Raw genomic sequence first — 144,179 nt, 5'->3', positions numbered from 1 at the left:
TGTGGTGCTGAGGAACAGACCGCAGACCTCATCATTAAGGTTGATGAAACCAAACACTGACTGCTCTGTAGTAGTCTTCCAGTGTAGTCCAAGAACACAGTGAAACTACTGAAACTTTGGAGGTAAAGAGATGGATCTTCGGTCCCAAAAGCTCATACGAAAAAGAAAAACAAGAAGTTAATTTAGAAGTAGCCTATAGGCCTAAATTAGGCTAGACTAGGATTAGACTGCAATAAACGCACATAACGACCGAGGTAAATAACTAGTCTCCCCTTTTAAAGCAAGTAACAATCAAACTGAAAGTTACTGCTATTTCTTTGCCAAAACACCTGGTTTTCAGATTACGTCGATTTTTAAACTTCGTACTTGTTCCACTATAATATGGTTCCTGACGTATGAGATAGGAAGCCTGTTCTGTTTTTACTTTAGGCCTACTACAGCCTCGATTGAATTCATCCAACCAACTAAATTGTCTGGCTTGATCGACAACTTTCTCGCAGGATCTTGATTGAAAAACGCGCTTTTTAGTAATCTTGTCAAGTCAACACAAAATGTAGCCCTGGTATAGGCTACGACAAAAAACCGGGTATCCAGACAACTGCCCCCCGAACAATTGCCCCCAGACAATTGCCCCCGTATGACAATTGCTCCCCGGACAACTGCCTCCGGATAATCAATACCAAGAGAATAATAAAATTTAAACATGACTTGACGTTTGGTGGCAACATCGTTACTCGTTACAACGAATAAAGGAAAGGCAGGAGGAAGGATTGCAAGGCCAATATCAGGCAGATGCTGACTTTGCTCTGAAAATTCGTATTCTTCCAGCTCTGGCTTTCATTCGACCAAATGACGTAGTCAGTGCGTTTGAAACACTACAGGATACTATGCTAACAGAAGCTGACTCGATCGTAGATTACTATGAAAATGTCCATCAGAAGAAGGCAACGCATCAACCGGCGATCACCACGTTTTCGATCAGCATAAGGAGCATGCATGATCGTGTGATGGAAAATCTTTCCCCAACAAACAATTCGTTGGAAGGATGACATAACCACCTTCAAGCTAACATTACTGCATGTTATCCAAACGTTTGGAAGTTTATGGACGCATTAAAGAGCGAGCAGGCTTTAGCAACGGTAACAATTTGTTAACCAAATAGTTGCAGGATTTCCTGCACCACCGCCCAAAAAACGCTATCAAGACTGTTCAGCTCGCATTGCAACCATTGTAGAAGACTATGAAAATCGCAATGTACTTAATTTTTTAAGAGGAATCGCTCATAATTTACATTTGTAGTGGCGATGTTTATATATCTTTCTGTCACAAATAAGAATCAAACCATTAGCGCTAATTAAGAAAAAACTTTACTGCACTTTTTGATGGAATTGCCCGGGGGCAATTGTCCTGGGGCAATTGTCCGGGGGGGCAGTTGTCCGGGGGGAAGTTGTCCGGGGGGCAATTGTCCTAGAACCAAAAAAACGATATGTTTGAACACAATTGTATATTTCATATTGTATATGGTATATTTCAATTGTATATTTCAGGTAAATTTTACTGGGTATTGGATTTTTCTACGAACTACGTAACTTCCCTACACATCGTCTCATTTTCGGCATTGCGGTTTGCTGCAGTTAAATGGCCATTTTTGGTCTCGAGAATTTCAAAGCGGGCAACTTTTATATATCTTGGAGTTTTGTGGATCATGGCTACTGCTTCTTCTTTTCCACTTGGCTACTTGATGGGGGTGGATTCAAACAGAACCACTCAAGACACGTCAGGTTGTTACTAGAATTTTTTTGTTTTTTTTTGTCAATAAAAGTTATAGTAGCCTATATGACGTAAGTCTATAGCTCAATATTGTTGACACATCTGATCACAACGCCGTATATTACTTTTCCAGCAATAAAAATAATGTAGAATTCTGATAATTTGTAGCCTATGTAGGCTACGTTTAGCCTATTACATAAAATGGTCTAGATTCTAGACATAAAATGATCTAGACTTTTGAGGGTTAGGCTACTTTGCCATAAATTAGCATTTATCTGGTTTAATTCAAATGGATACTGATTTCATTGCAACGATACTTCAGAGGTCTTTACAAACAGAGAAGCAAACTCATTTTTTTCTTAATCAAAAGTTAATTATATTATTTATCGAAAGGTCACAATAAAGTTGACAAAGCTATTATGCAGTCACATTTTGAAATCGAAAACACAAACACATTTGGCTTTCATGAAACTTTTCACTCTTCCAACACACCAAAATAATGGCTATAAAATGTCGAAAATTGCTTATCAGCAGGCCCGGATTTAGGGGGAGAAGGGCAGAGGGTGCAGGTGCCCCGGGCTCCCTGACTTTTGAAGGACCCCTACGTGGAAAAATGTGATTTTGTGTTGTTTTTTTTCAGCCTTTGAAGTTTCTGCAAAGTGCTGTGCAGTGCAATGCTGGATTAATGCTATTGTAGACGTAGAGGTGGTCTTTCGCGCCGTAGGCGCGAAAACATTTTTTTGCTCGGGGGCCCCTGATCTAAAAGTTCCCCGGGCCTCCCATCAGCTAAATCCGGCCCTGCTTATCAGACAACAAATTAAATAACAGACTATGTTCTTTTGGTGACTGTAGTCTGCAGGCAACTTGGCTACCACAAGGTTGAAGCTTAGCTCTGCATCTGAAGCGACAAGAGCAGTGGCGCTATATCTTTTTGCTTGCAGCGGCTGAAGCTGCGGTGAAATTCTTTGCCAATGTTACGGTAGTGACATAGGCGCTACATTTGCTTTATTCGTAACTTCGCTATGTGCTAGGCTCTATTTCGGTTTTTAAAAAAAAGCATAGAATAGTATCCTTTTCAGCGGTTGTTCGTGTGCAATACCGGCATTGTTGCGCAAATGTGTTACTGGTAGCCTACCAACAAGCTTCTTTGCAATTATCATATTTTGCAAAAACGCATTTTGAGCAAATTTATTACTACCATTGTTTCTCCAACCTTCCAAGTTACTTGGGAACAGCTTCCAGTGTCAGCTTAAACACAATACAGCGCATAAAAGTAGCGGAGCACTCGTTACGTTTAGCACTTATAGCAGGAGCTGGAGCGCTTAACGTTCCACCGTCTGGTAGCGAGTAGCGAGACCGTCGCTTTTACATTGTAACGGTAGCAAGAGCACGTTATGATATTAAAAGTAACGGATGCCTACCTACCATGCAGCTAGGTTATCTTATTTAAAGCTTGCTATATCATCAGCGGTGGCATGGCGCAGCGAATAAGGCGCTTGCTTTCCAATCGTGCAATCTTGGTTTGACTCCCGGCTTAACCTGTTTGTTGAAAAACACCGCTCAATTCTCACCGGGTGTAATAAATTGGGTGGGCGTAGTTGCTGAAGGAAAGGCGGCCGAGAGAAAGGAATTGGCCACCCTACTCTCATTAGTGCCGAAGGCTCAGTATAATGAAAACCTTATCTTCTCATCCCCCGATGCTTGGATTTAAGTATGGGCCTCACCTTCCTACCTGTTTTATATCATCTTCAAGTTTCTGCCGCAGCCTAGCTTATACGCAGTCACCAGAAGCGTATATGGGATTTTCATTTTTAGCGACGTTGAAACTAAGTAAAAATGCCAACCTTTGATTTCTAAGGAAGTACGCTGCTCTGAATATGATTAAGTATTCTGAAAGTATACGCCTAATGCGTAGCCTACTTGTTTATACTGGCCTAAGTCTTAAGAGCATTCCTACTCAGACTATATAATACCACGTATCATTCAATCAATCATCAATCATTTTATTTTTCGTCATTAACGCGTCCTGGACGAAAAAGATACTATCTGCAAAAATCGATATAAACCTACCAGCACGTTAACGAACGGGAAAAGGTGGCAAAACCTTGAAAGGTTTAAAACGTGCCTGAATGAAAAATAATGTAGTAGGCTATATATCAGTAGTTAGCACGGCCACAAAACCCAAAAAACAAATAGCAAAAAATAAAACAAAAACAGAGAGAAGCACACATGTAGTAATGAATGACAGCGTAATGAAAAGTGTTCTGGATTGAATTTGCCAGTTCCAATATTGATGTGGATGAGCAGAGCTCTTATTGTCATTCGGCGTAGGCTACCGTCACACATTTCAAACAAAAACAAACCTGACAAGTCCATTCTTGGTTTTACATATCTACAATGTACAAATTCACAAACGGTCGTTCACTGACATATCATCAACAGTGTGTGATTTTTGAGCTTTTGCAATCCGTAGCGCTACTTTAATAGAAAGCACGTGAAGCATTTATAGGCTATTCATATAAGACTGAGAGTGTTTGTACATCTGTTTTTGTACGTTGTAATGCATTTCGTTTCCCATCAAAAAATTCTTTTGGTTTATTTTTAATTTTATGTTTTGAATGTTAGTGCTTTGTTTAGATCTGAAGTTTCATTGAGTCATTGCTGAGCACAACTCCACAAACGACAAATTGCTGTTTCGGCACACTAGCATCATTTGTTGCTGTGAAGTCAATTCAAAGTGATATGCATCTCATTGTCGAACAAACCTTGAGCAAATTTTTTTATTGCTAACACTTTGGCACTTCTAATATCACTTTAGTAGAAATATTTTTATGTAATCTGAAAGTAATTATTTTTACTGCTATTTATGTAGGTTAACAACCACATTTTGCCATTTGAAAAATGAAGTTATATAGGCAACGGCTTTAACAGCAAAAGAAAGTTTGAAAATTATGCTGCAAAAGAGAAGTAATTTGAACATGGTAAAGAGAATATGCTTATCAACACAAAGCAATACTCAATAAATTATTTTCAAACTACTGTAATCGTGTACCGGCAGTCAAGTGCTGGCGTACCAGCACCGGTACGCATTCACAACAGTTTGAGTAGTACTGTTATAGTGCGTGGTGCATGCAAGTAAATTCGTTGAGTTGTTTTTCGCTTTATATGAATCACAAGGTCTGAAATAAACGTTTAACATTAATTAAGTACGCAAATGTGAGTCTTTAAACCTTCAATTAAATAAAAAATAGTGACGTAACACATTGAATTGCTTGCTTAGATGTCACTTGTTTAGCGAACATTTGTACAAATAGTAGCAGACCAAAATAGCAGAACGATGGATTTGGCACGTGAAACAAATAACTTACTATATGTTTATGTTTTACAGTCAAGTCAGCCATTGGCAGCTATTGGCCTTCTTGTTCCATTTTAAATACGATGGATTGCTGTGTTTCACAATACAATACATACCTTTACATCACCAACTCGATTATGTTTTACATTCCGGACATTTTAATTATAATTTGCTCTTTTCTGATTGCTTTTGAAATTCGAAAGATGATAAGGTAAGCTTGCAATTAAACTTATAGACCAATGTAGCGTATAATATGGGAATAAAGTAGGCTACAAACAGAAAGATGAACATACATTTTCTACTTACTTTTTGACACCATTTAGTCTAGCTTGCTGTATACACTTGTATAGCTGATGAGAAAGTTACAGGACATTTGCTTTGGAATTTGTTTGTTTTGTTTGTTTGTTTGTTTATCTTTATCCTGCATTGCGGGAAAGCGGACTTGAGCGCTATGCATCGGTGTACGCCTTCCGACATACACCTGACCCACGCTGCAGCCGACGGCAATGTCAGTTTCCGGTTGTCTACTCTACTTATGACTTAAATTTGGTACTACCCATTACTCGAAATCGATCACTAGGTAGAGGCAATTACCGTTAAGTTTCTTGCCCAGAGAAACAACAGCAAGTGCGGGTGGCTGGAGTCGAACATGCAGGCTCTCGACTGCGAGCCCAACGCGCTAACCACTCGGCCACGGCTGCCGACGTTCTTGCAATAGTAGATAGACGTGCCATGACAACTAGCATATCAGCGTTTACTGCTACGCAGTAAATCAGTGGTGAAATATTTAATCAGGTAGACTATTTTCTAAGGTAGACTATTTCTGCAATTCCATCTCAGCACGGACTGAACCCTATAAGCTACGACAAAATATAAGTTTTTTTTCTCTCTTACCTTGTGTAGGCATGGTCTAAGCCAGGAGTCCGCAAATAGTGGGTCGCGAGACCATCCACAGTGGGTCGCAAAACAGTTTAAATTTACTATCAATATAACTTGTAAGACAAAAGTAAATAGGCTACAATCATACACTCTTTTATGTGCTGAGTTTCGTAGGCTACAATTTTGTACAAAAAATTTATACTTTTGATTGCAGTACAGTAGTCTCCGCTTATTAAGCCTATGGTTATAAAGTCTAAAAGATACCTTGTCCTTGAGTCAGGACATGAATACTCTCTCAGCTTATCTCCAGAACTGGGGACTGAAGCTCAGCGAAACCAAAATTGTGGCAGCAGCTTTCCAGCACCTACACAATCGGGAAGCTGATCGTGAGCTACATGTTCAAAACAATGGAAAACCTCTGTCCTTCTGCCCGAACCAAAATATCTTGGGGTGATAATGGACAGATCGCTCACATACCACCACCATTTGGTGTCACTGCTCAAGAAACTGACATCATGCGATGCGCTACTCAAGCGCCTGGCAGGCTCCAGCTGGGGGCGAGGGCTGACACTTTCCGTGTAGCAACCTTAGCCCTTGTCTAGCCTACTCTTCAGCAGAGCACTGTGCACCTGTTTGATGCCGTAGTGCTCTGCCACAACATCGAAACTGCCATTCAAAGCAACGCCCTGCGCACAGTGACCAGATGCCTGCGTCTCACACCATTGGACAATCTCCCCATTTTCGCTGGCATCCAACCTGCTGAGCTTCGTCGCGAAGAAGCTACTCTGTCTCTCGGCCGACAGGCACTGGAGCCTAACATTTTCTCCACCACAAGATCTCTGCTCCCCCAAACGAGCACTCTTGTCGAATAAAATCAAGACACCCATTCGTGGCACCCAGTTCGACACCCATTTGAGTAAAATCAAGACACCCAATTTGGTCCATTCCGCTCAACTACTGATCAACAAAGCTCATGAACAAGACGTCTCTGCAGCTACTTGGGCAATGGGCGGACCATAAATGGAATTTTGAATGGAAGTCAAGTACCACCAGACTTCATTAGTTCATCTCCGACGCCGACACATGCCCCATCAGCCTGACACTAAAAAGACAAACATGGGTGCGCCTCAACCGTCTTCGTACGGGCGTCGGGCTTTTCCGCTCAACCATGCACAATTTGGGAATGGCCTATTCCTCCTCCTGTAAATGTGGTACCGAGGAACAGACCGCAGACCACATCATCAATGATTCTACCATCTTCAAGCCACCTAACGGAGTGCAAGGTTGCGCGTCATAGATAATGAAACCTAAGACTGGCTGCTCTCTAGTAGCCTTCCAGTGTAGTCCGGGAACATCGTGAATCTGGGGTGGTAAAAGGATAGATCCTCGGTCCCAGAGGCTCACACGACGACGACGAAGCCCACGGTTAATAGGTCCACCGGCTTATTAAGTCCAACTTGGTCCATTTCGGAATTACTGAAGGTGAGGAATGGTTGGTAGAAAATTGTCCCTCGCTTAATAAGCCCGAAATCGTCCAGTCCCGATGTGGGCTTAAGCGAGGACGACCGTATTGAAATTGATATTAAATTGCAAAATATTTTGCTCAAAATTATAGCCTATGCTTCTGAAACGTTTGGGCCGCGAAGATTTCGAACGATTGTTTTTGGGTCGCGCCAAAAATTATTTGCTACCTCTGGCCTAAGCGACAACAAAGCTGTTGGCTATCTTTTAATAAAGTTGTATTATTTTGTTAAGGTGGAGGAAATACCATTCTGTAAGAGTGCCAATCCAACAAGAACGACGTTCAACAGAAAGAAAAAAGAGTAAAAGGAACAATTTACCAGTTCTTTCTCACAATCACGAAAATAAAGCGTCGATTTGCAACACTATTTGCGCTGAAGTGGACGCCAACATACACTCTCAAACGGACCTGAATAATGTTGCCAGATGTTCCAGCCATCATATATCTTCTCATCACTTTAAAGCAGAAAAGAACGAAAGTCATGCCTTTTTGCAGTTATCTCTCATTGTGATTGGGTACATGTTTGGTTACATTCCTGTGACTGTTTATCTCCTATGGACAACAACTGACATAGCAAAGAGCCAGTTAGTTGACTACTGGTTTGGAGTAGTATCCTATCTTTTTCTGCGGTTCACAGAGTGTATGAACCCGTTACTGTATAATTTAGGATCGAGTAATATTCGAAGAGAAACAAAACGTATTGTACAGCCAATACTCGGGTTAGATAAAAAATCCTGACGTTATTAAAAATTTGGGAAGAAAATAGTATACAGTGTGTACTATACACGATTGCACATGACTGAATTTTGCAAAGTTTACATAAACAGTTTTGCAAAACAAATAGAAAACGTTTTCGGCTATGCTATTTTGTTTTCACCATGTTAAGTGTATGTTGCTGAGCTTTGTTTATGGAGGAAAAAAGAAATCTCTCTACCCCAATTGAATTTTTTAAAATGCCATGGTTTTGGAAATATGGAGCCTAGATACCTAAATCGATCCATCCATGCCGAAAACACAATTTTTGAAATGTCTAAGAACAGGCCAATCAAGTTTTCAATACTACAGTTCTTGGAAACTTTATAGACTTAACACGCCACCTGCATTTTAGTTTTATTTCAAAAATTGTGTTGGTCTGACAATAAAACTAAACCTCAAGGATTGAACAGTCTTTTATTCCCTTTCATTTTTTATCGTTTTGATTTAGGAACTTTGATGGGTTTATTTGGGTTGTTTGGTTCGGGTTGGTTGGTTTGATAAATATCTTGAAAGGGATGTCCTACAATTGAAAATAGCAGCTGACTTTTATAAATTTAGGTGTTCCAGAAATTTGTTTAGTTTAAGAAATTTCAATGACCATAATTTGTAAAATCTACATTCAGGATGCGTTTTAAAATCATCAATATCCATCTACAGAAACTAAAAAGTTCCATTAGAGTAGTCAAACCAGACTTAATGAAGTACGAAAATTATGATGCAAAATCCATGAATATGGAAGTTTGGACTTCATTTATCATATTCTGCTTTGAGTGCTGCTTCAATATACTCTTGAAACCCATATGCATTTTAATTATTGTCTTGACAATTGACACGTGATTAAGATACTGCTGCGTGCCATTAAAAAAAATTACTTAGCGTGCCTACTAGGGTGTACCATTTTTCAAAAAGTTTTTAGAAATTAGTGCGGCTATGTATTACGGGTTTCCACTTTTGTTAAAAAGTATTTTGGTGGAGTTTCAGAATTTTCCCGCCAAAACTGTGGTTCTGCCGCCATTTTTTCAAAATGGCGGCCGGATGAGATATTATGAAAATCTACAGCCTTAAACTGGCGCAATGTGATCATATAATATGTCGATTACGGGGTTTTTGGGGTCACAGAACACGAATATGAAGTCAAAAACGCTCTACGGCAACAATTTTGTAAAGTGAATTTTGACATAAGATGTGATCACACTGTTTTGGACTGCATATTTACATGAAAAGAGCATCTTATTGTCATTTTAACCTTGAAATGCATGTATTGTATGCAAAATCTTTTCTAGTCGGTGTGATTATATCAATCAGTACGAGGGAAAAATGAACATGTACTTTCTCGTGTAGGCTACTTCAGATCCAATAAAAATCTACTAACTAGTCTACAGTAACCTGTATATTTAGTTGCTAACCTATACCTACTTACTAACTAATGGGCAGCAACAGCAGAGTACCCCACGGCAGACCAAAAGGTTCGAAAAGCAGAAGTAAACTCTCCCAACTGGGTAAATGCCTTACTTCTACACGACGAAGATCATCATAAGCTACAATAACTCGAAGAGGAGCTAGTGATTCTACCCAAGCTACAAGATTCAGTTATGTCACTGAATGAGACGGCCGGTGAAGCATAGCGGTTATTGGCACAAAGACCAAAAAGAAAGTACTTCCTCATTGGAAACACTAGCAAAGACTAGGTGTTTCTAAGCTCCCTAAAAGCTCTGACGTTCTAGCTAGGCTGTTGTTCCTCAGAGACGAAAGTCACAGAACGATCAACCAATCCATCGTGATAGCAAGGGAGGAAATTTGCCAGGTATGGAAACATCATTTTGGCGTGGGTTTGGTATTTGGTAAGAAGAACGAGAAGCAATCTGGAACAGACAAGGAATCGTGTAAGCTTATTGTTAAAAATGCGGATATAGACCGGCATCTGAGGAATTTGTGTGAAACTCGGTATCAACGAGAACTTGATTCCAGGCGTGAGAGGAATAATAGTGATTCATTTAAAACACGTTTGCGTGATATGGAAGAAAAGCTCAAGGATGCTCTGAATATATGTAAGACTACCTCGCTGTCAATTCGCATGCATTCTGGTATCATTGACTGGGAGACAGATCTGGAACATCTGAAAAATCCGCTCCAGCGAGATCAATTAGGTTGCGCATTGTGCACAGATACTCTGCAGAAGAGACGGGACTTCACTAGAGAAAAAACGACACAGTACAGCTGGTGAAAACAAATATAAGACGATGTTGCTGACAATCTTAAAACAGTGAAGTTGGAGTACAGATGAAGAAACAGAAAGTGACAGTGACAACTGGAAAAATCCTGAAAGGAAGAGAAAGAAAATGAAGATTATGTCGCCTACAGCTTTAACATCTGATCGACTTTAATTGAGCTATCGGCAAAGAACAATGTTCGTGGCTGCTGTGGCTCAAGCGTTCGGCATACAAGTCGAAGATACTAATATCTCAGCCACAACAGCTCATAGACTGGCTAATAAGACTAAGTCCTCTCACTCCCAAAATATCAGAGATGAGCTCCAGGCCCCTGATTTGGAAATAATTTACTGGGGCGGAAAGATTCTGAAAATGGGAGGATATATTTCATCAGAACGGTTAACTGTGTATATGTGTCTGACGTTAGTTTTGATGATGAAGGTAATGCAGAAATGATGCAGCTGCTGGGAGTGCCTAAGATACCAGACGGCACCGGATCATCTCAGGAACAGGCCGTAATAAGATTGGTGGAAAACTAGAGAATGAAAGTTGTCATTGGTGGTATGTTGTTTGATACGCCTGCTGCCAATTCAGGGAGGTGGCAAGGTGCTTGTACATTGCTGGAGGCAACAATTGGGAAAGCAATTTGGAACATACTGATCAAGAGTGGCTACAAATGCCAGTATCAGAATGGAAAAATTTCGAAAATTTATGAGAAACTAAACAGATTCGCTTTGAGTCTTTTGAGTCAAGGGTGGTCAACGATATTGTGGAACGCGGGATTAAGCTATTCACTGATTTTATTGGCAGGTGTTCTGACGAGAGCCACCGGAAAGCTCTCTTGGTTGTTGTGTAACGGCACAGAGTAACGGCACTCTGGTATTGTGTAACGGCACTCTGGTAATGTATTGATAAAATACTGCGAATTGAAATCAATCGGGACTGAACCATAAGGAATAGCATGCAGAAGAAACAGGGATAGATCATGGCTAAGAGTGATTGACTCAATTTGTTTGTAAATGAATCGTGTTGTTATTTCAAAAGTTTGACAAAAGTTCAGGATTATTCATTCTGGCGTGAGGTATTCTTGGTCAGGTTGTGTCCATGTCTGTAAAATTTTACCATAAATTTCAAAGGGTAAAATTTCACTTTGCAAAATTGTTGTCGTAGAGCGTTTTTGACTTCAGATTCGTGTTCTGTGACCCCAAAAACCCCGTAATCGACATATTATATGATCACATTGCGCCAGTTTTAGGCTGTAATTTTTGATGATATCTCATCCGGCCGCCATTTTGAAAAAATGGCGGCAGAACCACAGTTTTGGCGGGAAAATTCTGAAACTTCACCAAAATACGTTTTAACAAAAGTGGAAACCCGTAATACATAGCCGCACTAATTTCTAAAAACTTTTTGAAAAATGGTACACCCTACCCAGCCAGCAAGCCCATATGGGCCCCATATACTATTTTAATGGGCTTGTGGGCATGTGGGTTTTATGTGGGTTTTTTTGTTTTTGCCATATGCGCCCAATATGGGCTTTCTTGCAGAATGTGTTGCTAAATGACAAGGTGGAATATAAAACTTCCAATCTTCAAATGCGTGATCATATAAATGCATTTTAAAAAATTTAGCTACATAAAATTATTGATCATGGGCTAAGCATGAAATATTGATGGGCTTCCCACTTTGTTTATGGGCAGACCATGGGCTGCCCACATTTTTTATGGGCAGAACATGGGCAGCCCACATTTTTTATGGGCAGATCATGGGCTACCCACATTTTTCATGGGCAGGCCATGGGCTGCCCACATTTTTTATGGGCAGACCATGGGCTGCCCACATTTTTTATGGGCAGACCATGGGCTGCCCACATTTTTTATGCGCAGACCATGGACTGCCCACATTTTTTATGGGCAGACCATGGGCTACCCACACAGTGATTCAAAGGTTTGTGGGCAACCCATACTAATATGATATACACCTCGATCAGCATTTGTCTAGACTTTGAGATTTTTTAGTTGTCTTAAACGACTTTTGTTGATCTTTTAAACAAACACAAAATGAAATTGAACAAGCAAAATTACTGGAGGCACCTTGCTATGCATTGCGCAAAGCTCACTGCTTGCAGTTGGAGCACTTTGGCAAGGTTAGCAGTAGTACTATTTTTTGTGCTTACGTACCACAAATAGGAAAATGTCACATGGAGCTATATACCTACTCGTGCGTTGTTGATCAAAATTAAAAGAAGACAGGAAGCGCCCTTGCAGGGACGTCCTGTCACTTCCGTTCGTCGTAGGCTCCCTCGGGAGCTATGCTCCGTTGAGCTCTCGGGCTTTGGCGGCCTTGGGTGTTCCTGCTCGTGGGGTAGCAGAGGTGGCTAGAAAAGTGGCCTCCCTCTCAATCGAAGGTTCCCTCCGTGTCTGGAAAGCTTGGAACGCCGGGCTCACTCGTGGAGGGGCTACGTCATAGAAAAGACGATTCCAGCGATCAGAAGCTCAATTCCCCAACAGCAGAAGCTCTGCAGTAAGCATCCGAGCGCGCAAGACAGCAAACCTCAAAACCCGCCAGTAATTGTGTGACGTCATAGTATGTTAAATCCATTGTTTCATTATCAATTTACCTGTAAACAATTGTCGTTTCATCAGCATGCTGCAGCTCAATGAAGAATACAATCATCATCAATAAAATAAAATAGCAATATATGAATTAAGTATATATTGCATATCGTGAATGGACTCATATCATCATCAATGACGTAATATCATTAACAACACTGGATCTGTATTTTCATATTTCAATATTTTAGATTATCACACACTACCTTCTCCCGATATGCTGCTCTTTCCCGCTCGGATCAACCTCGCGTTGCTTTTAACTCATCGATAATCATGATTTCCCGATCAACTCGATGCAACCTCCAAAGTTTCATCCCACTATTATATATTTTTCCTGGTAACGTAGCCTAGTCATATCTACGCTTCGATCGCTAGTCCCCCCGACCCATCTGGGCGAACCTGCCTCAACGTCTGGCCAGTGCACATCCGTGCTCGTTGGTTCAACGTCAACACTTTTTCGGTAGGTAAAGCATACAATATATTCCCACTTACCATCTTTTTTTTTACACCAATTAATTGAGCCTTTGCTCCAGATTTTAAATAATTTTCGTCTCCCACGAGTATTCAAATCGTCCTTGTAGCTAAGCTTCTCTTCCTCGTGGGAGACCCCAAAGTTTATCCGCTCTGCCTACGGGCAGACCGGGTATAGGAGTCAAACGTACCTGTGTTACGGTCACGTGATGGAGACGTGGGCGCTGCCTGGCTTTATAAAACTTCTGTCGCCCGGCCCGTCGTGAGCTGACCTTTTTGCGTTTGCAGAAAGCAAATCCCGTCTCCCTGGCCCGTTCCGCCATTCTAACTTTTGCGGACGAGTCGCACAAAAATCTCGATCCACACTTTCCTTCCACAGGTACCTAGACTCCCCAGCCTGGCCCCCGCGACCTAAGCTGGTGGATTTCCCTTCCGGGTGCATCGCCACCCCATAATCACGCCGCTCCCCGCCTCCACGGGGCGTGGCAGGCCGGTTCTTTAAAGTCTCTGACCTGGCTATGTTTATTGTGTTCTTCTCGCCGTGTCAATTATTTTGTACTCGTGCGTCGTTGACCAAAATAAAACAGTTCATCATCAAGTTCATCGTCGTGTGCGCTGTCTGCAGTTGACGCTCTTGGCTTACGCCGATTGAGCACTTTACTGGGGGCACCTTGCTATGCATTGCGCAAAGTTCACTGCTTGCAGCACTTTGGCATCTGTCTTCAGTTATATACATATAGGCAGCCTGTATTAGATTTATGGGTTACATATGGGCAGCCCATATTAGATTTGTGGGTTGAGTGTGAGCAACCCACATGAAACCCATAAATGAATATGGGCAGCCTATATGGGGGCAATGTGATGCCCGCGGACACAATGTGTATGGGCATCTCACATGGGGCCCGTACATCAGCCCATATGGGTCCCCATGTGGGGCCCATATAGGCTTGCTGGCTGGGTAGTGCCTACTGCCAGGTGTGACACGCGTGCCCGTAGGTTGCCGACCCCTGGCCTACATTACGCTCAAATACTTAGGTTAAGTAATAAGGATGTTTAAAAAATGACTCCAGAATATGATGTAGCTATCTCCAAATGTCGTGTTGAGGTCGAATTGAATATCATAATCAGTTTAAGTTGTTTAAAGAAGTACTTACGTAAACACGTCGATCATGTGTACCATATGCTTTCGTATTGTTTCAAGAAATCTTTATTTAAAACACAATTAAACTACTGGTATTGTAGTTTCTGTTTATTTTTGTGTACTCTATTGATAAAAACACTAAAATTTTTATTGAAAAAATTGGCGCTTCCAGGAACGAAACTAACGAGCAGAAAGATAACATTTGCTCAGTTGTGGTTGTTGGTAGGTGCCTGTAATTTATTATACAGTTTCCATAAGTCATTAAAATGTTAAAGGTTAGCCTACTAACCAGCAAGCGTAAACAGTTAACATCATGTCTTGAAACCTACCTTATGGTCAAATTAAATTGATGATTGATGCGAATCTTAGCATTGTTTTGAAGTTGTGACAGCCGTATAATCCCATATTATAGCCTACAAAATACAATAGGCCATATAATATATTTTTTACCGATTTAAAAGAACAAAGATTTTTTACCAACAGCTATTTTATTGACTAAAAACATGTCAAGCAAGTTTATTGATCAAGTCAATGACCTATTCAACGAAAACAAGATTTGATAATGTAATTGCTAATAAGGCCGTGTTTATTTCAAGCAATTTTATTTAAATTTGACTTAATTTTTTTCTAATCACTTTTCTACATGATTTTAAGTGTTGGTAAACAGATTTTGGTTAAAATGTTCTTCTTCTTTTTCTGTTTACGTCTCTTTTCCCCGATGTCGGGGTAGGACGGAGTCTGGCAAAGCACCATTGAGGAAAATGCAAACTTTCACAAGGTTCTAAAGTCTGAAGGTTCTTATTGATATTTTATCGTAGTATTTTTTTTTTTTTTTTACTATCGTACTATAGTAGTTCGTCCAAAATCTCAACTAAATTGTAGGTAGGCCCAATCGCCTATATTTTATAACATTGGGCAGTACTGGCCATTTGCGTCACAATGAAAATAATGTTGTTTTGAAGCGAACAACACTACCAGACTAGCGATATGCATCACTTTTGCGAAGTTTTGAATAAAAAACTTGTAAACCTAAAAACCTTTTACAACATAATGTTAAACAATGATTATAACTAGTGGCGGCTCTTCATTATGTATAACGGAGGGGTTGTAAATTTGATTGTGTTTTGTGTTTATTGGAGCATGTGTCCGTGCAGGCTGAGGTTGCATGCGCCTGCACAAAAAAGCCTTATAAATTAAGTCCAATTGCAATATCAAGTTGAAATATTTAAATCAAAACATTGATAGCCATTGATTGATAGCAAATGTAATGACTAATGACTGGTTATTTTATAAAAACATTTTATTAAGTCTTTCACAGTTAATATTTTTTCTATTGTTTCTTTTTCTTCTTGTTTGTATATGGGTGGCAAATAATTTTGTTGGCCTGAGGTCTTTTCTTATCATTCTAGTACCGGCACCATATTCAACGCCTTTATTTAATAGTTATATAGATACTGTTTTAGTTTACTTGCTGTAATACAGTACCAAAAAAAATACTAATAAGCTTACAAAGAATCTAAAAACAGAAGAAAAATTTTGAAAGTACTAAAAACTCTTCAACATGTAACCTAGCAAAAAATAGAGAAGTACATGCGAATATCTTTCTCAGACGATTCGTAGACATTGGGCAGTTAGAAGAACATGTCTTCAAATACAAAATTCCAATGCATTGATACACAACTTTTTTATTTTCTTCAAATTACGTCACATAAAACCAACGTCATTCAAAGGAACTCTCAGTTTCAAAACAATTTTGAATGGAAACCGAATTAAAATTTTGTACCGTAAGTCAATTAATTATACTAGTTAGAACAATATACCTGCTGCTTTCTTTTATTAAAACAATTGGAAGCCTGCAGCCTCTGCAGTCATTATGGACGACCTGCCACTGGTTGTAACTGCTCAAAAATCGCATAAATAAACACAAAATTGGCATTTTTTAAAGAAAATTTGAATAAGATAAAAATTTGACTTTAGTTGAGAATTTTGACATTATTTTGCATCAAGTAACATCTGAACAACGACGCGACCGATAAGAATTTTAGTATACGTTAAATGACGTAACAAAGCCATGACAAAATGCTGTCGTCATTGACTTTGAGAGCTATTTACGTATTAAACGTTTAAATTTACTAAAGCAAAAACGAGGGACCTCTAGTGGTAATTTGACGTCACAGCTCTTTCAGATGAAAATAAAAATAGTTATGCTCTATTCTAAGAATAACCAATAACCATAAAGTCTATGGCACAACCTTTCGTGTTCTCTTTTGCGGTATCTCTATCAAAACAATTGAACGCCTCATAAGCGTGTATCAATAAGGATCAAAGGCGTTCTCCAGAGGATTGAAAACGCTCTCAATAGTAATAATGTAAAACATTTAAGTTGATCGTAGCATCTAAGTCAGTGGTTCTTAACCTATGGGTAATTACCCACATGTGGGTAATTTGAAGATAGCAGGTGGGTAATCAGCTGAACCAGAATATATAGAATTATAGATGTAACAAACAATGTCACAGCTGTAAGTGGTAAAGTTGCTTTATTACTTACACTGTTTTGATGTTTTGAGTCCGTTCAAAACAACCAAACAAGCACAGTGAAATTTTATCATTTTTAAAATTGTTTCGTCATATTAATTTATTTTTTCATCATTTTTGTCGCCAGTTTTATGTATTTTATTTTTGTGACATAGTAATAAGATTTTTCTTGTATAATCAGTTCAGTTACAGTTGTTTTATTTATGAGCAAACTTGATGGCTGCGTTGCTGTTTAAAGTAGTATAGCTAAGTGTACATTTAGAGTTAGTGTTGAGACGAGCGAGCTATATTCTTTTGAAGATGAAAGCTTGGGAAAATTCTGGGGAAAGCACATCCAAAAGTTGTGCAAAAATCACTAACATTGTTGACCATGTAGCCTATTATTATTCTACTTATCTCTGTGAATCAGCAATTTCAAGTGTTGTTGCTTTGAAATCAAAATCCCGAAACAAGCTGTTAGATCTGGAGTCAGATTTAAGTTGTGGAGTATACAAAATCGCACCCAATATTGCATCGATTGTACACAAAAAACAAGAACAAATGTCTCACTGACACTATTGATGTCGTTCTTTGCATTAAATGTTAATTTTGTTGAATAACGCTGTTATATATTTTTAATACGGCAAAATAGATAAAATTAGATTTTGGGTAATGGGACTTTGATCTGGACAGTATTGGGTAATAAGGGAAAAAAGGTTAAGAACCCCTGATCTAAGTTGAGTGTAGCTTCCTAAAGCACGAAAACTATATCAAAAAATTCGTAACCTCTAAAAGCTTTGTGTAACTACAAAAAAAATCTTCGGAGACATCCTCAGGGTTGCCAGTAAGCTGTATGGTTGAAAGCAATGGTTAAAAATCCCAGAGCAATAGTACATGTTCACAACGAAAGAACTCATGTCCCATTACTTTGGAAGAAATGCACCATTAAACATTGCCTACACAATTTCCTTTGTTTGGGCTAGGTTAGAAAAGTGAAGCACACCGTGGTTGATGACTAATTTCTGATTACCACAAAGAAAAAAATATGCCAAAGATAGCAGAGGTCTAGAAAAAGGTAGGGGCGACAAAACGCGGACGTTATGACGTGCGTGATACCAAAACAGGACAATCAGTTTAAAATATGGCACGGTCGCAACACCTTAGTAGAGAATTTTATTATTCAGAAAAACGAAGAAACAAAAAAATGAGCAAGTGAAATTTTCAAAAAGTTATATGAATAAAAAAATAAAAAACGACACAAAATAGACAGTTTGCTATGTTGATCGGCCTTGGTGCGATATCAAAAGTGCTGATGGTCTAGAGGGGAACACTCTTGATGAGTTAGCTCATCATGAAGAGCAAGATTAGCAAAGAAACCCCCTGAAAAACCCTACCACGGGCAAAGGCATTTATGTTTAAAGTTCAGTGGTTTAATTTTATTTCAATAAGAAAAATATTAAATTTGCTATAAAAGATTGCGGAATAAGCCATGCTTTTCACGTATCCTTAGTAATAGAATTTTGAATGAACACTTTCTGCAAAGACTTCAGAACGCCCAAAATTACAATTTTAGCAGTGATTGTTGACTAGCAGCTTTCACATTAGAAAAACGTACAGTTTATAGACATAAAACATGAAAGATAAAGTGAGAAACTGCATGGTAACGCTCTTGTTACGTTATTAGAACGTTATATCTTTCTACTTACTGAATCAAGTTCAAGGACTCGAACCTTTCAATGTTTTTTTATCGTCAATTGTCTCAACTTTGTGAATTGTTTCAGGCGATGCACGGGTAGCTCAGTCCGTCCCTATCACGCACAAAATGGTGGACAGGTCTCCTGCCACAAAGCGACACTTCGTCAACTGACGATAAGTAGGCCTACTTTTGGGGAAAACCTAAAACATCACACCACTAAGGCGAAAGAGAAAATTGAATTGAGTCCTGTCTTTGTCATGAGTTGCCAAGGGGGGTGGGGAGGACTTGTATACCTGGGACTGGTATTTAAGTCCTCCCCACCCCCCTTGGTAACTCAGTAGCGTAGCCAGGAATTTTGAAAGGGGGGGTTTTGACCACCCAGCGGCGGGGGGCTGGGGGGCCTCCCCCAGAAAATTTTGAAAAATTACTTTGAATTTGGTGCATTCTGAGAGCATTTTCAACAAAAATGTGGGTACGAATATTCCTGTAAAATGGTGCTGTCCGGTAGCATAGCAAAAGGATAAGATCAAGTTTTCTTCGGCATTTTTCGGAAATAAAGCTTAGTCTCTATGTTTTCTTGTTGCTAATTCCTGGCTGAGATGTTTGGTATTGGCAAAACTCGCTCTTTTAATGCAATTTTGTTTAAAATTAGGCAATTTTTTTTTAGACTGAAAGCATTATTCTCAATATCGTGACGTCATACGCGTGCCAAGGGGGGGGTTGTAACCCCCAAAACCCCCCCCCCCTTGGCTACGCCACTGTGGTAACTCATGACAAAGACAGGACTCAATTCAATTTTCTCTTTCGCCTTAGTTGTGTGATGTTCCAGGTTTTTTCCTACTTTTGTGGCTTGAGTATTCAGAGTTGCCAGCGTATGTCTAGTGCCGGTGCCTTTTGATGGTTTCTAGACTTAATCACTCCCATAACAACTCAATGACGCATAATTTTTCAATCAATTTATTTTTTTTCATCAATTTGTTCTTGTTAGTGTGTTTGCAAGTTACAATCATTTTATTTTTCTAACAAAAGCTTGCGATAATAAATTTTAAATATTGCATCTTACCAAGCAATTTGGTTGTTCACAGCCTACACTGAATAATATAGGCCTATTGCTATAGCTAAAGTGAATCTTGTTAGACGTCAACTTTTCTTACAATTTGCTTTCTATGGTAATCTAAGTAAAAGTTTTCAGGTTTCCCTTCTGCACGACTTAAACCTTCAAATTAATTTGTACTTAAACGCATATAAAACGCATCATTTTTTGAATTAGCAGAACCTATTTTTGCTGAGAGTTATGACTAAAAATCTCAGAGCAATGGTACATGTTCATCGTCAGTCAATCAAGAACTCATGTTCCACCAGTCTGGAAGAAATAGTCATAGAGCATCTTGTACTTGCTTGGTCATCGCTTTCTAAACTGAATTTGCTGACTTGTTACAAGTATCGGCTTGGACAGTTTTTACTTGCTTTGGTTCATTATTTGCCAATTTCAGCCACTTTTCAGAACAGCCCGAGAGTAGAACCAGCGCCGCTTGATCTTGAAGCTTCTTCGTTCACGAAGTCACGCGCTAACCAGCTGAGCTAGCTGAGTTGTAGGAGACTCTCCAAATCAGTGCCTGGAGCAGTGACACAAAAAAACGTGGCAATGAAACGCACAAACAAAACGCTCGTTTCAGACCACAAAATGGTGGATTAGCTTTACATCGGCTTTGCTTCAAATAAACGGCCGACGGTTTGCCAGTTGTATAATGTAGAGCAGCTCGCATTTGGGTGTTACATAACCAAAAGTTTTGCTACATCTTAACCAACAGTAGTTGCGTTTTTCACATCGCTTTAACGGTGCTAGATGATAAAATGATGTGAAAACACCAACTCTGGTTTATTGGGATGTGTTACGTAAAGAAAGGTAAAAGCTTTCTCATATCAGCAACAAACTGATGAAAGAATGGCGAAATTATTAAAGATCTTTTTTTCACTGACCGACTTGAGTTGTTTTTCCGTGCGTTCAGTTGCCTCGTAAATTCACTTTTTTTTTCTGCACAAACAAGCTTGATATGTTTTTGCACTTTGCCAAAATAACAATCTGAGAACCAAAAAAACAATCCATTAAAATTTAATGCTTTAGTAAGGAACTGATAAGAATTGGCGTCGGTGGCCGAAACATTAAAATGTTATCCGGCAACACCGTAGCTAATTTATTTAATTGTTAAATTTGGAAGGGCCACACTAATTTTAACGGACCATTTCTTCCGTTTGAAGTAAAGATATATATTGATTTATTTCTTTCGATCGGGGATAGGTCTCGATGCAAGATACTTTGTCTTGATTCTGTTTCGAAAGAAAAGCAATTTCGTTTCGCTGTTAACTGGCAACGCAGTTCATAACATCCAAGATTTGAGAACCATTCAGGCTTATGAGCGCTAAGCACCAACATAATTTACAATTTTCAAATATTTCGTTTCGATTGAAAAAAAGCTTCCAACAGCCCTATCGATTATGACAAATATCTTACAAAATCTACTTTTTACAAAAAATATCTATGCCTACTTTTTCATAGAAATTGAATTACATCATCCGGTTTCTGCCATGCGGTTTCTGAAGAGCTGAAGTGTTTGATAATAGTAATACCATAATCTAAATTATGTTTGAAAACATAAAATTAGCGTTGAAACATTGCTGTAACGTTTTCTTTGTGCTCCTAATTAGAAATGCAACGCACCATGTTTTAGAAACCAGTGGTAGAAAAAAAGTTTTCATAATACTCATTAGGCTATTACTCCTAATGAATGTCAGGCCTGTGTTGAATGTCCTGGAATGAAAACAGAATCGTTGCTCTATATCGATAATAAGTCTACACACGGTAAAAAGATTCAAACAACAACTTTCAGGTATATTTCCAAAGACAGCTTCAGTTTTCCTTGCAAACACTTTGGATTTCTGGCGGACTATGACGTCACGAAACAAAATAGCCCATGCTTTTCAAAAAATGATATCAATTTTGATTTTTAAACCCTTTTTTGACCATCCTACACCTCAAAGTAAGTCAGTTGCTGACATTAAGTACGGGTCAACTCTCTGACGTCATACCGGTACTAGTTTTGTTTCACAGTGGGACTTTGAACTCTTATGACGTCTGCTCTTTCCTGTCTGTTTAATGATAAAACTAAATTCAAAATAAAAATTAGTAGAAATGTTTAGCTTCTGTCTACTGTCAAACATAGAAAATTTACCACTTTTGAGTTGCAAACTCTAAGTTTGTACGCTGTCAGTATCGTATGTTCTTTCACAGATTTATAAAGAAATCCTTGTCGCATCTCGCGTCATTTTACGCTTGAGTAATTTCGCGTTACATAAGCACAAAAATTAAAGCGATAGTTCCTCATATAGCCTAATGATAGCTTGTCAAATGAAATTCGACAGTAGTTTGACATTTTTACTGACTTTATGAAATACCATAATAAAATAGAATGATTGAAAATATATGTTAAATTGTTGCTTTTAAAGCTATCTTCTACGTTTTATAAATTAGGTGAAAAGCTACGCCTTGTTCGCAAACACAAAGTTTTTTGTCCAAAAAACAGTTTGTCTTGCAGACTAAAACACTTGAACAATCAGGCGTCATAAACAAACAAGCTAACAATTCTATTCAGTCGTTTTTGTTCTTTACTGAGCACACTCGGACACATTAATGACGAAAAATAAAATGATGATATGATATGATAAAAACAAGCTGATCTGAACTTTTTAAGAAGGTATCCAGCCAGGCGCGAATCTAAGAGTTTTTTTCGGGGGGGGCCAGAAAATTTGAAAATCAATTAAAAAGAAAGAAAAAGCTAAACAGATATGAACAATGATACTACGACATATATGATATGCTAGAAAATAGACATTAAAACAACCATTTTCATCAATTGTGATACCGAGGGACTAATATCAGCTGTTTAGAAGCATATCAAACCATTTGATGCGAAAACATACAATTTTTCACAAAATTTCGGGGGGGGGCCCCCCCCATAAATCCGCGCCTGTATCCAGCCATAGGCCTAGCAGAGCAGCAGGCTTCAATTTTTCAATAAAAAGTTAAATTGAATTACTTATGAAACACAACAGGCAGCGAAAATACATGTAGTCATCGAGCCAGCTGCTTGCAATTATGGTGGCATGCAATTGCATAGCCGTACGAGACCAAAGCATTTTGGGGGGGCAGAAAGTAAATTTGCCCAAATGTGCACGCTTTTATAGAAATTGCCCAAATATAATGTATGCGGTGCATGATAACTATCCCTGATGATAACAGTGAAAAAGTAACATAACAAGATCACCAGCAGTGGCGTAGCCAGTAATTTTGAAAGGGTGGGGGTTGAGGGCGTGTTTCGCTTATGACGACACCCAGCAGTGGGAGGGTCTGGGGGGCCTCCCCCAGAAAATTTTGAAAAATTACTTTGAATTTGGTGCATTCTGAGAGCATTTTCAACAAAAATGTGGTTATGAATATTCCTGTAAAATGATGCTGTCCGGTGGCATAGCAAAAGGATAAGATCATGTTTTCTTCGGTATTTTTCAGAAATAAAGCTACAATTCTGTATGTTTTCTTGTTGCTAATTCCTGGCTGAGATATTTGAATGCTTGGTAATGGCAAAACTCGCTCTTTGCAATACCCCCTCCCCCCCCCTTGGCTACGCCACTGATCACCAGCTAGCTAGAACTTCTTACCAAAGTATTCAAGATAGAACAAATGAATTCATCTTTGAAGAGCATGGTAAGTAGGAGTAACAAATATTGTTTTACACACCACAAATAATAAACAAGGCCACTTAAATATTCAGTTGTGATGTCATAAAAGACTCAGAAAAATAAACATTGCAGGAAACCGGCTCAGGGTGACCATGCGGATTCAGAAAAAAGTACATAACAATAGAGAAATTATAATTAAATGTAATAAAACACAGACATACTACTGTACTTCTGTTCAAATAAACTTTGCTCAATCAATTAAAGTAGTTTTGATGATACGAATTTTAGTACAAAAATAAAAAGGTCTGGCAGCACTACTTCTAAAAATATAGTTAGGCTAGGTAATTTGATGACAAAAATAACTAAGTTTAATATATTCTAAGTTTGCATACAGACGGTGACGTAGGATTCAAAGAACCCAATTAGCCTGACAGTTCGTATTTACATTGATTCAATGTCTGAATAATGAATAATATTCAATCATCGGATTTGCAGAAGGCGTCGTTGGATTTTCAAAAAATCGCCGAATAGGAAACTCGCCGAATAGGGAACTCGCCGAATAGTAGCAAAACCTTTTTATAAAAGTAACCAAACAAAGCTAAGCAACACCTTAACATTACAGTACTTTCAACAGGTATAACATGTTTTTGTTAAATGTTGTGGTGGTGTTGCTTAGCTATGTCCATTTATGGTTGAAAAAGTACTGTGACCTCCCCACCCGAATTGTTTTGTAAAAGTACCGGTAGGCTATTCACCAGATTTATATAAATTCATATTTTGTAGTTGCCCAAATCAAGATGATGCATTTATGGATATTATGAAAAAAATTAAAGACTTTGTACATTTTGATGCGAGGCAACTGCATCATGCCAATTTGGGCAGTTTTATAAATAGACTATGATCAGATAATTTCATATTTTTTGTTGCCTTAATCTAAACGATACAGTTATGTAAATGGGAAAAATTAATGAATTTGTTCATTTTGGGTAAACTGCCTCACGCTAATTTGGGCAGTTGCATAAACAGACAGACAGACAAACAATCAGTTTCATCAAATAATTTCATGTTTTTAGCTGCCCAAATCAACACGATGCATTTGTGAAAATTAATAAAATTATAGACAGACAATCGATAACAACTTAATAACATTGAATTGCATAATTCAAAATTAATACAGAAATGAAATAGATACATAATTTCGAACGTTTTCGGCAAAACTTTCTGCCCTCTTCAGGAAAATATCTTAATTCATCTAAACAAAACAATTATTCGTGAAATGTTAATAATAAATGACTGAAATTCAATAAAACTGCACTGACCTGCGTACAAGCAACAACTGACGAACAAACACAAAAGGTGGTAGCAATCTGTCATAATTATGATTAGATAGCAAATAAAATTAGATAGCAAATTTTGTGTTTTGATTTGGGCAGTTTCACAAAAGTATTAGAGACATATTTTGGTGGCTACCCAAATTGGCATGATGCAGTTGGTTAAATGCATATCATACTATAGTTTGATCACCATGCAATACAATACATCAGTACGGGTGTGCCAAATGAAAATTTTGCGCACATTTCTTGTGCAAATAAGAGGCTGTACTTAGTTTGATAGGTAAAAGATATTAATTTATAGTTTTTCTTAATTCATGCAATTTTGTAGCAATTTTTGCCCTAATAATTTTAAGATTTTGCCCGGATTCGCGACGTTTTGAAACAACAGGGGGGGCGGCTGCCCCCCCTGCCCCCCTGGCTCGTACGGCTATGGTGGCATGTCAGTAGGTTTCTTGCGGAGACATAACCTACTCCAGAGCGGTGTCCATGCAGCGTCGGGCAAACGTTCTCACGTGATATACAGTGACATAACTTGAAACAATTAATTTTATTTTTATGTGTTTGCTGTAGTTTTATTTAATTTAAGTTTTGTAGCTAAATATTTTAACGAACACAAACTTCCGATAAAGTAAAAAATGTTTTGCAATAGATTGAGTTTCGCTTTTGTGAAGTAAAAAATGTTTATCGTAAGTTGACTCTGATGAGTATGATAATCGTGGTTATAAAGATCGTTTGTACCAATAGTGCTTGCATAAAAATAGTCTGCGATATTCACTGGAAATGTTCTTGTACAAACCCTGAGTAAATGCAGTAGCTTTCTTGTGTCTAAACTTAACAAACAACATCAAGATTAGATCATGTTATTTGTAGGCTCAACGTCGATATCGTTCGCAGTCTTCACAATTCAGGAATGGAATTATAGTTGCTGTCTTGTAGTCGTAGACTCAGAGTCGACCAGAAAATAAACCAACCAAAATAAACCAAAACTTTGAAGGTGAAAATTTGGTTTTGAACTTACCTTTAGTTTTAAACCAAAACATTTAAATCTAATCGCTTCTTCAGAAAATCTTGCTTTGGTAAAACACAGCACAAAGAGTAGGTCTGGAAAAAACGATCAATGTTGATGTCCGATCTACATATAAAAGATCAAAACTAGCAAGATTTGTCAAAACCTTTCGCCAATCTCTTTTAGCCATTAGACTTAGACTTCGACACAGATTCCTGCGAAATTCAACCTTTGCGTTGATCCATTTGCATAAAACGTTGCTTCGACAAAATATTTTTCCCCTAAAAAAAATGTTGTTTCTAGGTACGCTGTCATTTTAAACAACCCTTTAAATGTGTCATAGCTTGGAGCTTATTGGCGTGTTATTGTTTTTATTCTGATTTCAGCTAAACATTGTTAGTAGTCTCAGAAAAAGAACAGCCCAGACAGCAAAATCTGTCACTTTTAGATTGATTCAACGTCTGCAAACATTCAATGTCTGGTAGCAGCTCAAAGCGATCTAGGCCAAATTATCGAAAAATGAAAATAAAGACAAATTGAAAATGAGAGAACGTTTTGAAATAATTTTTAAAGATTTCCTTATTAGGCCTACAAGAGAAATAAAAACTCAATTTGCCTGGAGATTTTTATTACTCATACTTAGTAGGCTACTTACATCTTGTGTTGTGGGAAAGGGCTCATTTAATAAAAAAAATAGGTTGAAATGAAAAAAATCTTGGACGTGAGGTTTCAAACTTTTCATGCTTGTTGATAACAGGAAAACAAATCAAATTTACCAAAAATATAAACTGCTGTGCTGTTCAGATTTTTTATGATTTCTACATTCAAAGCCAAGCCACCACTCAACAGAAACAAGCTACTTTTTAAGAAACGCAAAAAAGATGGAAATACCTGTAAAACTATTGAGGAAAGAAGTAGTTTTTTCTCAAAAAGCAGAAATTTGCTTCAAATTTCCGAGCCTGAAAAGATTACGAGACGCTATTATAAATCACACCGGGTCCTGATCTAAAAATACTTCTTTGACAACTCTACTGCTTGTAAATCTATCTATTTTATTATTTATTACCAATAATTTTATCTTCATGAAGTTGTAGGGTAGGCTATGTCAACCATTTGGTTGCCGGCAGCTTGTAAGGTATTAAATGCAAAATGGAGACATTGCCTTTAATAAAAGCGTTAACTGGTTTATCAAAAAGAAACAAATGCTTTCCTCCTTTCCCAAGCACCACGTGCGAAAAGAGCAATGACTCATGAAAATGTTGCGTAACAGCTGTTTGAGGGAACCAGTCATTTTATCCAAAAAAACAAAGCCTATTTTTTTAATCAGTGCAACTTTCTAGAACAAAGACGAATGAATGGTCATAAATTTTTAATGTCTTGAATGATGTTACAATCTGTAATGATGTTATAACCTACAATATTGTTTTTCGTTGTGATGGTCAGGGTGCATAGTAGCCGTAAGACAGTAAAATATTTTGGGGGACGAACAAAATTTGCCCAAGTTGTTGACCTGACCAGCGACTGCAGAATTTGCAGTTCGTAAATCGTAATGTGGAATTTAAAGCAACCTCAGCCAAAATATGACGTCACAATTTATCTTTGTTGTTTCATAAGATCGCAGCTGCAGAGCTTGCAGTTCAGGGCTTCCAAATATAAAACTTAAAAAATCATAATATTTTTTGAAATCCAGAAATTATGAAACTTCTAGTCTGTAGGATCTATAGAGAAAAACAAAACAAAACGTGAAAGTAATAAAAAAAATAAAATGCTGAATGTGCAGGGGGTGTTGCAGTTCTGCAGTTTCTATAGACGAGCCGTCGCTGGCCTCAGAGCCAGAGGTGATAACTTCTAACTCAATTCATGCCAAAAAATACAAACCACAAACCAACAGCACTGTTTACATTGCATGATGCATCAACTGCATAAATTGGATGAAAAAATACCATAACACCTGCCTTTATATTTGATTGTTGTTGCTATAATACTGTGTCATAGATGGTAAATATCAAACCTAGAACTGGCAAAAACAAACAGCAGTTTATACTGTACAAGAACTTCTTTATAGAAAACAGTTAAAGTGAAGCCCACAAAAACCTGAAATCAACTGCTGGAAAATTTGCAAATGCATTTACTTTTTCACTTTGTGCAGGCCTATAGTTAGTTGCTAGCATCGAATGCTCACAAAGGCGGTAGCCTATAGCCTATATGCGCCCTCACAACTGTTGATTTTTAAAGCTTTACAAATGCCTAACTTGTTTGGCCACATTTAAAAATGGCAAGCTATCTTTGTAGTACGGTACGGTATTTTAAGTATGGCTTTAAGTTAAGTAAGTAGCCTATGGCTTTAAGTTAAGTTTTGTGAGCAGAGCATAACTCATGGTAAGATTAAGTTGTTTAATAACGGGATATTTTTGCCCAAATATTTTTACAAACAATTGCATTTGTAAGATATAGAGAAAAAGGCACTAAACCTAATAAATTTACCAGTATCGAACAGGGTTTCAAAATTTTAGTATTCTACCAATGAAGAAATGCAAGCTAGCGTGTAGGCTATAGCCTATCTTAATGAATACCTGTCATAAGCTTACCTCAGCTTTTCAATTGCATTATTTAAAATTTATTTTCTCCAGATATTGAATCGAAACTTAACATTCTGCCCATATTGAAATACCAAATAGGCTATAAAAGTTTCCAAAATTGTTGATGCCACTTGTTACATTAAAAAAAGTGTTAATGTAAGCTTATTTCATACAAAATGCAACACTGTAAACGAATAGGCCTATACAAAGTTAATAAACTGGTAAACTGTTGAAAATTTATGATAAGAACTGATTTGTCCAAATAATTAGACATTTTTGCCCAAATGATTGATAGAAATAACTACATTAGTAGAATATTGAGAAAAAGTAAAAGACCTCATAAAGTTACCAATGCCCAACAGGCTTTTAAATCTTATCCTTGAAGAAATGCAGCCTACATGTTAATGAATATCAGTAATGAACTTACCTCTATTCGACAACTGTGCTCTTTTACACTTACTTTTTGCAGTTATGTATTCGCAACAGGCGCGGATTTATGGGGGGGGGCCCAGGGGGCCCGGGCCCCCCCCGAAATTTTGTGAGAAATTGTTGAAATTGTATGTTTCCGCATCAAATGGTTTGATATGCTTCTAAACAGCCAATATTAGTCCCACGGGGACTTAACTTATCCCGGGGGGAAATAATTTTTTGTTATTATTATTGTTGAAATTATCCATCGATCAGACTCCGTTATTTTCTTCTGATTTCCAAATTTTCTGCCCCCCCCCGAAAAAAACGCCTAGATCCGCGCCTGATTCGCAAGTTATCATTCTGCACAAATTACAATAACTTACCACATACAATAGTTTCCAAAATCGATAATACATTTTACACTCATTATAAAATATCAAAGCATTTTATAAATTATAACAATTATGTTTTTAAACTGGTAAGGTGACGAAACATCATGGAAAGATCATTGATTTTCCCTAATTTGAGACGTTTTTTTTTAGCGGAGAAGCGACCGAAAATTTTGTTTCTATTTCCATTAGCCTACGTAGCCTATATGCGTGTTCTTGCTCACCTTCCCGCTCTAGGCTACAACCTACAACCCAATTGTTTTAAACTCTTAGAGTGAGTCCTGTCGAATGCGAAAGGGGGCCCAAACTAAGCTACACTAATAGAATTGGAAAACGAAAAATAGTAAATAGCGAAAGTGATCACACCAAGAAATCATTTGGAAACGAAACAAGACGAATAAAAAAGAAATAAAAATTTTCAATTTTTTTAAATAGTCTGCCTTTGAAAATATATTTTTGCTACAGTACCGTAGGTCTATTACTATTTATTATAGCCTAATTTTTCCATCTAAGGCTAAGCAATAGGCAAATAGGCTGTGGCCTATTTGCCGCCATTTTAGGTTAGTTATAGGCCTAGCCCTAGGTAGTTTATCGCAAAATCGCTGTCTTTTCGAATTTCTGCGTAAAAACTGCCAGAAATGTTAGTGATTAGGCTATTTGCATTTGTTGTGAATTCGTTTAGGCCTACTTAAAATTAATCATTCGATTTGACATAATTATTATAAGTTAAAACACAATAAATAAATTAAAATGACTGAAACTACAGCCCATTTGAACAACCACAAATCTTGCGTTTTTTTGTTTTTTTCTAAAGTATAGTGAAAGCTAGTTGCAAGCTAACGCTACGTAAGTCGTAGCCTATCCTGTTTTGCTTGCTGACGTGACAGACATGTGACTGATCGGAAGCACAAATACGATATTTGTTGCCGGCAGCCATATGAAGAGGACAAAAATTTTGTTTTTTCTGAGTGGTTAATAGAAGCTGTTCTTGACACTCAGTGTTTATTTTGAAAAAAAAAAAAGATCTCAGGATATACCGTAGTAACCATAGGCTACCTTATCGTTGGGACACAAACGCTATACTTCGTTTGAGTTTTCCTTATAAAGTTATAATCCAAGCACAGAAAGGCATAAGCAAGTTATCAAAACTTAAACTGGTTAAATATAGAACCTTTAAATGTTTTACATTAATCTTCGAATAAGAATTTCTCTGCTTATTAGAATCAATCTTTGACCTTCACAGCGTTGCACGTTGCGTAAGACATTCCTTATGTAACCAATTGATAGCCTTATGTAAGATTCCAAATGCGGTTAGACTACAGTATAGCCTATACGTAAAATGCAATAATGCAAATAAGCAAAGTAAATGGCTTAAACCAGGGTTCACCAACTGGCGGCCCGCGGGCCGCATGCGGTCCACCACGCTGTTATGTGCGGCCCGCGGAAGGTATCAGCGTACAAGTAGCCTATAACCAAAAATACTTTTCTTGAGGAGTTAAAGAGCATGAAAGCAAAAACATACTTTCCGCGAAGCATATTTTCGCTTTGCATACGATTCCACCGACAGACCAATCAGATTGTAGTTCTAGGTGGGGGTCGCTTAAAGTTGAGGCAATGCCATAATGCCGCTCGTGACAATTAAAAGCAATAATGAACGTGAAATGATAATTTAGGTATTTTCCACTAAAACTTTAGGCTATACAACAGTGATTGCTCCAAGTGAATAAAAAGGGGTAACTACCAAAATCCATTTCAATAAATCACCAACCTAGAGTGCCTGAAGCTCACTGGTGCATAGCCCCAAAAAAAAGCATTATAAAAAACTTTCAAATGGTGAGGCCTAGGTGTAGCCTACTTAGTACAAGTGAGTGGTACTCACTTAAGATATTGCGAATAAAAAAATAATTCAAATGTGAACAAAGCGCTTGCAGCAATAAGAGTCTATACTATTCCTATTTGCAGAATAAGCGAAATCGGGCCCTTGCCCTATCAGCAAAACAAAATATTGTGAACTGACAACGATGCAATTGAGCAAAAGAACAATACGATTAAACTACTCATGCTGATAATGTTGCAAAAACGTCTCAATACGTAATTGTTAGCGGTTAGTAGGTCTACTTGCCGAGACTAAACATCATGCATTGTTTTACGTTAGTAAAATGGAAATTTGCAAGTTAAAGTATAGCATAAAAAGGAAATTTGCATGCAGACATAAAAAAAATTGGAATTTTAGGGGGGCGCGGCGCCCCGGCGCAATAAGTAAATCCGCCCCTGCCTGGCAATGGCGTTGTTCGACTAATTTTGTTGCTGCGGTATTCTAAGATAAATATTAAGAACATGTAACGTTGGACACTGGGTACAAAATGCGTTTTTTTCAAGCATAAAAGTCAATCTACCTACAATTTTATTAATGCGGCCCACTACAGCTCTCCTTAGTGCTAAAGTGGCCCCCATGCAAATAAGGTTGGTGACCCCTGGCTTAAATTATACATTTTTTGCATTTTTTTTTAAATATTTTTTTTGCATTTTTTTCATGATTGTGGGCTGCTAAGGGTGCTGGAAACGTTGTTTGGATGAAACCCTTCTTGAAAAATGTTGTTGCGAAACTAAATCAAGACAAAACTTACGTTGATAGATAGTAGGCTAGCCAACTTTCGAAGTAGACAGTAGGTTACTTTGAGGATTAGTTGTACTGCAAGCGCATTGAGCAAAATTTCTTTTTAGCCACCAAAAGATGTTGAAAACAATGTGCAGTTGTATATTCGACACTTCGTCAATGATTCCTTTTTTGCGTCAATTTTCTCCTTTGGATTTTTTTTTGTGAAAAATTTGAGTTTAACATGATTGATTGCTTGTTGGAAATCTTTATCGTCTGACCGAGCAAGTTATGTTATATCTTTTTTGAAGCAGTTTCTTGCAGTTTTGCATAGCTTATTGGTTGTATAGCCTACTTGTAGAGTAAGGTTTATCCAACAGTAGGTATAGGCCATAGTCCATGACGTATTATGGTGGCCTGTGCACTTCACAAACTGACAATGGAATTAAATCAAGACTTAATTAGAATCCAAACTAACTCCACCTTTCCAACTACATGCAGTGTATCCGGATTATCTTACGTTAGCTAAGCAGGAAGCACGACTTGCCTGCGTTGGTAGCCTATATGAAAGCTTATTAGTTGGTCACTGCGTTCTACCAATCTTCAGCTGAAACCGACATATGGTGGAAATAGCCTACTTAAGCATTTTAAACTTAGATTACAATTAAACATCATGCTGTCAACATCTAAAAAGCTACACACCTACCTCGCGTTGGTCTAAATGTTACCATTGTCGGTAGATCGAACGACTTTTTACTGACCCACAAGACCGTTGAGAGGATATTTTGGGCAGTGATTTTGGGGCTGGTACCAATAAGATCTTTGAGCTAAAAATCAAAACATTTATAAGAAAAATACACTTGTAGAGGCTCTTGATGCAGGGCCGGTTACCGAGATTGGCAGAGTGAAGTTTTCTGATTGTTAAAGTGTTGTTGCCTGGAAATTATTCCATTCGCTAGGTGCTGCTAAATGGAGAGCAGTCCTGAGAAATGCATTGCTCAAGCGTACAGCCGCACACCCCGATAGTCAAACCAGGGCCGCGTGGTCTTTAGCCGTGTGCGTAACCACTGAGCTAACAAGGCGGACTGTCTTGATTTGAGGCCCGAGGATCTCGTTGGTACCGGGCCCAAATTATCCTCTCAACGGCCCTATGTGGATGCGTCTCACCGTCTCCGTAGCTTGCTGGAACCAAAGTTCGTCACTCAATTATACAAACAATATGTGAAGTGACAACCTGCTTTTCTTACGAGTATGACGCATCACGTCAAGCAAAGGTTGTTGGATGCCATTCTTTGCCCACTTAATGGACCAGTAGTTTAGACTTGCGTGTTTTGGACGAGGAAATAAAAAATTAGGCCTAGTTGCTTTCTTATTGAGCTGAGAGCGGCCTTGTCCAGATAAAGATCGACAATTTTATTAAGAAAAGTAACTAGATACAAATCATGAATTTTCAGCTCCAGAGGATCCAAGAAACAAATTTGAGCAAATCTTTGCCTCAATCCAAGTTTTTGCACATCACAATCTAAAATAGCTGCAACTTATTATTCCAACTCCACCTTGCGGATGGAATAATTTACGTACAACAACAGTTCTACAAAGAAAGAAACATTTTCCTCTGCCAATCTTTGTAACTGGGCCTACAACAATGAATCGAAGCCTCTGCAAGTAGGCAAAAATGCCAAGATTAAGTAGCCTACCGTATTTTCAGTTTAGGGACAAAGATTTCCATAAGCAATCATAGCATTCCTTACGTTGACCGAGAAATTAAATTTGATACCGGCCTCTTAAAACCTTGTGAGAACCACGGCAACAGGCACCAAAAGTTCAGAAAATCACTAGTCTACCTACAGCCTTAATTAGATTACAAAAATGGGTGTTTACGCTCATTTGTCCTTGTGTGCTTAATCAGTTTATATGATTCTCCTGTGTCTGGATACGATGTTTTTCTTCCTGCCTACTCATTCTTGTTAGTTCAGCATAATTTCGAAAGGTTTTACTTCGACGCAAAGCTCAATGTCGTGATGTTGTTTCAAGTTAAACTCTTTGCGAAATTTTTGTTTTCTTATTAAACAACCCAGATTCAGTGACACAGCCTCAGCTCTACTATAGTTTATCGCAGTGGTTCCCAACCTTTTTGACCTTGCGGCACCCTATCAAAGAGATAAATAGTTTGCGGCACCCTGGCTAAACTGGATCAATTTTATGAGGTTTCTATATTTCAAATAACTGCATGAAATATCACAGAATGAGTTGTATAGTATAGCGCGCATAAATAAATGTATTTATTCAAAAGTCAGTGTGAAATTTGGGCTTGACTTCTTGCACAAAGTCCCTTAATATCTGGGGGCACATTCGATAAAGCCATCCGCATTTCTTCCTCGACTATAAGCAGTCGTTTTTGTTTTTTAGTTTTTATGTTCGTTAATACGGAAAATCCACTCTCACATAGGTATGACGCGAAAAATTGCAGCAAAAGCACAATAGCTTTCCAACGCAAGGATACTTATTTTGAATTTTTATCCAGAACTCGTCGAGAGGCATCTGCTTGTGCATAAGCTTAAAATTTCTTCTTTAAGATTCAAAACAATGAGTACAGTAAAAATGGATTTCTCGATTTCTTTGCAAAACAAAATCATGAAACCTGGCAATAATGATGCGTTTCAAATGTTTTCATGGAAAGAACAGCAACGAGTCAAAATCTCTTTCACGCTGTTTTTCGCGGGCGAGAAAACAAATGCTTACCCACGGATTATCAACTTACCGCCAGCGACTTCCCCACTAAGCGACTCTCCAGAAAGGAGCCGGGAATAACTAGGAGACGCGAAACTTAATACGCACTGAAACTCGTTTAGAAATAAATATATTCCGCACTTAACGGGTTAAAGTTAAAATAAAGAATGGGCCGCAGTATTGCAATATCTCAATTATCTCGCGGCACCCTTAAGCATTGTAATTGGCACCCCAGGGTGCCGCGGCACCCCGGTTGGGAACCACTGGTTTATCGTGTGTCTGTGTGGCAGCCACATAAAAACATCTGTAAAATGGGAAAGGTTAGGCTACTTCTATCCACATTCTACTGACTATGCATCAGTGGTTTTCGATCTGTAGTTGCCTACGCGTGCCACGCTAAGGTCTTCATTGTGTTATACAAGTTTCACTGCAGCTGAGCTATGAAGATTCATTGCCAAAAATAAACCAACTAAGTTGTTTTAACTCTTCTGTGAATATTTTGGCTTCAATCTCGCGGGTGTATTTGTGCCGTGACGACCTCTGTAGCCTGTAGTGGGCTACCGATTCTAGCTTGCACTTGACACTGATCAGCCTAGCCAGTAACCGCTGCACGTTGAATACGATAAAAAAATAGTTTCGCTTTTAATTAAATAATGGGTTTCTTACATTTTTAAGGACGACTACAATTATGAAAATCTGGCTAGCGAGAATTTTGCTGCCAGGTGGGCAACTGGGCATGCTTTCTTGCCAAGCCTTTTTGTAACCACAACACAACAACTTAAATTTGTTATTTTAAGTAGAAAACTGTAGCCTACTTTATTACGGACAGTTGAAATCTGCAAAAAGTATCTGGATGTTACAACTTGAGGAAAGTAACCACAACGGAATTCCTTCCCGGGCAGCAACTTTTGAAAAGGTACCATAAAAAAATCCCCCATACCGAGATTCAAGAATAGTTTGACCAATCGGAGCGGTGCTGATCAGTGGAGCGTGATATGTTGTTCTCGACAGTCAGTGGAGCGTGAGATTGCGTTTTTCGCCAGTGAAGGCAATGCTGATTGGTCAGCCGTTTGTGAATGTCAGTTGAAAGTATGAAGCAAATCGGTATACCAACAAGTACACTTCACACTTAGGCCAAATTGTTACCTACATGGTATATTTACCATCGCCAAATGTGAACAGAAAACTGTTAATAAATGCCTCATGATGCCTATAGGACAATAGGCTACCTCCAGGGACGCTTTTTTCACTGTCATCAAATAAAGCCTACAATAGCAACGGAGATGCTTCTGCACTGCCTACTTCAAGTGCTTTGCCTAGCTTCGACTACTTCATATGCTTCGCCTAGTTAGTCGTAGTTCGTATATCAAAACTTTTCTGTTCACAAACAAGCGAGTTTCAATCTCTTTCTTGGCAGTTGGCGCTGCTGTAAAGCTAAGCCTGCAAGAAACGCACGCCATCATCATGCTCCACTGATCAGCACCGCTCTGATTGGTCAAGCCATTGCTAAAAGGGGATTTTTTTATGGTACCTTTTCAAAAGTTGCTCCCGGGCACCTTACAAAAGTTCTTGGCACCTAAAACTATCCCAGGCCCGAGCCTAAAGGTAGGCTGAACCTCTCTGACCGCGCCACTGACAATGATCAAATGAGATTTTTCTGACATGGAAGTAGTTCGAGGTGACCTTTTGGAACTTCCAAGCGCTACTCAGTTGAAAAAAGGTCGATTTTATCATTGCCCTGCAAGCACCACGTTGCCTCAGCTAAAAATATTATGGAGATATACTGTAGTAGGGAGTGTAGGCCCAAAAAGAGCATAAACGATGGTTTTTCGACTTTTCATAGACTTTAGTACTTACTAATACTCTCTATGAAGCAAACCACACAAAGCAGTAAGGGCCAGTTATGAAATTGTATAATTTAGAGACAAAAACGTAAAACATGTACAAACAAGTCGGGCGATCAATGATGGTGCTTTTGGACGTATCGTAATCCGCAATACATGCAACTTTGTGGTCCATCTTTGTCCTGCAATAAATGAACACATGACATAAGAATAATATTATAAATTCATTGATAAAATGTAGACCATTTTACAGGGGTCCAAATAAAATTTGTTTACAAACACGTATCTTAGCTATTCAACAAATAGGTAAGAGATTACTATCGGAGGTAATGCACAATTAAAATTAATTTTAAATAAGTACGGGGGGCGTAAAGAAACGAAAAACGGCTCATTGAATCCTTATCCTTTGTAGAGGCTTTGAATCATTGACACAGGCCCGGTTACCGAGGTTGGCAGTCAAGTTTCCGAAATGTTGTTGTCTGTGAGTTATTCCATCCACTAGGTGCCGCTGAATGGAAAGCTATCCTTGATATGCGTTGCTCAAGCACACACTCCGAGAATCGAAAGAGCGCCGCTTGATCTTAAATCATGAGATAAAGCGCTTAACCAACTGAGCTATCGGGCAGACATATAGAAAAAAACAGCAGCATAGGATATTCGCATAGTCCTTGTGCTGTAAACTTTACCAATCGATAAAAAAAATGTACATTTTCTTTCGGCGAGTCCAATTCGGCTAGTCCGATTCGGCGAGAGCCCTTTTCTGCGAGAGCCCTTTTCGGCGAGTTCCCTCAACGGCGACTTTTTGAATTTTTTTTTTAAATTGTCGGTTACCGTAGCCTAATTATCATTGCCGTTTTAGAGTTAGGGGTTAGCGGTTAAGGGTTGGGGTTAGGGTCTTATTTCAACGCTTAGCGACGTTAAAACGATGTAAAAGCGGCAATGATCATTAGGCTACGGTACCCAATAATTTTTAAAAAAATCGCTGAATAGGGAACTCGCCTAAAAGGGCTCTCGCCGAATCGGACTAGCCGAACTGGACTCGCCGAATCGGACTCGACAAATAGTAGCAGACCCAAATTTAAACAGGGTGAGACGGGGAGTAAAGTACACACCAAATTTATATAAACTCTCGGATGTCCAAGAGCAGCAGGCGCATCTGGGCCATCTCTTCCATCACATACAGCTTTCCTTCCTTCAACTTCAATTGGAGGAATCTCTGCCACCATTTTTACGGCCCAGTTTTGGTTAACCTTCAGTAATAAAATACCTAAGAATATCAAAAGTCCTGCACAAGTATTAGGCCAATCTTGGCATAACAACACATTGTTCATTTTTGTTTGTCATCCAAAAGCCAATCAGCTTCCACTATGATATTATATGGAACCATAAGCAAACCAGAAACGACACAGCGTTAAATATAAAATGCAAAAATAAACTGAAAAGTGTATACATTTTCGGTTACACAGCATGTTAATCCTTGTCTAACTTATATGATGCTAGATTTTACCTGCTTATATATACAATATATAGCTCAAGACCAGAATGCATTTTAAGTTGTTAAAGCATATTATTTGCAGATTATCAATATAATTATATATTAATGATATAAGCTGTCACGCATCATTAATATGGGAAAACATCAGTTCAAAAATTAACCCTTGGGGAAATTCTTCAAGATGTAGATTAAAGCTGTCTTTGTGGGTTCAAAGATAAACGGTCATCAATCTGATGAAAAAGTCATCATGGTAACTGTCATTTTTATGCCTATAGTAGAACATGCTTTATTTAATAATGAAAGAAATCTTTTATATGGAAGAAACATCATTGCACAGAAGCTTATAGATAAAAGCCATTTCTTTATGGACCACATCAGAGTACCAAAATCGGCTTTGTGACTTTTGTCGCTAAAAAAATAGCAACTGCAGCTTATTGTAGGCTAACTACACAGTACACATGTGTTTCGGCTCTAGTCCAGGTAGAATCAGGAATCATGAAATGTTTTAGCAGACTATTAGTGTAATGGTTCAGAGATGTACCGGGTAGATTGGATGGCCCAACAATGGTTGATTGTTGTTAAAGTTGCAAAGAAATGGCTGTGATTCTAAACACTCAAGGAAGTTCCACAAAAGCCAATAATGTTGATATTGCATAAGCCATACATAGCTAATATTTTTACACATAATTATCTTGTGTTCATGATGTCTTTGATTGGTTTACGATAAAGGAAGTATACCTTGCACCGAACTACTTCAATATTTTTTAAATAACACACATTAAAAATGTTTTAAACCAATATTGGCGTTGTTTGAGTATAATATGGGAAAACTAAGAAAAATCTGGCACCAGAGAATACCATATTTCGATTACATAGCATTAAGTCTATTTGCATTGAAACAACCTTGAGAAACCGGCAACATCATAATTGTAATAGGTATATATTTATTATTGAAAAATCTTGTGCCACCAACAGTATTTAATGTGTTATATACATTGTGTGATGCACCCATACCTTGTACAGATGCATCAACTTCTATCATTCATGTTTAAAAAACTTATCATTACCAGTTTCGTTCTGTCATGAAATCTGTTTCGTCTCCAATCTTTTTCTTCAAAATACTGTAAAGCAGAAATATTGTGCAGAAAAATAAAATAACGAACAAAACAGACAAGAAAAGTGAAAGTTAATAAAAAAAGAGGATAAAATTTTGAGATGTGAGTAACATCACAATAATTAAATTGACAATCGTATCATTGTCATATCTAAGATTATGCTCAGTGTTTGAAGATTTGAACATCGATAGAAAGGCAAGGAGGTTAATGTCAAAGTCTACATCTTCAACCAACCAATACTCTTGAGTGATGTTGAATTGCCACCTTACCAAGTATCATAATAAGGTTGCTACCATTTGGGTACAAAGTTGATTCTATAATGATGATACGATTATTTATTGTTAATATTTGACCAGTTATCGTTACATCATATGCATTTGAATAGGCCTGGCGTCTGTTAAGATATAATTTTGGAAGAGAGGTTACTTTTTTAAACCATAAACAGACAGCTGATTTTTTTGATGTTGCTCAGCTAAGTCTGTTTATGGAGTCTTTTAATGGGCAACCCAAGAGTGTAACACTTGTAGCATAAGCTTAAAAAAAAAAACATAAACATATATTTTTGTATAGCTTACCTGACCAGTATGAGTTATTTCTTCAGTCACAGTTGGAAGAGGCTTGGCTGGAACCTTTATAAATTTTCCTTTCACAACAACAAATTTGGTAGCACTTGTTTCAACAGAAAGATCAGACATGCGTCTCACAATCTGATGTAAGCCACAGAGCTTTCTTAAACTAGACATTGTCAAGATAAGTGAAATAGAAGGTGACTGTACAACCTACCACTAAAAAATAAACAAATGTTTCAATCAGAAAGAAGAGCACTTGGTAGCCTATAGTTTACATTATTAATTTATTACAATATACGTAAAGTTTTAAAAACCATTTCTTCAATTAACATTTAAGCTAGCTAAAATTGAAGAGTGACATGATGTTAAATACAGATATGCAAAATGAGTTCCATAATACATCTATAAGTTATGTAGTAGGCTTTCCTGATACGTTTTATTAATTTATCCACAAATTCTTTGTCCGGCCAAGTCACCCATTGTAGTCAGGCCAAAGTAACTTACCTATTTTAACATACCAAATGAGTAGCCTAATTAGCTGTGCTTATGGGTAAGTTATGGAAGCAAGCAAATCAGCCAAAATTAACTTGCAAAGCTTCGTCAGTTCAAGAATAAAGATTAGCTTAGTGGTAAACTGCTGAGGCGCTGACTCAAAATCACGCCTCACTGGTTAGGCTCTAATAAGGGTGCGCGGTTGAGCGACCATTTCGGAATTGTTCTCCATTTAGTGACACATATTGGATGAAATAATTTCCTGGTGACAACATTTCAACAATTGGAAACTTCACTCTGTCAATCTTGGTAACTGGCTCTGCATTAAAAGCCTCTATAAGTATGCAAAACTACCATGAATAACCTATCAAAGGCTAGCAAGGACAAAGATTCCAAAGACAAACCATTCTCACAAATTTACAATCTATATATACAATACATGGTGAGTAGTCAGGTAATGCTCAAACCAAGAAGAAGATCGCTTTTGTGTTGTGGCTTGTCCCATTGAACAAACAGTAATTAAGTGATAAGTCTGGAAAAAAAGTGTTGCCAGACAACGCAAAATAAATTTCAAATAACTGCTGCACAATACTTGTATTCCTCAAGGGCAACATTATTTTGCCAGTACTTTTTTTCTTAAATCTGTTTCAAGATTTTTCCCGTTGAGTTCAAGGTAATATTTTTCAAAAAAGCGCATTCACCTCTATTCGTTACCCTCTGAAACTTTCAGAAACATGGAAATTCCCTTCCGAGCAACCTTGAAATTTGACCGAAATGAGGGATAGTGCTTCCCACCTGAAGACACTGCCAAGTTTCATGAGGTGAACTTAAAGTTTAGAAACTTTAAATTTACATTTCTCAGTGTGAAGACAAAGACGGTAATGTTTGGAAAAATCTTGGCCGATTTTCAGAACTTATTTGAAAGAAGTTTAGAAAACATTTGTTTAAGGATTTTTTTTACAAATAATGTATTTCGTATAAACTTATTCTGAATGTGTCTACTTGTTTATACTGGCATAGCTTATGTCTTATAGTGCTTGTTGCACACAAGTGAATTTTTTGAACCTTTTTTTTCGCTTCATATGGATTACAGGGTCTGAAATAAACGTTTAATAACAATAATTATGTTTGTTGTGAGTAGAAGTGTTTTAAAATTGATTTTGGGGAAAACGAAGCAAAATTATATAGTAAGAAATTATATTAAACTCAAGATCTTACTTAGATCAAGAAATCTATGTAACTTTATATTAAAATAAAGCAAAACATGCTTGGTTTTAGATATTGTTTGCAAACATTCATATATTTTTCAGCTACTTCTCTTTCAATTCAAACATCAGTGTGCTCGGTGGCATTTGGCATCACTAGGTCTGCATTTCTGCAAAACAAGGCATTAGTCATGTCAAATTTTCAATCATACAAATTTTGCTCAACTTCTTCTATTCGGAGTGTGAGGTTGTCTTGAGCTGAAGCTTGAAAAATGTTTGCAATACCAAATTAACGAAAACAAAGTATTAGTGAAAGTACTTACAAATTTATTCAATATGTTTTCTGTTGGACCTCCTGAATTTCATCCCCATTCTTCTGGACCACCTGCTGCCTTATCAACTATGCCAACTGCACCGTATGTATAATAATTGTATAGGCTATGTTGACAAACTTGTCGCTTTTTTTGTTTTTTTATATGATGCCATGCAGTTAACATTCTTCCATGCTGCCAAATGAGTTAACATGCAATTTCTTGCACTGGCACTGCTCTCAGCACAGTAGCCTATGGTCAGTTGGCCATTGCAATAAAGTAATTTCTGTGGAATAGATTTTTTATACAGTCACAATGGCATTCCTTGCCGAAATATTTGTCGTCGAATATCTTAACAGGGTTCGATCTTAGCACTGGTTCTCTGGCCAATGTCTAGTGCGAGTTCCCCGCGGACCTGTACGAATCGTTTTGCACTGGTCCGACTGTCCATTGCGAAAATATCATCGTATTATGTCGTTTGATAATTTAGAATGCGTGGTTCTCGTTGGCGCTTCTTTTCAAACAACAAAACACATGGTCCGTGCATGTTAAATCGTAAGAAGAGTTTTTTGTTTGTTGTATTCAGGCTTACACCCGGTGGTTGAAGATTTAGATTAAGTGGACGGGAAGGCAAGGCAGCCAATCTTCGTGTCCACCTTCAGGCATGCCTTTAAGTGTCCGGACACAGCTGCATGCTCTTGACCGGTGTCGAACCAGCGCCCGTTCGATTGCCGTTCCAGGGTTCTCACTAGGGTGCGGTGAAAAATTAAAATTTTAGAATTTCAACAAAAAGTATGTCTTAAATGGTGGCCCTACACCTAAAAACATGTCTGATGGTGTTTTGGAATTGTTGCACCCCTAACTGTCCGTGCAACTTTGGAAAGTTGTATGCGGGGGGCCCAAAATCATAAAAAATAGCATAACTCATGATCCATGCGTCGTAGAAAGTTAATTTTTGGCTCTATGGAATCAGAAACACCATGTTTTTATTTGTTCCAAAAGAACTTTTAACTCCAAGAGCAATAGAATTTAAGTTATGCTCAAATATCTAAATTTGAGACATATTATGGGCAAAAATATCACAAAATGGACAACATTGAACAAGTTTGGACAAACCAATGACAAAATTTAAACAAGAAATTTTTTTATTTATGTCATGTGTCAGTGCTCGACTGTTGAGCTTACCCTTCAAATTTTGATAATGGAGCACTGGCTTATAGTAGCCTATACTGTACAAAACAATGATGCAAAATTGTGTATGATGCGCTCAAATAACTTTGGGACAAGAAATTCTGTAGTTTGGGCTAATTACCGGTACTTAAGCTAAGCTTTTTAAATGTTGTCACTTGAATAATCAACGTGTGGACATTAATTATAAGCAGTAGCCTAAATTACACAGTACACACACAATATGATGTGTTGTCAAATTTTTTTTCTAAGAGAGTTTGTCGACATAAATTGATGCTTAGTATGAAACTTTTTCATAAGTTTTCTTGATTTGATTCGCTGGCGTATCATGCTATCTCGTTTTTCAAAACCAGCTACTGCTCCAGCAGCTTCAGTAACAAGCTTGATATGACTCTCTACTCTTGATTGCGACAGGGATGCTTTAAACTCAAAGGTTTGTCATGCAGCACGTCTTTTAGACGCAGACAGTTAGGCGCCGGTCAAATAGGCGCGCACACTGTGGCGTCTGGATATTTAGGTGCAGAGCACTGTGGCGCCCGTTCATTTAGGTGCTATTCCAAGTAAAGTTTGCAGATTGTATCAGCTTGGTAGGTAGGGCAATGCTTTTCACACAAAACGTTATATTGAACAGAAAAATATGTTGTTTTGTTTGTACGCGTGTGGAGATGTGCGAGACAACGCTCTACTACTCTTGATATTAGCACATCTCCACAGGACAGTTGCTATGCATTCTGAACACAGGTTGCAGCCAGATGGAACTTTATTTAATCTGTTATCTTTCGCAATTTCTTCTACTCGGGATGAATTGGTCGTGTGGCGAGTACGTATGAGACAACGCTCTACTGCATGAAAACATTTCTATAGGGCATATGAACTCTGGCTACAAGTTGCAAGCATACTGGTGCGTCTTTGTTCGTTATTAAACCTAGTCTGGGTTTTGACAGAAAACTAAGTTACTCTTCACTCAAGCCTACCACCCGCTTGAATATAGGCTACGGTATATTATTTACTGATGTTTAGTGTAGTTATTATGTGACTCACTAAAAGTGAACTTAGTCATGTTCGGAAACTTGAATAATTTACTTTGCCTTGACATTAAGTTTTGGTAAAAGAAATTTTCGAATTGCATGGTTGGAATTACCAACATCTTCAACAATCACATCTTCTTCTTCTCGATGCCATCCAGAACATTTTCCAGAAGTAGAGTCATTTCGTAATGCTCGTATTCTATTTACACCCAATCTTCGAATATCATCCTCGTCACACAACATTGCAAGCAAGATGTTTTCGTGGTGGCCAAAATAAGCATTTCTTTGAAGAGTTTTCAAGGCCTCATCTTTTACTTGCTGATTTGAAAATTTGATAACACGCTGCAACATTCTGAAGAAATTCTTACTGCCATCAGAAATCTTGTTGTTCAGTCTGATGTCAAACCAAGAAGGAAAATATACTTTCAAACAAAATTCAGCCAAAACTTTAAGGTTCTTGGATGGTGTTGAAGTTGAAACATATCTTCGAAGAATTCTACATCCAAGAGTTAACCACCGAGGGTGCACGATAGGTCCTACTTCCATAAATCTCAAATCCTCATCCACTTCTCCTAAAATGATGCACCAACAAATTCTATAACGTAGAATTGGTCTGAACTTAGATCATCAGTAACGTCATTTGGTAAAGTCGGGAAAGTGGAATATGGAAGTGGCTGAAACTCTGCAATAGGCCATTCGGAAACTGAACTGCCAATTTCTTTTCCAATTGCAGCTGAAAAGCTGTCAGGACTTTTTGTGCAACCATCTAGTAAGGAGAAAACATGTCGTGATGGCAAATCATCGCAATGAAGTAAACAAATTAGCTATTGCAATGGGCGTTGAAGGTGTCTCTCCAGGTTTACAATACAGCCATGGATAATTGGATATTGCCAGTGTTCACAGCAGTTCCATTAGAACCAATAATTTTCAGTTTATGCTCCAGATCAGTTCCTGAAAAGACATTATACAAATTTTCAGCAAGTGTTTCTCCTTTACTATTGCTTGTTGTCAAGTGTGTCAAATAAACTTCCTCTGGCTCACCCACAACAACGTAGTGTTCTTCCAATTTTGTAGACATTGAAGTTTTTCCGGTTTGTTCTTTTACCAAGTTGTGTGATTGTGATGTAACAAAGTGCAATTGTCAAAATTTCAAGTTATTTGAGACATAAAAAGTGATGAAACAAAATGCAATAATTTGTGAAATTTCATGACCAGTGAGATAATTGGGCCTGAAATTCGATTTTACTCATAACTTAAATTCTATTGCTCTTAGAGCTAAAAGTTCTCCTGGAACAAATAAAAACATGGTGTTTCTGATTCCATAGAGCCAAAAATTAACTTTCTACGACGCATGGATCATGAGTTATGCTATTTTTTATGATTTTGGGCCCCCCGCATACAACTTTCCAAGGTTGCACGGACAGTTAGGGGTGCAACAATTCCAAAACACCATCAGACATGTTTTTAGGTGTAGGGCCACCATTGAAGACATACTTTTTGTTGAAATTCTAAAATTTTAATTTTTCACCGCACCCTAGTTCTCACCACTCGGCTATGTAGCCGACTATCGTAAGAAAAAAGCAATCGCAACATCATGTGACGGTGTTAAATCATAAGAAAAAGGGTAATCGCAACAACATGTGAGCTCTGGTAGCCTAGTTTCGACCCCAAACCTGCCATACATCTGTGAGGTCAAGAAGGCCCGACACTGGCTATGTGTTTACAAGGCCAGACAAACGCACATTGGATTCCGATTATGACCCATTGACCCCGTGATCGTCCCGTCATCAGATTCCGATTATGACCCATCATCGGATTCAGAAATTGAAGAAGAGCCCCAAGTACATTGAAGACTCAACGTAGATTGAATGTCTTGCTTAGATAAACTGTTGTTATTGCCATTGTATATTTCCATGTTATTGCCACCATTCATTATTGTCGTTTTAAGGTGGTTTTCCCTGGGTTGGCCTCGTGCTTCTCACGACAATCTTGTTTTTATCAGTAAACGGCACGGACCAGTGCGATCTCGTGCGGACTAGTGCAAATGGTGAGCCACTGGTCCAGTTGGCCAGTGCAAAAAAAGTTAAGGTCGAACCCTGCTTAATGAAAGCAACATGGAATCAAATGCATTGTCAAAGTAATAATACGGTAATATCAAAATGGCTATTTTTACATGTACTTGTTGCCATGGTTACAATCAGGTGTTGCCAGAGTTAGGACTAAATTTAAGAAGGGTTAGAGTTAAAAATAACCTTAGGGTTTTGATCTTTGCCAAGGACTACAAAAATTTCCAAAATACAAGTTTTTGTTTTCAACACCTTTAAACTTTTCTCAAATCAGGGCTGAATTCCTTATCTGGCAACACTATTGAGGCTATTATTCCACTATATGGTGTAAATATAGCCACAGCCTAATAATATAGCCTAATGCATTTCCAATTATATATTTCCATTTTCAATATAAGCACGGATTAGGCTATTTAAGAATGATCCCAATGGAAGATGCATGTGAATAGACCCCCCTATTTCATATTTTGTGGGCTACACATTTTTATTTTTTGCCATTCCCTTTAAGTCAAAATAGAAATTTTTGGTTTGTTAAAATTTACAATGTCTGTTTGTTTTGTTTGTTCTGTTTGCTTGGTGTTTTGTTTGTTTAGAATTATGGTGTTAAAATTGGATGTATTGTAGAATGTACTTTTTCAGATTAACAGTTTAAAAACCTAATGTTTTTCAAAGCAATAAAAAGTATAAACGCTCATAATATTACTGATTCTGATTAAGATATTTTTTCATTGTTTATTATACTATTTCTAATATGTAAATTAAAATCGCAAAAGCGTTACTTTCGCAAACACTCAGTTTTCCAAGATCTTGCCATTTCTTCACAAAGTTAATCATGAAGCTACACATAGCATGGTTAGCCTTGTTGTTTCTTAGCAGCATAAACAGTTTGATACAAAATTAAAAGTTTGATTTTGGTTTAAAATATTTCAAAACTGTTGACTTATTTTCTTAGCTTACAATAGGTTTCATTTAGGTCAATTGTTTTGTGTAGTACATCAGAAAAATCTTCATCTTTTGTTTTTTTGTGACGCATAGTTTGAAGGTGTGGTTGTTTCACCCATGTCCAAGGCTTCTTTTGTTAATGCGGGGAGGAGAGTCATCATTGGCTTCTAATGAGTCATTTTCTAATTTATTTTAACATGTTTGTTTCTATATCAGTCTTTCAATTCACCAGCCAACACCTGTGCAATTGCATCTGCTTCTTTCTCTTCACCATAACCAAGAGCATGCTAGAACTGTCCGACTGCAGTAGGCCACTAACTGAAACTAAAAATCCAAGTTGTGTTATATACTACCTGAAAAGTGTTTCGGTGCTCATAGGCTACTGGTTGTTTAATTTTTGTTGTTGCCTATGAAATATTCACCGGACCGCAAAAATATTCAACTTGTCAAAATGGATCTTTGCTAACATAAGTTGAGTAGCCCTGGTTTAGTACATTGAGTTGTTACTGTCAACAAAACTATTTTATAATCAATGCCTGGTAATTGGTCCCTTTTTGTATTTAGAAATGTTTTTTGTTGCTTCACAGTAGCCCACAACAAATACACTCACAAAAGCAAAAACTGTTTAAAACAAATGAATAAGTTTTCCTCAATAGATCATTCCGTTAAGCGACTGATTGTGAACCAAAAAGTGGCAGAATCAGAAAGTGTCGCCAAAACGTTGTAGTTGGTTCGTCGCTGTTCAAGCCTCCGTTTCCTATACCGAATCAACAATAATAAAGCTTCGACTAGTTTGTAGTGCATGCTGATGGGTACTGCGCGCAAAGATTCTAGTGACACAATTTTACTAAATTTCTGTAACCTATTTCAATAAATGTGATTGAAGAAATGCGCAAAGGCAATGTCCGCAAAGGTTTCGCCATGTGTCTTCCAAGGCGTTAAATCAACGTTACGCAACGACAGTCGTGTGCAAAATGTTGCACAGTATACAAACAGTGCATTTACGATATTGATCGTTTGAGCTGCAAGTAAAAAATTGCTTTCAGTGTTCGTTGGTGAATTCTTCTCGTTTGCTGGAATTGACTTAGTTCAATAATAATCTGACGCACATGACGCTACGTTTATGCCATGACATATACGCCTATGGCATAATGATTTTTCATTTAAGTTTTGAAACCCTTACCCGGATAACGCACGGGACTGTTCGCTGGTTTGTGTCGTGTCGTGACATCCGATTCAGTTATTTTTCTCTTGCGATCTAACAACAATTGGTACATTTTCGGAAACATGTAATATTCCTTTAACACCCTTGCATTTTGTTGAATATTCTTGTTTGCAAATTAAAAAGTACCTGACAGCTATGCTTGAGATTCCCAGACAGCAAAATTGGCCGTTTACGTTGATTCAACGTGAAAAATATATTACTGAAATGTTTCTTAAATGACACAGTCAGTTGCGCAGTTCTATAGCAGTAAAAGTATGCATAAAGACATGAAGCTTTTTTCACATATGTTTTGAATACTGAAGCTTTTGCAAATATTGTTTTACAATGTCAATTTCATATGCAATATAACATGTTCAGTCGGAAACTTAATTGATTAATCTCTGCTTGCTTCTTGGAATTTTGTATTTAGGCCTACGTTATCTTGAATATGTTTTTTTTTCGTGCGTATGTTGAAGCGCGGGAACGTTTTATTTTATTTTTAAAGCTTATTTTATATGGCAAAATCGTCATTTCCGTAGGGTGGCAATTGACCAGTAGACCGTATGGTCGTCTCGTTGTCTCCCTGTCGGTATGGGAACTTGTGTAACTTTTGCATTGTGTATATTACTGTACTTGCATTTTTCAAACATGTACCTATGTTCCTGTTACTGACAAATAAAACATTGATTGATTGACAGTAAGAAATGAAAATGTTGCAAACATTGAATGTTACGGCACTTTCTGCGTTGTAAGATTGATATGTTATGATAACACGATGAAATGAATTCGTTGTGATTTCGAAGCTGAGACGGCATTTCACGTCAATGGGAAAACCTAGCTTAAAAAATATTGTAAGGAACAAGCTTCAAACGAAGCACATGCTCACTGCACTGGCCAAAAACGTTCAAGCGGAGCTTTCGAGAACAACACCGAACACATGCTTTGTGTTGGGTGGATTAAACTTTATCAGCGTTCTGCTGTGATTTCTTGAACAACACAATAAGATGCAATCGTTTGCATTGTTGCTGGCACGTCAATACCATGGCACAAGCAGCGCGACAGCCTTTGATGCCACAACTCTTTGTTTCTATCAGTCAACGCTTCAATTAATCCCAGACAGCAAAATCCTTCATTTTTACATTTAACGTTCTCAGACGTTGAATCAGTGCAAAAAAGATAGATTTTGCTGTCTGGTAACCCACTTCTCTTTTGGGTAACATCATATGTGTGGACTCCATGCACCACAATTAGCTTTTGTTTGCTTTATCTTGTTCTACTTCTCTGTTTGATCTTTTTTTAACTTAAAGAATTATGTTACTCAGCAGCCGTTTGTAGCAAGAATTGACAGCGATATACACGTGTTTCGCCCATGAGGCTGGGCTTGTCAGTATCGCACCACTAATTCATGCCACAAGGGTATGCCACCGCCGCTTTTACCAGTCAGTTTAACTCCTATTTTTGTGGGAAGAAAAAAGAGCCAACAAAACCAACAAGCGCCAGGTCGCTCCAAAGTTGATTGTTTTTATCAAAAAACAACCTAAGTTTTCATCGCATTATTAATTTTGAAAAAAAAACAAGCGTTTAAATAAATTTTGCATCTTTTTCTTCGCCTGAAAGATAACGGATTCGATATTTTAGAATTGGCAGAACTATTCTAGAATAGATTCGACTACTCGACCAAACTCATTTCTAGACCTGTATAATGTATATGAGCTCTGGTTTTATTTGTATAATCTTCTTAGCTTTCTATTGCAAGTAGCCAGCCAAACTGTTTTAGCAATTAGCACCCATTCACCTTTTTTGTTGTGTCAGTTTTGGCACCTGCTGTTTATTGGATATCTAAGTCACCGACTAATCAAATTAAGGGCCCAGTTTTCATCACACAGTTTGATTAAAAACAACTTACGAAAAAGGCAGATCAGTGAACAAGGCACGCTTGATTCCAGTAGCTGGTCATAATCCCAAATCGACTTTCAGGTAAGGAGTGATTACATCAAGGAGCCGTTCGGGCTTCGGTCACTGATAGGCTTATGGTGATACGGAGAGGTCATTTGATTGGAGTTATTTGAATGGCGTTGTAAGGATTTGCCCTTTGTGCATGCGATGCTTTATAAACTTTTGATGTTTTTGTTTCCAGAATGGAGATGGCTGGAGAATATGCTGAGCTTAATATAGTTGCAATTGACGGCTCACCACGATATGCCGCCAACTCAGTTCATTTCGATGCTTCATATGAATTATTATGGGTTGGAAATCAAGGGGTAATTGCTGATAACATAATGTAGTCTAAGTAGTTCTTGTACTGTGCTAACGTTAACGTTATTTGTATAAAATTAAAGTTACTTAGGTGTTTTGTTTGCTGAATGTGGATAAAGCTCATATTTGAATGCCGTTTGATTTTTTTATTTTATTTTTTTTTTAATTTTGTTGCTACCAGTAGTTATTTAAAGTTTTCAAATTTAATTTAAATAAGTAAAAGGTAAGTAGCGTGATTCTCATGTTTTGAGTATAACAAATCACCATGTGATATTGTGAGCTGGCATGTTGAAATCAGTGTGATACGGACTAACTGGTGTGATATTTTAAATTCATACCACAGTTTTCTTCACGTGTAAACGAATACTGTAACTGGTCTGTTTTGAATGGCGACAATTGACATGTGAGATTTGACATGTGTTCATTCAAAATGAGCAAGCAATGTTGCGTGCTACCGATGACTGCTAATACGCAGTAACAAAATACTATTTGTAATAGAGTAACTATGTTAACTAATAAAGGAAGCTGATGTGCAATGAATAAACCGATATCGCACATTGAACAGATAATTTTATGGTATCATCGCTTTGAATATAATGCTTGAGTTGCTATATTAAAAAAAAATTGCATGTAATTCGAATGGGCAATGTTTTTCCAATCGCTCAGTTATAAAAAAACAAAAACAACACTGATTACATACTTGATTTTGATTTGCATTTAAATTATATGCATTCCAGGGACACATGACGTCATACTTTGGACCATCTGCTCAAAAATACACCTCGTTTCAAATACATCCGAGAAATTATCCAGTGGTTGAAATTTTATCCATTGGAGAACGAGTTTTAGGCTTGACAAAGGATACTTTGAGATGTTCCTTGAATCGAGGGCTTCCCGTGTTTACATTTAAGTAAGTCAAATGATAGAAAATTGGTGTGTACGAAAATGCGGTTCTGCTTGTGAGTTGTGATATGCATCGTCTTATGTTTTTTTGCTTGTTTTAGTGATCGATTCTCATCAAACATTTTTTGAAAACAATTTTAATGCCACGAAATTTTGTATTGAAAATCGTTTGATGGCGAACGTGTTCAGAAATATCTGTCGACGCTTTGGTGTACATTAGGGTTTTGGGTTTATCTTTTTCTTACGAATTATTTTATTGTAAATTTGTAACTACTATTTTTTTTTACATTTGATGTGCGGAAATTTCTCAGTGGTGCAAATTGCTAGTGGGTAATTCCATTTATAATCAAACACCCCTTGTAACCACTAGTCACAGATTTTGCTTATTTTGACATATTTTGTACATACTAAAAAATGATGAAAATAGCAAAAAAAAATTTAAAAAATATCTTTATTGGGGGCCGAGATAGAGCACTGAATTTTCGGCCACTAGTAAGATTTTGGGAGCTGAGCACAGCCATTTTTTCATTTTGCACCTTCATTTTTTGGCAATAAGTCTTTACCTTGAACGATTTTCACAATGAAAACATGCATTTTACCAATTTAAGACCCAAGAAATTTATTTTTGCAATTAAAATTATGCTAAGATGAACATTTCAAATGGCAATTTAGGTTTAAAGTTTTTCTTAATTTATTTTTGATATGATAACTTTGGGGGAATATTTCGGAGTGTTGAGAAAAAGATGCCCAAAAAAAATTAAAATTTAAACGATTAGTGGTTACAAAATTTGAAAAAATCTGATGATTATAAATGGAATGCCCCTAGTCCAAGTCTGAAATGAAGTTTTAATCATATATGAGTGAATCACTAAAGAGAAACACTTGTTACTGTTACCATTGAAAATTTTAAGAAATTGAAAGATAAAACATTAATACCTGTAAAATTAAAGTTTAACGAATGTTTAACGAAGTTTTTTTTTTGCGATTTAAAATACAAACAGTGGACGTTTTCAATACAAATTTAAATAAACCAAACTGGACTTGTCTGCAAAAACAGATAGTCCAAGTTTGTATAGGCAAGTACAGTTGCCTGATACTACTTGGTCCGTGTCTTTAACTTTATTGTATACCCTTTATGGTTAGCAATTTTCAATACGTTTTCTTCAGAAATGAAATCCTCCAAGACACCCAATGCATGACAATGCGCAAAGAAACGAATGTGCTGTTGGCAGGAAAGAATAGTGCTTTGGTGGAAGTTGATCTCAATACTGTTTCCATCAGTAACAGGTAGAAAGGCAAATTGTTGGTCTGATAGAATAACTTTGAATTTTAAAGACGAAATGGTAATAGAACAATGTGGGAAGCACAACCGTCGTTTGTTTGGTCATGTTTTCTGTTTCAAACTGTTGTGTTTGTTGGTTGCTACTTTGTAAATGCTCAAGGTTTCTATGTTTACGAAATCATAATCACTAACACCACTAAATTGCTTACGGGATATGTACAGTCTGACACAATCATAGCTTATTAATAACTATATCCACTGCTATTGCTACTCACCAAGACAACAATATGTTACATAACAATTTTTGCTATGCATCACCTAGCTAGCAGGATCCTTAATGTAAAAGTGATCTTATTTTTTTTTCTGGCCTGGCATGCAATCGTCCACTCACCTTATTTTTGTTCTGCTCAGCATTCCCCAGCTTGAAGATGAAGGAACAGCGATCTTCCGTACAACATCAAAGTATCTATGCTGTGGTGGATTCAATGGAAAAGTAAGCGTGTGCTCTTGTTGTACTGGCCTTTAGATTACCGTAGTTATTCGCCCACGTAAGCTGTCAGTGTGCAATGTGCATATGTTGTGGCCCTAAATTTGACTTGCTAAAATGGTGCAGTTTCCACCCCAACTTTCATTGAAAAAAAGAGACAGTTTAATATCACTAACTACCGTCACTCCGCTCATTTCTGACGGTATTTCTCCGGTTTTTCTCTATATTTTTGGTAGTCGCCTCGCCCAGGTATTCTATAATTTATCTTTTTTTCTTGAACGTGTCACATGTGTGGTGTGAAAATGTACGTTGTGTGCAAATCGCACCACGACATTTCTGGTGCGATTTCTACTCAAAGCATTATGCGATGTGCGTAGTTACTGCCTTTGTATCCTACCACTTCAATTTGCTTTTACAAAATAAGTTCAAGATCCAGAGAATGATATTTTTGAACATTTGAGTAACAGAACAACCAAGCTTGGAATATATCAATAAATGAAATAGTTATTACCCATTTGGGATAATTCTTTTCTGTCGCTTTATGGCTGGACTAAACGGACTTGCAAACTATGCATGTGCAATTGTTTTGTTCTATACATTATGTTGTTAATTATTGTATATTTTTGCTAAGTCTTGTGAGCTTAAATTGAGATAAACTTGATTATAATAATAATAACATTTATATAGCGCCACATCCACAATCAAACTATGCTCCTTGGCACTGTACATGACAATGGCGATAATTAATACGGCACTTATACTTTGCAATTTGTTTTCTTAGGTTATGCTCCGTGATCCCGACTCTTTGAAAATCCAGCACACCTTGGACGCCCATTCTGGGACCATCTCAGATTTTGACGCTAGCGGACATACTTTGATCACCTGCGGGTTTTCACAGCGACCTGGGTAATTTGTCATAGTATTTTGTCTCCTAATGGCGGCTCCTTTTCTTATAATCCAGTTATGGAAGGTGTTATGTTATATAAATTATCGCTGTTAGAAGACCATTAGCTACTCAACACGCATATCTCAATTCACTCCTTTAATAGTGATGCAATGGCGATAATATTTTTGAAAATAGCAATGGCGATTGTATTTTTAAAGTATTTAGGTTTCGTAATGCCTTATTCTACGCTCCAGGATCGTACGAGTAAGTCTGCGCGTGTTTTACAACACTTTTGCACAATCTTGTGCTGTTTGTGTAGAGTTTTGCCAGATTTTACGTTGCACCACACGACATCCACCGATAGCATTCAAACACGTTTTTCTTGGTTTCATTGCTTGTGATCAACGCAATATTTGAGCGTCTATTGAATTCGTCTTGGCAGCACACCACAATCTGTTGAAAAGACCAGCTTTATTTTTTATATTTACATTTATAAATTATTTGTCACCTTGTATTGCACACTTTACTTTGCTATCTTGTATTTCCATTTCTACCATACAAAATTTTGAAGTTATCGATGTTGAATGCAAGCGGGTACTTTTTACTGGTACTTTTTACTTTCTTGAACTGAACGGACAAACACGAACTGATTCGTTTGCATCTCAAGTTATTCACGAAAACGTCCAACCCAAAACGTTTCATTTGTTTATCAATTTCCACAGATCTGGAGGCAATGGCTCCCATCTCAGCCTGGATCGCTACGTGAAGATGTATGACCTCCGAATGATGAGAGCCCTCACGCCCATACAATGTGCGATCCAACCTTCATTTCTAAGGTAGCAGCAGCTATTTAACCTTTATCAATAATAAAATGTTGCTTAATTACGTGATCGTTCATTCCGAAAGCTGACTTTTTGTTCACTTAAATTAGTTTAATTTTACAAACTAAGTTTTGTAAATGACTGATGTCTCACTATTGTATCACAACGAACTGCCTTTTTTGTTTAACCTTTTGTTTTGTTTCTTTTTTAACCCAATAAGAACTTTGTGGTCCTAGCTTGCTGAGGAACAAACTGTTCTTTGTGTTCGTGCGTCAGCCAACGCCTTCGTGTTTGTCTACTCAGTTGATCATGATCGCACTTATAATTGCATCAGTGGCTATTTTCTACTACTGTTTACAGCTCCTGTCCTTTCCAGCATCTAAACCGTGTACTGTGCAAGAATTGTAGCAGTTTATTAGCAGTGCTGTTTGTACAGGTTCCTATCAACCTACACAAGAAGAATGCTCGTCGTTTCACAAAGTGGCCAGTTCCTGTTGATCGAAGACAATGCCACAGTGACACCAAACACGCCAATTTACCAAGCCAACTTACCAGGCACGTCAATCATCAACATAGACGTCTCGAGCTCTACTCAAGGCCTTGCCTTCGGCGATTCAGGTATCTTTTCTTGTCTTAATATTGCGTCTTAGTTTGAAATCCTCTTTCGAAAGAAGTGGAAATATGAGTTTATTGTCTCTGCCAGGTGGATGTTTACACCTGTGGTCTGCCTCAACCAACCCATCGTTCAATCACATTCAAAAATCGCCGGAATTTGGTACTTTCTGCCAGCAGGGTGAGCCAACGAGCATCGACGACCTACGGGTGAGTTGTGAATGGTGCCCATCAAGAACTTCTCTGGTTGTTAAGCCGGTGAAGAGATGTATGTTTGCGCTGCTTCTAAGCTGCTACTGGATTTAGACAAGCTTTGTCGAGATATTTTTACTAGGCGTATGCTTGATAAGCTTGTTTGTTTTGTTTTTTAGTATAAAGTCTTTATCTGAAGTCGCTTTTGATAAACTTGTTTATTTTTATTCAAATCTAACTTGAGAACAATGGAGTAGCATCAAATTTTAAAGCACAGTTTATTTGTTTGCGCTTCGGTTTACTTTAGTTATTTTTAACAAACGCCTGTATTGGTAAGTCATTCGTGAGTATCTTCAGTTACCAAATGCTTGAAGCAAGTCATACTGTCCTTGTGTACTCTCATTGGCTATAACTTGTACAAGCAACTTTTTCAAAATTTGAACCGTTTCAGTTCTCGCTATCAATGATACCAATGCCGCGCACGCAAGAACCTCTGTTTTCTGATTGGCCAGCCGCCAAGTGTGTCCCCGTCAGTCGACGCCCGCCCCCCATCGATCCCGACCTTCTACGTACAATGAAGGTCATCCACGGGATTGGGTATGCCCCTAATCCCGGCAATCGTCGAAGAAATCAGGTCACCCCAACTTTGCAAGTTTTTTTTATTTTTAAAGTATAGTAGTAAATATTTTCAAATGCTTGTCATTTGTGTTGCGTTAGTTGTTGGAATGATAAGCTGTATCTTGCTGGTTCGAACCTACCCGAAAGCATTGAATGGTCTTTTTTCAAAAAGATTGCTTATCACGATTGAAAGAATACAAAGAAGTTTTTTACACATTTATGAAAAAATAAAAGACCTAATGCATTTAATTTTATTTTTAGTGAGTGTGCAGTTAGTTGTGTGTTTCAATCTATCCCAACCCCATTTAAATGATTCTTCCTTTTAAGTGTCAGTTTTTCAATTTCGTACATTATCGCAGGTGCCATACAAATTGAAAGACATGTCGATAAAAGATCAAAAAGGTAAAAAAGCAGCCGTGCCCGACTCACCACTGGGCAGAGATGAACAACCGCACCTCTACATGGTCCCTAAGAAGTATCGGAAGGTGAAAACTTAAAATGTCAAACTTAACGCTAGTTATCGCCATTGAGGTTTCTTTGCAAGTTTGTACTTCTCTAGTTAAAGTTACTTGTTTGTCCTCGCGTTTCATTCTTCATTTTTGTAATCGCAACATTTTCAGTATGCTTCACTTCAAAAGTGAAATTCTACTAGCCTACTCTAATTGTAATCTATGAAATTTTAGATGACCATGATTGCATGCCCATACATGTTGTTGTACAAGGCTGTTCAATTCTTGACCGCCAACTTAACTTCCAATGTCTTCTCCAGGTTGTGTTTAAATATTCAAAACTTGGCGAAGAAGAGAATGAGATGATACAACACTACAACAAAACTAACTTCGCCGGATTGGAGCCCAACATACCCAATGCTTACTGCAACTGCATGCTTCAAGTACGTTCTATTGACTAACATTTACGTTCTAGTTTCGTTCTATTTACAAGTAGGCCTATATATTTGTTAAATAACCATAAACTTTTTTCGTTCTATTATTGAGGTTTTTGGGAGAAAGATTTGCACTTGCACATTCAGCAAGAAAGTCGTTATGGCTTTAAGGCTTAAATCATTTGCATGATGGAAGGACGAAGGGAATTATCAAGGAAGGGTGTAGGGAATGTCTAAATCGCTTTGCAGGGTGACTTGGCTTTTTTACGTGATATTGTGTCTAGATTTTGTACTTCATCGAACCTCTTCGATGCGGGTTGCAATCTCATCACAACCTCAACAAAGAATTTGACTTGGCTGAAGAACTCGGCTTTCTATTTCATATGCAAGATTCAGCCAGAAGCGGAGTTCTTCAGGTTTGTTTGTTTTTTCAATGTGACACCTCTTTTGTTATCATTCGATTTTTAATTGGATGAAACTAACGTATGTTGATGTAACAAAACAGAAAAAAATCAACGAAAGTTAAAACACATGTTTCACTATTATACACAGCAATGGCGAACGCGCATGCTTCTTGATATTAAACCGGTGACCGATTTTCACGTAAGTTGGTGATCTACTTCCAAGACTCAAAAGTAAAAGCAAATGATCGCGGGAGGATCCTAACCTGCTACATCAAATTTGCTTGGCTCGGGTGATAAAACGATTGATTGTGTCTCTGCAGGCAAGCAACTTCCTGCGGGCATTCCGTACCATTCCCGAGGCTACTGCTCTTGGTCTGCTTAAAAATTCATCAAAGCCGGAACAAATCACCAGCGGGGGCGCCAACTCCAACCTAGCACAGCTGATACAGAGCTGGCATCGCTTCATTCTGCAGCAGCTGCATACGGTATGTTTTCTATATGAAACGATTGGTCAGGTCTAACATTCGAAAAACGTTTCAGAAATGTAAAAAGCCGTTCAGACAAAAACGCCCTGCTTTGTCCAAGCCTGAGCAACTTCTCAAAGTTACTTATGTGTAAAACTGGGTTTATTGAATAAAAATTTTATTTTTCAATACATGATAAATTGTTACAATTTTGCCTCAAATCCCATTTTCGGTGTATACTGTGGTTTTCAAATAATTGTTTAATCAACGGTTTGAATGTTTGAATTCTGTTTTTAGTTTTTTTTTTAACTTTTCCAGGAGACCCTCCCGACTGCTGATGCTGTTTCGGACAACCAGAATCTGATCATTGATTCACCAAATGATGACGTCTTCACAAACAAACAAGGTATTGGCTATTGCAGAGGCCTGACTGGAGGTTTAGCCGGGAAAACATCCCAGCCAGCAAAAGTTGTCAGTTTCTACATGGTTTCAACGTCTGCAATTGTTGGAACAATGAAAAAGGGCAACTTTTATACTCGCATTGCAATATGGACTTCCTGGCCGCACTGTTGATACGATTTCTTTAGCTTTGATCCGAAATGTAATAAACTCTCCAGTTTTTGTAGCACTCGTCCTTGTATGTAGTGCGTTTTCTTACTCACCTAGTTACGTCTCTGGTTTGAAGCTGCTCAAAGTTTATGCTTGTGCCTATTTTATCATTAAAAATTTACTACGCTTCTTTAACGTTGATTTGATGCAAGATGTGACCAGGTTTACCCTTTTTAACGACATTCATAGAGCTTATTTCACGCAGAAACTGGCAACACTGAAAAGGACATGCGTTCCCTCGTCGAAAAGTTATTTGGAACCGAAGTCAAAATTTTCAATCAGTTTCGAAATGGACAAACTTCTGAAAGGAAAACCGTTCAGTTTCTCTTCAACCTGACCTACTCTTCGCTTACCAAGCCAGGTACACGTTGCTAATATGTAATTTCATTGTTGCCAAACGTAGACCGAAAAGCCAAACGACGAAAAATCAGCATCATTTCTCAGGGAATTTTGCAGAGTTTGGATTTTTTTGTAAGTTGTCTGCTGAATATGTAGAACAACTGAAGTCACAATTATAATTTTTTTATGCAGGCGAGTCGTTAAAGTACGTTCCTTTCAGCAATGTCATCAAGAACAGCATATCTTCTCAAATTCACACGAAATCATGGGACAAAGCCAGCGAGACATATCAACCTCTGGTAATATGGATTGCCAATGCTAACCAATAACTTGTTCTCCCAGTGTCGTTTTTGGTGTCTCTTACAAAAGATATTACTTTTTTTTAGGTACAACAAAAGTTGTACCATTATTTTTTTATTGTTTACAAATCTAAGTTAGTTTAATCTCATTTTCAATTTGCTATTTTCAGATTCAAACAAAGACTCCGACAACTCTGCCCGATATTCTTGCGCTCAATTGTTCTTTGCACCGCGAAGAAGACTGTCAGTTCTGGAAGGTGGAGTTTGCAATTGTTATTTTGTTCAGCAGCTCAACTTAGTTGTCATTTTAGATATACTGGCTAAGTCGTTGCTGAATGCTAACCACTGATTAGCAAAAAACAACATTGTTGCTGACGTCATTGATTTAAGGATTGATTCTTCATCTGTAAGACTAACGCTTTTACGAAACTGTGGTTTTCTCCTCTAGACCTATACCCAACCAGCAACGTTTCCAGATGTGAAAAAGTACCGGCTTGGGTAGTGGGTAGCTATTTATTTATAATACTCTGAAAGAGGTCAATGTTTTTCACCTGACTACATCTCAGCCAGCAAAAGTTTTTATTTAATTTCATTCAACTTCTGTAGACTTGCAGGGTTTCCGGGTGTATCTGGCCGTTATAAGCTTAGTTGAATCGACATTTGCGGTATTTTCAACAAAATATTCGTCTGTTGGACGTTATTTTTGAAAAAGCTTGTCAGCCTTAGCTTGTGGAAGCTCATATTTTCGTTTGAGCTTCTGGGGTCAAGGGTCTACCTTTTTTACCACTCCAGGTTGACAGTGTTTCCCTGACTAGAAACCAGCCACTTTTTGCTTTCTATCGACCAAGGCTCGCTTATATTTGCTTACGTAATTCCTTGCACAGCAATGTTAAACATTGTTTCCTTGTTCAGGACAAAATGTTATCTTTTGCAGAGCCAAAGCGAATTATTTTCAGAAAAAGTTGAGCGTCTCGCAGCCAACAAGGAGTCCAATCGTCGATCCTCTATCAAAGAAAATCGTCCCAAATCGAACAAACCTACTAAAACTTCGTCTAACTCTAGTGATGCCTGGTAAGGATGTTTTTAGCGTTGTATTTCAAATACTTTTAGATCACACAATTTTGGTAGAGAGGTGACTTTCTTTAACCATAGACAGATAAAACCAAGCAACCACACGGCATTTAACATCATACATTAGAGTGAACATAAAACTATAAACTACGAACGTTTTCGGCCATACTCAAGTTACTTGAGAAGGGCTAGCTTGTATGGCCGAAAACGTTCGTAGTTTATAGTTTATGTTCACTCTAATTGTATGATGTTAAATGCCGTGTGGTTGCTTGGTTTTATCTGTCTTTTAGATTACAGTTTACAAAACGCGCGCGCATTTTCAACTTTAAAATGCGATTCAAAAATCTGCTGAAATCTGTTTCGACTTCATGGCGCAGAAATAATAAGATTTCATTTTTTTTTTTTTATTCCAGGAATGTATTTGCTGAAACAGAAGGTCTGGACTTATCATTTGAGAAAACCACCACGGCCAGTTGGGTTCCTCTTAACCTCACCATGCTGATCGACTCTGACGGGCAGCTGATTGTTCAATCCGACAACGACTCAGGTACAAATTTCTCTCTTTGTAGGTATCATAGCTGATGCAGCTCTATTGCAGTAGATGATGTTCCAGCCGGCGCAAATGCCACACGGAGCCAAACTGTTACATCTAGCTTTCTATCGGGATTGAAAATAGTTGAGCAAGATCTCAGACAGCAAATCAATGTAAAAAGCGGTTGATTTGCTGTGGGATTTGCTGTCTAGGATTTGTTGGTTTGCGCCAGTAAATGGCAATTCTCATATATTGCGAATATCGCAACCGATTTTGCAACCTGATGTATTTCGACATTTTTAAGTGCTCTTGTTGATCTTACCCAGCAAGCAAAAGTTTTCAAATCGACAATTTTTGCCAGCTGTATATTTACTCAGTCATGCTGAACTTACACAACTGGTCAATAATGTTCTCGAATATTCAACATCAATACAACATTGTCCGCTTAAAAACTTCAACTAAACTGACATTTCTACGAAAGCTTAAGTTTTTACGTTTAGATATTTTTCTATTTCAGATTTTAACGAAGTGCCAAAGGATATATCCAAAGATCCCAGGTAAGGCAACAGGCTGAAGTGTTTCATCTTGGCACCGTTGTGGTGAATTACAGAACGGTGTGGTCAAATGCAGTCGTCGACTCATTTGCCATGTCAGTGCGTTGGTCTTAAGTCAAACCAGCACGATATCAGTGTAGTTAATGCACGAGTTTTCTTTGCGCTTATGTTGCTTGAGCAAATCTGTAGGTCTTACAACGCCAGCCGTTGTTGAACGTCGAAAAAATATAAAAATATTTGGATCTAAATGTTTTCTTTACAGTGCGCTTCACTACGAACTGTTTGCAACTGTGGCCCACATTGATGACCCGAGGACTGGGGGGAACTTAGTCGCCCATGTCAACGTAGGGAAGAAATACCACCAGCGCAAGGAAGTAAGCAAAGATAACAGAAGCAATTCTAGTCTTATTTCAAGAACAAATGCGTGTTATTTGTTCGCAAAAAAGTTTTTTCTTTTCAGTTTTACGATCAAAGATATTGTTTTGCAGGGCGTCACTCATACGCAGTGGTACTTGTTCAATGATTTTCAAATCAGCTCGATCGACAAAGAAGACTCTGTCGACTTCGATCTCAAATGGAAGGTTCCTTGCGTGTTCTATTACAAGCGTGTCGATGTCAATGGCAGGTACTGGTTTCAACAGCACAAGTTACCCATCGAAATGTTGTTTTTTAATTTTGTTATTTATCTGAAATGTCTTGTTATTTATCTGAAACCTCTTGTCCGCCATGTTTGACACAAGATGCCTTTCTAGTAAAAAAGAAACGTGTCGGCTGTCGACAAAAAGATTAGTTATAGTTAGTTATTTTAAGTTTTGCATTGAATAAACCCTTTTGAACGACCATTTGGTATTACTCAGGTAGGTTTAGTTCGTGAGATTTGAATGATTATTACCTGAAAACACTAAACCAATGCAGATCAACTGAATAGTGATCGTGAATTTACCCAGACAGCAAGTCAGTCATCTTTTGCATTGATTCCACCTCTGCAAGCGTAAAAATGAATCAATGTAAAAAATGACTAATTTGTTATTTGGGTATATCATGGATAATTTCCTACTATGCAGTCAACAATTGTTACTAACAAACCATCATACGCTACTATTACTTAGGCACCGTTTGCAAGTCGACTTCCCACTAACCTCTGACATCTTACTACCAACACCAAGCATATCGAAAGGCATGCGGCGTCACCTGAGCTCGAGCATAGACCAGCTCAGCCCCAAGTCCGCGATGACCTTCACTCCGCTCTCGGAGGAAGAGATTCCTAAGGACGAAGGCATCCTTGTCGCGCTGGATGCGGAGTTTGTTACGCTCAACGCAGTAAGTGCGAGAGGCTATTAGAAATATTGAAGACTGTTATAAAGTACACACGTAGGCTACACGTCAGTGATTGATTGAATACGTTTTGCATACTGTCATCAGCTAAAGTTTTATTTGCGACAAGTTACATTTTGACCAAATCCTAAGCCAACTTCGACCTCGCATTGATGCTAACGTTTCCTACCAAAAACTATTTCCGGCTGTCCGATCAACAGTTCTTTCTTAACAGGAAGAAGCGGAGCTGCACAGCGATGGTACCCGGTCGACCATCAAGCCCAGCCATTTGTTGTTGGCCCGGGTCACCGTGGTAAGGGGAGAAGGTGCACTTGAGGGGGAGCCTTTCATCGATGATTACATAGCAACGCAAGAACAAGTTGTGGACTACCTCACCAAATTCTCTGGTAAGACCAATCCCATCGTGTTTCGCAGTTGATCAAAAAGAAATAAAGCATTTTAAACAGTAGGGAATTCCGAAAATATCTTTAGAATGTGAATTTATTCGTATTTACTTTTTATAATCTATGAATTAGTATCACTGTACGTGATAGGAAATTATAACTGGCTAGAAAAATTGGACTTTTTTACACTGATTTAACATTAGACGTTGGATCAATGTGAAAAAGAGCAATATTGCTGTTTATTGTAGGCATCAAGCCTGGAGACCTAGACGTAATGATTTCCTCCAAGCACTTGTCTACCCTGAAGCTGACATACTGCAAGCTGCGCTATCTCATCCAGTGTGGTTGCGTCATAGTCGGACATGGACTAAGCAAAGACTTTAAAGTGATCAACATTTACGTAAGTTTAACTGACTAACGGCCATTCAAAACGAAACTGTGTTCTGTTTTATATCATGTTTAATGAAATCGTTCAAAAGTTGTATTTTTTTAGCCGGATTAAACCGGCTTAAACTTATTTAAACAAACAATTTGCCGCTGGTTGTTAGATGACACAGCGACTCTACCAGAGATTATGGAGGAAAAACTTATTGTCATTTTTTGTGGTATTTGAAATGTGATTGCAACTCAGTTTTGTCAATTAGTAAACCGAGGTCCTCGGCCTGTTTGCACTTCTTAAACAAGTTTTCAGTTTGGTCTTAGCCTTAGTTCTTATGTTTTTCAGGTACCTGACAATCAGATCAGAGACACAGTCCACCTTTTCCACATGCCTCGAAAGCGTTTTATTTCGCTGAGATTTCTTGCCTGGTATTTCCTGAGTAAGTGGCAGCATACTTTGTGCTATCTTGATAGAGAATCAACGCTGTGTTATAAAGACATGTCACCAACTATCATGTTAAACAGGCCATAACGATCTGTAAATAGGATTGTGTCTTTGTGTATTTGTCTATTAACTAAAACTCAACCTTAATTAACAGAGGAAAAGATACAGAAAGATATGCACGACAGCATCGAAGACGCGAGGACCGCTCTGAAGTTATACCGGTAAAACTGCTACATTATTTTGCATGAGCAATGGCACGATACTGGGACTTGGTTTGACATCTCAACCAAATATGGGATTTCCATGATTTTGACTGCCCGATAGATTGCTCGCAAGCCTCTCTATATGACGACAACACAATAATAATAATGATTATTTGCGTCAACAACGCGTTAACCCAGGTCCTGGAAGGCGGATTAACCCATTAACCCGTACTTTACAACTAATTAGGGCATTTTTGAAACGATGCCTGTCCAGTTGTTGTTATTAGTGTGTTGCTTGTTATAGTTATTGTGTCAGTGTAGCTTAATTTTTTATTATCTGATTCTAAGCTTTCTTTCTCAGGAAATACCTCGAGTTAACATCAAGCGATGAAAAATTAAAGGAATTCAAACAAAGCACCTTGAAGAAACTTTATGACGAAGGGAGGAGACTTGAATGGAAAGTACCCGAAGAAGAACCAGCTGGATAAAATGAAAAAAAAAAACGTACAATGCAAAAGGGAAGATCAAGTGTTTTTATCGCCAAAATATCTTGATTTTTGCGGATTTTTAAGCAGATTCTAAGGCGGCAGTCTGGGTCATGGACTTTCATTTCTTTACCTTTCTGTTACTTTTTTACTTTCAAGTGTCGCGCTCGATTCCAAGTCAAGCTGTGAATGAAATTAAATCGTGTTTCTCGTTGAGCTTTTTACTGCCAGCAACAGCGTGATTTGACGTAAATAAAGAAACAAAACCTTTACCGTTGAAGTTGCAGGAGTTTAAAGGGCGTTTCGTTGTGAAGTCAAAGTGTATGTTAGTCCGCTGTCTCAAGCCCCTGCCTCAAGAGCCTCTACAAGTATGCGAAACTACCAGGAATAACCAATCAAGGCTATGTCGGTCCGAGGATGAAAATTCAAAACCAATCAACCATGTTATCAAGTAATAATTGGCAAAATTAGCCGAACATTCTATTGTATCAGCAGTTTGATGTTAAAAACAAATTGCCTGAAATTGAGGCTTGAACATTTTATACTATCTATTCTATTGGTTCCACAAAGGTTTTTAAGCATCAATCTACGACACTCGACAGTCCTTGAAAGTAAATCGAAAACTTCTTGTGATTGTTGACGCAATTTATAGTGATTGTGAGAATCTTTGTCCCCAGACTGAGAAATCTTTTAGAGATTAATCCTGGCAGTTTTGCATACTAACAGAGGCTTTGAAACGCAGGCGCGGTCATCGAGATTGACAGGTCGTAGTTTTCGCTTGTTGAGTTGTTTTGAATTATTCCATCCACAAGGTGGCCTACCGCTGAATGAAAAATTGTCCTTGAAATGCGTTGCTTAAGCGCGCACCCCGAGAGCTAAACTAAGTTATACTAGCCATAAAGTTGTGCGCTTACCCACTAAGCCAGTGGTTCTCAATGGGGGCTGTAGCGCCCCGGTTTTTCAGGGGGTATGATTACTTCGGATCAAGGAGGCGTTTTGATTATTAGGGTGCATTCTGGTTTAACCCATCTACCACCCAGCGTAACGATTTCGTCAAAGAGCTGGTATCGTCGTGGTAGCATTTCCTACCTCATGCCTGGTGGAAAAGGGATTCAGCTGTGTTGTTCTTCTACATACCAACCCACTTAACATATCCATTAGAGGTGATCTTCGAATGTTTCTCACTAGCTTTACACCGGATGTGGAAAAACTGGCACTTTTTCACCCACACTGACTACCAGTAGACCTATAGGCCTACTGTTTTCATGCTCGCAAATACATATTTGCTTTTCATCAAATATAGTTACCAGTCTCTAAAACCCTTACAGCCTGTTTCATCCTAAAAGGGAATCATCAAAAGGCCCTTATTCTAATAGAAATAGAATTCTATCTGAATACGGACTTTCTGATGGTCCCCTTTTTAGGGTAAAACAGGCTGTAAGGGTTTTAGAGACTGGTAACTAGCCTATATCTGATGTAGGGGAGAGTGGGGCACAATTGGACATCGCATTTTATAGAAAAAATTGGAAACTCTAGAAGTCCTTGCCTTGGCAAAAAATTAGTTTCACATCTGTCGTTGTAGGCCTACTATGAAAATTCTAAGAGTTTGTGTTGGTTGTGTATTGAGTTTGGCGGTGGGAAGTCTTTTAGCAACTGTATAGTATTTTTTGTGGATTTTATTTTAATCGTAATTTTTTTAGCCTTAAGTAAAGATTTTTAGTTTATTTCTTTTTCTGTTCAAGCCATATACAGTAAAGTATCTTTTCATTACCTTTGTATTGACCTGGCTTTTAGAACAGATTGTCGCTGCCCAACTTTAAATCGATGTTGGTGTGTGGGGCACAATTGGACACAAATTTCGGGGTACAATTGGTCTGGACAGCAACACACATGATAGATAATATTGCAAGAATAGTTCTTTTAATATTGCATGATCTCATGTAATACAATGTCATTTAAACGTTGTAATAACATTAAAAATCCATTTTTTTGGGAAACAAAATAAAATTTTAGGGAGGGTAAAATTGCTTTTCCAAGACCCCCCCCCCCGTAGCAACGTCCCTGATTTTACCGCAATAAACAAGTAAAACCTATTTATTTGAGTCATTGTCATTTTCTTGATGACTTTTGTGTTGGTTTAAACTGTTGTTTCTAAACCATTGATAAAATTTGCAAATGTCCAATTGTCCCCCATTACTGGGGTACAATTGGACACAAACAATATTTTTTTCAATTGAATATAGTATTTAATATGCATTGCCTAAGTCAGGGGTCGGCAACCTTTTTTGCTCTGCGGACCGGTTTCAAAATGAAATTTTTTCGCGGACCGGTCTTTAAAAAAATCTAATGTTCAACCATGAAAATTTATTGCAGCTCATATACTGTAATGTCATTATTTAATGTGGGCCTTGGGCTTGTTTTGCCTCAACGAGACGATCCCACCTAGGAAATATAGAACTCAACGACACCCGCAATGTTTCTCTCACGTCCAATCTGTTTCGCGGTTTCGTCTTTGTTGCTGCCATTACAGAAAATCCAGACTCGCATAAATAGGATGTCGGAAATGGCAGCAAGGTTTTTAATGCTTTTATGGCAAGGTCAGGGTATTCCGGCAAGACTTTCATCCAAAACGTTGGTAGAGTCGTTGTATGAAAAATAACTTTCAAGCTACCGTCATTAGCAATATCCAGGAGCTGGTCCTGTTGTCGAACAGGTAAGGTCGATTCACCAGGTTTGAAAATAAATGGATTACGGATCCAATCCTTTGCATTTCGAGGGTCTTTAGCGCTTGGAAAATAGCGCTTGAATTCTATTAAAAGAGTAGCCTACGCAAGTGTCTGCTCACAAGTTCGGAGAACTCTTGCTCAGGCTCACTGTCTTTCAAAGTCTCTGCTAATGTTTGAAACATGTCAAAAACCCCTTTGTTTACGCGCTGCTCCCACAATTTTAGTTTTTCTGTAAACGCAGCCACTTTATCTGCCAACTTGAATACAGTTGTCATTTTGCCCTGAAGTGAAAGATTTAGTTCATTGAGCAGATTGAATATGTCACACAAGTAGGCAAGTTTGAGAACCCATTTTTCATCAATAAATTTGCTAGCAAGATCTGAATTTTTCTCCAAAAGAAACCTTTGCAGTGGCTCACTTAGTTCAAAAACTCTGTTCAGTGATTTTCCTCTGGTGAGCCACCTTACTTCTGTGTACAACAGAAGGCATTTGTGCTCGGCATCCATGTCCTCACATATCTGCTCAAACAGCCGAGTGTTCAGTGCATGCGCTTTTATAAGGTTGATCATTTTTACTACATCATTGAATACACTATGAAGCTCGGATGATATTTTTCGGCTAGCCAGCATTTCTCTGTGAAGTGTGAATGAAACAATGAGTGGCCTCGCACTCTGGTGCGACCTCCTTAATTCGAGCAGTCAAACCAGACAGACGACCAATCATGGCTGCAGCCCCATCCGTACACAGACCGACACAAAAAGACCAGTTTAGTTTCCCTATGAAATACTCATTCAGAGTCTTCCACAGTTCGGAGGCTGTGTTTTTTTTTTGGCAAATACAAAGCACATAACATGTCCTCATGAACATCCTCTTCATAAAGATATCGAACAAAAACTAGCAGCACAGCTTTGTTTTCCATATCAGTAGATTCATCACGCTGAATCGCAAACCATGGTGACTTCACCAACCGCTCTAACAGTTGAGCTTCAATGTCTATCGCCATGTCCTCAATACGTCTCGCAACAGTGCGCGCAGAAAGCGAAACCTGCGCTATCTTTTTAGCTGCCGATTCTCCTAAAACTTCACGGCAAATATCACTACACGCTGGTAAAATCAATTCTTCTCCGATAGTAAATGGTTTATTAGTCTTAGCGACGCGGTGAGACACCAAGTACGATGCTCTTAGTGCATTTGGCTTTGTTGATAAACCTGTCCTTAGTAATCGTTTTTCAGCTTCGTGATCACTTTTTCTTCTTTCAAAAAAGTCCAAAGGTTTACCTTTTAGTTCGGGATGTTTTGTGTGCAAGTGCCGAATTAGTTTTGAGGGCTTCATAGCGTCGTTTGATAACTTGCTGTTACAAATTAGACAGAGCGGATAAGGTGTTTCGGAATCACAAGTTGAAATGAATCCGTACTTTACATAGGACGACTTATAATGGCGAATGAAAGAAGCCTTCCTTTTTTTTGAGGTTGTAGATGTAGACCCCTCGTTTGCGACATCAGATTTTTCAAATACTGTTGGCCCACGGCCATTTCCAAAAAAACTCAACATAGATGTTTGTTTTGTACTCATTTTTCTCGGATAAATCTGTAATATTTTACCAATTAAGTTTCAGTAACAATTTCTTAGGTCCATCTAATTTACTGAGTGTCGGAATGAGGGTTAATTCACCGTACTACAACCAAAAACCAAATCCAAACCCTAACCCCAACCCTTACTTAATTCTAACCCTAATTCCGAAAAATCGGATATTTCGATATTTTCCTTTCCGACGTTAAGTGTCGGAATTATGGGAATGTTACGGTCTACGGAAACCTAACACTAATCATAACGTTCACCATAAACCTAAATCTAATCCTCAGTCCTCACCCTAAGCTTACCCATAACTTCCTGATAAATTAGCTTTTATTCTAAATATTCCGATACTCCGACGCTCTTTAAATTAGTTGGACCCCAATTTCTGTAGCAGCTGCTTTGTTAAGTGTTATGCTGGTATTACAGTCTAGTCCTACCATAGTTTGACTTTATGAACTTTTAATCAATAGTCAAACTGCTACTCCCAAAAACTTCTGCACTCTATCTTCTAATTTCACACTCACAAATGAATGGTCAACGTAAAAGTTAAGTCACTCTTTTTGAAAATGAATCGCACAGTTAGTAACTGTTGTAAAATGGCACCTAGAGAAAAGTTACTATGACGTAATAACAGCATTGCTGCCTCGCCAGTCTCAACAAGCTCAAGAAAATGCACGTGGTAGAGGTTAGCAAGTTTAATGAAGAAAGGACGCCTCTACATGTGTATTGATTAAAAAGATTAATTTGAATTTTTATCAGTTAATCTTAGACCACTATAATAATTCTGAACGTTCACTTAATTTGTAAAAGTATATGAACTCTTCGCGGACCGGCTATGAACTCCTCGCGGACCGGCAGCGGTCCGCGGACCGGTGATTGCCGACCCCTGGCCTAAGTGTTGTTTCACTGTCTCATTTTGTTAACAGTGTGATACTTTGTTATTGTGCAAAAGTTGGATTTTGTTAGACTTTTAATATAGACGGGATTTCTATTTTTTGTCCAACTCTGCCCCACTCTCCCCTAATTTGCTCTGCTTGGCTTTTTGCTTGGCATAAAGCACTTTTTGTAGTATTAATAGCATTTTGTGTTTTATATTTGCTTTTCATAATTAATCGTTTTTTTGGGGGTCGGTAAAATTTTGCCAGTTCATGAAAGGGGCGTTGGGCCAAAAAAGGTTGAGAAACACTTGCCTAAGCTCAGTGCCGGTCTTAGGGTATTTCGGGCCCTGTGCAGAATATGCTTTGCGGGCCCCAATGACAATGATCCAATTCAGTAGCGTAGATAGGTATTTGACGGTCGGCGGGTGAAGCCTGGCGGTGTGTTCGCCGAAGGCAACACCTAGCGGCGGAGGGTCTGGGGGTCTCCCCCAGAAAATTTTTAAAAATTACTTTGAATTTGGGGTATTCTTAGAGCATGTTCAACAAAAATTTGGGTATGAATATTACTGTAAAATGGTGCTGTCCGGTAGCATAGCAAAAGGATAAGATCTTATTTTCTTTGGCATTTTTCGGAAATAAAGCTATATGTCTGTGTTGAGTCTGGATGCAACCTATTTCGTCCCCTGAACAATTCGCACCCCAATTTCGTACCCTAACCCTGGTACGAAATAGGTTGAATCCTTAAACATTTCTAACCCTGACGTGATTGCATAGCACGAACAATTGTTGAGAGAATATAATTTGCAGCTTCGGTAGAGAGTTTTGGTTCAAGAATATAATTTCCAGCGGTAGAGAGTTTTGGTTCAAGAATATAATTTCCAGCACATTCTAGGGCGCATCTAGAAAATGTTAATACTGTATCCCTTAGCTTCCATTCAAGCAGAAAAGCTTTGGACTTTTAGGTTGCTTCAACGTTTGATGACATTGAATCAGCATTACCGGTATAACGGCGAATTCTTTGCTAAGAATGGATGGGAGTAGCCTAACTACCCTACCTACTTCTACACTAATCAGCGCAATTTAGTTCAAGTATTACATCACAATGTCTGGCTTTGATCTCCGAGTAATATTGATAAGGCAAGGTTGGTTACAAAATTAAATTATATATACGAGTAGGCTACGTTTTGGTATTACCGTAAGAAAAAAAGGCCCAAGAAAAATTCTATAAGTGAGAATGAATACGATGAACCTGCAGTACTTGCTCTCTATCACTTTCGCTCACATGACACGCAAAAATAAACCTAAGGATAAAAGCCTAGTGAAACTTTGCACAGCAGAAAACAGTAATGTTAGTGCAGAAGTTTTCCGACTCCTGCCCAGAGCATTGTGACGCAAGAAGCCACACGACCTTGTTCGGTGGAAGTTAATCAGTTATGTTGTGTATTGGGCAGCTACAGGGCGCTTTGACTTTTCAATGGTCTGGTCTGATGAAGGCCTTTCAGAGTTAAGAATTATATCAACATAAAGTGATTAAGCATGACGATCGAAGTGAAATCTGGTGTGTCAGCCAAGAGACTTAATTTGTCCGCCAAGATAGCTGCTCAGACCGGACACGTTTGTCCGCTGTTAACAAAATAGAATTTTGACCTATTTCGTCCCCTGAAAAGATCGAAAGAAATTTTGAAATGTTTGCGGCAACTCCGATCAGCAACTTCGGCTAAAAGTTATTTTTTTTCTCGATCTTTTCAGGGTACGAAATGTTCAATGGACGAAATAGGTTGTTTTTCTATGTTTTCTTGTTGCTAATTCCTTCGTTGAATTCACTTGTTGAATTTTTCCATTGGAAATGACAAAAATTACTGCATTTTCTGAGTAAATTGCGGGCCCCCTAATTTGTGGGCCCTGTGCGATCGCACGGTTCGCACACCCCAAAGACCGGCACTGCCTGAGCTATTCGGGGGGACAGTCTCAACGCAACCAACCGCTTTGTGACTGATATTGGAAAGATTATTTGAGGGTAGGCTACTAAATTTTCTAAAATTCTTTTGGAAAGCAGGCATTATCAGCTAATGTCTCGATTCTGTGATTCAACTGCTATTTGGTTTGGCTTCAATTTTTGAATCTTTATCCTCAGACTGACAGAGCCTTGATAGGTTATTTCTAGTAGGGGAAAGCCGTGTATTATGAACCCCCTAACAATAAATGTTCCTAATTTCACAACTTCAATGAAAATATGGACAATATTTACACAACAGCAAGCTAACATGCATACCTATTCCCCATCAATATATTAGTATGTGATATTTTGCAATAAAAAAGTTATTTCAATTTTATTAATTTACCAAAAGAGTTCATATTACACAACCCTCTGTGTAATATGAACCCCTGTGATGTGTAATATGAACCGCTTTGAACCATTGCTGAATAGAGGTGGACTGACTACACAAAAACTGCACCAAAGCAAGCCACATTACATGTGGAGCATAACAAAATTTATTACCACAAGGTTTTCAAATAATTTACACCAATTTTAGTAAACATGCACTACTTTTTAAATGCAAGCATTAAATTCACAAAAAGATAAGCAACACTAATCGAACGACGTGCACTGCATTGAGAATGCTGGCAAAATTGAAGTCTGAACCCCAGTTTACAGAACCCAGAACCACCCCAGTTTACAGAACCCCAGTTTACAAAAATTCATTACACCATCATAAAGCACTTGGTAATATGAACCTGGGTTCATATTACACATTCAGCTAGGTTTCATGTTACACACTTGTGATGATTCCAGTTAAAATGCTGATAATCAACTAAATAATACATTTTTCAAATAAAACTTGTTGTGATTTCCATCATCACGTTTATTTGAGGGTATATTAATTGTAAGATCGTATAGCGGTGCGGGTTGTCTGATGTTAAAACACCTGATCTACACTGAGGTGATTCCACTTGAACTTGTCTGCTCGCATACCACCAACAAGCTGGGATGATTGTTCTATGTTGGAAAAACGCGCAATTGTCTTCGAAGCACTCAATTTGTCCTCGTCAGGTCGCGGTTTTTCTCTGGGGAAAATAACCGTGACTTTACGAATACGAAAACGTATAATAATAATAAACAGTTACCACAATATACAAGTAGACATCATACGTTTGGTATGTTAAACTTCATAAGAGATGTACGGCTGGTTAACAAATGAGACAAACTATGAATAAAATGAAAATCATATTTACCGGTTGTTGACAACCCCTTTTCCAGAATGCATTTACAAGGTGATACGCCTAAGCATTATATCACGACTAAATAGAATAGAATTATAGTTAACAAATACTCCAGAAAGTCTAATATAACCTTTCTTAAATTACGATCAAGAGTTCATTTCAATAGCTCAGTTAACAAATACAGTAATCTATTTCTAAACTGCTAAACAATTCTATCCATTAATACGTGTGAAATTGACACAAAGGAATATTCGCGTAGCTGAGCTATTATTGCTGAATTAGAGAAATAACGCAAAGTTCTTCTATTTAAAGCCATGAATTAGGAAAAAGGCTATTCCTGATGCTGAATGTAAAAACGTTACAGTTGCATAAAAAGGCCGTTCGTTGACGTTGATGCTGAGTATTTCACAATACAACGAATCTTTAAGAAATTGACACAAAGAAATACGTTTAGAAACAAGCGAACCCATTTAGCATAGAATCAACGTCAAACTGTGCTATGCCAATGTATATACAGATGTAATCTCACAATAATTAATCAACTGAAAAGAATTCGACAACACAGGCTATTTTCGATGCGTTGAAAGTTAAAAATAACACTATTTCAAAATATGGGCGCCACTATATGACTAAAGGAGGCATAGACTCCTTTTTAGTCTGAAAACTGTCAGAATCTAAGATAGTTAATAGACTTGTTTTTTCCGGACGCTACAGACAAAGGGAGAATTTAAATGTTGTTTCTATAATCCAACAGACAACCAAATTTCCAGATAGGAAAGTTTTGATTTCGCTCACACAACTTTTATATTCACAAAAGTGATGTTACATTAATCAAAAAAATACAAGTCCATTGATATACTGATAAAAAAACAACAATTTCTCCATCTGCAAAATAATATCACACAAGCTTTAAACCTTCATACCTTCAAAACTTCAGCAACACGCCAACTTTCAACAAGAACTTTTCCGGTCGAATGACCAGCAAACTTACTTAATTCAAGCTGCTAAAAGTCAAACTTTTTTATTGCCACGTTTTCTAAAAACAACAGGGGGTTCATAATACACAGCAGTTCATATTACACGGCTTTCCCCTAGTTTCGCATACTTGTAGAGGTTTTAGTCGCATGGCCGGTTACAAAGTTTGGCAGAGAAAAGTTTTCTGATTGTTGAAATGTTGTTGCCGTAGAATTGTTCGATCCATTAGGTGCCACTGAATGGTGAGCAGTCCTCAGAATGCGTTGCTCAAGCGCCTACTCCCAGAGTCGAACCAACGCCGCTTAATATTGAAGCTGCGTTCACGCCCTGATCAACTGAGCTTTGATTTATAAAACTATGAAAGTTATTGAACAGCTTATAGGCTGCCAGCGTTACACTAAACTTGGTTCTTGCGTGATATCCATTATCATTCCGGCGATACTTTCAAGTTAGTTACGGATAAAAGTTTATAGTTTCACTACCAGTAGATTAAAATTCTTGTTTTGTGCTCTTATCCTTTCAATACAAAATGTGTTGGTCAAAGGCTACTTTATTTAACATATCACTTCATTAACACTTCAGGGATCTCGGCCGTAAAACTATCTTGACAGGAAAATCAGCGTGATCAAGCCGCCAAATTAAGTTTGTCGAAATCGTGACGGCAATTGAATATTTCTTTGTTTGCCTGATATTTTAGTCACTATCAGTGCATTTGTTTACTCACTCATCCTGAGGTATTTGAGAAAGGAGAAGTACCATCTACCATTTTATTTCACATCGATCATGTTCTCCCTCCAAAGGCTATTCGTAATGTAGGTCAACCCTACTTAGCAAAATGTTCTCATTTTGCGTTGAATAAACGTGTGCACTAACTTGCTTAGCTGGAACAACCAGAAGGTTTCGATTGGGAATAAAAATCACAAAAACAATCAAGCTAAAAAGCAATGCAAAATTACAATATTTTAGCAAAAGAAAGAAATCGTGTGATAGACTATATTATTGCTTCATAAAGTGTTTGCGCAAAATAATCCAGCCTCAATAGGCTGCAGAATAAACCATAGCCTAGCCTCCGTTCGTGTCATACAATGCAATGAACCAAGAAAAACAACGATCCAGCATAAAGAAGAATCAATGGTGAGTTTGGCAGACCTCTGATACATCTGAACGTCTTGAACCACCTGGAAATTCCTCGGATGGGACCAGCCACATGTGACTGAGGCGACTTGCCGACAGCGATTTAGAGTAATTTCTCACACGTCAGAGCAGTGTAGTTGCTCAACTTGTAAGAATCATAATCGGAAATTTTCGTCCCAACCAGAAAACGGTGTTTGATGATCGTAATTGCAACTGAGTTTGGAATGTGTCTCGAAGTAACGTAAATCAAGGACATTGTCTAACTTTGGGATCCAGGGAGGGTGAAGCTGTCTGTGAAATAAGAATGATGTCATGATTGTGCTTAACACAAGTCATGAGCTACAGATATAATCATAAAGACAATCTAACTGTTCTCCAGTTAACTAAGTTTCATCTCGATGTAAACAGGCCTATAGCCAGTAGCGTTGACAGTTAGGTCCAGAGGGTACTTTTAAACCCTGGCCCGAGATGATTTTAGGGGCCGGTAACGGCGTAACCTTTCTAGGGGGATCGGAAACTGGAAGAAACTACCGCGTATTCATTAGATATAGTGCGTTTTTTCTAAAAATGTTTTGACTTGGGCCTTGATGATCTCATTGGTACCGGGCCAAAATTATCCGCTCAACAGCCCTGCCTATAGCCTATGGAACAGCGTTTCTCAACCAGGGGTGCTAGCACACCCGGAGGGTGCTGGAATTAACTTTAATAATAAGACCAAATTACGCTCCTACCTTTGTCTGAGCGCTTCCCAATCCATTTTGTAGAACCAAAAGTGCTTTGCAACGTCAGGAATTCCATGTTTACTTGAACCTAATCTGTCTTCTGGCTGAGACTGACAAAGTTCTTTTATGAGATTAGAAGCTGTGGTGCTAATGCGCTTTGCTTCTCTTGCAATCTACATTATAAGATATAAAAACTATGTTACGTTTAGCATGACAAGTTTTTCGTCACGACCAGACACCTTACGTAAAATTTTTACCATACAACTCAAAGCCATTAAGATTGTCGTCAGCAGGAACTGGCGACACTGAGCAAATGTAACCAGAAAAGTTTTACGACAATGTCGATGATAATATATTTGGTCTTTCAGACAAGTTGGTTGAAATATAGCAGAGCAATGAACTTCTTCGACAAGGCGTCTATTTGCAAACAAACACGAACAAATCTGTCGCCATTAATTCCTGTTGCTCTTGACTGCCAAACATAAACTTAAATTTATTGACTGGGCCTGATGATTTTGTATTGCAAAGGAAACACAGCTGAGGTACTTTTTGTTGTTGCTAGAATCGAATTTTCTAGGATGCTTTCAAGGATATGATGTATACAGTATTGTACAGTATACTTTGCATAGCTAAATCAAACCTACAATTGTTGCTATTGAGAAGCGTAAGTGACGTTTAGCTAAAGCATGATCGAAATTTATTTGAAAACCACGAATCTAACTCCAACAGAATACGTTTTTTATCAAGAAATTAAGTAAAATCACGTTTTATTGCCACCTTGAGTGTTGCCCTCAGTGTTGTTATACATTATACCGTACTACCGTACCTTTAGTTTTGGTTCAATTCCTCGAAGAATACTTTCAGCCAAAGTAGAACGGTTTTTGTTTCGAAATGGAGCTTTTCCATCCAGAAGTTCAAAAATAAAAATGCCCAATGCCCAGAGATCAACAGCGAATGACTGCGCTGTAGCAAAATGAACATATTTTGTACATAATTAACCGAGAGATCAAAACAATTTCACAAACCTACGGCGCACGCTAGCTTGCTTACCATGATGGAGTAACACTTCAGGAGCCATGTATTCTGGAGTTCCGCAGTAGGTGTACGTCCTCTGGGATGAGCTGACGGAGACTTTCTTAGCAAACCCAAAGTCAGTCAGTTTGCAGTAACCATATTTGTCAATTACCACATTTTCTGGCTGAAACCAATTCAGAAAATTAATTAGACATCAACTTTCGTAATGAAAGCTTTTTAAACTTACTAAAATATGTCATTTAGTTTGTGTGTCCAGAAATGCTAAGGTTAGATATTGGGATGGGCAAGCACGTAAAGCAAATTGGAAATCAACGATCGAGAAAAGATTTCATCTTGTTGATGTCAAGTCAATTAGATTTTACTATTGTTATCAAAGTATAAACGATAGATCGACTTTCTGCGACTCAGCAAGAGTTTAAAAACAGGTAAAAGCAACTGGACACGAACGCAAAGAGGTGGTAAAGACCGAAAAAAGACAGCCCACTAAGTTAAATTATTTTGCATGGTCACACAATACATTGACGGAACTAACAGTTTTAGCAGCCTCAGTTGAAAAGAGGGATAGGCTACGTCTATTAACAAAAAAGGTCTACTGAGTCAAGAATCAAGGCTATGATGAACAACAATACCGCAATAAGTAGTCTAACCAAAAACGTAAATATAAAAATGGAGTGAGTTTCACCTTCAAATCTCTGAAAATAATATGCTTGCTATGCAAAAATATCAATGCTTCCAGGACACAGCTTGTGTAAAACCTCGCAGTTGCGTCATCAAACGAAACGGCATGAGTGAGTAAGGAGAAAAGTTCCCCACCAGCGCAGTATTCCATCACAAAGTACACGTACCTGGACAACAACATCACTGGTCACCAGGGCCTCCAAGAGCCCTGCCGGGCCCCGGTGCAGATCTTGCTGCCGGGCCCCCCAGCGCAACATGTCGCGTGATATCTCACAAATCACAAGCAAAATTTGCGGTGCGCGTTAATCCACAAGGCCAATGCATACATGGTGTTCCGCACAGTGTTTTTATTTTAAAACCAGACCTATTTAAAAATACTACAAAGAATACATTAGGTTAAAGTATTACCACTCCACTATTTCACAAAGAATGCAGTATTGTAGTGGTGTTTATGACTTTAAATTCACAGATACACACTAGTTATACAAAGATAAAAGGCTGTGGCTATAGTTACACTATGTAGTGTAAATATAGCCTCAATAGCGTTGCCAGATAAGGAATTCTGCTTTAATTTGAGGAAAAGTTTATAGCTGTTGAAAACAAAAACTTGTATTTTGGAAAAAATGTTTAGTCATGGTCAAAGATCAAAACCCTAACCTTATTCCTAACTCTAACCCTTACCCCTTCCTAACTTTAATCCTAACTCTGGCAACACCTGATTGTAACCATGGCAAAAAGTGGGTAAAAATAGCCACTTTGAAGATAAAAATGGCAACACTATCCGGCATGGCTGACATACAAGTAGCATTGCATATGTGTGCATACACCTTTACATTAACATACCGTACAATATCATTTCTGACTTTAAAATCAGCAGAGACTAGGAGACCAAACTTGGATGAATGCATTGCTATTGTTCATGACATTAAGAAATACCAACTTTATTTCAGGATCAATAGGCATTAGGCAGCTTCTTATTTTTACTCCTTTAGTTTTCTTTGCTTGTTTGAGTGAAACTGCATTCACGCATGATTGAGGGTCACTTTCTCTTCATTTCTACAGCAAGTGGTCAGGAGAAACCAAAGTTGAATATATTTCTATTTTTAAGTCCTATCAATATAAATGCACCTACATCTATCACTATACTATGTATCGAGACCTTTACAAATACCCTGCATAATGACAGAATGGCTGTTTTGAGTCAATATTGACACTGTTCCTGAAATTCAAGAGTAAGATTGGCTTGGCCTGGCTGGAGAAGACTGCTAAAAAATAAATAGTGAAAACAAACGAAAAGGAAAACTTTTTCGAAACAAATGTTTGTTTATATACTAATCATTAGTTTTGAAAATCAACACCTTTCTGCAGTGCTGGAAAAAGTAAGCTGCATTGCAATTAGGACACTTCTGATTCTGTCTATAGTTGAAAGAAACTGCACTTCAACAGAAGTAAAGATCTATGATTTTTACTCAAAAAATCACACTTCCACTAATCTTTTAACTTTTTTTCGAATTTTGTTAGACTGTTATGACATTTGGCCCTGCTACAAGAACAAAATTATTTTCCTGCATTGCCTCCATGAAACTTGCTTGCATTCCAATATAGCAAAATCATTCAACAAGTCCTAAAAACTCAAAAATACTGTAACTGTCTCAGGCTATATTAGACAAGTTCCATGATTTCAGTACATGTAATTAGTATCATATCCAAAACAAAAAATACTTGAGCATTTCTGTACTGAAAAAGTGACAGTAACGACTTCTTGCTAAGTATTTTAACAATATTTCAATACTTTTTACTATTTTCTGAACTCTTAAAATATTACGCTAAACAAGATTATATATACAACTAAAATTGTACCAGTTCAACATAATTAGCCTACACATAACAGTCACTGCTTGCTTGTGTCATAAATTGACAAGATGTCAGCAAATGCATAGAATACCTTCTGTATGACTGTAACCTAACCTGATCAATCAATTGCTTATTAAAACATGCCGTACACGTACCCAAATATTCACATTAAAACACCAAGACTAACACTGAAATTAAAACACTAACACTGAAATAAACTAAAATATTCATTCATACCCATGAGGGGGCCAATCGAAATATGAAAATACCGCTAATATAAAAAGAAAATAGGCTATATTATGCAAAATCGACCTGAGCATGCAAATTAAAACATTTTGTCGGGCCCTTTGAACTAAAAAAATTGAAAATTTTGTAGTTTTGAAAAAGGGCATACCCATGAGGGGGCCCAATCGAAATATGAAACTACCGGTAATATAAAAAACAATATTTTATGCAAAATCGACCTGAGCACGCAATTTTAAACATTTTGTCGGGCCCTCTGAACTAAAAAAACTGAAAATGCTGTAGTTTTGAAAAAGGGCATACCCATGAGGGGGCCCAATTAAAATATGAAACCACAACCGGTAATATAAAAAACAATAATTTATGCAAAATCGACCTGAGCACGCAAATTTTAACATTTTGTCGGGCCCCCTGAACTCAAAACATTAAAAATTCTGTAGTTTTAAAATAGGGCATACCCATGAGGGGGCCCTATCAACATACGGAACTAATATAAAAACAATATTTTATGCAAAATCGTTGAAATTAACTTTAACGCGTGAATTTAGATATTTTGTCGGGCCCCCTTGAACTCACCGGGCCCCGGTGCAATGCACCGGTTGTCCCCCCCTCTTGTGGGCCCTGCTGGTCACAGCTAGCAAAATCTGTTCTTTTTACATTGATTCAACGACTTTGAACTAATCTATAGAACAGATTTTACTGGCTAAAATCGCACATCTCACTGTGAAAATGAGAGTCATTCAATCAATGTATTGACAATAAAATTGTTGACCCTCATTTGGCAACAATAACCCAGTATAAATAGAACCAGTTTCGTTTAGCATACATTTTTACTTCTCTATAATTGCAAAGTAAATACTATATGTAGATTTTCAGTTTCTTCGTGGTGTAGGCTATTTATGGAAATATGATATCCAATCATAGAATTTGTTTTTCTGTTTTTCTAGCCATCCCAATGTATTCTCGCTTTTTATCGTAATCCCATTAGGACTGAAGTTAACAATACACAATAAAAAAAACTTGCATACAAATTCTTTTAAACAACACTATAAAAATATTTTACTTGACTCCCATACATAACCCTCTCGTTTCCAAATTGAAAAAAAAGTCTATGTATCATTTGTCCCCGGTCGCTGGCTGTTGAGTTTCCTAAATAGCTTGAGATGGAGTTATCAAATGTTTTTAACGACGTTACTCATAAACGGACTGTGTCGGTTTAATTGTATTAGTATTAAAGTTTATATGTACTACAAATTGTGAACCTTTGTATGTGCTACACGTAGTGATTATACTGTACTTTTTAATGAATTAATACTATTGCTTTTACTTGATGACAGGTAGCACCTCGACTAGAAAACCGCAAGGTTATTCGGTGCTGTCAGTTCTTTCTCCTTTATATACTGTATACATGTGTTCTATTGTGCAATTACTGGAATTTTCTCGCGTTGAAAGGACAAATAAAAACATCTCTCTCTCTATTCGTAGCTCAAGCGATTACATTGTCAATTGAAGTCTCAAGTCACTTTTCAGCCTATGTCGTGGTTAAGCACGACTTTATGAAGAATTGTGTTTGGGAGAAACACGTGTCTATCGCTGTCAGACAGTAGATCATGTCGTCCATGACTGCTCAATCCATCAACCACCACATGGAACGCCTGGACTGAAGGCAAAAAAGAAAGTCTTGATGGCTAGTGTGGAGACTACACCGGTGGCGGTATGGTTAGCGAAACACAAGGCTCGCTGTTCTATTGTGAGTAGACAAGTAGTGCTGACTGCTGACGCCAGGAAGATCGGTCCTTCTCAACTTTCTAAAGAATTGTTACTTTTCTGAGAGATCAGATAAATTGCAATTTACAGCTACAGGTCTGCGTTTCTGGGTAGACCACAAGTCTTAAAATAACAAACCACAATTACCAATTCATTTTAATAATAGTTTTGCAATAAAAGTTAAGAATTCTTATCCCATCTTACTTGTGGTCTTTAAAGGCACCGTACAGTGGAACAATAAACGGGCAGTCACGTGATGTGGCCATTTGAAGATTTTTCTCACTTTTCACGTTGTGATGCTGGTCCAAAGCGATAATTTCCCGTTTTGAAAGTTTCTGTAAACACAAAGCAATAACATGACATATGAAAGGCAATGACATCATAAAAGTACATTTGCACCAGGTAGGCGAACAATAGGCCCACTGCTCACATTATTGATGAACTTTCTATATTTCAAACTAAAATATAAGAAATAGGGGCTCGGTTATTACATTTAGTTTCCGAGAAAGGTGCTATTTACCTCACAACAACTCAAATTAAAATACAAATTTAAACTTACCTTGACAGCGACGACATCTTGAGAATCAAACTTCAACGAGACAAGGTCGACAGATCCAAATGCACCGTTTCCGATAGTTGCAACAAAATCAAATGAGTGTTCGTCCACTCCTTTGAGTTGGCTGCAACATTGTTAAAATCTGTCAATGTACGTGGTCAGGCCTGCGTCATTGGCTAAAAGTCTCTATACAAGGATGTAAAACTGCCAGGATAAAACTTGCAAAAAAACTTTCTCAGTCCGAGCATAAAGATTACTGCAATCAATCAATATTGTTAACGTTAGGCTACCGCAGAGAGTTGGCAAAATGCAACAAAAAGCACAGCAAACACATACTTTATTTTACAAGTTGAAGCATATTGCTTTCAGTTTTTTTCGAAAGAATTACTACAAGATAGCCTAACACCTAACAAAATGCTGAGGAACAATACAAAGTCGTTGCTTACTTCAGTCTTTTCCAAAATGTCTCGCTGTGGTTTGCGTTGTAACGTTTCCTGTTTTTTGTTTTTCTTTTATTTTCTGAGGGATTGGTATCACTTGCGTATCCACTCGAAGTATCAGCTGTGCGACTGCTTGAATTGCTTTCTTGTCCGTCGTCTTCCATTTTTCTTTCAACCAAGCTTTTTGTGATATTGCTTGCAGTTATTTTGTCAGAAGGCTCTAACACGCACTCTCGTACACGATTGAAGGATTTCAATGGAATTAAAATGCACTGCACAATCTGAGTGAGAAACGTTAATTCATTAGTGGTTACAAGAGTAGGAGCTCATTGCTTTCCTGCTATCCCTCCACTGTCTGCCTCAACCATACCTACTTGCAATAATTTCTTGCGTTTTTGTTTATTGAGTCTGAATTGATTTAGTGAGTTTGGATAAAAACATGATTTTTTGCAGAAACTTATTGTACACTTTATCATTCCATCAGTAACACTCAGTAGCGTAGCCAGGAATTTTGAAAGGGGGATTGACCACCCAACGGCGGGGGGTCTGGGGGGCCTCCCCCAGAAAATTTTGAAAAATTACTTTGAATTTGGTGCATTCTGAGAGCATTTTCAACAAAAATGTGGGTACGAATATTCCTGTAAAATGGTGCTGTCCGGTAGCATAGCAAAAGGATAAGATCATGATTTCTTCGGCATTTTTCGAAAAAAAAGCTAAGTCTCTGTGTTTTTTTGTTGCTAATTCCTGGCTGAGATGTTTGAATGTTTGGTATTGGCAAAACTCGCTCTTTTAATGCAATTTTGTTTAAAAATTAGGCATTTTTTTTTTAGACTGAAAGCATCATTCTCAATATCGTGACGTCACACGCGTGCCAAAGGGGGGGGGGTTGTAACCTCCAAAAACCCCCCCTTGGCTACGCCACTGGAACACTTATAATTCTTAACAACGATTAAACTTAAATCCGAAATCACACATATAGCAAAGTTGTCCTGGCATTCCTCTCGCTTGCTTTACCGATACTGAAACCCAACACAGAAACCCAAGTGGTCTCCAGAGACAACGGCACGCGGCAAAAGCGACATCAGAGGTGAAATGTCTTGGTTATCAGGCGAGCCAGGGCACGGAGAACAAACAAACAACGCAAATTTAACGTAACGTAAATCAGCCAGGCAAGTTACAAAATTCATCACAATTACAAATTAAGAGGGCAATTGACCCGCCAAAACAATTAGCTTTAAATTCAAAGACAAAAAAGCCTGAAAAGTCTGCTGCGGTGCAAAGTGCGAATGTAAATATTTATCTTTTGTCTGCAGTTTCGCATGAGACTGTCTTGTCATCATTGTGTTAAAATTCATTTTTGCTAACAATGATCAAAATATTACGTTGATCTACGTTTTACTTTTGCTTTTTAGCAATTGATAAATTTGAAACTCGCATTTGGCAAGATATTTTAAAAATCGTGGTGAATTTATGACCGATATTTTATAAAAAATTCGAAAAAAGAGGACTTTTTCTTGACAACACAGCTTTCATCTGAACCTAGTGGCTACATATTAATAAAATAGAATACTGTAAAGTTTTCAAATTTGGAAAAGGCAACACTTACTTCTTTTCCGGACGCCACTGCATTCACCTTAGAAGAGTCAACGTTTTCATTTTCTCCAAACAACTCGCCCATTCTCATAACTGTCTGTATCATCTCAGTTCCATCAACAACCCTGCAAGCAAAGTTGTTATTGGTTATTTACTACTTGAATATCAACCACCAGTATTTTCAAAACATTACGACAATCTATCAATGCGACTGCAAGCATCCCTTATCAAAAAAGATAGGCTACATTTTGTTACGCCGCAAAAAAATCTTCAACTATTCATTCACAGACAATCACCAACCAAAAATTATTGTTGATTTTCATAGTTTGGCGACATTTTAACAACCAGGGCCGTGTTCACCGCTCCCCGTTCCCCCAGCCGGGAGGGTCTATGGCTGTTTAGGGGCCCACTGGTTTTAGTATGCTTAATGTTTATGAATGTTTAAAAAAAGCTGTTACAAAAGCTCGATAGTAATCAATAGCTTAAATCAATCAAGGCTGTATTTACTGCTCCCAAACCTGGTTGGGGGCCCACCTCCGTCTAGGAGCCCACGCATATTTAGTTCGTGCAGCGTTTTTCGGCTTGTATTTTTAAACGTTTAATATGTAGTTTTATTTCCATTTTTACAAAATTAAAAAAAAGGAGAATTAAGAGAGTAAAACGTATTTTAATTCCCAAGAAAACTAACAAAATAATTACAGGCCTAAAATTCAAAAGTAAACACTGCTCACTCAAATACCCTAGTAGCTAAATCATTAAAATCAACAATTAAATTGATAAATTTTGGTGCTAATGGAGATAGGTTGTAAAGTGAAATGTGCCGTAAAAATAGGCTAAATAAGCAAGGTGAAGACAACGCAGGTAGATTTTCGAAGTGCTAGCCTGCTGAAAGGCCACGCCATGGTAGGCTATAAAAAAATTCAAAACATAAACTGTTGAAATCCTTCTGTGGTCGTGAATGAATTTTTTTTTAATTTTTAGTTTAACATAAATTTTAAACTAAACCTACCCAAATTCAATGTTAATTTGATAAATTAAGTTACACACAAAGTGTGCATTTAGAAAAAAACACTTCAATTTAAAATTACTTCAAAAATGCCTAAATGTAAACAAAACAAGATTGTACTTGTAAAATGTTCCGGGAAAAAGCCCCCCCCACCCCTTTTCCGACATTACGTTTTGCATTGTCCATATGTCTTAAAAACTTTTGCTTTGTAAAAAGCTCTGATCTTTTCCCAATTTTATTTCCAGATCCTGCAATGTCGGTATTTTTACTATTTTTTTTAAATATATGAATAAGGTTGTTTTCGGTTTGCTGAAAAATTATTATAAACGTGAATTTTTTTACTACATTGAAAGAGTTTGCGACCATAGCGTAACGTTTTCTTGTCTTACGTTTAAGAGCCATCCCTAAACATAGGGGCCCATTAATTGATTTTTGGGGGACCGAGGTAGTGCTCACACGGCCCTATTAAAGAACGTTAATTTTTTACTAACATTAAAACAAGCCGACCAGTGGCATGCGCAAGGTAGATATTAGGCCACTACCCTTTCAAAATGTTTGCTATAGATTGCGTAAGCTATAAGATATTAAAGTGATGCTCTTTGTTAAAACTTGTCAGATTCAGTCGAATGCTTCCCCCTCCTTTTACAAAATCCTGTGTACAACGTCGATTGCGGAGTGGCGCCTCTTCGATTATCACCTTTAATTTCTCTCAGATACGTAGACGTCGCTAGCGACGTCCACGAAAAATGCCTACCGCCCTTCCTAGGGCTACGGCCTGATGAACTGAACAGCAGTGTACACCACTGAAACCTACCATATAAATTCTATCGGGCCAAAGTTTCGTAAAAAGTTAAATTTACTTTGTAATTGTAACCTCTCCTTCTTTGACGATGTAGACACATTTGGAAAGACTTCCTTGCCGAATGATGTAATCACCATCAGCATATTGGGCAATCTAAAAATAACATGGCAGTTATGTACTTCAGTTCAGTTCAGTTTGTTTTTATTTTTGACTTTCACAACGACAAAAAATATATCACAAAGATAGCAGAGGTCTAGAAAAAGGTAGAAAAAGGTCGTCGTACTGTAGTTTAGCAGGCTTATTGAATCCAGACGGTTTTCTTTTTACTGATCACTTCCTTCTGCTAACTTTTTATCACCGAAAATGTGCGTTTGTTTCAGATATTTCATGTCGCAAAACTCGCAATTATATAGGCCATCATTATTTGCATAGCATGCATTGTATACCAAGGGAAAGATAAAACTTCTTTGATGGAAAAGTAACAAAACCTTTTCAAATACTTTTTCTGAAAAAGTGAGACTTTAAAAAAATGTTATGATTAAATAAATATAAATAAGAAACTTTATTCAGCTGCTACGTTTCTGAACATATTTTATTTTAGTTTGTAGGTCGACTTCTATTTGATGGGATTTCCATGTTTTATTTTTTGCTTTGATTTAAAAATTTCTGATGTTACTGAAAAATTGAGCAAATGAGCGAAACAAAGAATAGACTACATATCGCTCATGTAGAAAATAAAGACTAACAACCTAAACACTGTTAAAGGTTATTATTTTTCTTTCTTCTTACTTTTGAAACAGTCGTAAGCATGCGAAGCTGGTTTGTGCAGAGCATTTCAAAACGTTTAATGTTTTTCAAGAATTCATGGATTTCCCTTTTGCGTCGTCGAATGTCTTGCTGCATGACTGCGGACTTGAATTCGTCTTTTGTGATATACCATACCTGAAAGAAAGAAAAAACTGTTTCGTTCTTATACTTTTTCTCTCGTGTGAATTAACTGGGTTGTCCTTTATTAATCCTAATGATAAATAAAATAAAAAAGACATCACTTACCGAGCCAGGTCGGATGCATTTGCAAGACCAGACGCGCCTGGTATGATAAAATACATCAGCTTCCCCAAATATTTCCCATTGAGCCACTGGCCTTCCAGTGTCAGAGAGGTTCGGTGAAGATAATCCATTGCTCTGTTTGTAAATTTTGCACATGCCATCAGCCAAAACATAAAATGCCTGCCCCGCATGCCCTTCTTGCATTAGCCTTTCACCTGTTTAAAAAATGTTGCAGTTCAGTTGTCTTATTAACAGTACAAGTAAGGATGGATACTCACTGAAAGTTAGGGCTGTATAGGCTATACAGACCATCGTCCTTATTTCTACAAAATGTTCTTATTTTCAGCAATACTGTAAGTGATGCAAATAATATTTTTTCCACGGCCTAATGCTTAAATGTCTTTTTGGTCATTATTTACAGTATAATAATGGCTGACTTAAAGTAATCTCACTTGTTGATGTCAATTTATGGCACTACATGTGCTGTGAAAGGAACAGCATTCATGAAAGCACAGTTAAATCTCTGCTGAAAGCAAAAGTAAACTTAGACTGCAGCTGCTGTCGAGACTCGAGAGATGCACAGAGTAGGAGTAATTGCTAGAAAATATAGTTTCTGGAAAAAATATGATATTTAGTTACTCATGTGGTGACGTTTAAACGAACAAATGTTGTTTTTGTCGTCCTTATTTTTGAGTGCAAATCGATGATAGCCCTGGACCTGGTTATTTATGTGTCTAACACCAGGTTTACTTTGTTGATACTGTAAAAAATTACTTTGCAATTTTGATACATTTTACTGTCAGTATGGCTAACTCAGTTCTATTAATTTGCAATTAGCCTTTTGTGCTACTCTTGATCTCACCTTTATTTATTCTTTTGCATTTCATAATGTCAACTATGTCGTTAATTTCTTCGCGTGACAGTTTGGAAAGGCATTTGCTAGATGTCAGAGCTGCTCGAAGTTTTTCTCTTATGTCATCAGTCTTAGCACTGGGTCGAACCGAAACTCCCTAAAAACACACAAAAATTACACTTTGGTTGATTAACGACCAGTTGGATGATAAATATGGCACTTCTGAAGAGCAACCTGTTGAAAAAGTTCAACAAAGATGTTTTATTGTCGAAATTAGCACGAGCCAAAGTCAAGACTGGCTAATCATCAATCAACATTAGTTTGTAGAAAACTTGAAAATTTTTGCCTTGTCATTATATCGCTTCTGTAAGGACAATCCGTTTATTAAAAATGTCTATAAAACTTCTTTTTTTTTAAGTATGGACATATACTAAAATTGGAACGATACAGAGAAGATTAGCATGTCTATAAAACTTCACTTTCCAAAACAATGTAAGCACAAAATCTTCATCTAACGGCGTTAAAAATGTTTTTTTGGGGGTAGGAGAAGCACCAGAAATTTAAACAATGCAAAAATTCAGGTTTAGGTTTAAAATTGAAGTTAAATGGCAAATAATATTTTTTAATGGTCACAGAAGGATTTCGTTTACATATTTTTTTGACATGTTTTGTCTAGTCACATATAGTCTTTCAGGAAAATTTCGAATATTTGTCCGCGGTGCCGCCTCCTTACCACATAGGAGGCTAGATAGTCTACACATACACAAGGTACGTTTCACCTCATAGGCTACTTCTACTAACCTTAAAATAGATTAATTTAATTGTTGACTGGTCAGGTGAGCAATGTGTTTTGGTTCGAAATATTGCATTATTTTTTAAGCTTTTTAGAGACACGATAATTCATACCCCATATAGCCTAGGCCCTAGGCCAGGGTTACTCAACTAATCTTAACAAAGGTCCAGTTTGACAAATTGAATATGTTTAGCGGTCCGGTGAATAAGTTATTTCACACTCAATCACGAAAGTTACACTCTCTGGGAGTGATTATTGGGGAGTCGAAGCCTCCCCCCCCCCCCCCAGCAACTGGGATAATCACAGTAAAAATTGCTTCCTCCCAGTAGAAATCTGTTTAAAGAAACCCTGAAACGTGGCAGTAAGGTTATTCTTCCAAACGCTCAAGATCCACCATCAACAACCAGAAGGTCCGGATTCGGACCGCGGTCCACCAGTTGACTAGCCCTGCCCTAGGCTATATACTGCTGAAAATACGCAATTCCCATGCCGCTGGTTAGATCATTGAAATGTGATAGAAAAAGCAAAGCAAGCAAAAATTTTTTGCAGCAATGTAGAAAAATTACATGCAATTTTCTTTTTTTTAATTGTTTTTTTGAAGAAAAGGATTACCAAGTGTTCGCTCTTTACGCACGTAACCAAGTGCTCTCTCTCTCTCTACATCCGCTACTGGACTATCCTTTAAAAAAATCTTTACGTAAGTATACTTTATTGTACCAACCTGTCGTTTGGATATTTCTCTGACACCTTTTCGTTTAGCGGGAGGACTAAGTGGGGCTCCACACGGACGACGTGAATTTTCCGTGTCATTGGATGAATTTTCTTGATTGCTTTCAGGAACATCAGCTAAACGACTGCTCCGCATTTGAGCGGATACAGGCACACGAATAACTGGTTTGCTGAAAACATAAAACTTTAATGTAATTATAAAAATAAAGTATTTGTTGTTACTACAGAGAGAGGTCTACCGCCATGGTAATTAATGCAGCAGTAGACTTCACAGTATAGTAGTAACGCGAAGTAGACGCTACGCTATAGCAAAGCACCCATTTTTCTATTTGCATCATTAGAAAAATCATACAGTGAGCAGTCACAAGTGACTGTAGAAAATCGCTTTATGGATACGCGAGAATAAGCGCGGCAGGGCGTTGATGCAGCGTTAAAAATGACGAGGTAAATAATGGAAGCAGCGAGAAAATAAACACAATTTATATTTACAAGCATTGTCTTACTGTAAGCTTGCTAGAGCTGCCACCGAGTCCTTTGAAAGAACATTCCGCAGTTGTTCGTTTTTTCTTTTTGTATTTTCTAAATCTTTCATCATTGCTTTGATTTTTTCTTCCCACGTTTGATTGACTTGGTCAATGGTTGCATTCAATAAACGTAATTCTTCGTCTTTTCCTCTTACCTATAATTTAGCAGTGAATGTTTATGTTCCAAAAACAAAACAGTACATTTTACGAAGCGAAAAGATGGCTTGCTCAACATTCGATGGAGACGCATTGTTCTTAAATCTAAAATTTCTCATTTTTGTCCTTTCCTTATTGCGTCCAAGCACAACACGCTCTGCCTATTTCTAGGCCCAACACTGTAGCTTCAATGTCACACTCACAAGGTGAAGATACTAGCATAAAGCTAGCGTTTACCACTTCCTTTGGGTTGTAGATTTGTTGTGCAACATAGCGGTAAAACGGAAGCATGGTCTTTCAATGAAAAAAAGATAAATGGGTTTGTTACTTGTTAGCTTTACTGTATATTAGCCATACTGGTCAAGTACATTAGACTTGCCGTTCTACTCAAAAATTTTACTTTAACTTTAAGTAGCCGATGTAATAAGTTCAAGAATCGTCAGCGTAGTTTTTTTTAACAACAATGCAGCTAACTGTTTTAAACCTACGTGAAGGCCAACACTCGAAAAAGTGTTTATCGTAAATCTAACGGTTTACACGTCACGCAATAGATCAGCACACGACACACATACCTCAATTTCCAATGCTTCATTGTCTTCTTGGAACTTTTCCAGCATTTCTGCTGCATCGCCAAGAGTTCCTACACATAAGCTTTGTGACCTGCCGCGTAACTGCTTTGGCATTTCTGGTGCTGCAAATGCATCCGCGTTGGAAACCCGTCTTTTCTTCTGGTCCTTGCCAGGCTTTTCTTTGCCACGAAATGGCAATTTAAAGCGTTTTCCCCAAACTTTGGTAGAAGACGCTGTTTTCGATAATGAAGACTCGTAAATGCTCTGTAGCCTTGAAAGGTCGTCTTCTGTCAGAGATAAACCGCACTGATTTGATGTTCTTGAAGAAGATAATGTTGACGGCTTTGCAGAGCTATCGATTGACAGAGACCTGAAAGAGTCTGTCATGTTGTCATGGGGAAGTGATGACAAATAGTCTGAAAACGAGTTTGTTGAATCGGGTAAAGTCATCTGCTTTCCCGGCGTGCTTTGTGATTGTGAAGAAGGCAAAGACGTTGTTGATCCTTCGATGAAAGGGGAGGTTTTATCTTCCTTGTCAGTTCGAAGAAGTTTACTCGAATTTATTGGTGAAGACGTAGCTGTGATGGAGCTGCTAGAGCTACTTTTCCTAAATTAAAATAAAATTTTAAGTAGCCTACAAAAATTTAGTCGGATAATCTCGTGTTAGTTACAAAGCCGAGCGTTGATGGAGTTCACGACGATGAGAGCTTCAACGTTGTCCCTATTCTACACCTTCTATGGTTAGTCGCAGTCGAGAGCCTGCATGTTCGACTCCAGCCACCCGCACTTGCTGTTGTTTCTCTGGGCAAGAAACTTTACGATAATTGCCTCTACCCAGTGATCGATTTCGAGTAATGGGTAGTACCAAATTTAAGTCATAAGTAGAGTAGACAACCGGAAACAGTCATTGCCGTCAGCTGCAGCGTGGGTCAGGTGTGCGTCGGAAGGCGTACACCGATGCATAGCGCTCAAGTCCGCTTTCCCGCAATGCAGGATAAAGATAAACAAACAAACAAACAAACAAACAAACATGCTGCTGCGTCTTAACAAGGCACTGGCATGCTAAAAAGTGAATTCTCCAGACAGAAAAATCCGTGTCTGCAAACGTTGAATCAATGTAAAAATGGTGGATTTTATCTGGGATAAAGATGGTTACCTTTTTATCCACTTAATCTAAATTTTAACCACCAGACATGAACATGGATATGATTACAGCGTCAAGTTTTAATCAACTTTAGAATTTTTAAAATGATAAACAATATAGTGATTTTTTGATCTCTTACTTGATGGAATGCGGAGATCCAGATAACCCTTTACCGATGAGAAATCCTCTTCGTCCGCGTGGTGTGCCGGTTGGAGTACTGCTAGCGCTTGTATCGCTTCGCACTGCATTTTCGTTATCGTCGCTTTTTTTCTTGAAATGATCGTTTTTGTCTTTGGTGAATTTTTTAACACGCTTTTCGGGAACTCGTCCTAAACTGTGGCTTCGTTTCTTTCTCAATTTATTCGTGAAAGCTTTCATCATCAATCACGTTAAGATATTAATTTATTTATATAACTTTGATTAAAAATTTACAATTTTAAACTCAGCTTTATTAATGCCATGTTTGCATGGGCTGTTTATCTTCTATACGCCTATACACATTTTCGTATAATCAAACAAAAACAAAAATAACTGGGCCTACTTAACTGTAAAAAATCCTTCAATAAAGAAACAGACGTACCGGTAGGCCTAATCTAAATTTTGTTTGACTATACCGCCTACAACCTATTGATGCCTTCCAAATGGCAATGAATTTCATGGACAAGTGCGTTGGCTGATATAGGCCACTCTTGATTTTCTTTTCGTGGTTTGTTTGCATAGGCAGATTGATGTTTACTGTATTGCCATATAGAAGTCGTGTGGCTTACTCTGGATTGTGAAATAAGAAAATTCGCACTGAAAAAGTGTTTCTTAGTTACCAACAAAGGAGACCATCCTTTATAATTCATTTGCAATCAACAAACAGAAAATAAACAATAAAATTCTATCGTAAATAACAGTCTGACCATTCACCATTGGATCAAAATGATTTGTCTACCGTAGCTTGCAGTGAGTAATTACAACATGAGTAACTTGAAATTTACATGTCGCAAATTAAATTTTGTTTAAGCGCGGGCGCGGGCTATGAAAGTTTGACAAAAAAAAAGGAATTGCAAAGGAATTTATTCTCACACGAGTCAGTTTAACGGCCGAAAAAAGAATTTATTCTCACAGTCACACTGACTCGTGTGAGAATAAATTCCTTTGCATTACAAGACATGTAACCGAGTCGTTCATATGAAGCATTGTTGTGGGTTTGACACCAGAGGTGCATTCCTAAATTTTTTTTGGGGGGGCTCTATCACTTACCTGTGTTGTTATAGACAAAGTATGTAGCCTACAAGTAATCGGTGTAGGTTAGCCAACAATGTTTACCTTTTTTAAAAGGAAACACTGTTCAGTATGTTTTTACTTCTGAACATCATGTCGAAAAACAACCCATGCTAAAACATAGTTTGAAGTACAGAAAAAGGTAGAAGCAACAAAACGTGAAAACGTGGTTGAATCCGATATAAAATTATAAGTTAGAAATTTGGCTTGGTTGCTACACTGCGATCTCCTTTACTTTTTTTTTACTGCGTAGGCCTACACTTGAAACTCGATTTGCATGAGCTAATTCCAATCTCTTAACTCAATTGTAAACTTATTTGTATGAGCCAATCCTAAGCACACTTGCAAAAACATTGACTGCAATAGGAAAGTAAGGAAATGCAATTCTTGAAATGAGCGCTTGTGGTTGCAGATTTGCTATATAAGAACCAATAAGCTGCCAATGTGACAGTTACACTAAAATCTCATTTAGTTATTAACGAACAGTTTAAAAAACTCCAATTACAGCAAAAGCATATTTCAAGTTGGTGCAAACGAGATTACACAAAACAAATAGCCTGTTTGCCAGGTCTTTGGTTTTATGAGCTAAGTTATAAGCACCACGACAGTCCTTGATTTTAGCCAGCAAACAGTTTTTGCAGAGGTCTGAGTTCATTCAATGTGGGCAGCTTAGAATGCTTAACTTGAATATCCACAGCCGACCGATGAGTCTGCAACCACTTCTGAGTTGCCGCAGTGCCATTCCATAAATGAGGAGGTGGTCCATTGATGCTGATGAACAACAATGCTGAAACAAGTGGTATGGTCAGCCGTGATCGTAGCGGTGTGATGACCAAGTTCATTTGTGAAAATCCACGTTCGGCTTCAGCAGAACTTATAGCAATCATGTTTAGTACTACGTTCTTGAGCAACTTTATCGTATCTGGTATATGACAAGGATTGTCAACATACAATCGAAAATCGGAAATAGGAAAGATGACATGAAATCTCTCCTCTATTTTTCGTAATCTGTGCTCCCCTTCTTGCCATGGAACTTCGACTGCAGCAGGCCACAATTCTGGTACAATAATTTCCAAGCTCTTCACAGAATTTTCATTGTTGGTGTCCACCATCCTGCTTCCAATGTTGTCAACCAAAGCTTGAATGAACCGATTACGAACAAAAGAAGGGTAGTCTCTACGTCGAGCTTTGAACTGGTCCAATGTTGTGCCTTTAAAGGAGTAGTTTTTTCAGGGCCAGATTAAGGGTTTATGGGGCCCTGGGCTGAGCTGAAAGTGGGGGCCCTTATCAAGTGACATATTTCGCTAAAAATTAATGGTGGAGTGGGGCTACGACACGGGCCCAGTTGCATGTATCTGTGGCACCGAGCCTCAAACAGCGGACCAGTGGCGTAGCCAGAAAAAAATTTGGGGGGCCAAATATTTGATGAATTGAAGAGAACAAAGTGTTTGATTTAAAGCCATCGCCACTTGATGTGCACTGTGCAGTGGCGTATCCTGGTGGGTTGAGCAATAAAAGTGGTAGGGGGGTTTGAGCGTGCCGAAGGCACGCGTATTCTAGGGGGTCCGGAGGCATGCTCCACCAAAAATTTTTTGAAAAATTACACTCAAATAATGGATTATAGCGCTTTCTGAAAACACTTTTACGGTAATATTTGTATGAAGTTTATTAGCAGATAAACAGCTATTAACTTATTAAAGATAGCTCTAACACACGAACGGGCAAAAACTACGGCTAAAATTAGAGAACACTAAAAACTCAGCTACACAAAAACTCAATAACTACACAAAAACCTAACAGAGTAAGCCATTCTGAAATTGCTTCCACAAATTAGTTCAAAGAAACGTAAATCGCGTAAATTTTGTGCGATTTACGATTTGCAAAATTTATTGGTGTCTTTCTGTGTGTCTAAAACAAGTCCTTTAGGGTGTTAATAACCAGATGTCTTGGAAAAGGATATAAATTTCTACAAACTTTATTATATTTTCAACAAAGGGCTCAACTTCGGAATCCAAACTTGGAAAATTTGAGGGGAGCATGGCCCCTTTCGCCCCCCCTGGCTACGCCTATGCAGCGGATCACCTTCTTGTTTGCCCTCGGCTTGCCACCCGGTGCAGTATAGGTGGGACCTGTCAGTGTATAACTCCGTTGCGGAAGAATGTGTCAATCTGTGGTGTATCAACGAACTTTAGAATACTCGATAGAAGAAGAACTGCATCATATCTAACTGACCATCTTGTATCAGATAACGTCTTCAAAACAGGCAAAGGCAAACCATCTAGGAATTTTCGATGGACTTGCCAACGATGAGTAGACAAAAAGCTCAGCGGCAGAACGGCATGTTTCAACAGGACATTTACCGATTAAATTAAGTGAATGTGCTGTGCAAGGGACATAATGAGCTACACTACATTTCTCGCGCAGAAGAGCTTGAAGACCGTTATACTTGCCACTCATATTGGCAGCATTATCATAACTTTGACCCGTAATCCGTACCATTTTCGGATATGAAAGTATCAAATAAATATGTTTTTTGTTAAAAAAAGAAAGAAAAATTGAATAACTGGGGCTGCGGGCAGGGGTGCTGCAGCACCGCAGCACATATGGGTGAGCCGCCCTTGCTTGTTTGAGATACGAAAGCAGTAATCTCCAGCTGCGCAACTAAAAAAATTAGTAGAATTTTTTTTTGAGGTGGGGGCCCCCACAAGTGGGGGCCCTGGACTTCAGCCCAGTCCGCCCCCCCCCTTAATCCGGCACTGAGTTTTTTGTACTTCCGGGACTCAAGTTAACAACTTCATCAAACAAATACTTTCCTTCTTGAATAGCTTTTTTTATTTGAAGTAGAGAATTAACAGTCCATTTGACATGACGATTAGCTACTACGAAGTTGATATTCCCAGTCTGGAGAGTTTCTGACAAAAGTGATAATTGGCGATTGCTAACAACTTATGTTCGTGTTTTTTTGCAGTTCTGTTGTGAGAAAGCTGTTAAAGTGTTACTTGTTCAGTCGAGAAGTTGTTGTTCAGCTAGAAAAGCTGAAAAATGGAAGCTTGAACGAGCCCCCCTTGAGCCCCCCCCTACATCAAGCCTTTTCGTATTTCGGGGGGCTGAGCCCCCCCGAGCCCCCCCCCCCCAGGAATGCAACCCTGTTTGACACCTGTCAGAAGGTATTTCATTTTCTTGAAAAAAGGAATTGTTATGAATTATAGGCTACGTTTTTAAAAGTTGTAATAACAACAAAAAGTTTCAGCTCATGCTTCTCTTTTTTCTTTAATTGTGTAATGGATGTTACACTTACGAAACCAACACTGTTTTTTCCTCACAGATCATGCCTTATGTTTATCGGCAGTCGAGTGTAGCAGGAACTCAGTGATAGACACGTATTTCGCCTATTAGGCTGATGCTGTAGTAGTCAAATCCAGCATTTGCGAAAGAGCCGTGCGCATGTTATGTTTAAGATATGTACTTAAAATCTACCTAGACATGCTCAAGGCAGGATGGCCGAGTGGTCTAAGGCGCTGCGTTCAGGTCGCAGTCTCCCCTGGAGGCGCGGGTTCGAATCCCGCTCCTGTCAATTGTCGCCCGGCTAGCTCAGTCGGTAGAGCGTTGGACTCTTAATCCAACGGTCGTGGGTTCGAGCCCCACGTTGGGCGCACTTTTTTAATTCCTTTATTTGTTAAGTTGTTACTTTTAATTGGAAAATTTCGTAAAAAGCAACTTACTAAAATGTTAAATGTATCTTAAACCTAAAAAAAGATAAGCTTAATCAAAACATCTGAATTGGTTTTTAACTGTATCCCATTGGTAATGCTTCGCTTCTTTCGGCCGTTAAACTATGGTGGCCCACATTGAAAAAATGGAAGGTATGGATCATTCATTTGTTAATTCAAAAGAAGTTTAAAATTTGATTGACGACGTTAATTGTGAGGTTCAACACTCAACAGCGCATCGCATCTGTCATAGTGATCTAGATTTTATCTAAATATAAAACTAGCCTAGATTTCTGTCTGAAAACCTAACATCAAATTAACTTTAAACATAGTTAATAAATATACCTATTATATGGTATATTTATTAACTATGCTTTAAATAACATGATAACCTATACGTTCTTCTAAATGCCTAGTGATTAGTCCCCTGCCCCATTCAATTCTTATCCAATTAAGTTTTACTTTGGTTATCGTATTTTCTTCTTTTTCGTTTTTTGCTGCTTCCAGTTGTCACTTATTTGTATTTCATGTGTGATTCGAAAAGTAGGTAGGCCTTCTTCTTCTTAGGTTGGCCTAGCCTACTGTGTGTTATTATAGCCTAATTGGCACAAAATCAAAATTATTTTTATGGCTTCAAAAGACGGATGAGTGATGGGCTGACTGTTTTACCGATAGCCTATATATTTTTAAATTTTTAGCTTAGCCACTTTTCCAGAGTTGTCATTTAGCCTATTATTTTATTGTCTTCATATATGCACCAGCACATAAGCGTAGCCAGGGGGGGAGAAAGGGGCCATGGCCCCCCGAAATTTTTCAACTTTGGATTCCGAAGTTGAGCTCTTTGTTGAAAATGTAATAAAATTTGTCGAAATTTATCACGTTTTCCAAGACATCTGGTTATTAACACCCCCCAGGACTTGTTTTAGACACACAGATAGACACCAATAAATTTTGCAAATAATAATAATCATAATAATAATGTTAGTTTTTATATAGCGCTGTATCCATCGCAGAATGCGTTGCTTCTCAGGCGCAAAATTTACGCGATTTACGTTTCTTTGAACTAATTTGTGGAAGCAATTTTAGAATGGTTTATACTCTGTTGGGTTTTTATGTACTGTGGTTATTGAGTTTTTGTGTAGCTGAGTTTTTGGTGTTCTCTAATTTTAGCCGCAGTTTTTGCCGTTCGTGTGTAAGAGCTACCTTTAATAAGTTAATAGCTGTTTATCTGCTAATAAACTTCATACAAAGATTACCTTAAGTGTTTCCAGAAAGCGCTACAATCCATTATTTGAGTGTAAATTTTCAAAAATTTTCCGGGGGAGCATGCCTCCGGACCCCCCTACAAAACGCGTGCCTTCGGCACGCTCTAACCCCCACCACTTTTATTGTTTCCCTTGCTCAACCCACCAGGATACGCCACTGCACATCAACTGGCGATGGCTTAAATCAAACACTTTGTTACTCTCTTCAATTGATCAAATATTTGGCCCCCCCCAAAAATTTTTTCTGGCTACGCCACTGCATCAGCAATATGATAGTAGGCAGCAAGGTACGCACTACGCAGGATTTTGTAGGGGGGGAGAGGAGACGAGTTCGATTCAATTTGAAATTTTTTAACAAAGGCTAAAACTTTAATATTTTCAAGTTAAATTATTGAAATGTTTTGAACCTTTTTTTGGAAGGAAAGGGGCCATGCTCCAATGCCGAAATTTAAGCGTCGTCTACGCCACTGCACTATTATTCACTTAGATTCAGCTTCAGGAGTGTCTAAAGTCCAGACCGAAATAGGTTAGGTTTTCGTATGGCCGCGCAAGTTGTTGCACAATGCGTTATTTTTGGCCGCAGACACGCAGAAGTCATATAAATTCAACTTGCATTTTTTTTTAAATTACTGAAAACAGCTTTTCTCACAGACAAAAGCCAAACAGAAAGTTAGAATCCTTGTTGTGTCATAATTGCTAAATCCATTATTATTGAAAAAAATATGTGTTCTTGTTGTGTCATAATAACGAACGAAAGATTTAGGAACTGCCTTTTATTATTCCATTATTATTGCCTGGGAGAGTAGGCTGTGGTTGAGCCATGAGCATTTATTCATTTTCTTGCTTGCAAATTCAACGACCGCTTTCGAGATTTTGCCGCAATTGCAAGGATTTGGCCTATTGCTATTTTATTTATTTCTGCTTAAACCTCACCTTGGTGAGATTTCAGTTCACTGTTCACCTGCATTTAACTGAACTTCTCTGCGAAGCCGACTGTAAAATCTTTCTCTCGTGCCTTTTTACCAGGAGCTGGATAAAAACAAATTTCGAAAAATGCAACAAAAGTTTGCAAAAAAGTTTTTGAGCCTGTTTGGTTCAACATATATGTGTGAGCAGACGCTCTCGGTTATAAATTTAAACAAGCACCGTACTGAGGTCGGCTAAACCGAGCAAATCAGTGGCGTAGCTAAGAAATGTGCCGCCCGGGGCGGATTCAGATTTTGCCGCCCCTTCAAAAAAAAGCATGTGAAAATGAAATACGTTTTTTATCAGAGTATAATCAAAATCAAAAATCGTAGTCTGAAAGTGCCGCCCCCAGACGTGCCGCCCGGGGCGGTCCGCCCCCTAGCTACGCAGGGCCGTTGACAGGATTTCTCGGGCCCGGTACCAATTTATTTAAAATAGATATTGGTAGACTTACCATAATTTCTTGGGCATAATCCGGGACAAACTCAAAACTATGAATGAAATAACTGGACGAAAGGCCGAAGGCCTGAGCTTGGCAAATTTTTATTCCATGTTTATATTTATAAGCTTTAATATTGCATAATAAAGTATTCTACTTAGATTGAATAAAAATTTTTATTACTTTATTTAAAGGAAAATACATGTTAGTTTAAGCAACACTAAGTCACTAACAGACATTTATAAGAAAAAAAAAGAACAAACAATGAGAACAAAGAAATAACACTAACTCAGTGGTTCTCAAACTTTTTTTGTTGCGACGCCTCTGGAAAAGTTTTCTGGACTTGCGACGCACCAGCAAATAAAAGTTAATGAGAAAACTTATTATTAAAGTTTTGTTTGTTGATACAACAAAAAGCAATGCATATTATTTAGTGTGACGTGTGGGCTTGTCTGTTTTTACAAAGTTCATTAAATCTTGAGAGAATTTTTGAAATTGCCACCCGCATTTTTCTTTCAGTTGTTATTGGTGATCGAAATTTGCTTTTTATTACCGCCAAGGCAGAAAATCCTGCTTCACATAAATATGACGTGACATATGGAATAATAATTCGTAGTGCTTTCTTCACCAAAGCTGGATAATCGCCATTCATTGAAATCCAGAAATTTGCCGGATTTCCTGAATTAAACATCCTTTTCAGGGAATTGTCACAAGAAAGGTCAATGTAGGCTTCTTTTTCTTGTGCAGTAAAAGACAGTGGAGTAGGTTGGACGAAAGGATCACGAATCCATTCGTAGTTTGATAACTTTTTCGGGAAGTATTTTGCAAATTTTGACTCGAGCTTGGACAAATGTTGCCCAATATGCTTCACAAATTTGAAGGCAGCGTCATACTTTTCTTTTCAAGCAAATTGGACAAAAAAGTGAAGTATCGAGAGCTTCCAGACAGGTTTGCTATATATCTTTCTTCCACAATAGCAGCTTTTTAACGAATGCTGCAATTTTATCTGAAATGTCATTTTTATTCGGCCCTTGCATGGAAATGTTCAGTTTGGCGAAGATATCACACAAGTAAAGTAAGCCATTTTCAATAAGAAATTGTTCTGAGCTAAACAATCTGCAAGTGGATTATTTTCTTGCTGCAAAAAAGCCTGAAGTTCATCCACCAATTCGTAGAAGCGTTCAAAGAATTTTCTAAGCGAAAGCCACTTGGATGAAAATTAAAAGAGCAAACTCCGATGCGCTGCATTCATTTCTCCACAAAGTTTTTTGAAAACTCTTGACTTCAGTGGGCGTGTTTTAATGAAGTTAACAACTTTGATGACAACTGAAACCGCTAATCAAAGGATTAGCTTCATCTTTATAAGATAAACTGAATTCAGCTACGAAACGAAACTTTTCTGCGACGCCCTTGGAAAATTGAAACGATGCACCAGGGCGTCGCGACGCACAGTTTGAGAACTACTGCACTAACTCACAAATCAAACATTTATAGGGGGATGCATTCAGAAACCATTGGCTTCATCGTTTCATTGAAGTCAATAGAATAATGACGCAGTAAACGTCACTCATTATTCCCTAACTAAAGGATTTCTCAAGCTATGCGCGATATTTTACTCAACCTAATAAGCTAAAAAAATTAAGATATTAAAATAAGCCTCGAGTTAAAGCAAAGTTAAGCCTTTTGGGACGGAATTATTTCATAATTTTGCATCAGGTTGGAGTTAATTTTGAAAATTTCACTAAAGTAAAATTCCGGGACATTTTGCTAACCGGGACGGGACACCGGGACAGACGTTTAAACCGCGACTGTCCCGGCCAAACCGGGACGTATGGTAGGTCTAGACAGGCGCGAATCTAGGAGTTTTTTTCGGGGGGGGCCAGAAAATTTGAAAATCAATTAAAAGAAAGAAAAAGCTAAACAGATATGAACAATGATACTACGACATATACGATATGCTAGAAAATAGACATTAAAACAACCATTTTCATCAATTGTGATGCCGAGGGACTAATATCAGCTGTTTAGAAGCATACCAAACCATTTGATGCGGAAACATACAATTTTTCACAAAATTTTGGGGGGGGGCCCGGGCCCCCTGGCCCCCCCCATAAATCCGCGCCTGGGTCTAGATCAGGGGTTCTTAACCTTTTTTGTCTCGCTTACCCCTTGCCGAATGAAAAAAGTAAAATTTACCCCCACCGTTTTGGTGGCCCCTTGTGATGCCATAGTGTCCAGTCAGCCATGCTTCACACAGATAAGTAGTTGGAAAAGGTACCTAATAACTTCAAATACACGCTTAGTCAGCGTAGGAAAGTCTTCGACTAATCCACACCAAAACTTGGAAAAGTCACCATTGCACGATAAGAATTTGGAACAAAGAGTTGTTGAACATTGAAGATCAATCAATATTCATCTTTGCAAAGATCATCGTCGACAATATACTTTATAACTTGGCTTCGAAAGGATGAGTTATCCAAAGAGCAGTAGGCTACTGTTAAAACTTTCACTTTCGAAGTAACCGTCAAAGTTCTTTTTTAAGACGGCAAGGTGCTGGCATATTTCGACTTCAAGGTCAGAAATCTCATTGCGACTTCTATTGACTTTCCAATCATCAAATGTTGGAAAATTTGCGTAAATTCCTTTTTGAACTCTTCTACTCCACAGATCTAATTTTGTCTGAAAGCCCTGAATTTTATTATTTACATCTATAATGGTAACACTTTTTCCTTGCATTTGCATATTGAGCTGGTTCAAACTTGAAAAAATGTCTGTCAAGTAAGTATAAGCCAATGCACCAATAAATTTGTTGTCGCCAAAGAGCTTACTCAACGGGGATTTGAGTTCTCGAAGAAAATTCTCGATTTCACCATGTAGTTCGAAAACTCGAGACAAAATAAGACCCCTAGAGAGCCACCGAACTTCGGTGTGATAAAGGAGAACAGAATGTTCTGATCCCATTTGATTATAAACCACTTTGAAAAGACGATGATTAAAAGCACGCGCCCTGATAAAATTCACACATTCAACCACATGCTTCAATACTGCTTTCAAATATTCTGGAAGGGTTTTACTTGCCAGTGCATGTTGAAGGGCACAGTGAGTAGAAATGATATTCGGTGCGCGTTTTTTCACCAGAGATGTAAAGTCAGACATAGCACCGAGCATAGAAGGGGCACCGTCTGTGCAAAGAGAATCCACAGGATTCCAGGATATATTATTTTGATAAAAGAAATTATCCATTTTTCCATAACATTAACTGACTTGGTAGTCGTCTCTAAACTTTTGAGTGCAACACTACCAGTTTTTTAATACGGTAACTGAAAAAATTAAGTTTACTTTAATATATGATTCAATAAATTTACCCCCAGGAGTAAATTTACCCCCGGTTAAGAACCCCTGGTCTAGATATTGGTGCACATCCCTGGAAAGGTAATTTAATACTGAATCCGATGCATGTAAAATTTAAGTGGCACGTGTTGCGGATTATACTTCTATTCGAAGATGTTTGAGTGGTGTCTATATCATGCAAAAATTGTATTATTTTAATGTTTATCGTAAATATATCCTCCATCTTTAAAGCGTGCTGCTGGGAGTTCCTTCCAAATGCCCACCTATTGGTACACATTCCTGGAAAGGTAATTTAATACTGAATCCGATGCATGTAAAATTTAAGTGGCACGTGTTGCGGATTATAATTTTATTCCAAGATCTTTGAAGAGGTATCAATTATGCAAAAATCGTATTACTTTAATGTTTATCGTAAATATATCCTCCATCTTTGAAGCGTTCTGCTGGGAGTTCCTTCCAAATGCCCACCTATTGGTGCACATCCCTGGAAAGGTAATTTAATACTGAATCCGATGCATGTAAAATTTAAGTGGCACGTGTTGCGAATTATAATTTTATTCCAAGATGTTTGAAGAGGTGTCAATTATGCAAAAATCGTATTATTTTATTGTTTATCGTAAATATATCCTCCATCTTTAAAGCGTTCTGCTGGGAGTTCCTTCCAAATGCCCACCTATTGGTGCACATCCCTGGAAAGGTAATTTAATACTGAATCTGATGCATGTAAAATTTAAGTGGCACGTGTTGCGGATTATAATTTTATTCGAAGATGTTTGAGTGGTGTTTATTATGCAAAAATCGTATTATTTTAATGCTTATCGTAGATATATCCTCCATCTTTGAAGCGTTCTGCTAGGAGTTCCTTCCAAATGCCCACCTATTGGTGCACATCAGGATTGAAATCCATACGTCAATTTTATCCTTCACACACATATTCTTACAGAAAAAGAAGAAGATTTATATTAGATTTTATTATAGAAGAATTTCCTTATTCTATGTGAAAAGGTCCTTCTGATTTCTACATCTTTTCCAAACACCTATGACATAATAGTATTCAACAGTTGCATCATAAAACCAATGCGTTGTTAAAAAAAATACAAAACACTGATCAATAAGTTAGGCTACATAAGCATGAACATTGTTTGACCAACCATGAGTTCCACCGTTAGCAACAGAATTCAAAAGTTTTTCCACGAACCTTATTATCCTCCGGGATACTGTGGGTACAGCCCCCAGTTTCCTTTCCAATTTGGGGATACTTATGGAAAAGCTACCCATAAATTGCTTACTGATCCAAACGTTGCCAAATCAAAACGTCTAGTTTTAGCAGATATCACTCCCAAACATTTGGAGGCTAAAAGAAAATATCAAAAAAATGACTGGATAAAATACCGCAAACAAAGCTGGGGAGATAGAAAGCTCAGCGACAAAATGGTTCCTGGCTATACTGGCTACATTCCCAAATCTGAAGGGCATTTTGGCGCTCGTTATGCTCAGATATGTGAAGATGCGATTTTGGAATATTCTGCGGATAGAAAAACTTATGACGAAAAAAAAAGAACGTTAGTTCCACAACCTCCTAAAGTTCCAATTCGAGCAGAGCCGAAACCTTATGTTTCCACACAACAGCCTCAGCATTCGGTTTCTCCGTATTTCGTAGAGTCTATGGATCCTTCGTACACTTTTGTATCAGGTTACACAGGCTTTATACCACGAGCTAGATCAAGGTGAGTTGAAATAACAAGCAAAAAGGCTAACAGGAAGGTCCAGAGGGTACTTTTGTACCAGGATCCGGGATGGTTTTAGGGGACCGCAACCTCTCCAAGGGACCAGAGAACCTGGTGACAAGGAAGTAGGCTAGAAACGAAACTTATAACAAGTACTGTATGTAAGCTTGTTTGTCGATCAAGTTTGCAAAGAGAATCTTTGAAACGTGAAGATCAATATTTGAAAAGTAGCCTAAATAGTGAAAGATTTTAATCTAGAAAGGAAATAGGTTTGTAGGCTATTCGCACTCCATTTGCTCTTTTTTTACATGATTTTACAAAATTGTTCTTTTTTTACGTTGGTTTAATGTCTGCAAATATTTAATTAATGTAAGAACTGAGAAGATAGATTTTGCTAACTGGGACAGTTTCAAATAAAAGTACCGGTTTCTTGTTTCAACGAATTTTGTTTCGTTGTATGTTGAATTGGTTAGGAGCAAAAGCAATTTTGTATCGTTCTAAACTCAAAAAATGTGTCTTCGGATATGGAAAGCAGCACATTTACCTAGTAGTGTTGACAGTGGGGTTCAGGGGTATTTCTGAATTCGTGCCTACGATGATTTTTGGTGCCTGTAACCTATTCAAGAGGCCTGGGAACTTGAAGAAACTACCGCGTATTCTTTGGATAAGCAATAATGCGTTTTTCTAAAAGGTGTCTTGATTTGGGGCTCGAGGATCTTTCATGGCCCTGCATTTAGGGGAAGGGAAGGTAATTTGATACGGAAGGTAATTTGATACACCCCCCCTACAGAAATGTACAAAAAATATTAGTCAAAAATATTGTCATTAGGTGAAAGATCTGTGAAAATAATGCCTACAAAAATTGCACCATGCAGCTAACTCGTGCTTTTATGGCATAAAATTGTAAAAGTGTGTTTTTTGAGTATTTTCGTAAAATTTTTAACTCATGATTATTTTCGTCTGGAAAATTAAAGAAAAGCTCCTGAAAGATGAAACCAAACTCATTTGACAGTTCATTGATAAGGCTTCAAGGGCTTGTCACGTTTTTTCTGCAATGTGCATCCAAGCATACAAAAATCAGAACTTTATAACTTTTTTTGAAAAAGGCAAATTGATACATGTGGAGAAGGTAAATTGATACAGTATATTAAACTCTTTTTTGTGACTGTAATAAATGTTGTCATTGATCTAGTTGATTTAAATAAGTTATTCTTTATTAACAAGACCTGCTACTTTGGGAAACAACAATTATATGGGCTTTCGTAGGCTTACACGCTATCTGCTTTCAAAAAATGAGAAAAGCGCAAAGCACCCCCCTTGAATAAGAACTCCAGCCAATGATCTTTTCCATGTCCATCCCGCTGCAGAAGCTTCGCCGCACACATGGTCCTCAACAGTCATCCTTGCACCCAAGCACGCCAACCACATATTAAATTTTCATTTATTGCTTTGTTGTCAAAAGGGATTTCTGTATTAGTTTTACTGTATCAAATTACCTTCCGGGTGTATCAATTTACCTTCCGTGGAAGGTAAATTGATACATTTGAGTGACGTTTTTAAAATTTCAATTAAAAAAAAAGTAACAAAAATAGAAAAGTGAAAATGTTTTTAAAAAGTGTGTAAGGGATCAGACTTTCATTTCAGCTTAAAATCAATAGTTTGTGTCACTTAATTTTCAGTTAACAGGCAAAAATGTTAAAAGTGTATCAAATTACCTTCCCTTCCCCTACCTAAAAAGTGAATAATTTATTACTAGAAATGGTAAAAACATAGAAGCAAAATGGTTGGAACGCCTGGTTAATCTAATCAAAAAATAAAGAGCTTAAAATGTAGATATCAAACTCATGTTCAGCAAACAAACGTTTCGAAAACTATACTGTCTTCATCTTCAGTGTTATAAATGTTTACATTTATAACACTGTAACTATAACTATAACACTTCAGTGTTATAAATGTTTACATTTATAACACTGAATCACTATATTCACTGAATTCATAAACACTCATGAAAACACTTCATGAAACACAACAACATGAAAAACTTTCATGAACCACTTCATGAAACACTGAATTCATACGCATTTATAACACTGAAGATGAAGACTGAAGACAGTAGGCTATATAGTTTTCGAAACGTTTGTTTGCTGAACATGAGTTTGGTATCTACATTTTGTGCTCTTTATTTTTTGATTGGTAAAAACATCTTTTCAATCTTCGTATGTTTCTATTTTTTGTACTAACTGCAAGCATTTTACTCATAAAAAAAAAGTTTAGCTGATCGCTTTTCATTACATAAAGGTATGAAAATGAAAAAAAAACACGTCCCTGTTTGTGACATCCCAGAGTAATTCAGCACTGAATAAATTGAAGTTACTGTAATGTGAGGCGTCATCTTCTTTGTGGTGAAGTAGTCCAGGCTTAAGCCGTCAGCTAATATAGGCCACCCACTTATTGATCCCAATTTGGTTTGGCACGGATATTCCTGTGATAAAAAGAACCCACTTTATAAGCCCAAAACTCCCCTAATAAGCACAATTTTGGATTAGCCTATATATGCTTGAATTTGTGTAAAAAAAGGCGTTAGAATTCACTACTTTTCGTCTTGCTTTTGACGTTTTTACGCTTTATTACGCTGCTAACTCAGTTCAACTGTGTCATCACAAACCGTTTAACCTAAATCTCATTTCACTGGGTTGAACAATGTACAAAGCAGGATTCGTTGCTGACACAATTTGCAAAAAACGCAATTTTCGGGAAGAACCGATCGTTGCATAGCTTACAGTTGTTAACAGATTTAGCAACTTATAGCCATAGTACAGCTGGCCATAGTCAATTATGCGTATGAGAGTTGGAGAAATTCTTCTCGTGCTCAATAGGCCCACCCGCTTAATAAGCCCAAAATCGTCTGGTTTCGAGGTGGGCTTAATAAGCGGGGGCTACTGTATTTCACATTGTAAATATTTTTTTGCTTTTTAAATTCAAACTTTTAATTGTATTTTTGCGGTAAAAATCTGAAGATAAATCAGCAGTCTGGCAGAATATGAAGCAGCCATGAGCTAAAAACGGTCAAGAAGCACTGTTTTTGACAAAGTATTTACCAATTGACTTAGCCTAAATGTTGTGGTATGTTGAAAGTAAGCTACTCAAGATTAAGCCAATATCTAAACGTTATTTAAAAAAGCTATTGTTTTCAGGTTTGCCATGGTTTATCCACAGTTAACTTATGAAGCGCTCAAGAGCTTTATAAAAACTCAACGAGAAGCTAAGATGTTGGAAGGAAAACCAGTTACCATAGAAAGAGATACAAGTCAGCGACGTAATTCAGCACCACCGGTTTATGTCCCCAATGGTCTTTTACCACACTACACTGGCTATTTGCCTGGTCATAAATTTAGATACGGTCTCACATTCGGCGCCAGCTCTCGATACTTCAACGTAGCCACTAGAAGCACAGACAATTTGCCTTATAAAGTGTAGCTCAACTTGTGTTCAGATTAAGTTGCCTTCAAATTTTCAAGTTTAGCTTTTTCTAAAGGTTAGATTGATGTATGAAAATGAAAAAAATGTAATCATGCAAATACATATTTCTTTGCACAAATTCACTAAGTGTTGAAATAAGTTGATTTTTGACTTTCTCTGCTATCTCCTGTCGAGGCTATTTGCAAAGGAAGGAAACTTAAATTAAATCAAGAGTTTTTCAATAACTCTATTTCATTAAAGATTACGATAAAATGAATTGCTTTTACTGTCATCACCAAGTCCTACAGCCAGTGATTCCTTTAAGGTGCGCAACTGCTCAATAACACTGGGTCATTTGCGCAGTAAATTTGTTTCTTGTTCACTTGCAACGCTATAAATTAAAGTTAAAAAAAAATCATTCGCCACTCTGCAAACACAGCCTTAAATCATAATGCGCAAAAAATGGGCGGTACAAAAATTTCCGGGAATAATGCCTGCAGGGTCATAGGATGAAGACGGATTCACACTGGCGTCGTCATCAGTCATTACGCTGAAGGCCTACGCTGCTTTTGATGTCATCACGAGTACGCCAGACACTGATCGAGTACCTATTCACATTGCCCATTTTCTTCAAACAACGCGATACTGATATGACAGAAAGACGAGAAAAACCGCTTCTAACAACGCCTAAAGCAGCGGTTCTTAACTTTTTGCCTTTTCGGCACCACCTTGAAATTACCAACCAGTTCTCGCACCCTCTCCTAGGACTGGTTGAAAAGTAATAGTCGCCTCTACAGTTTAAAATTTTTGTTGAAACCTGGTAAAACAACTTTACTTCTTACGTCATACTATAACAAACCTTGATAATTCAGCATCCCCGCACCGCCTAGGCACAGGTCTCGGACCCCTTAGTGGTGCGTGTACCCCTGGCCTAAAGACACAATAAAATCAATCTTATTTTGTCAGCGTCGTATCACTCGTATCACGGTTGAGTATGAAACGGTTAATTAAAATTGTTTTCCTCGGTCTTGATTGTGGATATGGTTTATTGTAGACGTCTTGAGGTAGTTTATTGTAGACGTTTTAAGGTCTTGAGGTTTCAAAATAATTGGCTTAGTGGTTGTTATGACCCTTTGCTTTTTAAACATATTTTATTTTATTTTTTTCATTAATAACTGCAGACAGTGCACGCCGTTTTGGCCTTCCGGCCTCCTTAGTGCAGTCTCACTCTCAGTACGTAGGCTACACTGGGAAGGCCTATATGGCCACGGAGATATAGCCTATTCAGTGTTGTACGTTGACGCCGTCAATTTGACGGCGTCATTTGACGGCGTCAACTTTTTGTTGACGCTGAGGCTAGCGCCGTCAGTTTATTTTTTTAGTTGACGGAAGTGATAGCGCCGTCAACTATTTTGCCGATTTTAAGCGTCAAGCGCTATGCGTCATTTTTTGTTTTCATGGAAAATCTCGTTTCACAATGAGAGTTTCACAATGTATTCTGGCCGGTGCGACTCATCCAAATTACCCGCTTTCGCGTTGGTTGGAATGGCTCCCTGGAATACAAGCGGAAGAAGTTCGCCAAGTGGTGATCACTCATATCGTGTACAGTATCGAGAACGAGGGATCGGAGAGAGAAAGCGAAAATCAATGAATGTCATCGCGGAGGTTGAAGAAACTTTATTTCGAGAGCTCTATGCCCCTGAAAAGAGCGATGTTGGTGCAGTGGAGCTCGTTAAAACAAAATTTATATATGCTAAGTCATCACAGCACGCTTGGAACAATGATAGGCTACTATTCCGAGTAAACGTTTTCAAGACAAGACGCGCTGCTGTGGAACGCATGTTTTCGCTGGGAAAGGACATTATGCGTCCCAAACGCAGCAGATTGTCAGACAAACGTTTTGAAATGCTTGTGTTTTTACAAAGAAATAACTAATAAGCTAAAGCAGCGAATTATAATACAGTCTCAAAACATAACACCTGCTCTTTATTTATAGCTATTGTTAGCCTACACTTGGTTGAAATACTTCCGTTTTGTGAGACCCTGGCTAAAATAGCACTAGAAATTAGCGCTGACGCCGACGCCGACGCCGTCAATTTCTTTAAGAGCTGACGCAGTACTTTACGCTGTAAAATTTTTAGGCAATTCGCGCTGACGCTGACGCCGTTAATTTATTTCATTGACGCGTACAACACTGGCCTATATCTCCGTGTGACGTTTTCTCATTTGTCGAAACCAAAGAGCTCCAAAAAAATGGTAGCCTACTACCGCCCAGTGGTGGATCGTGCCATGGGGCTGCAGGGCTGCAGCCCCACCTGAAAGAAAGAGGAGAGGGAAAATATGTTTTTCGCTGTGTTTTTCCGAGCCGGTTACTTTTGTCACTTAAGAATTGTGAATGGAAAATTGAAAAATTAAAAGTTTCGTTTGGCAACACGATTTTGCGAAAACCTTCTTGGTAACAACTAGAACATCACACAACTAAGGCGAAAGAGCCACGCAGTTTGAGTCCTGTCTTTGTCATGAGTTATCAACGGGGGGGGGGGGGGTGGGGGGGACTTGTATACACTGGCATACAAGTCCCCCCACCCCTCTTGGTAACTCATGACAAAGACAGGACTCAAAGGACATGGCTCTTTCGCCTTAGTTGTGTGATGTTCTAGTTGTTACCAAACTTTTCTGCAGCCTGAGATTCTGGATTTAGGCGCTCTGATTGGCTAAAAATTATTTTTGAAGCTCCACCTCTTTTGGTATTTTACAATTTACAGCTAATACAGCACAGGAGAAAATAGCACTCAGCAGTTTTCAAACTATCTGGGGCTATCCAACCGAATAACTTATCAGACTTTTTAAAGTTAGTTTTTATTTCGCAAAGTAGCGATGAGCCATGAATGTAGAAGTGTTAGCTGTAGAGTTAGGGTATTCAGCAGGTTACAGAAAGTGCTAGTCCAGCCTAGGGCATCTCAAAATCATTTGAGCCTTGTATTCAACGGTTAGGCTAGTCAAGACTAAGCTGAAACTACATAAAATTTTCAACAAAGCATTTTTTCAAAATTCGAGGTAAAAAAATGCTCAGAACTCACCAAATTTGTTGTGATTTTTCTGGGGGAGACCCTGCGGATTATTTATTGCAGCCCCACTGCTCACAAACAGCATCAGCCGCCACTGTTACCGCCAAGCTTGCCAAAGTGCTCAATCTATTTATAGGTCAGCAATATATCTTTACTGAAAAGGTTTTTCTTCATATGAATTCAATTCTCAAATAAGACATTTAATCACACACATTGATCCATTGAGAAGATTGATTGATTGATTGAATTTTTATCCTCGGACTGGGAAAGCTTCTTGCAGAGCTTAATCCTGGCAGTTTCGCATACTTGTAGAGGCTTTGAATCACTGACGCAGGCCCGGTCACCGAGATTGACAGAGTGAAGTTTCCGAATGTTGAAGTCTTGTTGCTGGGGAACTATTCCATCTATTAGATGCCGCTGAATGGAGAGCAGTCGTTAACGTGCGTTGCTCAAGCGCACACCCCGAGAGTCGAACCAGCGCCGCTTGATCTTGAAGCTTCTTCGTTCCAGAAGTGACGCGTTAACCAATTGAGCTATCGGGGTGAATTGCAATTGAAAAGAAGATCATTCCTCAGTTTCAACTGTTGGTTCAATATATGCAACAAAAAAAAATTCATTTAATATTATATATTTTCTCCATTTTGTTTGCTTGTTTTATGTACTATTGTGGTTTAATTGTCTTTTTGCAAGATTAATTTTATAGGGTGAATTATATAGGGTGAATTGGGTGAAATTTAGCGTGAATTATATAATTAATTTTATGGATTATCATATTTGCAAGATGTTTTTTTTACTTCAGTTTACCTTCTAAATAAATAGGGTGCATGAGCTTGTCACAACATTTTTAAGGGTGTACCATAACAAAGCAGGTTGAAGAGCACCAGGCCTAAACCACAGTTTCTCTAACTGTGTGCGTGAAAGTCTGTAATTTAAATGATTGCAGTCGTAGCTCGTGGCATACCATATGTAGCCTAAGGGAGGCATTGCGCTTTGCCACCTGTCTTTTAAAAAAGTTTCAGTAATATAACAAAATAGAGTGCATGGCATTTGATACGTTTTGGATATCACTGTCAAAGCACTAATCGATGTTATTATAGACTAAGCAAATAATTAATTAATGCCCCCTTTCCTGCGTCTGCCACTGACTGTTACTCAAAATTGTAAAATGTCAAGTTGGTTTAGAAGCAAGCATGTGCTTTCATGTTACAGTGGATCGAAATTAACTGCATCAGTCGGTTGACCATCAGACCACTTCCACTCACCTAATGTCAAGCCCCAAATCAAAGTAATTTGTTAAAAACAATTTGTCAAGCCCCAAATCAAAACAAACAACATCATGCAGATTGCAGGCTACATCAAACAACATACAAAATACTGTTGTAGTGCATAATTGATATTACATAGCTGTTTACTTTTGCGTGTGTATCACTGTTGGGTCTGCTACTATTCGGCTAGTCCGATTGGGCTGATCCGATTCGGCTAGTCCGATTCGGCTATTACCCTTTTCGGCTACAGCCCGATTCGGCTAGTCCGATTTGGCTGATCCGATTCGGCTAGTTCCCTATTGGGCTACAGTCTTTAGCGGTTAGTTCCCTATTTGGCAATTTTTTTGAAAATCCAACGATATACATAATCCTTCTGTAATCCAACATCGTTTCTTTTGCATTCCGACAAAGAAAAACAAATTGAAATGAAATTTAGCGAAAAATGTTTGAACTATTAAATTTAACTGTTTGCTCACATAAAATGGACAACGACGTCTTCTGTTTATTTAGAGAATGTTGTAATATCGCTTCTTTTATAGTTGAAATCATCGAAGCTTTAGATGAGTGGGGTTTAGACCTAACCATTGAGATCTTAAAACTAAAAAACGAATTAAATTTATTTTTGAACTATCAATGTTTGCTCAGATAAAATTGACGTGTATCATGCATCGCCGTCTGCATGCAAACTTAGAATATATTAGAATCCTCAACTATTACAAAATTCTAAATCCAACGACGCCTTCTGTTTATTTGCAGTAGAGAATTTTGTATTTTATTCCACAATAGTTGATCTCGAAGCTTTAGATGAGTGGAGTATCTTAAATCATATTTATGACACCGGTTACATCCCTAGTGATATGGTACGTTCTATATTCATAACTTTACCAAAAAAAAACGGAGCAACAGAATGGTCACTCCACAGAACAATTAGCCTTGTGAATTACGTAACAAACAGCTTACTCCGAATCATGTTGATGAGATTGAGACCAAAACTACAATCGGAAATTTCAACAGCACAGTTTTTATTTGTTCCAGACAAAGGGACCACAAAAGGAATTTTTACATTAAAAATGATAACAGAGAAATGTATGTCCGGTTCTTCTGTTTATTTGGAGGATTTTGTATTTTAATTCGACAATATGGTATCTTTTGCATTCTTGCATTTTATCCAGTGTTTACCTTTGAGTGCGTTCCCAGACGACAAAATCCGTCATTTTTACATTCATTCAACGTCTGCAGACGTTGAATCAATGTAAAAATGACGAGTTTTGATGTCTGGGTTCGTTCAAAATATGTGTTTTACATGAAAATAACAGTTTTCATGATTACCAATAGGGGTTAATGAGATGAAGTCTCAGCCAAAACGTGTCAACGAAAAAAAGACAGTTGCCAAATAGCGTAAAATTGCCATAAAAGATGAAGTTAAAACCTAAGTGGCAGTTTAGAGTAAACCTGGGTTTCGGCGTTACATCACCTGAAATTCCTTTGGTTAGTTCCTTCGTTAGACTCTCAGTTGATGTTACTTGATCATGGCAGAGGAATCGATTAGTACGCAGCGCAAAGGTGAGGTTTTTCTACATGATGGCTACATGTTTCAACTAGCTCAATATAGTCCAGACGGGCTTAAGAAATACTGGCGATGAGAAATGCAAGGCTCGCATCCACACTTGTGTGGCAACAAATCAGGTAATAATGTGTGTTATGATGACTATATTTTGATCATTTGAGAAAATGTGCCAAGAAATGTCAAGTACTTGAATTGTAATAATCGCAACCATTGTTCACCTGCATTGACGTTGGACCTGGGAATGCACCACGGACTGGCCTACCCTAATAATTACAACTGCTTTGATAGTGACGTTGTGCTATTACTTATTACTAGGGCCATTTTTTTTACCTAAAAAATTGAACAATATGACTTTATTTTTTGAAATATATGATAATATATGACTTTGTTTTAAAGCATCAAATTTATGCTAATCTCTAATTAATAACTCGTATGTAAGTTTTTACATGTATTTTGAACAATAACACACTCGAACAACTAACAAAACACTTCTGTTTCGCTTGAAAATCATTACAAAAATGCAAATATCTAATGCATCCACTGGCGCCGACTTACGGGGTGGCCAGCCACGCCACCCCATAACCTCTATGGCATGATGGCAGCCACCCCGTTTAGGTTACATTACTTACTGCAAATAAATGTAATTTAAACGGACGTTTAAATCTTTTTTTGATCATTGGTTTTCGCTTCAAGTCAACGTAAAGCAAGAGGTGAACCAATACAGTATTGCGAAGAAAATGATTGCTTTTGTCACAAGCATGATACTCGCGTAACATCAAGCAAGCTACGTGAAGATTACGCAACACGTGGCTACGAGTTTTTTCCTTGTTGTTGTTGCGATCGTTTTATTTGTTACTTTTCATAAGTCATTGTTACAATTGTTAGGTTTACAATGGGATTTATTAATCAATAAAATACGATCTTTCCATTGCCTCCCTCAAAAATCTTTTTTGAAAAATTTTAAACTGCTCATAATATCGCTATAAATTATGCCAGCTATAAAATACTTGGAAATAAAATTACCTCGATGATTTATAGCTCCACCTCCTAAATGAATATCTATTTTCAAATTTTATTAAAAAAAATGCAATTTTCAAAACTTTTTGAGTTTTATTTAAAAAGTGCACCTAGTAAAGTAGCAGTTTTAACGTTCTGCAAATTTACACGTTTACATGATTCTATTCGAGGAAAGCTACACCCCCTGCCAATTCCCAATAATGAAAGCAACCTTTTTCAATTAGTCAAGATTTTGCATTTTGAATTATTTTCCGATTTCAATTGGAGTGTACTGTCATCTACTTCTTGCTTTAATTTCTACTTTGTTATCTACTTCATGCAGTAATAATGTAATATTGCGTGTCAATGCGTGACAAATTGTGAGGCGGGAATTTATTGGTTTTACATAGGAGTTGCTTGTTACATCATAGAAAAAATTACGAAAAGTTGTCCTGTAAAAGTTTGAGGAGGGAATTATTGTTCTGACATAAGTTAGGAGTTGCTTGTTACATCATAGAAAAAATTACAAAAAGTCGTCCAGTAAAAGTTTTCCCCGACATTCCAGTTTTATTCAGCTTAAAGATGCCACCTAAAAAGCGTTCAACTGTCGCAACTGTTTGATCTATTTGCAAGCAATGAAACAAGATCATTAATGCTTCCAAACGTGGTCTGCATTGTGAAAATATACTTATCGTTGCCTTCCACCACCTGCGAGGCGGAGCGATCGTTTAGTGCACTCAGGCGCATAAAAACCTACTTGTGATCTACCATGACGCAACAGCGATAGAACCACATCCTAATTTTAAATGTTTATCAAGCTGAAGCTTAACGGTTACAACTTGACCAGTTGATTAACAGTTGGATTGACAGAGCTGCCGTTCGCAAAAATACTTTTGCCAAATGTTAAATGTTGGAGCGACAACGTAACAATAAAATTCACGACATACTTCCTGTGATTTGTTGTAAAGTTGCTTTGTAAATAATCGAGCTACAAATCAGGTGTGAAAAGACAATTGCATCTACGAAACACGCTTAGTAAAAAAACAAAAACATGCAGTTTGAAAGTTTTTAGGTTGCCATATTGTGCTATCCGCCACCCCGTGCAAAATTAAAAGTCGGCGCCTATGCCGGTGTCATAAATATGATTTATGATCTCAGTGGTTAGGTCTAAACCCCACTCATCTAAAGCTTCGAGATCAAAATACAAAATTCTCTACTGTAAATAAACAGAAGGCGTCGTTGGATTTAGAATTTTGTAATAGTTGAGGATTCTAATATATTCTAAGTTTGCATGCAGACGGCGACGCATGATACATGTCAATTTCATCTGAGCAAACAGTAATAGTTCAAAAATAAATTTAATTCGCTTTTTAGTTTTAAGATCTCAATGGTTAGGTCAAAACCCCACTCATCTAAAGCTTCGATAATTTCAACTATAAAAGAAATTTAATAATTCAAACATTTTTCGCTAAATTTGTCGGAATGCAAAAGAAACGATGTTGGATTTTGTTGGATTACAGAAGGATTATCGTTGGATTTTCAAAAAAATGCCGAATAGGGAACTAACCGCTAAAGACTGTAGCCCAATAGGGAACTAGCCGAATCGGATCAGCCAAATCGGACTAGCCGAATCGGGCTGTAGCCGAAAAGGGTAATAGCCGAATCGGACTAGCCGAATCGGATCAGCCCAATCGGACTAGCCGAAACGGGCCATTCCGATCACTGTTGATACCTCTGTTAATCTTAACATTGTTATTATCTTTATTAGTTGTTTACTGTACGTGATTGAAAGATGAATAAGCACTCTGCTTTACAACATCTCATATATTATTATTATAATAAATTTAGAATTGAAATGGTAATCAGAAGACATAACATTGCGCAAAAGTGGATTTTAAAATAGGTGTTTTACAGCGTTTGCATTTTTTTCTAAATAGAGCATCAAAGAGTTGTAACATCATTCTGCACTTGATACACTCTAGCACTATTGTATCTTGACAAATTGTAAATAATTCTGTATCGGTACGACGCTAGTTGTTGTAAGCAACTCTTTTTATTTAAAGTACAAGTTTTATAATTACACCATAGTTGAGAACCATACATTGGCATAATACAATATGCTTGGTAAATACCTTTTTAACTTCGGTAAAGCAATTTCCAAACTTGGACTTAAGCTGATTGACAGCAATAATAAAGAGATCGCACTTGCCTTTTAATGTCAAGTCATCACTGATGGTATCATCAATTAGTATTCTTAAATATTTCACTTGTCTAACAAATTTAATTTGTGTATTATAACAGCCGCATGCACAGAGAAGTCAAAACTTTAAATTTGCGACATTGGTGAACCAATCCAACTGTTTGGTGACAGTTGAAAATAATGTCATGTCTAGAAGTATAGGATTCACAGACATCAATGAGTTTTTGGTACCTTTAGCACTTGGGCTAAAGAATGTTTTATATATCGGTACATATTTTAAAACTAATGTTGTTGGGCACTTTTTAGAGTTCTTCTTCAATTGCCTTGCCTGAACCAGGCATCGACGGCCTCAGATGAATAATTAGACCAAATATTTCTATTGCATGTTGCATGGATGATTGTTTCTGCCTTGTCGTTAAATTGCTTCAGATGTGTTTGTCTTTGTCTGCCAGGTGCCCGCTTTCCAAAAATTTTACCAGTTAAAGAGAGATGCTCACTTTTTGCTTATTACATGGCCAAGAAATTTATATTGTCTGGTTTTCATACTTTTTAACAGAGTTCTGGTTTGGTTCACTTAGTGTAAAATTTCTTTACTTGTTAAATTAATAAATGCTTCAAAATGGACCACCATACCTATGGTGATGGCTTAATTCAAAAAACATCTTCAGACTTTGCAGCTCTACTCCAAATTTCTTCAGGATCAAATGTATGTAAGCTATGCTTTATATTGTTCTTTTGTAGTATTTTTATTACTTTTCACTTTTCAGTCATCTTGTGTTGAAATAAGGGTGCAAAAACACTTCGCACAGCTATCTTGGCCCTCGTCCATTCTACTGCCGAGTACTGCGCACCAGTGTGGTGCCGCAGCTCTCACACCCGCCACATTGACACCGCCATCAACGACGCATTACGCACTGTGACTGGATGCCTGCGTCCCACTCCAATGGAATGTCTTCCCATCCTTGCAGGCATCCAACCTGCTGAGCTTCGCCGTAAAGGAGCCATGATATCCCTTGCTCGTCGCGCACTGGACCCGACCACCTCCTCCACAGTACATTCCAGCGCCTACCTGGAGAAAACAGCAGCGACTGAAATCAAGACGCCCATTTGCGCCCGCCGCACGACAGCTTCTGAACAACGTTAAAGATCTTGGAATAAATTCGGCTCACTGAACAAACTACACATGGAACACGGAGTGGCAAAACAACACCTCCCAACTCCGTGATTTCCTACCCGACGTCGATCCCCACCCTCTGGGAATGTCCCTCGCAAGACTTGCGTGGGTCCGGCTTAACCGCCTACAAACTGGCGTCGGTCGCTTTCATTCAGACATGTGCAGATGGGGCCTGGCTCCCTTACCGGGATGCGAGTGTGGTGCCACAGATCAAACAGTAGACCATGTCGTCCATAACTGCCCAATCCATCAACCACCACATGGAACGCTTGGACTGAAGGCCCTGGATGATGAGATTGTCGAGTGGCTGATGACCTCATTCCCTAACATATAGTCCGGAAGAAAGCTCATACGACGAAGAAGAAGAAGTCATCTTGTGTGATCTATGTAATAATTTATTGTATATATATTACCTATGAAAGTAACTGAAATAAACATACTTTTCAATCTTACGTCGGCTACAAGACTGTTATTTAATAAATTAAACATCAAAATAGAATTGCTTTGATAACTATAAATTATACCTGCCTGATTACCAAATGTCGATAGTGTGCCACTACAACACAGGTTTCATAGCTCTGTGGTCTTCGTTTATCTTACAATAACATGTAGAAAACAGTGGACTGTGTGGTTGCTGTATTTTTATTGTTACATTTGCTGAGGTACCGTCATGGCATGTTTTTTTTCTTAAACGTCATTCAATTTCAAAACTTTTACACTTAAAGTATTGTTCAGCTTAATTACAAAACCAAATAGTAGCGCAATGCATCTAGAAATATTGAACAACACATCCCAGCAGCCAGCATCGCAACACACAATATGAGAACTGCAATGCTGTACGGAATTGAGACATGGTGCTTACGGGAAAACAAATTGGCGATTTTAAGAAGAACTGAGAGAGCGATGGTGAGAGCAATGTGTGGTGTAAAGCTGATGGACAAAAGAAATACCGAAGAACTTATGAGCTTGCTTGGGTTGAATGAGAGTGTTGATAAGTTGGCAAAAGCGAATGGAGTGAGGTGGTATGGGCATGTTTTGAGAAGGGATCAAGATGATGTTTTGAGAAGAGCGCTGGAGTTGCGAGTGTAGGGTCGTAGAAAACAAGGAAGACCAAAGAAAACATGGAAAAAGCAAGTTGAGGAAGAAAGCAGCAAGGTGGGCTTGACAAGAGAGGATGCGCTAGACAGATCGATGTGGAGGCAGGGTGAGAAGACGATTGCGGCACTTGGAGGTGAATCCGGCCACCCTCGGTAACGGGGACATCACCGGATTAAAACTGGACTACTACACACTACTACTACTAATGTATATAAATGTTCAATTAGTGTTTATTAACAGAAGTACTGTTTTACTACTTAATTATTGTTTTACTGTTGTGTGATTAAGTTTTGCATTTATGTAAGAATGTCGCTGTTAATTTTGCTATTCAGTCATCATGACACCCATTTGGAAACCACTGCTATGTTGGCTGTTAAGAAGTTATGCATTCCAGGTGCAGACTATCGATGAAAGTATTGAAGGAGTTTTATCAAGACTGGATGAGCTTTATGGCATGCTGGATATGGTACAAATCTGTTTGTATTAATAGAAATGGTTGAACTTTACTGGTTGGTTGGGTTGCATAGCTTCGCAGCTGATGAGAATTTGATCATTTTAGCCTTGATCTTGCAATGCCTTCATTTTATTAACGATGCAAGATGTTGATTGACTCACTTATCAAGCCAGACTATTAAAGATAGTAATCGGTAAAAATCCACTTGGAAAAAAATCCACATGGAAAAAAATCCATACAGAATATGTCCCGACTGGAAAATATCCTTAAATGCTGTCGGCCAACTATCAGGTTGATATTTTTTTTTATAGAGGAGATAATTTTCGAGTGGATGTTTTCCAGTTGGGATATTATCTGCATGTATATAATACTTTTTGTATGAATTTTTACTTACATTTTGCAGATCCACCTATGCCCTTGCCAATAGCCTACAGGCTAGTATTATCACAGCTTGCAAGTACTTGTTTAACTATTGTATATACAATTACAATGCAACATCGTTTTCTTGTGTTCTTCACCTCCCTATGCAACACCGAAAATGTCATTTGTTGTCAACCTGTTTATATTTCATTGTGATGGTTCTGGCAGCCCTTTCCAACAGACGAGGACGTCATGTAGTATCTCCCAACAGCTCCTTACTTCGATCAGATTGCTAACTATGGCAACAAAAGTGACATTTTCAAAATTTAACTAACATGTTTGTCAAGTTGAATGAGTTAAAAATGTCTAATGATCATGCCAGATCAAAAAAAGATAAATATTAAGCAATGGATAAAAACTATTTGCTTTTTCATTCTTAAATTCTATGCACTTCAGTCATCTCCTATGTTTGTAACAGTTGGCACTGCCAAGTTAACTCTAATGTTCATAAAGCGTTTTTATGCATGTTGTGCTGTCTTTGACAGATCCGAAATGACAATGCGATGCTGACTGATGAATTGTTGTCCACCGTGAGAGATAAGATGAAAGAACTACAACCAGTTTTTGCAAAGATTGACAAAATGGAGGTAAATTTGATTTGCAAGCATGGATAATGAATATTATACAATGGACATGTTTGTACAAAACAATAAATCCTATCAACACTACGCAAAAGTGCTTAATACCAAGCAGAGCGAGTTATATTTCATGTAGTTACTAATCTTCAAATACTTTTTTTAATATAATTTTTAGCTGATTAATAACTGTCATCATCATATTCATTCATTTTGCTGCAAAGAAGCCTGGTTTTCATCCCAAAACATCAGGGTCGACCAGTTGTCTGCAGCGACTCCTCCATCTCTATCATTGCTAACTGTATGTGATATATGTATATAGTTAGTTACATGTGGTATTATATGCAGTGGCGGCTGGTGAGTCCTAGAAATGGGGGTGCTGCGGACTCCCGTGGTCTATGTCACTTTACATTTTGGATGTAGATACGTTGCTTATTGCATGACATATTAAATTCAAGCAGTTTTTTTCCAAAGATGGGAAGTAGACCTATCCTAAAAAGTATCAGTTTTTCTTGTGCCTCCCTATTTGCGTTCTTCTGTAACTAACATAACACTAATCAGCGAAAATGTAAACTACTAATTGGTTTATTGCGTAACACTTTAATGATGTGTAATTTCACAACGTAAAGGCGGATTCAAACTGGTGTCGCTATTGCGCCGTAACGTGCTTTTGACGTTACCACGACGCCAGACACTCATCGCCTTTTCACATTGCCTTTTTTCCTCAACGTTCGCCTTTTTGCCGATGTGCTGCTTCAAACACAGCACATCGCTTTCCTATTCGTTTGTACAGGCAATTTAAGAAATCACGCGGCTCTATGACATCACAGTCGAGTGTCTCTTTTGCTGTAACCTTGCGCAAAATATTTCACAGCACACAGAGTTTCCAAATACAATTTACACTTATAACAGTTAGCAATTCTGTGAACAGAGAACATAAAATGCATTTTGGGGAGAAGAAATGCGAAGATATTTGAGAAACTTCTTGTGAAAACTTTCATGGGAGTGCTACAGCACCGCAGCACACACTAGCGAGCCGCCCCTGATTATATGTTCTTTATGTTTTATTTCTCGTTTTATTAATTTTATCCGTGTAATGCAAAGCATCAGAAAGTTGCATTCCTAGATTTTTAGCATATTGTATTGCTTGGTATAGGTGTTGCCTTAAGCAAAACACATTTATTTTCACAGCAATTCATACAAATGGTCAAGGGAAATGTATCGGTGATGGAAGAAGAAGTCAAGGCAGTTGAAGCAGAGTTCAGTGCAATCAGCTCCATCAAAAAAGCAATTACTGGATTCTCATTTTTACCTTCAAAAAAGGTTGATTCATTGTTATTGTCTTTATTGTATATACTGTATATAACCATGGTTCAATCACCACTTGGTGCTAATCATTTTCTTACGTGTAGGCCTTGGAGGGTGTATATTTTTTGTGTGTGATTATTCTTTCGCTGAGTATGTATATCACCAGTCTAGACTCATGATAGCAACCAACTTCTAAAATTCATTGTCCATGTACCGTGGAACGTCGATTAGATCGTAACTTTTTAGCGTTGTTGAAAATGACGTGTCACGAATTGTTAGATTTGCATGTCTATCATCGTAGTCAATTACAAAAAGTTTCCTAAACAAACATGCGAACTGTTCTGAAGTGATAATGTTGCCAATTTGTTGATTTGTCAGCCTGAAAAGTTGAGCGAAGTCATTAGACGATATTCTTAAAGTGGGAGCTGCATATTTTGCCTCATTAAACCTAGTTTCTTAAATTCAGAAAACCGTACCCAAACCGACTCCTGCGGACATACCTTACGTGGCGCCGAAGATCTTCTCCACATCGGAATGGCTACATCCGAAGCAATCTCCTGAGTTGGCGACAGAAGCTACCGCGGACTCTTAGCAGTTTACAAGACGCGTTTGCTTGAGAGACCCAGTTGTGCAAAATAGTAATTTGGCATGTTTTCTTCAAATGTCCCGCTGATTGGTGCTGATGATTTTCGGTTCAGTGGTTTAAATTTTTGACCATCACAGCGAAATCAATACACATCAACTTAGCAATGGTCTAGAAAAAGGTAGAAGCGACAAATCGCAAACGTTAATTTATGAATTGTTTTTTGCGTTTTGTCTTTTACGTTTACAATTTTTGCAAATTTGGCTTCGGTTTGACTGAAAAGCATTTTGTCTTGAAATGTTCGAAAAATCTGGCAACACTTTTGTATTGCGCACCCTGCCGTCAAAGCCGAAATCGTGTAAGTTGCACTTCTTCCCGGTACGCTCTTGATTTCCTTGACTCAAACTAATAGATTGTCATGGAATGTATTTCCAGCAAGCAAATCAATCCTTTTTATATCAAATTGACATCTGGATACGTGTAATCAATGTAAGTGATTTTGCTGTCTAGGACAGTTGAGGCGGCCATGCAATGACAACCGAGTGCCATCGTTACATGTTTTTAGTTCTTTTGTATTGTTTTTCACTTGCTTCTCAAGCCTGTTATTGAACATGCTACGTAGTTATTTTAAGCAAGTTAGAACCCTATGAATGTTGCGCATGTGACGAAAACTTGCTTTAAATACTCCTAACATAGGTTATATGTTCGATATTTTAAGAAAAAGAGTCGTTCAGTGTAACTTGCTGGGAAATAGCTGTTGATATCCGGCGCAATTTGGGGAAGAGACCTCCGAAGAATTCATGTGAGGGACTCCCCAGATATAAAAATCACTTTGATTTGAAAAGCCAATTTTTTACATTTTGTTTTTCTGTTAACCTTTGCTGATTTATGACTTCAAAATGTGTAAGTCTCTGACTTTCTGTACATTTCTTTTTTGAATACTGTATAACCATACGACCGTTTAACAGTTAATGGTTACATTCTTGTTATTTTAGACCTCATTTGAATTTTATTTTATGTGTATGTTTTGCTCATTGCAATAAATGCTTTTAAGATTACGTACTTCTTACCGGAATTCAAATTGTGCTGCTCTGTGAATGCATGGCGTTTCGTTGCCATAAACACCAATGTATCTGTAGCATGTGCTGCACTGTATTTGGTGAAATTGATTTAAACTAAATCTGTTTTATTTCATAATTTTAGTTACTTGGATTCGACAACTTGCTTTGAAAATTAATGTAGAACGCCTCGCACTACTTCACTTCCCGCTGAGAATTTTCATGGATTAAATAGGATATCAATACAGAAATAGAAAATTAAAAAATTGCTGAACTGAGTCGTTTAGAAGTGCAGGGAAATTTATGTTTAGAAGTATTGTTGAAACATTTGACTCAATAGGATTAAGCTGCTGCTTTAAGAAGTCACACATTTGCACTGTTATTTGTATTAGCTGTAATGTCGTGTTTAGTTTGGTTTTGAATCTCTATCCTCGGACTGACAAGGCCTTGATTGGTTATTCCTGGTAGTTTCGCATACTTGTAGAGGCTCTTGACGCAGGGTCGGTTACCGAGATTGACAGAGTGAAGTTGTCGATTGTTGAAGTGTTGTTGCCCGGGAATTATTCTATTCACTAGATGCCGCTGAATGGAGAGGAGTCCTTAGAATGCGTTACTCAAGCGATATACGATTGCGATACATACGTTTGAGCAAGCGAGAAAATTTCGCAGAAACGCAAGAATTCACATCTCTCTAGTTTATGATGAAGCACGTGACCAAGTCTTCACTAGATCCTCTACTGATGTCCCGTTCTTGTTTCATCCAAAATACGATTGCCTGAGTTTGCATTATTGGCTTGGTTGACCTTTTCAAATCGAAAGTTTTTTATATCACAGCATTTCAGGACGTGAAAGTGATGTCTGTAAACTTCAATCTTGTTTTTATTAATTAGACTTCTTTCTAATCGCTGCACATACAATTTCTGAGGTTTCATGCTTTTTTGACCAATTAAGTTGATTAAAAGAAATAAAATCTTAATGTCCATGCCGCAGTACAATGTGCTTGCTAACACTAATCTGTGACATTTGATGAAAGGAGTGTGAAAAACGGGTTTATCCTTTCTGAAAAGCGGACAATGCTGTGGGTAAGCTATTTATCAAATTGTGTTTGTCAATTTTTTTGCAAGCTCCTCGTAATTACAGTAAAGTCGCACATGTCTAAATTAACGTACACAGTTTTTCTGGACAAAAAGTTAATTAACTCTCTTATCATTTAGGTGATGTTGCTGAAAGACATAGTGCAGAACTACACGACAGCTGGCAAGAGCTCATTTTGATTTATTTGAAACGATGAAAAATAGCAAAAGATTGAGTTTGTTCATAACGTTTTTGCTGCTTGGTGAGTGGTTATTGCTTTCTTTACTGTTGATTAGATTGCTTGTTAACACAAATTTAACTGTGTGGCATGTTCAGACTAAAACGAGTTCTTTTCTAATCAAAACATGCTACCGGTAAGCTAATGAAAATATTTGAACAAAAATTTCTGACCTTAGTTATTATTGTAACCTGGTATATTTACTCTTATTCAATGTTCAATTTATTTTTCTTTGTTGAAATGCGGAAAAAACGATATTTTGACGTAAAATACAGTAACATAACCAACAAAAAAAGGTGGAAAAACCGCAATAGTTGAACACGTGCATGCAAATGCATTTAATCCTAAGGCATAGCCTATGTATCGAATATAATGAGGCACGGCTTTCAAACCTAACAACAATTTAAACAAGTAGGCTACCTTACGTAGATGAAATAGTTGAAAAAATATTGTGCAGCTTATACAATTACAACTAAAAGTCACGTAGGTTATTGTTTTTTAATAATAATGTGCAAAAGAAAAACAATTTAAAAATTTGGCTAGCGTCTTTCGGCATTTCTCATGTCAGTCTTATTGCAAAGTAGCGTATTTGTTTTCGACTGTCCCGTAGCTCTCGCATACTGCCAAGTGGCGCTTTTCAGTCAACCTGTTAGCAGCTTCGTAACTCCTTTTAAACAGGTGTGAACCGGTTGGTGTGGGGAGGTTTGGTTCGAGTATCAGTTGGAAGATGGACCAACTGGTCACACTGGGGTTCTTGTTCTCGCACTTGTGGAAGAGGGATTGCTTTCAAGTAACACTTCTCTTCTATTTATTCGAAGTTATGTTGTAAGGCGATTTATTGTGCAACATTTTTATTTAATCACACTGGTCAACAAATTTTGACTAAGTCGTTTAATCAGAGATAGCCTACATAAGTAAACTTTTCTTGATTAATTTTCGGCGCTGATTCCGCATCTGCGCTCGTTTATTCTCTAGCACATCAGGTTTTGAATTATTTACATTTTAATATTTTAGGTATTTTGCGTATTTAGTTATAGCCTATAAAAACACGTTTTAAAATGCAACTGGTAAATGGTAATCATAATGTATTGTGAAATCCGCTTTGTGCCAGCTTGAGGTCGAAATTAGGATATGTCAAATTGCGTTGCAGTTGCATCGCTATAGGTCAAATTTAAACAAAAAGTTCAAATATCTCAAAAACGTAGTGTGTTGGAGAAATAATCAGGACACTTTCGGAATCACTGTCAAGCACAGTTCAAAATTGCCTAAGGGAACGTTCAAATATTACGTAACGCTTTTTTCCCGAATTTTTGACCCCCCCCTCCCCCATGTAACGCTTTTTCACTACGAATTCAGCACAAAAAACTACCATTCCGTACTCGAAAGCGTTACGTAACGTTTTGCTTGAACCCCTCCCCCCCGATGTGACGCTAACGTAACGCTTTGCATAAACCCCCCCTCCCCCTCGAAGGCGTTACGTAATATTTGAACGTTCCTTAATCGGGTCTTCTATTAAAACTTGCTGTTGACCAGTGTAATTTAGGTAGATTGCCCAGAATAAAAAAATAAGTTAAGGCTAGGTCTACACCAAACGTCCTTAATAAAAGTCTGATTGGAATTATATTAGGCTACATACTTTACAAGAAATTTGTAAATAATTTCAGAAAGCGAAATTGTACAAATGGAATCGTTGGTCATGACGGTTGCTCTGGGCTCTCATGGGAGAGGAAGCTTTGTTATGGACAATGCCAAAGTCTGCAGCTGCCTTTCTGTGAATATATAGGCTAGTTATACATTCTATGTGCTACCTAAGGTTTTGTGTTCGCTACCTAGTCCTTCTGTGTAAACAAAAGCATTTTCTGCCATGAGCACTGAAGCGTGCAAGCAATGTGGTCCGGGACAAAAGAGTGGAGTTTTTTAGGATAAAATTGTGTCTAACTTATCCATGGCCAGCATTTTTTTTTTTAAATTGGTTTTCCAAAATCCAGGTAAAAGACAAAAAATATATCACGTGATTAAAATTTTGAAAAGTGTTCAAAGCTACACTTGCGTTCAAAGTTACGTAGTTTACGGCTTCCTAACAATACTTTTTTTACAAAGGTAGCTCGCAATTACGGTAACGCTCTAGCTGTTGTTTTTTCACGGATACGGTACCTAACGTATTATTTAGGCATATAAGGCATGTGTTATTTATTGTCAGTAACGTGCAGCCTAGAACCTAGAGTAAAAAGAAAGTACAGTACTAGCTGGAATAGGCCTAAGCGATACACCAACACGTGCGTTGGTGAATATTTGCAAGTGGGCTGCGTTACTTTTGCAATTAGATAACTATGGAGTCATAATTCAGCCAGTTTGTTGTTATTTCTAACCATCACAACGAAAAACAATATATGCCAAACACAGCAGAGACAGCAAGTCAAAAGCACATATATCTTCGTTAAATTTATTGCATATTCTATAGATTCTGGCGAGTTTTCTAGAACTACTACTCTTTCACCACAGAAGTTACGAATTTCTCTCACGCATACCTCAACCTCAGTAGAAACCCAGTTTGACACGAACTGCTATGTGGAAGGGCGGGCATTCACATACCGCGGCTCAGCATCTACAACAGTGTCAGGAGTACGTTGTCAAAAATGGACGGCCATATCATCTCCCCCTCATACTTTGTAAGTATATTAATTGAGTATTTCATTGTTCATTTCGTGTACGGTGCTTGTGCTGTGAGATAAGATTCACAGACGACCCGTTTGATTTTGCATCATTTGTAAGCAACTAATTTTTGCAAATTGTTTGAAAATCATTGTCTTGCATAGGTGTTAAAATCCAATGAGGCTAAAATTGATGTTCAAGTGAATTCAGCTAAAAAGAAAAATAAATTCATTAACTTGGATGTGATTCGTTCAACAGCTTACTATTCCGATATCTCGACGCTGGCCTAGGAGACCATAGGTTTTGTAGAAGCCCGAACAAGGACAAGAAGCCGTGGTGCTTTGTGTCTAACTTCCACCGTAGATGGGATTACTGTGATGTAAAGGCTTGCTTACCAGGTGGGGTTTTATCTTGATTGTTAGGTTTTCACTTTTTTCAAAGTGTTGTTGTCTGTGAATTATTTCATACCCTGGTGTTTGCTCAGCTGTAGACTCTGAAAAGTGAATCATCATCATCATCTCACTTTATCTTGCGGTTTCCACGCTTTCACATCTGAGTGTTTGTTCATTGAGCTGATAGGCTGACGTTTAAGATAACTGAATTGCTCGTACGGTACTTGACAAGAGATCATTGGATGTCGCTTTTGAAAATTTACGCGTTCCTTCAGCTAGAAACTGCTTTGATCGTGGCAATGCTGCAGCATACCGAGGGACAGAAAGCGTCACCAAAAGCGGAGTAAAGTGTCAAATTTGGGATGCACTTTGGCCTCATGCTCACATATAGTAAGTTTGCTGTGTTGCCTATTACAAACACATGTGGGTAGCCTACTGTAGAGTCGGGCTACAATTGATTAAAATGCATAGGCCTAACATTCTAGGGAAAACTCTACTAATTATAGTGGTAGGTTAATATCTAACACACATTAAGCTTACCGTATGAGAAAGAAAGCCTTCACACTTTAAATTTTCCCTAGTTCAAGCGCTGCTGTAGAATGTTTTTTACATTTTCTACTGGAAAGCTGTAGACATAGCCTAAGGCAGCCTACTTCTAAGCTATAGTTCTCCATATGTTTGGAGCCAGGACAAAACCGATGAGTTCCTCGTCATGGAGTAAGATCCGGGAATGGACCCCCAAATATGCTAAACATGCTTTGAAAAAACATCGTTGTGTTTCATAAAACGCATTTTGGTTACGAATCAGCATGTTTGGAATTTCTAGTACTTCTTCGAGATTTCCCAGCAGAGGCTTAGGAAACCACAACTGTTGCAGAAGTCCAGATGGCGACTCCAGACCTTGGTGCTTCACTATGGATCCAAACGTAGTTTGGAAATATTGCAATATTCCTGAATGCTCAGCAAGTAAGTACTGATTCGAAGCTCTGTGTATATCAAAATTTCTCTTGCGAAAGCTCTCGACTCAGTGATAAAGTCCCTTTACGATGCTTGAAATGTCGTCATTTCGAAAGCACGCGGCTGTGAGTTTGAAAACTCTTTCATGACAACCTTGAAAATAGAAACGAAGTCTGGCTTTATTACCTTCTCATCTACTTCATCGCAATTTTGAGCCATTAATACTAACAATGAATTCGACAAAGATGTGAAAGATACCGATTTTGTCAAAGGAACATTCGCAATACATAACTTAAAAATTTTAAATACAGTTTAACACGCAGTGCATAAAATTAATTTTACGTTATGTTTGCCGAGAAAGACTTCAAATAGTTTTTCCTAGTTATTAGACTAAGAGAGTTGTTTGTTTGTTTTTTTACTGAAAAGGTGCATGCACGACTGGTAGGCTATTACTTGGTTAGATAAACTAGTTCATAAAACAGCTTCGTCTGTGCATTGAGCTGTGTTTGATATTTGCAGGTATTGGATCAGAAATTTCGAAGAAAAAAACGCCTATAACCCTTCAGTGCTCCCAAGTGTTCAATCCTATGTTGTCAAATTTAACACCTAGCATTGTCGAAAGTGAGTTATCTAATCTCAACCAATGTCATCGCATATTCTAGACATTACAGTGGTGCGGCTGGGGTTCATTCTTTTCTCATTTTCCTTGCCGATGTTGGCCCACTGTGCGCGCAGCACACATGTTGCATTGACAAATGTTCAACGTGCTAGAAACTCTGCTGTAAAAACAATATAGACTAACGACTGACTTGACTTTTCTGTGTTTTGCTTGCTGAAATTACCAAAAATAATATGCCCAAAATAAAAAATTCAAATTGTTAGTGTAGACAATAGTCTCTTAATTGTATTACATTTACAGGTATGCAAAGAACTTCACAAAGCAACCCACCATGGCATGTGTCACTTCACTACTCCGCCAATGGGTACAAGTTCTGTGGAGGTTCCATTGTATCTTCGAAGTGGATAATCACGGCGGCTCACTGTATTCACAAGTAAACCTTGCTTCACTATTTATTAGAACTTGATGCGACAAACTACCGATAGAAAATTTAAACATTGCTGAAAAAAAGTTAAATGTCATCTAATACAGGCGGAGTAGATTGCTTTTAGTTGTAGTCTTTTGTAGCCCTTATGAAATTCGATTTGTATACTAGCCGATATCAGGCGGATCTTATTTCGGGAATAAACAGCTAGCCGAAGTATGAGGCTTACATGAGTGGAACAAGCTTAGACCTACCGCTTGTAGTTCGGCGAAATTCTGGATAAAAACACTACTGTACTGACTTCTATTTCAAAACGACAGTTATTGAGATGACAGACTTGCCATGCTAACATCTTTGGAATGGTTTTCTCATTATTTTCTTGTGCCTTTTTAATCTAATCCAATTAAGACATCATTGTTTTCAAGTGATGGAGATCCAAATTTGTATCACGGCTACGTAAATAGACTGAGGACTTACAAATGGGAATCCACAAGACGAAGGGTGCAATTCGCTCAAATACTGTTGCACTACAGATACCAACGACGTAACCGTCTGGCTAATGATATTGCATTGCTGAAGGTCTGTTTAGTGTTTATGCTCGTGGTTTGAAAAACAAATCTCAACACTGTTTCTATGCAGGTTTTAACAGGCCTAGTGGCCTCCCCATTTACCCGAGCCAGCAAATCTCATTCGATAAGAACCATATTAGAAAAAGTGAACTTCTTATTTAATCAATAGCAGGATATAGATTAAAACTTACTATTTTCCTTAACTAAATCCTTAAACTTAATCAATGAACCGTAAGGTGCTTAATTAGGTGTTCAACTGGAAGTAGACCTATTAGGTGTAACTTGTAAGAATGTTTTGCGTTTTTAAATGCTCTGCTTTTATCTGTCATCAATCTTGTATTTCAGCTTACAAAACCGTTGCAGTTTGATGTCGTAATTTTTCCTTTATGTGTTGGAGAGAAAAAGTTGGAAAAGTACAGAATGGTGACCGTGTCAGGCCAGGAAGCATATCGTGGTAACAACTACTATTAGTCGAATATTTACAATTTTGTTAACATCAACAATCCAACAAACGCACCATATACTTTCAAGAACCTTCGCGCTTTGTTGCAGTCTGTGCCATAAAATCGATTATAATCCGACTTTACGCAAATAAAGACGATGCAGTAGGCTAACCTACTTAACAATTTGTCATTTTAGCTGCAAAGTCACAACTCTCATTGCGTACCGGTAGTCACATCTCTATAGTGAAGCATTCTCGCTGTAAAACGCTGATCCGTATTCTTCCAGAAGGTGTCATCTGCGATAGCTGTAAAGACCACATTTGCCAAGTAAGCTGTAGCCTATTACTTTCCAGTTAAGGCGTAGTAGAAATGTCATAGCCTACTTAGCCTAACGTTTAAAATATTGCATTTCATTTTGCATGTTTCGTTGATTTACAGCAACATGGTTCTGTGTTTTGCCGTGCAAGACAGGTAGTCACTACCTTATCTAGCCTCCAAAGAAGTCAGTCGTGTCTGATTGACGAAACGTCAGAATAAAAGCAGATTATCACCTTATACATCTTGTGATAGTTCAGCTTTAATAGTTTGCACCAGTAGTAGGCCTACGCATCATGTTATTTAAATTAACATTTTTTATGTGTTTGGAGATAACAAGAAGAAAACAAGATTTTTTTACTGTGTATTGTAGGAAGACGAAGGAGGAGCGGTGATCGGATTGACTGGGGAGGGGCGTTTAGAATTAGCTGGCGTCACGTCATGGAAACTTGGTTGTGCCACCAACTTTCCAAGCGTTTATACTGAGGTAAGCTACCAATCAAAAAACTTCTTGTTTGCGCTTATAGACGACGTTTATAAGTATTCATTGTGAATGATTACGACCAGAGGTGGGCATCCGCTACTATAAAAGTAAAGCGATACCCGCTACTTGGGCTTAAGTAACTCGCGCTACCGCTATCAATCGGTAAAAGTAGCGCGCTACGACTACTTCTGTCTTACCTTAAACTGACACAATAAGCACTTTGTGGTGTCAAAATGACCTTGAAAAGTAATGACACCCTTCGTTTACACTGCCATTTCAACGTGGTTATAGAAAACAATAGCGCATTGTATCCAACCCTCAATACGAGAAAGGAACATAACGATGATATAGAAAACACGTTTCGTCGTTTACGCATCTTTTAAAAACACAAACATTTCAAAATGCGAGTCCCAGAGTCTTGCCCATTGACCTTTCTTTTCGTACCGACGTTTCATGGCACCAAGACATCAAAAAAGATTCATTCCCCCCGAGGGCAACGCATGATGTATAAACACACTATAAACAGTCTTAAAATCAGTCATACAGTGATGTAAGACAGGGAAGTGTATATGCAAAATCGGTATTTACTGCGCAATATGTTTTTTCTACAGATGTTTTCCTTCCAGAGCTGGACCCTTTCCATCATGAGCCGACATTGAGCGGCCTTCAACCATCAACTTCCTCTGCAGCTCAAGACGACAGAACTAATCATTGTATTTTAATAGAAAGAACATTACGATTCAATTACAACGTGGTTAGAAGTGTGCTGAAAATAGTAAGAGCTCATTCAGTCGAGCTAAGAATTGAGCATCCATGATACCCTTGCATCGCTTCGGAACAAAGGAACGTTAATTCTTTATAGTTTATGACACAATTTGAATACATGCTCTTTCCAGCACAAGGCATCACTTCACGTCGAAGAGTGGTTTTAGCTCGAAAGAGTCTACTAGACTACAACCCCAATATCTTAAGAATAAGAAACAAATCCAAAAAGTAAAAAAACAACGTACACCAACCATCAACATAAGCTTAGCACAACATTTGTGTCAATGAGTCACGACTGGTTCATTAGGGTGGCCCCTTATGAGGCAATTTTTTCATTTCAACTTGCATGGGTGATAAATTTTTGCCTTAGCCCAAAATATTAATAAAAACAAATTTTTTTTAAAATCTGACCCTGTTTAGACCCTGCCCCAACACCACTTTTGAATCGAGCCCCCTAAATTACGTTTTTAAGGATAAAATTAGTATTATTTGAGCTAGATATATGTTGTTGGTATTCATTTTTATTGCTTTTCAGAAAGAAAGACACTTGCATGCTTTAATTTAAGATTTGAACAATTTGTTTATTTTATAGCAGAGGTGGGCAAACTACGGCCCGCATGCGGCCCGTAACAACTTTCTGTGCGGCCCGCGAAAGCTTGAAGCAAATATATAATAAAATAATCCTAAAATTGCCTGAAAATTTTAATTACTACAGTGACTTAATTAAACTTTTTCTTTATATATTTCATCTTGATAAAGATAAATTATAGTCTTTTTGTCGCATTGTAGTAGGTACCGTAGTTTGTTTCCCCAGCCACATTGTGATCTTGCATGAATGCACGGATATTATTAGTGTCAAAGCAGCCATTGCTAAACAGCCGATTACGTCACAATCGAAATTTCTGACTTCGGTCTGTCGCATCATGAGACTTTCGTTTTCGTTTTAGTCTCGGATCAAAGCCAAGACTCGTGGTGTTGGTAGAGAGAAAATCGGCGATTGCGACAGTTTTTCTGATTATGTTGATTCGCTCAAAGTGCGTCTGGCAAAGTGTTATCTTGATGTGGGTTGTATCATCATCATAATCCATCGTCGGTTTGTTCCCCACTAGTGGGGGTGGCCGATTAAATAATTGAGCTAATAATTATCTATATAAGATAATATATAATATAAGTATATATATAAGTATCCAAATAAATAATTGAGACAAACATTTTTTATATCTTTTATGCAATACATGTACTGAATATAAAATCTCCGTTTCTTTCGTCACTTTAAAAATAAATAAAAGCTTTTGTTTTGACTATTTTCGATTTGATGTTTTGGCTCATTAATGTTAATTATACTATACTGCGGCCCTCGAACAAATTCAGATTCTGAATGCGGCCCTCGAGATAAAACTCTCGCACTGAAGAATTTTGCGATTGACTTTCATCATTGGCGGTGCATTAAATCGTAGAGATTAGTTTGACTGCATTAGCTCTGATGGTTTTGTTATTGCCAAAAGCACGTTTTCGGGATGACCAAAAAAGCAATTTTATTGAACACTGTTGAATGACTAGGAGCTCTTCATTGCCATAGAATAGATTCTTTTACGATTGCATTTCTTGAAAAAGATTCTTCGGCCCATCCATGATTGTACTTTTATCTTTAGCTCGAATGTGACTTTTCCAACTTCCTAAATTAAATTTTGAGGCAACATCCTATACAGAAATGATAGCCATATATGGCAGTAGGCGCTCCACAATACCTTACTTCTCAAACAAAAAAGGAATCCTTCCCTTGAATGAACCTCCCCTGTCGGCTGCATAGCCGAGTGGTGAGAACCCAGGAACGGCAATCGAAAGGGTGCCGGTTCGACACCGCTCAAGAGCATGCGGCTGTGTTTCTGGCAGGACTCTTAAAGGCATGCCTGAAGGTGGACACGAAGAAGTCACAATCAATCTGTAGAACGTGGAGTTGAACTGACAACAGCAGCAACTGGGCGGATAGCAAGGCAAAAACGACAAATTGGTGAAGCTTTGTGCACCATAGAAGGAAAAAAGCCATGGATTGGGAAAAAAGTATTGTGTCACCAAAAAATCCAAGCAAACATAGATTCTATTGTGTGAAATGCGATGTGCTGTTACTTCTTGGTTAATAAATTAGTAGTACTTTCATCACTTTGTCTTTTCCTTAACTCTCAGAAAGAAATCATATCACTTCATCGGTCAATTTAAGAAGCATTTACATTGATAATACAAAATGAATTAATAAAAAAAATGTTCAAATCTTGAATTAAGGCATGCAAGTGTCTTCCTTTTTTAAAAAGCTATAAAAATGAATACCAACAACACATATCCAGCTCAAATAATACAAATTTTATCCCTAAAACGTGATTTAGGGGGCTCGATTCAAAAATGCTGTTGGGGCAGGATCAGATTTCAAAAAAATTTTGGACTTATTAATATTTTGGACTAAGGCAAAAATTTATCACCCATGCAAGTTGAAATGAAAAAATTGCCTCAAAAGGGGCCACCCTACTGGTTCATTACCAAAATACATTGCTTCAGAGTTGTAATGCGTTGAGTCGTATTTGAACTTGTAAAATTGCAAAAAAGTAACTCTATAAAACGAATTGTTACGGCAAAATTAGAGTCACTTATTTTATGAGGACCGCATAATCATCCTGGAAGTACGCAAGTTCCCTCTAAAGTAAACGCTAAATGTTCAGAAAAAAAAAAAAAAAAAAAAGAAAGTACAACATTTTGGCGTGCGGACAATCACTATGTCACTATATGGTTAAAGTTAACGAAAACTTTTTAATGAATTTCACAACCTACAATACAAGGCGTAAAACTGATTAGGTCATGCATTCCATGGCACCACAACATACAAGCAAACCATTTGCTGAGCAACAGCCGCAGATAAAGCGTGTTAATATTGGCATTGCAGGGAAATTATAAAAAACAGTCGCTGTAGAGGTCAACTAAGTTGGACAAAGCTTTATAACGTGCCCCCCCCAAAAAAAATAATTAGAAGCAAAAACAGCAATAACATTTTGAATTGTTGGCTACTACAGTAGACGCACTAGAAATTCGTATTCAACTACGGCTTATGTCAGGTGCGCAACCTTTGGTTATAAATATGTTACTACGGTACTTCACATTCACATGAAGTTGAGAGACGGTGCTTAGCCCACGGCTTTTTCAAAACTGAAAGGGCTTTTTTAAAACTGAAAGATGTTTTAAAACATATGTAGCGTCGACTACACCTATCCACCACAGCGAACAATGACCGACCGACGTCATCGGACGTCAGTTGCGTCTGGAACACAAGCGATAACTTGGAATGCGCTCAAGCTGACACCCGCAAAATTTGAGAAATTGAAATCAAAGCTTGCAATACAAGACATGTAAAGTAACAGTGAAAACACAAAGTTTGCCAGGAAGAACTTGCTAGCAGTAGCGTGAGTGTACGTTTATATACCAAAGAGTAAGCACACGCTGGTCACATTTTTTATGAAGAGACTTAGATGTAAATTGTTAGGTACTCTTTCTCTTTAGCCCCTGCCTAGTGACTAAGACAAGGTTCTGCAATCGTAAGTTAGGCAATCGTAACACGACGGGCAATAGAATCGTAACACGACGGGCAATAGAAATATTGCTTTGGTCTGACATCATTAAAATGGTGGTACCATTTAATGACCATTTTAGTTGTAGGCTACCATTAATGATGTCTCATAATTCGTAGATGAAATGTAGGCATTTTTTCAGCCTTCATGATGTAACCAAAGACCTTAAACAGCAAAGCATTCACTGCTACTGTCCCTCATGTATCTCGATTTACAAACAAAACGGCTGAACATAAAGAAAACAAATGGTTTCAAAAAAAGTATTTGGTGAAAGGTTGGGAATTTTCATATTTTCCATCTAAGGATACATTTAAATAATCTTGAAGGATAAAATTCCTCTGGGGCCCTGATATAAATGAACAGTCACTGCAATGGAGTGACCAGTGAGGGAAAAGGTTATGTTGCCAGTGGACGAAATGGTGACAGAGCATCACCACATATACAGGTATGTGTTCCCCAGCATCAGGACACGACACACTTCTTGTCTTCGGGCAGGTTTCCATCCTGTCGTTCTATTTCCTTGATAATTCCTTTAAACACGGCTTGGACATCCTGAATGATTGAAGCATTTAAAAACGTCAAACAGAATCACAAACTGAAGCAAATTTTTGTCATGGAAACGGCAAATTCCGGTATAATAAACAAGCAAATACACACACACTCACCAAATTGTGCTTGGCAGAGGTTTCCACAAAAATCGCATTCCACGATTGTGCGAGACTTTGTCCAGCTTCGGTGGTTATCTTACGCTCCATGTGTAAATCCGTTTTGTTGCCAACCAAGACTAGTGGGGGAATTCTGACAAAAACAGCGTAAGGATTAATACGTTCTCACAATATGGCGGACAGCTGCATAGCCAAGTGGAAATGTCTTTGCACAACACTTAAAAGAACGCTAGCTCGATACCGTTTAAAGGTATGCAACTGTATATTTGGAAAGACGCTTAATGACATACTTGAAGTTGAAGGTGGACATGAAGATTGGCTTCCTTGTGTCCCGTTTATTTCATCTAAACTAAAGTTACACCAATCATCAGGTACTGAGCTTAGCCTCTTATTTCAGTTTCAAGCATGTCAAAAGATTTGTATTTAGTTGCTTCCACTTTTTGTTAGATCTTTGTCATGCTTCAAATAGCTCTTTGATGTGATGGGCAGAAATGAAAACTAACCGAGCATTTCCATTTATAACATAACATGATAGGCAGTGGGATACTCACTTAATTCTTCCTACCATGTCTAGAAGTTTATCATGGATCACTTTAACAACTTCAAAGCTGTAAAGTAATCAAATATTAAACAGTTTTGCAATGTGATACCGCCACCGGTATTTTGAAAAAAAGGTTCACAAAGTTTAACAAAAGTTTAGTTTGTTGTACCACTAACATAACAAACATTTTTGTATACGCTACTTAAAAGTTTCTACAGCATAAAGAACATGATATAAAAACAACATAAAAAAATTGTAGTCCTATGTTTAATATTTCTTCCATCAAATGTCATGCAATATACACAGTGTTGAGGCTAGAAATACAAGAGCAAACAAAAACAAATCAGTTACCGTACCTTTTGCTTGATGTAACAGAATACACAAGAATGTAGCCATGGATATCATATGAATCCGGAAACATTGAATATTCGTCCTGAATAGTCAGAAAAAACAAAAATATTACTACTGAATTTTTTTGCAAAAAGGTATGTAAATAGGCTACTGGTGCGAACAAACTCGTGCATCCTGGACCCCCCTTTGGAAGCATATTGCATGGCTTAGCAGTAGTGGGTGGGAGTAGCAACTTGGGTTCACCATTTGCCTGAAGTGTGAACAGCATCTATATTACACTATAAAAGCAATGCTTGCATTTACCACCCTAAGTTCAATATACCTGTCCAGCAGTGTCAACAATGTGTAGCCTGTAATCTTGATTGTTCAGCTTGATTAGTCTTGTAAATGCTAAAAGAATAAATTACAGCATTTAAAAATGTTAGCAGCTGCCATAAAACAATGGGACAGCTGAAGATAGTTTTACCCAAATTATTCAACAACTAGATATAAATATAGAAAAAAACTAATTTGATGAGAACAAATCTTACTGTTTTCAATGGTCGGATCATATGATTCCACAAACTGGTTATCACAAAACTGGATTGTAATAGAAGACTTTCCTGTAAAACATACTGATGATTAGTAAAAATTTCAATGTTAATGAACAATGCACAATTCGTTTTTTTTTTGCTTTTTAAAATATCAGTGCATGTAAAATAAAACAAAAAGAATAGTTTTGCGTTGAAACGGAATATTTATGTTGTTGTATATAATTGAAGTGCTTCAAAATGGCAATACAATGGTTCACCAGCAACCATTCTAGTGAAACCAAAATGTAATTTTTGATTAGCAAAATGGAATGTGATGACTGATGATGCTTGTGGTGAGTGGTGACCACTAAAGAGACTAGAAAAACATTGTAATTGTATGCTTGAATGATTGCTGATGAGCAGAGCACCATACACCAAAACCACACGTTTGGACTTTGGATACATACTGAGCATAAACATCAATGATTGAGTGACTCTAGAACCATAAGTTGAAGACTATGTTTACCATTTGTTGTTACTATATCCACTGCTATAAACATCAGACCTTTATGTGTGTTTACTAAATACAATACATACATGTTGTAGTTACATGAAAATCAAGAATTCTTAATGCCCTAAGTTTTCATAAAGATAAGCCAATCATACCATTCAGACTAGATGTTATTTAAGATCAATCATGGCATCACCGAGGATATTGACTTAAAGTATGGTAATTTATCTGTGTTAACATTTTAGTTATGAAAACTTTGATGTCAGCAATATTCTTACCAACAGATCGATATCCCATTATAGCAAGTTTACGATCTCGTGGAGGGGCCATGATTAGAGGAAAACAAAACACAAGTTCAGATCAAGTAACTTTGTAACGTAATTGCATCAGTGTCATGAACTTTTAAGTTATTCAGGAAACTATAAAATTAAAAAAGCCACATATTGTTTGATTTAAAGAGTAGTAGCTGCCTTTAGAGCTATATCACATCTATTTTACTCGAAACCTGGCATACTGTATGTTACGCTTATTGTCTTCTGCCTTTTATCTGCGCAGTTCCCGTAGCATATCAATAACTATATAGGCTAATAAGACAGTGTAAGACTTCAAAGTTATTAGTCAGCAAAACGTCTTTGTAAATTAAAGGCGGTGTTGCCAGATTTACACTAGTGAGTTTTCGCAGCAACGGCCAAATTTTCAAGTTCAATTCAGTTGTTTTTATTTCTGATCATCATAGCAAAACCAATACACGTCAACATAGCAAAGGTCGAGAAAAAGGTAGAAGCAAAACGCAAACGTTAAAACGTGCTTGTGACCGAAATAAGTTATAAGGTTGAAACAAATTTGGCACGGTCGCAAAACCTTCAGAAAATTTTAAGATAGAAAGGGAAATAAAAAAAAAATTACAACCAAAAATAAAAACAACAAATTATATTAAGGCAATAGCTTTATTAGCCCGTATGCTATAGCTTTAACTGATATTTTCAAGATTTGTATAAATAAACACTTGCTAAGAAGATCGGCCATGGTGCGTTATCAAGAGTGCTTATGGTCATGAGACGTGAGGGGAACACATCTTGATGCGTTTAGCTCATAGCAAAAAAGAGCATGGCAGGCAAAGAAAACCCCACAAAGAAATCCTATAACAAGCAAAGCCATTTTAAGCTCAAACGCACCAGGCCTTGCACGACTTACAAAATAATTACAACTTGACGATACGAAATAATGACAAAACAAATAAAAACAAACAAGCAAAAACATCATCATTTTGCGGAAATCCAGTTATACCCAGGAAAGTTACGGTATGTCTTGCACATATCAAGCGTGCTTTGATGTGAAGTTACGTCGATAGAGCTATAGAGCAAGCGTGATTGTTTTCCACGTCACGCTTCATTGGCCAGAGCTCCGGGAAAAGTCTATTATTTACACTTTTTCGAAACTCCATTGCTTCACTTTGACGAAAAGATTAACATTTGATTAGCCATCTCCTGTGAATGTAGTGAGCTATTTATTCTTCCTCTATTAAAAAAGTTTGCGGCCTCAACTTAATGGTTTCTTTCCTTACTTTTAAACAGGCCCTAAGATTTGAGAAGCATTTTAAATAGAGGCCTACCAGCAGCGGACTTCGGAGAGGCGAGATAGTGCTCACACGGCCTCGAATGCACACCACTTCATATACAGTATAAGGAACATTAAAATAAGCATAATGTTGCGCGACTCCTTGACGTCTAACGCCTTTGTGACAGTTCAGTGTTCACCTTGGCTTTAATTGTCAATATGCTTGCAATTGAAATAACTTATCACAACACGAACAGATAGCGTTACTTGAACATAAACCTGCATCTCAGATTTCAACTACAACATGCACAGGAACATAAGCTTGCAACGTGAACGTCCACAATTACACGACTTCAGCACTAAAAGTCGACTGGACTTGAATTGGAATGCTGCAACACTGTCAAGAAAGTGTATTTAAAAGCGACCAATCATGATGTCTTAGAAAACGTGTAAAGCAAAATGCGAGACACAGTTAGGTAGGCTACAATTAATTTAAAGGGGAAGTTTCCACGAACAAGTAAAAAGTTTTAGATACGGTTCCAATAGAGTACTTTACAAGAACCATTTTCTTCAGCTCATCATGTTTCTGATACGTTTTCCCTAGTTAGCAAACCATTCCTTTTAGATTGATTTACTATAGGCCTACCTGCAGGCGTTGAATCTGTAGCGCCTGCGGTTTTTTTCGTATTTTTCTTTAGTCTAATTGCCGTTGTGAAATTTGTGCTTGGTAGGAATTTGAAACGCTGGCTTAAAATTAGGGCGTTTCCTCGGAATTTGCACCACTTATCAGGGTTTGATTTAGGCCTACATAGGCTAGGCCTACGTGGTTTTACGTTGTTGTCAGGGGCGCCGGAACGACTTTTGACTGGGGGGGCAAGATTACGAAAAAAGGGCACTTTTGTTTACTAAAAGGCCAATTTTTTTCAAGTTTTAAGATAAGATATAGCGACAATGCTAATCTATCAGCTCACTATGTATTGAGTAATGATAGCCTACAAGTGTCCAGCAGGCCCGCAACCAGCAAATATTTTCGGGGGGGGGGCATTTAATTTTTATCAAAGAACAAACATTAAAATGATGCATTGTGACATTTTTATGTTAATGTCCACGCCCATTGATAGAGTGTGTGGCACTACCATGTTACGGTTCAGTGGTCATAACTTATGTCAATCACGTTTTTGTTTAGTACCGTACAGCATTCAAGGAAACTAGCCTTTGTAACCTTTTCTCATTTAGCTATGACTACCCAAGGAAGAAAATTACGATAATACAGTAATGTGTTCAGGTGATTACAAATAAAATACAACATCTGTAGGCTACGAACTGCATTGGCACGACTGGAGTCATAAATTAATCAATAACATATATTTACATCAACATAAACAAACAGATACATATGAATAAACTCAACACGGTAATTACAAATTACAATCCTGAAACATTTTGTTGGCTCAACAAGTTTTTATGTTTGTAGGCCCAAAGAAGTTGACTTTGCAAATGCAAAATGACATTTTAATTTAGAGCATAATGTCTAACTTTCTACTTGATTTGGCAAGTTCGTTTAACGCCAATTCCGCGCTGGGAATTTGAGTAGCCTACGATGGATTTGCATGAGAGCTAGTCCAGAAAGCCTGTCCTGCCCCATAGTGCTTCTAAGGTAACTTTTCAAGCGTCGTAGACAGGTAAATGTTCTTTCTGCAGAAGCAATTGTGACTGGAAGTGTAGCCAAAATTATCAAGAATTTGTAAATGTTTTGATAAAACTCTTTTTGGAATTCTATTGTTGACACCGCATCAATCGCACTTGCTGGACTTTCATCACTTAAAATTTTTTCAAAAAATTTCGGGGGTGGCAAATGCCCCCAATGCCCCCCCCCCTGGTTGCGGGCTTGGTGTCCGGGGTACAAAGAAAGGCATCATGCTATGGTATAATAATGTAACCTACTGTCAAGCCTTAAAGCAGCCTGCGGCCATGGCCGCTAAGTAGTGCTTGAATGACCGCCGGTGCTACCTACTCAATCGGCCAAGTTTGGCCGCCGGTCTCTTCTAGCCAATTGTTAAATTTCGCAATAGAATGATCGTGGATTAACTGTCGAAAATATGTAGTATCAAAGAGTGATGCAAAATTAGGTCGGCGCGTCGTAATCACCACTGTTGTATTGTGCGGAAATATTTGTTACGGTATTGATGGAATATATCCATCTGCGATCACCAGCGCTGTAAGTCTTGTTTGTAATTCCCGACGTTTATTTTCACAAAGTCTTAATCCGAAGTGCTAATTTACATCGGCTGGCAATATTGTCGTTTTTATGTCGATTCGATGTTGTCGGACATTGAATCGTTCTTAAAAAGGAGAACTAGGTTAGTTGACATCCCAGGGGAAAACATATTTTGATCATATCTTGCAAAAATTATGATTCTTTTAGTAATGTCCTTCACATCATTGAAATACTTATTTTATTACCTTGCCGTCATCGTCAACACATGTCGAACGTTGTTTTTCGTTGCTAAACAGAATTCTAAGTGAGTGGCGAACTTCTTTAAAATTAGCCACATTGGAGACACTCGTGCGAGTATCGTTAGATGGTCCCGCAGTACTACATTACAATCCCGATAAAGCAGTTATTGCGTGGTGCAACGATTCTATTGTAGGACTTCGCCCAGGCCCAGACTACAATAACGCTATAAGTGATCATTTTAGCATTGTTGCAAGTTTAATTCTATTTTCTTGTGCTATCGTTAATTTTATTTTGTATTTTGGCCTCCAAGCACGCAGATTTGGCCGCCGAGAAGGAGCTCCCTGTAGGCCACGACGGCTGACGGAAAAAAACGAGTTTTAAGGCCTGTAGCCTATTGTGTTGCAAAGTTTTGTGCCGTAAATATTATTTTGAGGCAAAAATGAAAGATTATAACTAGGCTAAAAGCGAATAGCAGAAATTGTTATATTGCAAAACGTGCAGTAGCTTACATGACTTTAAAAGGGCACCATTGCCCCCCCTGCCCCTCCATCTTCAGAAAAATTGAGGGCAGGGGGGGCATCCGCCCCCCCTGCCCCCCCGCTTCCGGCGCCTCTGGTTGTTGTAGCGTTGTGCATTTGACACATGCTGCATTGCTTGAAGCAATAAGCCTCCTTTAAATCAATCGTTCAGCATGAAACACAGTCAGTTTGTCAGTTTTCAGTATAGTTTCTGTTGGCCAGTTGTGTGGTGCCTTATTTTCTCAGTCAGTTTGCCACGGATTCCTTTCTTGGAAGTCACGGTGTTAGTTTAATTATGGTTGTAGTCAGAGATGGGCGTAATCTTGATCTTGAAGATCACTTTTTTTTGGTGATCTTGATCTTGATCTAAGATCACTTTTTTTGTGTGATCTTGATCTTGAAGAACAATAAGATCAAGATCACTTTAAAATTGAATTTTACTTCCTACATAGAGGCATTTTTTTAGAACTCGTACTGTACAAAGTAGTTAGTGGCAACTACTAACATTAAGCCACTGTTAATATGATATGTGCCCAACAAAAGACGATTTAAAGTCTCCATCAAATCTGGTCAGTGTTGCCATTTCAAAATTGAAAAAGTTTTCTGTGTTGGTCATAATGAAGAAGTCAACTTCCGTGTACTTTATGTTGACGTATAATAAAAAATGATTTAATGTGAATTTTGAAGAAATGTTTGCTTTTATTGACCCAATTTTAGATGTTTCAAAAGTCTAGAATGGCGGTGTTAAAAAATCTGAATTCTAGCCGACTTTGGTCATGTAAAGTGGTTTATTGCAGCAAATCAACCAGACCAAGACTTGTTTAGGGTCTGAGTATGGAGCGGTTTGTCGGACCGCAAACCTCTGAACTTTTTTGATAGCAGACAACAGTATCAAAGTTGCCAGGTGGGTAAATGGTGCAATAAACATTTACAAAATG

At 37.9% G+C, this 144,179-nt stretch overlaps 8 protein-coding genes and 2 non-coding genes across 12 annotated transcripts; 6 read left to right on the top strand and 4 right to left on the bottom strand.

Moving 5' to 3' along the window:
* Positions 1–36,599: 36,599 nt before the first annotated feature.
* LOC145787798 (NADH dehydrogenase [ubiquinone] iron-sulfur protein 6, mitochondrial-like) lies at positions 36,600–39,943 on the bottom strand. The gene is made up of 4 exons (XM_082599625.1): positions 39,738–39,943; positions 39,115–39,168; positions 37,665–37,802; positions 36,600–36,734 (listed from the first exon to the last, which is right to left on the bottom strand). Exons 1-4 carry the CDS (start codon positions 39,903–39,905, stop codon positions 36,669–36,671), a joined length of 426 nt encoding a protein of 141 aa, XP_082455751.1. The 5' UTR covers positions 39,906–39,943; the 3' UTR covers positions 36,600–36,668.
* A 1,686-nt stretch (positions 39,944–41,629) lies between these two features.
* LOC145787797 (PAN2-PAN3 deadenylation complex catalytic subunit PAN2-like) lies at positions 41,630–64,880 on the top strand. Of its 2 annotated transcripts, XM_082599623.1 has the most exons (30): positions 41,630–41,844; positions 50,305–50,428; positions 51,161–51,333; positions 52,494–52,613; positions 53,020–53,101; positions 53,877–54,001; positions 54,207–54,245; positions 54,704–54,817; positions 55,239–55,420; positions 55,506–55,624; positions 56,058–56,240; positions 56,584–56,709; positions 56,994–57,116; positions 57,392–57,523; positions 57,832–57,996; positions 58,294–58,381; positions 58,790–58,945; positions 59,116–59,222; positions 59,393–59,479; positions 60,157–60,293; positions 60,707–60,840; positions 61,343–61,382; positions 61,642–61,753; positions 61,868–62,004; positions 62,489–62,699; positions 62,929–63,100; positions 63,346–63,497; positions 63,822–63,915; positions 64,075–64,141; positions 64,485–64,880. In XM_082599623.1, the coding sequence occupies exons 1-30, from the start codon at positions 41,765–41,767 to the stop codon at positions 64,609–64,611; spliced, it is 3,708 nt and encodes a 1,235-aa protein (XP_082455749.1). In that variant the 5' UTR covers positions 41,630–41,764; the 3' UTR covers positions 64,612–64,880. The 2 variants fall into 2 exon arrangements, with proteins under 2 accessions (XP_082455749.1, XP_082455750.1); XM_082599624.1 differs by lacking the exon at positions 54,207–54,245.
* A 3,241-nt stretch (positions 64,881–68,121) lies between these two features.
* Positions 68,122–68,667, bottom strand: LOC145787163 (SCAN domain-containing protein 3-like). Its single transcript, XM_082598892.1, has one exon. It carries the CDS (start codon positions 68,665–68,667, stop codon positions 68,122–68,124), a length of 546 nt encoding a protein of 181 aa, XP_082455018.1.
* Positions 68,668–72,264: 3,597 nt separating this feature from the next.
* On the bottom strand, positions 72,265–92,011 carry LOC145787162 (cGMP-dependent protein kinase 1-like). The gene is made up of 17 exons (XM_082598891.1): positions 91,773–92,011; positions 90,493–91,096; positions 89,744–89,919; positions 89,233–89,410; positions 87,728–87,875; positions 86,869–87,080; positions 86,605–86,757; positions 85,874–85,968; positions 84,021–84,132; positions 82,421–82,695; positions 81,978–82,098; positions 81,623–81,753; positions 77,559–77,721; positions 76,892–77,039; positions 76,668–76,804; positions 75,851–76,014; positions 72,265–75,410 (listed from the first exon to the last, which is right to left on the bottom strand). Exons 1-17 carry the CDS (start codon positions 92,009–92,011, stop codon positions 75,275–75,277), a joined length of 3,192 nt encoding a protein of 1,063 aa, XP_082455017.1. The 3' UTR covers positions 72,265–75,274.
* Positions 92,012–96,393: 4,382 nt separating this feature from the next.
* Trnal-cag (transfer RNA leucine (anticodon CAG)) lies at positions 96,394–96,476 on the top strand. Its single transcript has one exon. It is a non-coding gene; the product is annotated as a tRNA-Leu (tRNA).
* Positions 96,477–96,482: 6 nt separating this feature from the next.
* Positions 96,483–96,555, top strand: Trnak-cuu (transfer RNA lysine (anticodon CUU)). Its single transcript has one exon. It is a non-coding gene; the product is annotated as a tRNA-Lys (tRNA).
* A 7,204-nt stretch (positions 96,556–103,759) lies between these two features.
* Positions 103,760–107,979, top strand: LOC145787603 (ciliary microtubule inner protein 2B-like). Its single transcript, XM_082599374.1, has 2 exons — positions 103,760–104,360; positions 107,555–107,979. Exons 1-2 carry the CDS (start codon positions 103,786–103,788, stop codon positions 107,835–107,837), a joined length of 858 nt encoding a protein of 285 aa, XP_082455500.1. The 5' UTR covers positions 103,760–103,785; the 3' UTR covers positions 107,838–107,979.
* A 9,496-nt stretch (positions 107,980–117,475) lies between these two features.
* On the top strand, positions 117,476–124,486 carry LOC145787591 (biogenesis of lysosome-related organelles complex 1 subunit 4-like). Its single transcript, XM_082599362.1, has 5 exons — positions 117,476–117,621; positions 119,582–119,653; positions 120,547–120,648; positions 121,828–121,959; positions 122,411–124,486. The coding sequence occupies exons 1-5, from the start codon at positions 117,535–117,537 to the stop codon at positions 122,534–122,536; spliced, it is 519 nt and encodes a 172-aa protein (XP_082455488.1). The 5' UTR covers positions 117,476–117,534; the 3' UTR covers positions 122,537–124,486.
* Positions 124,487–124,530: 44 nt separating this feature from the next.
* On the top strand, positions 124,531–132,503 carry LOC145787374 (plasminogen-like). 2 transcript variants are annotated; one of them, XM_082599106.1, is made up of 15 exons: positions 124,531–124,667; positions 124,800–124,921; positions 125,576–125,687; positions 126,562–126,668; positions 127,359–127,566; positions 127,808–127,947; positions 128,217–128,331; positions 128,768–128,907; positions 129,418–129,519; positions 129,818–129,950; positions 130,367–130,520; positions 130,856–130,964; positions 131,150–131,280; positions 131,642–131,755; positions 132,364–132,503. In XM_082599106.1, exons 2-15 carry the CDS (start codon positions 124,873–124,875, stop codon positions 132,409–132,411), a joined length of 1,662 nt encoding a protein of 553 aa, XP_082455232.1. In that variant the 5' UTR covers positions 124,531–124,667; positions 124,800–124,872; the 3' UTR covers positions 132,412–132,503. The 2 variants fall into 2 exon arrangements, with proteins under 2 accessions (XP_082455232.1, XP_082455233.1); XM_082599107.1 differs by lacking the exon at positions 124,531–124,667 and having other exon boundaries at positions 124,785–124,921; positions 127,437–127,566.
* Positions 132,504–132,572: 69 nt separating this feature from the next.
* LOC145787375 (GTP-binding protein Rheb-like) lies at positions 132,573–139,122 on the bottom strand. Its single transcript, XM_082599108.1, has 7 exons — positions 138,987–139,122; positions 138,216–138,287; positions 138,008–138,075; positions 137,691–137,767; positions 137,345–137,401; positions 136,794–136,926; positions 132,573–136,680 (listed from the first exon to the last, which is right to left on the bottom strand). The coding sequence occupies exons 1-7, from the start codon at positions 139,036–139,038 to the stop codon at positions 136,591–136,593; spliced, it is 549 nt and encodes a 182-aa protein (XP_082455234.1). The 5' UTR covers positions 139,039–139,122; the 3' UTR covers positions 132,573–136,590.
* Between the last annotated feature and the right edge of the window lie 5,057 nt (positions 139,123–144,179).

This window comes from Aplidium turbinatum, chromosome 18 (genome assembly GCF_918807975.1).
Source record: "Aplidium turbinatum chromosome 18, kaAplTurb1.1, whole genome shotgun sequence".
Lineage (NCBI taxonomy): Eukaryota > Metazoa > Chordata > Ascidiacea > Aplousobranchia > Polyclinidae > Aplidium > Aplidium turbinatum.
This window is presented reverse-complemented; position numbering and strand designations above follow the sequence as displayed.

Excerpts from the sequence above, each read along its gene's own strand:
- LOC145787603 (XM_082599374.1), top strand. The coding sequence starts at position 103,786 with ATGAGTTCCACCGTTAGCAACAGAATTCAAAAGTTTTTCCACGAACCT. Across the intron at positions 104,361-107,554 it reads ATACCACGAGCTAGATCAAG|GTTTGCCATGGTTTATCCAC; the intron begins GTGAGTTGAAAT and ends TATTGTTTTCAG.
- LOC145787375 (XM_082599108.1), bottom strand. The coding sequence starts at position 139,038 with ATGGCCCCTCCACGAGATCGTAAACTTGCTATAATGGGATATCGATCT. Across the intron at positions 137,768-138,007 it reads TTGTTGACACTGCTGGACAG|GACGAATATTCAATGTTTCC; the intron begins GTATATTGAACT and ends CTGACTATTCAG. Across the intron at positions 136,927-137,344 it reads GACATGGTAGGAAGAATTAA|AATTCCCCCACTAGTCTTGG; the intron begins GTGAGTATCCCA and ends TGTTTTTGTCAG.
- LOC145787163 (XM_082598892.1), bottom strand. The coding sequence starts at position 68,667 with ATGAAGCCCTCAAAACTAATTCGGCACTTGCACACAAAACATCCCGAA.
- LOC145787162 (XM_082598891.1), bottom strand. The coding sequence starts at position 92,011 with ATGAAAGCTTTCACGAATAAATTGAGAAAGAAACGAAGCCACAGTTTA. Across the intron at positions 89,411-89,743 it reads GCAGCTCTAGCAAGCTTACA|CAAACCAGTTATTCGTGTGC; the intron begins GTAAGACAATGC and ends TTATGTTTTCAG. Across the intron at positions 75,411-75,850 it reads TGGGAAGCGCTCAGACAAAG|ACAGCTTCACCCTCCCTGGA; the intron begins GTAGGAGCGTAA and ends CTTATTTCACAG.
- LOC145787797 (XM_082599623.1), top strand. The coding sequence starts at position 41,765 with ATGTTTTCTGTTGGACCTCCTGAATTTCATCCCCATTCTTCTGGACCA. Across the intron at positions 54,002-54,206 it reads GGGTTTTCACAGCGACCTGG|GTTTCGTAATGCCTTATTCT; the intron begins GTAATTTGTCAT and ends TAAAGTATTTAG. Across the intron at positions 57,997-58,293 it reads TTCTGCAGCAGCTGCATACG|GAGACCCTCCCGACTGCTGA; the intron begins GTATGTTTTCTA and ends TAACTTTTCCAG.
- LOC145787374 (XM_082599106.1), top strand. The coding sequence starts at position 124,873 with ATGAAAAATAGCAAAAGATTGAGTTTGTTCATAACGTTTTTGCTGCTT. Across the intron at positions 127,948-128,216 it reads TGTAAAGGCTTGCTTACCAG|CTAGAAACTGCTTTGATCGT; the intron begins GTGGGGTTTTAT and ends GCGTTCCTTCAG. Across the intron at positions 130,521-130,855 it reads ATGATATTGCATTGCTGAAG|CTTACAAAACCGTTGCAGTT; the intron begins GTCTGTTTAGTG and ends CTTGTATTTCAG.
- LOC145787798 (XM_082599625.1), bottom strand. The coding sequence starts at position 39,905 with ATGTCTAGTTTAAGAAAGCTCTGTGGCTTACATCAGATTGTGAGACGC. Across the intron at positions 39,169-39,737 it reads AAATAACTCATACTGGTCAG|TATTTTGAAGAAAAAGATTG; the intron begins GTAAGCTATACA and ends TCTGCTTTACAG. Across the intron at positions 36,735-37,664 it reads CGAGAGTTTATATAAATTTG|GACAAAGATGGACCACAAAG; the intron begins GTGTGTACTTTA and ends CATTTATTGCAG.
- LOC145787591 (XM_082599362.1), top strand. The coding sequence starts at position 117,535 with ATGGACCACCATACCTATGGTGATGGCTTAATTCAAAAAACATCTTCA. Across the intron at positions 120,649-121,827 it reads CAAAGATTGACAAAATGGAG|CAATTCATACAAATGGTCAA; the intron begins GTAAATTTGATT and ends TTATTTTCACAG. Across the intron at positions 121,960-122,410 it reads CATTTTTACCTTCAAAAAAG|AAAACCGTACCCAAACCGAC; the intron begins GTTGATTCATTG and ends TCTTAAATTCAG.